The 143,505-nt window shown below is 46.2% G+C and overlaps 5 protein-coding genes and 1 pseudogene across 6 annotated transcripts; 1 reads left to right on the top strand and 5 right to left on the bottom strand.

Moving 5' to 3' along the window:
- Nucleotides 1-17,423: 17,423 nt before the first annotated feature.
- LINGO4 (leucine rich repeat and Ig domain containing 4) lies at nt 17,424-19,209 on the bottom strand (the record flags this gene model as incomplete). The annotated part of the gene is made up of 1 exon (XM_082833382.1): nt 17,424-19,209. Exon 1 carries the CDS (start codon nt 19,206-19,208, stop codon nt 17,424-17,426), a length of 1,785 nt encoding a protein of 594 aa, XP_082689508.1. The 5' UTR covers nt 19,209.
- A 3,963-nt stretch (nt 19,210-23,172) lies between these two features.
- On the bottom strand, nt 23,173-46,237 carry RORC (RAR related orphan receptor C). Its single transcript, XM_082833383.1, has 11 exons — nt 46,168-46,237; nt 43,866-43,895; nt 32,648-32,733; nt 32,189-32,330; nt 30,425-30,937; nt 30,077-30,198; nt 29,061-29,193; nt 28,789-28,896; nt 28,503-28,613; nt 27,005-27,114; nt 23,173-23,869 (listed from the first exon to the last, which is right to left on the bottom strand). The coding sequence occupies exons 1-11, from the start codon at nt 46,205-46,207 to the stop codon at nt 23,708-23,710; spliced, it is 1,557 nt and encodes a 518-aa protein (XP_082689509.1). The 5' UTR covers nt 46,208-46,237; the 3' UTR covers nt 23,173-23,707.
- Nucleotides 46,238-51,775: 5,538 nt separating this feature from the next.
- On the bottom strand, nt 51,776-54,010 carry C2CD4D (C2 calcium dependent domain containing 4D). The gene is made up of 2 exons (XM_082833432.1): nt 53,993-54,010; nt 51,776-53,023 (listed from the first exon to the last, which is right to left on the bottom strand). The coding sequence occupies exon 2, from the start codon at nt 52,946-52,948 to the stop codon at nt 51,887-51,889; it is 1,062 nt and encodes a 353-aa protein (XP_082689558.1). The 5' UTR covers nt 52,949-53,023; nt 53,993-54,010; the 3' UTR covers nt 51,776-51,886.
- A 9,168-nt stretch (nt 54,011-63,178) lies between these two features.
- On the bottom strand, nt 63,179-70,215 carry THEM5 (thioesterase superfamily member 5; the record flags this gene model as incomplete). The annotated part of the gene is made up of 6 exons (XM_082858746.1): nt 63,179-63,318; nt 63,632-63,756; nt 64,044-64,154; nt 67,295-67,433; nt 68,982-69,183; nt 70,093-70,215. 6 exons carry the CDS (start codon nt 70,213-70,215, stop codon nt 63,179-63,181), a joined length of 840 nt encoding a protein of 279 aa, XP_082714872.1.
- Nucleotides 70,216-79,164: 8,949 nt separating this feature from the next.
- Nucleotides 79,165-120,759, bottom strand: THEM4 (thioesterase superfamily member 4). The gene is given in 7 exon segments (XM_082834051.1): nt 79,165-79,689; nt 79,692-79,718; nt 83,117-83,241; nt 90,575-90,685; nt 91,275-91,431; nt 111,251-111,392; nt 120,568-120,759. Coding segments are annotated over 7 exon segments (786 nt in total). The 5' UTR covers nt 120,667-120,759; the 3' UTR covers nt 79,165-79,564.
- Nucleotides 117,386-119,558, top strand: LOC309958298 (kelch-like protein 7; annotated as a pseudogene). Its single transcript has 3 exons — nt 117,386-117,498; nt 117,600-118,245; nt 118,462-119,558. The product of its transcript is annotated as a kelch-like protein 7 (transcript).
- Nucleotides 120,760-143,505: the final 22,746 nt, after the last annotated feature.

Below are 143,505 nucleotides of genomic sequence, written 5' to 3'. Positions count from 1 at the left end.
GGAAGCAGAGACAATACTCTTGGAGGGCACACACAAGGTTTCACATGCACTGGGACCCAGGGCAAAGCAGTGACTCCACAGGAGCCTGGGCCAGACCTACCTGTGGGTCTTGCAGGGTCTCCTGGGGAGGCAGAGGTTGGCTGTGGCTGACTATGGGGGCAAGGACACTGTTGGCAGAGGCCCCAGTGAATATTCATCATTGTGAACTCTCCCAGAGGTCACCATTTTGGCACTGAAACCTGGCCCCATCCCATAGCCTGCAGGCTCCAGTGCTAGGACGCCTCAGGCCAAACAACTAACAGGATGGGAGCACAGCCCCACCCATCAGCAGATAGGCTGCCTGAAGTCGTCCTGATCCCACAGCCACCTCTAAACACACTCCTTGACATGGCCCTGCTCACCAAAGGGACAAGACCCAGCTCCACCCACCAATGGGCAGGCACCAGTCCCTCCCACCAGGAAGCCTGCACAAGCCCCTGGACCAACCTCACCCACCGGGGGACAGACACCAGAAGCAAGAGGAGCTATAATCCTGCAGCCTGAGGAACAGAGGCCAAACACAGAAAGTTAGACAAAAGAGAGTAATGATAGTAAAGATGATCCACAATCTTGGAAAAAGAAGGGAGGCAGAGACCAAGAAGATACATAAAACGTTTAACAAAGAGCTAGAAAATTTAAAGAACAAACAGAGATGAACAATAACTGAAATGAAAAATACACTAGAAGGAATCAATAGCAGAATAAATGAGGCAGAAGAATGAATAAGTGAGCTGGAAGACAGATTGGTGGAAATCACTGCCACAGAACAGAAAAAAGAAAAAAAGTGAAAAGAAATGAGGACAGTCTAAGAGACCTCTGGGACAACATTAAATGCACCAACATTGACATTACAGGGGTCCCAGAAGGAGAAAAAAGGGAGAGAGGGCCTGAGAAAATATCTGAAGAGATAATAACCAAAAACTCCCCTAACATGGGAAAGGAAACACACAAGTCCAGGAAGCCTAGACAGTCCCATATAGGATAAACCCAAGGAGGAACACACCAAGACACATAGTAACCAGACTGACAAAAATTAAAGACAAAGAGAAAATATTAAAACCAACAAGAAAAAAGCAACAAATAACATACAAGGGAATCCCCATAAGGTTACCAGCTGATTTTTCAGCAGAAACCCTGCAAGCCAGAAGGGAGTGGCATGATATATTTAATGTGATGAAAGGAAAAACCTACAACCAAGAATACTCCACCCAGCAAGGCTCTTTTCAGATTTGGAGAAATCAAAAGCTTTACGGACAAGCAAAAGCTAAAAGAATTCAGCACCACCAAACCAGCTTTACAACATATGCTAAAGGAACTTCTCTAGGCGGAAAAGAAAAGGCCATAACTAGAAACAAGAAAATTATGAATGGGAAAGCTCACTGGTAAAGGCAAACATACAGTAAATGTAGGAAATCATCCACACACAAATATGATACCAAAACCAGCAATCGTGAGAAGAGGAAAGTACAAAAGCAGGATATTGGAAATGCATTTGAAATTAAGAAACCAGCAACTTAAAACAATCTTGTATATATATATATAGACTGCTATATCAAAATCTTATGGTAACCACAAACCAATAATCTACAATAGACACACACACACACACACACACACACAAAAGAAAGCAATCAAAACACAACACTAACGATAGTCATTAAATTACAAGAGAGGAGAACAAAAGAGGAAAGAAAGAAAAAAGACCTACAAAAACAAATCCAAAACAATTAACAAAATGGCAATAAGAACAAACATATCAATAATTACTTTAAATGTAAATGGATGAAATGCTCCAACCAAAAGACATAGACTGGCTGAATGGATACAAAAACAAGACCCGTATATGTGCTGTCTACAACAGACCCACTTCAGATCTCGGGACATGTACAGACTGAAAGTGAGGGGATGAAAAAGGGTATTCCATGTAAATGGAAATCAAAAGAAAGCTGGAGTAGCCAAAATTGACTTTAAAATAAAGACTTACAAAAGACAAAGAAGGACAGTACATAATGATCAAGGAATCAATCCAAGGAGAAGATATAACAATTGTAAATATATATGCACCCAACATAAGAGCCCCTCAATATATGAAGCAAATGTTAAGAGACATAAAAGGAGAAATCGACAGTAATACTCTAATAGTAGGGGACTTTAACAACCCACTTATATCAATAGACAGATCATCCAGACAAAAAATCAATAAGGAAACACAGGTCTTAAATGATACATTAGATCAGATGGACTTAATTGATATTTATAGAACATTCCATCTGAAAGCAGCAGAATACACATTCTTCTCAAGTGTACATGGAACATTCTCCAGGATAGATCACATACTGGGCCACAAAGCAAGCCCCAGTAATTTTAAGAAAACTGAAATTGTATCAAGCATCTTTTCCAACCACAACAATCACAACGCTATGAGATTAGAAATCAGCTACAAGAAAAAAAACCTGTAAATAACAAACAAGTGGAGGCTAAACAATGTTACTAAACAACCAATGGATCACTGAAGAAATCAAAGAGGTAATCAAAAAATACCTAGAGACAAATGAAAATGAAAACACGATGCTCCAAAATCTATGGGACACAGCAAAAGCAGTTCTAAGACAGAAGTTTATAGCAATACAATCCTACCTCAGGAAACAAGAAAAATCTCAAACAACCTAACCTTACACCTAGCAACTAGAGAAAGAAGAACAAAACCCAAAGTTAGTAGAAGGAAAGAAATCATAAAAATCAGGGCAGAAATAAATGAAAGAGAGATGAACAGCAGAAAAGATCAATGAAACTAAAAGCTGGTTCTTTGAAAAGATAAACAAAATTGATAAACCTTTAGCCAGACTCATCAAGAAAAAAAGGTAGAGAGCTCAAATCAATAAAATTAGAAATGAAAAAAGTTACAACTGACACCACAGAAATACAAAGTATCATAAGAGACTACTACAAGCAACCATATGCCAACACACGGACAACCTAGAAGAAATGGATAAATTCTTAGAAAGGTATAGTCTTCCAAGTATGAACCAGGAAGAAATAGAAAATATGAACAGACCAATTACCAGTACTGAAATTGAATCAGTTATTAAAAAACTTCCAATGAACAAAGTCCAGGACCACATGGCTTCACAGGCAAATTCTATCAAACATTTAGAGTAGAGTTAAGACCTATCCTTCTGAAACTATTCCAAAAAATGCAGAGGAAGGAACACTCCAAACTCATTCTATGAGGCCACCATCACCCTGATACCAAAGCCAGACATAGCTACCACAAAAAAAGAAAATGACAGACCAGTATCACTGATGAACATAGATGCAAAAATTCTCAACAAAATACTAGCAAACTGAATCCAACAATACATTAAAAGGACCATACACCATGATCAAGTGGGATTTATTCCAGGGATGCAAGGATTTTTCAATATCTGCAAATTGTTCAGTGTGATACACCACATTAACAAATGGAAGACTAAAAACCATATGATCCACCTAGAGGGGTGGGATAGGGAGGGTGGGAGGGAGACGAAAGAGGGAGGGGATATGGGGATATATGTATATGTATAGCTGATTCACTTTGTTATAAAGCAGAAACTAACACCATTGTAAAGCAATTATACTCCAGTAAAGATGTTAAAAAAAAACCAACATATGATCATCTCAAAAAGAAGCACAAAATGCTTCTGATAAAATTAAACACCCATTTATGATAAAAACTCTCCAGAAACTGGGCATAGAGGGAAACTACCTCAACATAATAAAGGCCATATGTGACAAACCCATAGCTAACATCATACTAAATGGTGAAAAGCTGAAAGCATTTCCTCTAAGATCAGGAACAAGACAAGGGATGTCCGCTCTTGCCACTTTTATTCAACATAGTTCTGGAAGTCCTAGCCATGGCAATCAGAGAAGAAAAAGAAATAAAAGAAATCCAAATTTGGGACTTCCCTGGTGGCGCAGTGGTTAAGAACCCACTGCCAATGCAGGGGACACGGGTTTGATCCCTTGTCCAGGAGGATCCCACATGCCGTGGAGTAACTAAGCCCATGCATCACAACTACTGAGCCTGTGCTCTAGAGCCCGAAAGCCAAAACTACTCAGCCCGTGTGCCACAACTACTGAAGCCCGCGAGCCTAGAGCCCATGCTCTGCAACAAGATACGCCACCGCAATGAGAAGCCTGCGCGCTACAGTGCAGAGTAGCCCCCGCTCGCCTCAACTAGAGAAAGTCCGTATGCAGCAATGAAGACCCAATGCAGCCAAAAATAAGTAAAAAATAAATAAATAAAACATTAAAAAAAAAAGAAATCCAAATTGGAAAAGAAGTAAAACTGTCACTGTTTGCAGATGCCATGATACTATACATAGAAAATCCTAAAGATGCTACCCAAAAACTACTAGAGCTCATCAATGAATTCGGTAAAGTTGCAGGATACAAAATTAATACACAGAAATCTCTTGCATTTCTATATACTAGTAATGAAAGATCAGAAAGAGAAATTAAGGAAACAATCCCATTTACCATCACATCAAAAAGAATAAAATACTTAGGAATAAACCTAAGGAGGCAAAAGACCTGTAGTCTGAAAACTATAAGATGCTGATGAAAGAAATCAAGGATGACACAAACAGATGGAAAAATATACCATGTTCTTGGATTGGAAAAATCAATATTGTCAAAATGACTATACTGCCTAAAGCAATCTACAGATTCAATGTAATCCCTATCAAATTACCAATGGCATTTTTCACTAGAGCAAAAAAATTTTAAATTTGTATGGAAACACAAAAGACCCCGAATAGCCAAAGCAATCCTAAGAAAGAAAAAGGAGCTGGAGGAATCAGGATCCCTGACTTCAGACTATACTACAAACAGCTCATGCAGCTCAATATCAAAAAAACAAACATCCCAATCAAAAAATGGGCAGAAGATCTAAATAGGCATTTCTCCAAAGACATACAGATGGCCAAAAGGCACATGAAAAGAGGCTCAACATTGTTAATTACTAGAGAAATGCAAATCAAAACTACAATGAGGTATCACCTCACACTGGTCAGAATGGCTATCATCAAAAAGTCTACAAACAATAAATGCTGGAGAGGGTGTGGAGAAAAGGGAACCCTCCTACACTGCTGTTGGAAATGTAAATTGGTATAACCACTATGGAGAACAGTATGGGGGTTCCTAAAAATCTAAAAACAGAACTACTATATGACCCAGCAATCCCACTCCTGGACATATATCAGGAGAAAACCATACTTCAAAAAGATACAGGCAGCACTATTCACAATAGCCAAGACACAGAAACAACCTAAATGTCCATCGACAGATGAGTGAAGATGTGGTACATATACACAATGGAATACTACTCAGCCATAAAAAAGAATGAAATAATGCCATTTGCAGCAACATATATGGACCTAGAGATCATCATACTAAGTAAAGTAAGTCAGAAAGAGAAAGACAAATAACATATGATATCACTTAAATATGGAATCTAAAATATGACACGAGCTTATGTACAAAACAGAAACAGACTCAGACTTCGAAAACAAACTTATGGTTACCAAGGGGGAAAGCAGATAGTGGAGGGATAAATTGGGAGTTTGGGATTAGCAGATACAAGCTACTATATGTAAAATAGATAAACAAGGTCCTACTGTATAGCACAGGGAACTATATTCAATATCCTGTAATAAACTATAATGGAAAATATGAAAAAAGAATATGTGTGCATATGTATAGCTGAATCACTTTGCTGTACACCAGAAACTAACACAACATTGTAAATCAACTATACTTCAATTAAAAAAAAAAGATAAAATGCAAGTTTCAGGAAGGGTGTAGGTAATTTGCAACTTGTCAATGACAAAATCTTAACTGTGTCTCCATAAGTATTAGTAAAAAGGTTTAGCCATCTAAACAGGTGACTTTGATTTGTTCCATGTGCCAGAAACCCAATTTGAATCCAACAGCTTGTTACTGATGGGTTTAATATTTTTGTCGCTGATTCATGGTTGAAATTTTGGAATGAAAACTATGGGGTATCTGTTTCTATCTATCTATGTGTGTTGTAGATGTGATGTATTGCCAAAATTAATTTGTACAAGAACTCTATTTAACTGGCTTAAAGAAAATTAAGCACTTATATAAATACTTAGAAATATAAAAGAAACTGGCCGGAAGGAATTTCGGATTCACATGATCTTGTAAGCAGATAGGGTAAGAGGTCCCCAGGCATGGTTTTCTTGACAGTAGAGAAGCCATTTTTGGCCCAAGTCATTATGTGATCCAAGCCTGGCCACAATGCTTGTCATTGAACAGGTCTCAGTAATTAATGATTTTAAGGGAACAAAAGAATGCAGAAACAATGACTTATCAGGCAAGAGAAGTAATGATGGCAAAGATAATATATCAGTTGTAAAGACTCCTGGTTCTGTTTCAATGGTAAAGATTAGCCTGAAGCACTGAACCACCAGCTCAACTGGCACCTAAGGGATGATGATGTTGACTTTTTCTGACCCTCCCGACTTCAATCAACTAAAGCTTGGACTCTCAACCACCCAAACCCCTTCATGAATATGCATGTACCCTTACTTAAAACTTCCCCTATTTTGCTATTTGGGGAGACACTGCTTTAGAAAAGATCCTCAGTGTTCTCCTCACTTGCTGCAAGAAATAAATCCTTCCTTCTCCCGATCTTTGGCTTGGTTGTGTTTTTTGGCTTGACAGCCACCAAGAGGGGAACCCAGTTTTCCGGTAACAATCTGGGAAATATTCAGTATTGAATTAATATCAGGTATTAAAGTTAGCTTAAGCTTGTTGGTTTAATTAACAATATATACCTTTAGAATCATCAACATTAAGTATAATACCTTTATTGTACCTAGGTTTACTGGAAATCAAACAAGACCTTATTATATCTGTTGCAAAGTTTGCTGGCAAGAATATAACTTGATATGATGAAACTTTTAAGTAAATAAAATAGACGTAAATGAGATAAGAACTTTTAGGTAAACTATTTAGGAATAATTATCTTTGGGAATGTCTATTTAAAATACTCTCTAGATTTCGATAATTTGAAACTTTAGAGTTTTGCTAAATTAAGTTAAATGATGTAAGTCTACTGAATAGATAACTCCCAAATAAAATGAGATACTGAAGCATTAGTTACTGAACACAGACTTCCTTTTACAAAGAAACTAAAGATATTTGAAACTATTTAATATGTTTGGTGCCACACTAAGACACTTACTATAAAAAAAAGCACGTGTTTTCTGGAAACCATAAATACTATTTATAAGCTTGCTAATCTACAGAATGCTAATGTAAAAGACAGTTAATAATTGCTTACTTCTTAGTTTTCATTAAAAATTAGGGTTTTAAGAGCTGAGATTTCTAATTAATATACGTAATTTAAGCTACTAGAATAAGCGAAACATTTCAGTATACAAGGAAAGAGGAGTGTTTCCAGGAAAAAGAAGGTATGAGGAATGGAAATACATTCCTGTATTTGCCTTTGAGATCTTTGTCACTTTGATTCAGTGAATAAGTATTGTTCCACAGTGACCTATGATCCTACTTGACCAAGTGTTTTAAAACTTTTTGATATTTCTGACAAACTTCGCAGAAGATCAAATTCTAAAGAAAGTTCGTCTGACCTCTAGCTAACTTTGAGGTTTTCCAAAGGGTCCCTGGAACACCTCAAAATGTATTTCTCTCCATCTCAGAGAGAGGATAGAATGACCCTAGTATGACCCGCTATACTGAATTGGGTTTCATTGCTACTGGTTTCCATAGTACACCAACCATCCCTTCATAACACATGCATTGCTTGTAATTCTTGATTAATGGCTATGTCTGTAGTGAGAATGAACTGAAAGCAGCAACAGCAGGTGTAGGGAGACCAATTCAGAGGCTAGTCCAGGTGTCAGTGATAGAGATGGAAAGAAGTAGACAGACAGTTCAGAGAGTTTTCAAAGGTAGAACACACAAGACCCAGCAACTGATTTATGGAAAGGTTAGAGGGTGAGCCAAGGAGCTGGCTACCAGGTTTCTCATTTGAGTAGATGGTAGCATTTGAGATAGAATACTGATGTTTTGGTGGTGGAGGGAGTGTGGGTGGCAGGAAGATGAATGTCCATGACAAGGATGAATTTATCGGGTGACTTCTATTTGAACCAAAACCTAAATTTTACTAACATCTCTTCAAATATTACAAATGAACTCTGTGCTAATTTTGTTACCAGCTGATGTCTCACAGAAAATCTACTTGATTAATATTAATCAAGTATAGTTTTGTTTACAATTTACATATCCTTTCATATTGTTAAGTTTCTCTTAAGAAAAATAAAAGTGGGAAATATGATGGAAATGGGAATAACTGTATAATACCAAATGCTAGCTTATGTTTGATTTTATTACTGCAAATTGAATGTGAAGAAGAGACTAGAACTTAAGAGCATAGCTCCTAGGGGAAACCAGGTAAAGAGGAGACATGTGGGTCATTTCAAGGTTGAGAAATATGGCTAGACAACGCTTTTCAGAAAAAGCTTACTTTGAAGTTTCCTGACATTTGTATTAAACAGTTGCTAACAACTATCTGATATGCATTTCAAAACACAAAGTGAGCTCCATGGGGGCAAGGATCTATCACTCCAGTATCTCCTAACAACCAGAACTTACAAAGTACCTAAAACATGGTGATCGGCTTGTTGAACTGAAGCAGCTCATTCGATTTTCTCATCCTTGCTACATTTATTTTTAAAGCAGTGCGTGAAAAAAGCCTCCACCCACTTCTCGCAAGCTGAGGAAAGAGTAGCTCTGACATGGGAGTCTTGAGCCAAAACCCACGATTCTATCTGTATTAAGAACTAAAGAGGGAAGTTGGAAAAACAAACAAAACCCCCTTACTCTGATGGCTGTAAATAGTCATCCTATCAGAGATAATTAAAGAAAAAGCTGTGGAAAATAAAAGGCAAACTGATAAACTGATGGCGATTGGCTTGGGGCAAACCCTCCCGCACTGGTGCAAGGGTCCGTCGTGGCTTAATCCCGGGACGAGCGCATTTCCCCTGGATACGGTTACTAGCCTCGGGGTGGGGTAAAGATTTCCCCACACCCTCGCCTCGTCCGGGGTCGCCTCCCTTCCCCAAGCCCCACATTTCCGCCTCCTTGTTGCCACTGGCGCCCCTGGCCCAGCCTCCCTCACTCCCCAAACCTCCGCTCCCGGTCCCCGCCTTTACTGCTCCTCGAGTCAGCCGTCGCGCGCTTCGCCTCACACCTCAAGCCAGACGCCGTCGCCTCCTCTCACTCGCACCGCCACTCGGAACCCCGCGGTCCTAGCTTCAGCCGTCACTTCCCCGCCCCCGCAGCCCGCCCGCACCAATCAATGCCCGGTTCGCAGCCCGACCAATCAGTCTTCCCCCCCATAACCAATCCTCGCGGTGGCTGCCCCTGAGCGACGGCGCTGCTGCGTGCTGCTACCCAATTACCCGGATGGAATTCAAAGCCGGCCCACCAGGTCAGCCAATAGCCTCCAGGGAAAGCCGACATCGTTAACTGAGATTGCACCTGCTGAGTATTAAACAGCCAATTAGAGGCTCGCGGAGTACTCCCTGCCAATCTCTAGGCCAATTACCGAGGAGGCTTCCATCTCCTAAGCCTGTGGGGAAAAATCGCGCTCCCAAGGTGCGAGGGGGTGGCATCACTTAGCCGCATCACCGTTCGCACAAAATTAGTGCCTTTGTACAAAGCCAGTGCGACCCCACAACCCATTGACCATTGGGGCAGCCGCCTCCTGATGGGCGATGCTCCGCCACTTGTTTCTTCTGCGATCTTTTGCCTCGATCGGTCCCCATACTGTGACAGGGACTCAGGAGACACAGAAAACATTTTTTTTTTTGCGGGAAAACATTAAATAGTCTTCGTAGAGATGGAGAAAAAGCCAAGGGGAAGGAATTGCGCGGCAGAGAGTGAGGGGCTCACTCTACTTCTCTGTCGAGGAATGAACAGACGAGGAGCACCGACACTGCAGCAGGAGAGGGACCCGAGTTCGGAGCACCCCGTGGTAAGGGAGCTGTGGGTAGGGCGGTCATCAGGGCCCCCCCCTTTCCTGGGGATTAAAGGGAGACGGGTCGGGGCAACAGGCGCGAAGGCACAAGCCACCGGGCCGTTTCTGTGGGGGCGAGAAAAGGGGAGGGTTTCTGCAGACGGCGGTTTGCTTTAGAAGAGTGCATTCCAGCCGCTGTCTGGGTCCTTGGACCGTTAGAGACGGTTGGACCCTGCTACGGACTCTGAGCCGCCGGGAGCCTCGCGAGCTGGCCCTTGGCCCCTCCCGGCCTCCAGTCCCCGCTACGCACTAGGGGCTGACCCTTGACAGGGGTTGAGCGCTCCTTGTAATGCGGGGATCTTTCGCACCAGCTTCTGTCACAATGCCTGGCGCATGATACGCACGCAGTAAATGTTTGTTGAGTGAATGCAAGATTATATCTCTGGTCAGCTAAGAAGATGCCAGTGGGCCTCAGTTTCTCGTTTTGTGTTAATTTGAAATGTATATATGTGTTTTGAGTAAGTAGTACATGCACATTCTACAAAGGAATAAAAGGTCTGTCTTCCCTAAGAAACAACCGGTTTTACCAGATTCTTGTGGATTTTTCACAGGATATTCTATAGTAAACATGTATACATTAAATATATTTATATATATTACCCAGTCGGTAACATGTTATACATTACTATTTTGCAGTTTCTTTTTATATGGTCTAGATATCTGTGCATAGCAGCACGTAGGTAACTGCCTAATAGTTAAGTTTCATAGTAAGCCTGAGGGATGTATTAAGATATATTCAATCAGTCCCTTTAACATTATACTGATACCCAAGTATATTTCGTTTGGCTCTTGTATATCAGTACAATAAATACTTAGGGCTGCACACACTGAGAAGTGTTTGTATTGTTTCTTCAGTTGGATAGATACAATTTCACAAATTCTCTTTCTCCCACAAAGATTTTTCTCATTTTCATTCCACCAACAATGTTTGAAAAGGATTTTGGTTAGTATTGCCAAATTGCCTTCCATGCAAGTTTTACCAATCTTCTCTCCCATCAGCAAGCTTATACAGCCTGTTATCAAACTTTTTGATTTTTGACAGTCTGATAGTGTAAATGGCATCTCACTGCAATTTAAATGTTCATTTCTCTTATAAGGTTGAGCATCTTTTAATATGCTTAAGTGACAATTGCTTTCTATTTTTCTGTAAATTGTTCATACACTTTGTTCATATTTCTATTTGGTTGTCAGGACTTTTAATATTTGCCTTTTGTTCATGTGTAAGTTGAAAATATTTTTCCCCTTTCCCAGTTTGTCCTATGTCTTTTTACTTTCATGGTGACTTTTTTGTTATGCAAGTATTTTTTATTTTTATGTAGCTGAATTTGTCAGCATTTTCTTTGATAACTTCTGGGTTTCATATCATATTTAGAAAAGCGTCCTATGACCTAAGATTATTAAGAAATTATCCTATGTTTTCTTTAAATATTTTTATAGTGTCTTTTTGCATATGTAAATATTTGATTCACCTGGAATTTATTTTGGTGTAAAGGTGTGAAATAGTGATCCAGTTTTGTCTTGTCCAACCCTTATTGAATAACCCATATTTCCTCCATTGTTTTTGAATGCTACCTTTCATAAGATCCAAATTGTCATGTATTTGGGTCTATTTCTGGGTTTTTCATGTTCCATTGATCTCTCTATTCATGTTCTAGTACCATACTGTTTTTTAAAATTGATATACATTATGTGTTATTTTTACCACAATTAAAAAAATTGATGTACAATATATACACAGAAAAGTGCACAGATGAAAAGCATACATGTTGATGAATTTTAAAAAATGGAACACATTTGTGTAACCAACACCCAGATCAAAAAAGCAGAACATTATCCCTTCCCAGTCACTACTCTCCTCAAGGGTAAACTTGCTTCTGACTCCTAGTAGCAGAAACTAGTTTTGCTTGTTTTGTTTTTTATACAAAGAGAATCACACAGTAAGTACTCTTTGGTGTCTGGTTTCTTTTGTTCAACATTATTTTTGTGACATTCAGCTATATTATTGTGTATAGTTTTAGTCCATTCATTCTCATCACCGTGTAGTATTATATTTTGGGAATATACCACAATTTCCTTTCTGAGTATACTGTTAATGTTATTTTGTGGAATCACATATTTTTAGATTACATAAGGGAGAATTTTTATATTTATGATATAGAATCTTCCTATAAACATGTGTAAGTCATTCATGTCCCATCAGTAGCATTTTAAAGTTTTTGTCATGTAAAATTTACATATATAGTTTCTAAGATTATTTCTAGGTATTTGAGTGCCTTGATTGCTATAGCTATTTTTACTTTTAAAAAGGTAAAGAGTAGTTCAGACCTAAGGAAGAGTGTCCATTGTTGCTATAAAAAGCACAGGCCCGGGCTTCCCTGGTGGCGCAGTGGTTGAGAGTCCGCCTGCTGATGCAGGGAACAAGGGTTCGTGCCCCGGTCCGGGAAGATCCCGCATGCCGTGGAGCAGCTGGGCCCGTGAGCCATGGCCGCTGAGCCTGCGCGTCCGGAGCCTGTGCTCCGCAACGGGAGAGGCCACAACAGTGAGAGGCCCGCGTATCGCAAAAATAAATAAATAAATAAAAAGCACAGGCCTACTTTATGGGCTCATCATCTTCCAGCTCCAATGGGAGCTGGTGAGCAAAGAAGAGGAAATGAAGTGGAAGTCCAAAAAGAGGAATTAAAATTAAAAATTAAACCACAGGATTAATTTCTTAATCAGAGCAGTGAAAAGCCAGGTGTAATCACTTTTCCTGGAAATTTTCTGAAGGAGGGTGGACTTCTAATTGGTTGGGTAGGGAGACTGGGGAGTAGAAAGGATAACTTTAGGTGAGATGATCACTCTCAAGTCACTGTGTATTTGGGATTTGTCATCTCATTCCCCCTCTAAGAGCCCAAACCAGGATTCAAAGATTGAGTTGTGAGAGACTAGGATTGGATGAATTGTGATTTCTTTATTCTCATCTCCCGCTCTGAAGAGTCCAGTTCTGTTTCCCTGAAGGGTGTTCTGAACAAGGTGCAGGTGGCAGTAGGTGAAACTAATTGACATAGAGTGTGGCTTGTCCGGAGAGTGCAGTGGGCAGGTGTTTCCACTCGGTAAGCCAAAGCAGGAAAGTAGACTTTAGCTAAAGGGCTGGGCAGGGAGGGGTTCTTAAACGCAGTAGCCTTGTTTAGAGCCTTGGCTGCTTACAGAGTTCCCTTCCTGGATAACATGTAAACCATTCAAATGATATTCAGCTATCTGAGGTTTTGGAAAACAGCACACTCCCTTTGTCCATTGTAGGAATCACCCCTTCTTCCCCCATCACTCAAGGCTCTTCACCAGAAACCAGGAATGTGGGCCTTAGTATCAGAAATTATACTGGTGCTACCCTTTCGTCTTTTGATCAGATTGATGAATTGTGGCAGGGTGTCCTAGGAGAGAGACATTCTCCTCAGCTTCTCTGGCCACCACCATCCAGCTCTGAGTCTCCTTCCTTAACTCCCCTTTACAAAGCAGTTTGGAGGAAGAGGACGCAGGAGTCCTCTGATCTCACATGCTCGCCGGCCTGAATCATCACCACACTCACTGCTAAGAGCAAAAGTCCTACCCAGAGTCTCCTGCCTGTCTCTGAGAGACGGATGCTGGGGGAGACTGAGAAGAAAGATTAAAAACTAACAACCAATCCTCAGCTTCCTGAATCAGGTGCATTAGAGTTACTGAAGGAAGGTGAGGACCAACAACTGACCCCAGTTCCCCTTAAAAGAGTTGTTCAGAGTGGGTGGGGCTGGGGATGACCCCTGGATTCTACCTTTCTCACAAGTCAGTTCCTGCAGCTGAGAGACCCTGGGGAAGGGGGTTATAAGAGCAGACAGTGACTGAGCAGTATGGCAGTGTGGTGGAAAGCATTTGGATTTTGAGTTAGCCCTGAGTCCAGAAGCAGCTCCCTTACTAACCAGCTCTGTGTACCCGAGCAAGTTAATCTATTTGACCTTTAGTTCCATCAGCCAAGATTCCCTGTCTTAATAGGGTTGATGTGAGGATTAAATAAGAAAACATACATGTAACCAACTAACACAGAATAAATGTTATTTTTCTTCTATCTCCACGACTGTCCCTCCAGGGGAGAGCTGCCATTGGATTGCCTCTGATGTGGACCATAACATCCCTGCACATGTGCACACACCACCCGCCTGCGTCCCTGGTTGCCGTCACACACACACACACACACACACACACACACACACACACACACACACACACACACACACACACACACACACACACACACACCCTTGAGCTAAGGGCAGCCTTTCCGGGCACATGGGGTAAGGGGCTGGCTCTCTGATGATTGGACAAGCTGTGGAAGTGCTCATTGCAGTAACCTTGTTACGGTAACTAGCGTCCCTCTCTGAAGGTGTTCTGGAAAGGCCATGTCAGGAGAGCAAGGGGTGGTAGTAGGGGAACCCCACAGGCATTTCCTCTAGGTTGAATGTGCTTCTCGAGGGACACTTTGCCCACCTCTGCTGAGGAGGCCCTAGTCTACACCCAGAGTTACAGTGTCTGGAGCTCTGCTGTCCAATGTTGTAGCCACTGGCCACATGTGGCTACTGAGCACTTGAAAGATGGCTAGTGTGACTGAGGAGTGGAATTTAAAATTTATTTAATTTCAATTAATTTAAATGTTAAAACCAATACTTGATTTAGTTATTGGAAAACTTTTAATATGGAACAACTTGGATGTGTGAATTGACTTTCTCAACAGTGAATTTTATGAAACCTAACTACAGATCAGATATTTCTGGTGAGAATTTAGTTATCAAATTGGAATGTGTTGTAAGTGTAAAATATACACTAGATTTCAAAGACCTAATATGAAAAAATAATGTAAAATATTTCATTACTCATTTTTATATAGATAACATGTTGAAATGATCATAGTTTGGGTACACTGGGCTAAATAAAATAGAGTATTAAAATTAATTGTATCTGTTTCTTTTGCTTTTTTAATGTGATACTAGAAAACTTGAAATCACATAAGTGACTCACATTCTGTTTCTGTTGGGCTGCTCTGGCGGCTGTGGGACTCAGGCAGCAGCATCTCCCAATCCAGACACATGTCTTCCATTCCCCACTGCCTCAGGGGGCTTCCCAGAGTAGATTTCTCTGAACAGCAATGCTGCTTCTGCCCTTTTCTGAATTGCAGTGTGGGCAACTAGTATGAGAACCTCTAGCACCTGACCCCCACAAGTCCCAATCTCACAAGCTACTGGTGGAAGATTTTAGAAATGAGGGAGAGGGCTGTGCCCCAAGGTTATTAGACAACCTTTGGGCTGTCTAATAAACTGGAGAGGGGAGGTTGCCGCAATGCTAAGGGAATTGTGTGTGCACGGTGCCAGGAGCAAGGTTGGAGGCTCCGGATGCTCAAGATTGTGTGATTCTCCAGCCTCACTCTCCAAACTGCCGGGTTCTCTCTCACATTCACCTCTGCCCACAGCCCCCTGCCCCCAGATTCCCACCTCTGCCCCACTGAAGAGCTTGCCTGCTGGTGAAGTCTGGCTGCCCCCATATGGCGCCAGCTTCTCTCACCTGTCAGGGACAGTTTGGGCTGGGAATCTCCTAATGAGTCTCCTCAGGGCAAGGACAAGGGCAGCAGGAATGGCTAGGAAGCTGATGACGCTTTGCATATTGTTGGGTGAGGGGTGGGTGGGGGCTCTTGAGGGTGGAGGGGAACTAAGGACGCTGTGCAGATGCTGCTGCAGAGAGAGAGAGAGAGAGAGAGAGAGAGAGAGAGGCTCCTAGGGACCTCGTGACTCTCCACTTCTCGGCCCCTCCTCCCTGCTCCTTTCCTCTCCCTTCACTCCTCCCCTTCCGGTGATGCTGACGCTGCTGCCCTGTCCCTTGAGCTCTCAGCATCTCTACTTCTTCTAGCTCTGCTTTGGCCTTTCTTTGGAGTACACTCAGAGGCAGTCAGCATCTCCTCCTCCCACTCTGCCTCTGCATCTGGGGTCTCCATAAGCCAGCGACCTCTATCCAAAGACAGCTTCCCACCGGGGCTGCACTGAACACGGAACCAGGGGAAACTGCTGAAGGACGGTGGAAAGGCAGGTGCTTCCTGCTGCTTCTTCTTCCCTCCACTTTTCACTACAGCTTGCAGTGCCCCTCCCACCTTGTTCCTTCAAACCTAGTCCTGCTGTGTTCTGGGTCTCTCTCCTTTGACAGCTGCAGATTCTTGCTTTTGTTAGTCATTTTCTAGGAGTGCTCTTGCTTTCTCCATCAAGGGCACTAGGGATCTGCAATACAGGAATGTTAGGGAGATTCCAACCAGAGTGAGAAAGAAGGGAAGGAGCTGGGTGCCCTGGGTTGAAATTTTTGCAGAGGGATCCTTTGGAAGGCAGAGGATCTCTCCTCCACCTCCAGAGAGGGAGAGTACAGGGGAAAGGGTTGACACTGAAATGGGCTGGGTGTGCCGATCTCTCCAGGCATGGTGGGCAACCTTTTGCGTAAACCCCTGGCTGTCAGGCTCGTTAGATTCAGGCAAGGCCATTAGGATACAGGCTCAATGGGCAGGCAGAAAGCGTAGGAAGGGGGAGATCTGACAGAAATAAGGGGTGGAAAAGACTGAAGAAATCTCCAGAGATCACATTTAGTTGTGGCTGCTACGGTCATGGCCTTTTGGCAACAGGTTTAATGCTGTGACAGACAGAGGCAGGTGGCGGGGCTCATGCACACTCAGTGCCAGTGTGTAGTCTGTCCTCCTTCCCGTCCCACACCCCCTGTCACATCCTCTTCTCCTTAGCTTGAGGTCATTGGCCCTAGTTGTTTGCCCCTAGAGAGGGGACAGAGCAGAAAAGAGAGAGAGAGACCACCTGGTTGAGGAGCAGAGACTCCAAGAAGCAAGTGGCACTTCCCAGCCCCATCTCTGAAGTAATGTATGGCTGTGGTTGGCGATTGGTATTGGTTATTAAGGTATGTGTAGGTGGGTGTGAAGGAAGCCTGGAGCTTAGACTAGAAGACTGGAGGGTTATATTTCCTGCTTTGTATGTGGTGGGGGAAGGACTGGGCTGACTACAGGGTCTATATCTTCAGCTTCCTGGGACCCTCAGGGAAGAGATGACAATGCTATCCTCAAACTGCAAAAGCACAAGGAGGCGGCATTAGCTGCTGGCATGGTGCAGGCAGGAGGCGTGGGAGATCTATGCTGTTTGGGACTAGCTTCTGGTCCAAGCAGCCTTGGTTCTCTTCCCCTTTGGTATCTGAAGCTGGCTTGGATGGGTCCCCAGTGTGGAAGGAAAGGTCAGAAGAGCTTGGCAGTGACCCGGTTACCCCCAGAGTTCTTATCCCCAGAGGCTCGGGGTGCCACAAAGTCAAAGGTCATGTGATGTTTGACCCGGCCTTTGCCTTTGCTCCAGAGGGCAATGAGGCCAAAGCACAGGGTTACCGAGGTGAGGAAGGGGAGGAAGCCAACTGCCAGCACCATAGCTATGCCTCTGCTATCCAGGAAGAAAGGCCCCGGGATCCCTGGCATGGTGATGTTGGGGTCAGAGAGAGTGCTATTTGGTGGTTCAACTTGGATTACTTCCAGCCAGGTCCTCAGGGAGTCATTCCCAGCTACATTGCTGACCACACAGACATAGGCCCCTCTATCCCGTAGCTGCACAGAGCGGATCTCCAGCGTCCCATCCTCCAGGACCCTTACTCTCCCGGCCCTTCCCAGCCAAGCCCCCTGAGGCCTCATCCAGGAGACGATGGGGGCTGGGTCTCCATCTCCAGAGCAGGAGAAAACAGCATGCCCCCCCTCCTCTGCAATGACCCATCGTGGCCCGGACTTTCGGATCAGGGCCGGTTGGCAAGTGAAGTGCCCTGGAGGTAGGATGTCTGAAAACTCCCTCAGGCTCTTCCCCTGGACGTTCTGGGGGCCGGCACAGGCAGGGGGGGACGTGCCAAAGTCCAGGCGGCGGCGGAGCCGGAGCAGCCAGACGAGGCGGCAGTCACAGGTCAGGGGGTTACCAGACAGCCTCAGGGTGACCAGTTTGTCTGGAGAAGAGAAGGCTGTTTCCTCCAGTGTCTGGAGGGCGTTATCCGCCACGTCTAGGAGGTGGAAGGCAGTCAAACCATGGAAGGCGTGGGCAGCGATGGAGGTGAGGCATGCCCCTGACAGTCGGAGCTCCTGGAGCCGCACCAGGGGGCTGAGCCTCCGGGCTGGGATGGCAGAGATGGGGTTCTGAGACAGATCCAGGACCCTGAGGAAGCTCAGGTGGTACAGCGCTTGGAAGGGCACCGAGCTCAGATTGCAGCGGGTGATGGCCAGACTGCTGAGATTGAGCCCGGTCAGGCTCCCAGGCTCCAGAGCCTCCAGAGGCGGCCAGTGATGGATCTCCAGCTCCTTTAACTGCCCCAGCCCTTGCAGCGCCCCTCCCGGCAGCCTCCCAATATCTAATTCCCGGAGCCTCAGGACCCCTAGCGCTGGAAGGCGGGCCAGGGCCGGGCCAGGCACGGTGCTGAGGTTGCAGCGCTCCAGGGTGAGGGTGCTCAGCTTGGCCAGTCCAGCAAAGGCTCCCGGAGCCACGAACACCAGGTGGTTGTCCCCAACCTCCAGCTGCTGGAGGCTGCCTAGCTCCCCAAAAGCTCCATCGAGGAAGAGGACAATCTGGTTGAGGCGAATGTCCAGCAGCGTGAGGGAAGACAGGCCTGAGAAGACCCTGGGGCCCACGATTCGCAGACGGTTGCCCTGCAGCCTCAGGGTGAGCAGGCTCTGCAGACCATGGAAGGCCCCTGGCTCGAGGGTGGACAGCTGGTTGTAGCTGAGGTCCAGTTCCCGGAGCAGGCCCAGGCGGGAGAGCATTCCCCGCTGAAGCCCCCATAGGCGGTTCCCACTCAGGTCCAGGAGCTCGGTGTCCAGCGGGAGTCCCCCTGGTACAGCCTCCAGTCGCCGGTGGGCACAGAGCACTGCCCGGGGTTGGGAGGTGCAGTCACACACAGCAGGGCAGCCGCCGCTACTCCCCCCAGACAGGAGGAGCAGGAAAAAGATGGGGGGCCAGGCTTGCTTTGGAGTAGTGGCCGCAGCCATCCCCTCTTCCATCCTGGAATAGACGATTACATGGCCCTTATTGGAAAGTGGCTTCAGATGATGGGGACCCTGGACTTCCCTGGGCCTCCTTAGAGGAGAGAGAGATATTGAGCTACCCATCTCAGCATGGCCAGCAACTAGGGTGCAGATCTGGGAGGAATTCTGGTGCACACCTCCCTGGAGCCTTCTGGAGCTCCTCTAAGGGGACTCTGTACTTTCCTCCCCCTCCCAACCTGGGTAACAGGCCAAGTGCTTACTAGCTCATGGAACCCGAGTCAAGTGGGGAAAGTTTTAGGGGAGGGAGACAGGAAGCAGCAGGGAAGTAACTTTTGAGTTTCCCTCCATCTGTGAGATCCAGAAATACCTCAGGTCCCTTCTCCCTGATAGCTGCTCTCCCAATCTCTGCTATGTCCCTCTCTGCCCACCCTTCTCCCAGATTATCTACCCACAGCTTTGTCTACGGCTTAAGGGGGATCATATCCCTGGATCCTGATTGGAGACAGGCATCGCCTTGACTAAGTCATCCAAGGCTGGGAAGCATGTGGGCCTCAGCTCTGCCCCCCAGGCTCCACTTATTGCCCCTCTGCCCTCCTCCAGCCTGGCCCAGGGCCTGAGGCCCCAGACTAACAAGATCCAATCTCCCCAGAACACCTTGTGGATGACAGCCAAGCTGCACATTAGATACAGCACAGGATGCAGGGGGTACGTGAATCCCTCACAAGAACCCCAAGGGCAACCCCGCCTCCCCTATAGATGACATTAGGGTGTGAGGGACCCAAGAGATGCCCCGGTTTTGTTGCTTGGTCCTCAGACTTAGGCTTCTCTCATACCCCTCCTTCGTGGTGTTTTGATTCAAGCCTAGTGTGTGAGTCTGAGGGAGATCTCTTGTCCCCTTTGGCCTCTGCTGCCTGAGAAAAACACAAGAGACAGACTGAGAGCCAGGTAGGCATAGACAAGTGAGGAGAGACAGCGCCTGGCCAGACGCTATGGTGGGGACCAAGGGAGCCCTTGGCTGGCACAGCAGATCTCTGGGCACAGTCTGTGTGCACAGCCTGTCAACTTAAAGTGGTTTCTGGGTGCCAGGGGCCTGGGTAAAATCAGGCGGATGACCACTGGAGCCTGACTGAGGTGATGGAGGAGAAGAGGTCCCATAGACTCACCCTGTTTAGTGACAACCGGGACCCAAGGGAGGGGAGGTATTGGAATGGGCAAGGGATGCTACAGAGATAGGACCAACTGAGCCAACTGAGGCAGGAGGCCACGGTTTCTTTCTAGCTGCAGATCCCAATCACCTTTGACCTTTCAGGCCTCAGGCTTTCTGGGCCCTACAGGGTCAGCTTTCTACCCCACGGCCCATTTTCTCCCAGGTGGAACTTAGGAGAAGCAGTTTAAGAGATGGTGTGATTTCTTCCCCTTTATTTCCCATTCTATGCCCTCTCTTAGAAGGATCGTTCTGGTGGCTACCCTATAGCTAATTCAGAGGACTGTAGTAGTTCAGAAACTGAAGAAAGAGGCCCAAAGAGCAGAGGGACGTAGGACACCATCCTGAGGCTTGGGCATGAGAAGGAATGGCACGGCAGAGGCTGCTGAGCAGACTCCTGTGTTCCCAGTCCCAACCTAACAGGTATGGATGGCATGCTAAGAGTTCTCCAGGCAGAGAAATGTCCCAGCCACCCTCATCCCCCTGGTAAGTCCACCTGACAGCTAGCTCTTTATCACTACTGCTGCAGTTCCTGCTCATCCTTCTTTCCTGCATTCAGCAAAAGTGCAGTGAAGCGTGTAACCTAGCCTCCCTCCTTGCCACTCCTGTGAATGTCCTCTTAGTCTCCGAAGCCCGCTGGGCCAGGGGCTGGGGATCTGGCCCCTTCTCTTTAAAGGTCGCTAATGTAATCATAAACTTCCCTTGCCAATCTCCACGGCTACAGGACTGGCTTCCGGCCACTTTGCAGGAAGAGATAGGTGTCAGGACCACTCCTTTCTCTCCTTGTATGGGCTGGGGTCTAGGGCATCACCCTCAAGGAACAGGGAGCTTTCCTCTTGTCTCTATGTGGCAGTCCAGAGACACATCTGATCCTGGATATCCTCTTTAAAGCAGACCTGAGTGAGGCATGGGGACCTACACCGGGAGGGGGCTCTCTCTTGGAGGTAAGATTTCTGGAATATCCACACGGATTGCAGGAAAACCCTTCCCAGAGGTAGAGAGAGCACCCCGGAAATGGAGGGAGGTCTGCTTGGAGTCCTTCCCTCCGGAGAACCTGGGCCATCTTAGTTTTCCCATCAAAGTCCTATGGGGCCAGGGTCGATGGTTGGCTGAGCCTGGGGTGGGCACAGACCCTCTAGCCTTGACGGGTCTGGCCTTGTCTCTGAGAACGTTATGGAGAAGGGCAGCTGCAGCTCTGGGACAGGAGGTAGGTGCACTTACCAGAGAAGCTGGAGGGTGGCATCAAGTTGGGCACTGCATCTGTGCGGGGCTGGGGGCCCGTCCCACTCGAGCTGCACCTCTGCCCCGCACCTCCCCTTGCGCCTCTCTCCCCGCTGCCCCCCTGCCTGCCGCTGCTGCTGTTGCTGCTGCAGCGGCTGCTGCCAAGACCGAGGTAGAGAGAAGAGCCAGAAAGCATTTCTCCTTTTTTTTTTTTTCCTCCCTCTCTTTTTAAACCAGGCAAGAATGAGTCTGCAGCAACCCTGTTGGTGCAAAATAAATAAATAAAGCAACCAGGGAGGGCTGCAGCAGGCGCCACCTCAGGATGGCAGAGGAGGGGAGGGAGCGCAGAGAGAGGCTCCGGAGTCCCAAGGGGTGGAGGGCTCTGTGGTGGAAGCTGCTGGGCAGCTCCGCAGGGTCTCTCGGGCATCCTGATTCCCCCCTGCGGAGCTCTGGGGTCAGGCACTTTCCGTAGGGTTGGCTTTCAGTCTCCCAGATGCGGGGCAGTTCTGTGCAGCCTCTCATTCTAAATGTTCCCTGTGGGTATCATTTGTGGGGCAAGTTCTCAGCCCAGAACACCCACTACGGAGCTTAGTCTGAGATGGCTTCGCTGGGGGGCTCCTGAGGACCAGCCCACACGCCTCCGTGGGGGACCTCTCAGGGTGGGTGCAGAATCCTCACAGTGCAGACGGCTGGCAGGGCTGGGAACCTGGGTCCTCACACAGGAATGAGATTGCAGAGCAGCAACACCTCTTGCCTTTGAAGTCGTTTTATAAAGAATAGCACAGGTTAGGGTTTATGTTCACCCTCCCCTGAGAGGAAAAAAAAAAAAAAACCCTCCTGACCACCTGCTGTTTATCCCTCAGAGGAGGGCTCACAGCTATTTATAAAGGCAAGAGAAGTTCTCGGGCAAGATCACGGCTGGAGAAACAGGTCTCCTTCACCCTGCCAGACTTGGTGGTACTCAGGCACAGAGTGGTGGAATCGCATCTGCTGCGTTTCGCCATAACGAGAGCAGGGCTGGAGGATGGGGCCCAGACAGTCCTCCGAGGGTCTGTCCTTGGCCTTCTGACTGTGTCCAGCCATCTCTTCTTTTAGGGTTTCCTTTGACAGAAGACAGCTGGGGCTGGGATAGAGTTTGGGCCACCCCACGTCTAAGATTGGTGAGCTGGGGCACCAGGTGAAAATGTTCTGGGGTCCCTCAGGATTGGGATCTTCCCTGAGGCCACGAAGTTCCTCTGATCTGTGACCTCAAGGAAGACAGAGATTGTGTCAGATCAAATGCATCTATAGAGCTGCATGACTACAGGTTAAGTGTGTGAGTATGTGTTTCACATGTATGTGGACATGTGTCTCTGATCACATTTGTGTAACCACTAAAGTCTATTTTTAAAGTGCACATAAGAAGTTTGAGTTCTAACTCTGTCTGTCTGTCCATCTGTGACGCTCTTGGCCTTCATCATACCCTATCCTTATACCCAAATCCCATAAAAATATTATCCCCAGCCCCTCCCTTATCCCCATCCCATCCTTACCCTCCACATATCTAGTCTCTTTTAGACCCCAGGGTGCCCAAGGGTTTCCTCGCTGAGCTGGGAGGAAGGGGGAAGGCAGACAATCTAACGATCCAGGTTCATGTTATGTACAGGTCCTCCTGGGCTCCAGATGCCAGTCTCTGAGCTTGATGCGTCTCCCCAGCCAAAGCCCCCAGGGAAATGCAATGAGGTATTTCAAAGGCCTATTCTTAGCTTCTGAGCCCAGAGTTGAGTTCTGTTTGTCCAGGGTGTCCTGGATCCCCCTGTTGTCCTGAGGACACCTAGGTCCTCCTAGAGGTCCTTGTATCCCACCCCAGGTCTCCCAGAAGCTGAGAGAAGCCAGGACAAAGCTGAGGCTGGAGATGGTGTTCCTCCATTCCCCCCCCAGCTCTTGGCCTGCCGCCAGGCAGGCTGGTGGGCAGAAAGCCAGTCTCCGCATTTGCTCACCCCCCCCAAAACAGGCAGAGACCACCCTCCAGGGTGCACAAGAAAGGAAAAGGCCAAGGGGAAGGTGAGCCACGAGGCTCTAGGGAAGGGAACGGAGTCCCTCCTCCAGGTCACTTGGACAGCCCCTCAGGTGACTCGATTTCAGTGCTGAAGAGTTCCTTGTAGAGTGGAGGGAAAGCAGCTTGGACCACGATGGGGTGGAGATGCTGGAAGGTTTGCAGCTTTTCCACATGCTGGCTACACAGGCTCCGAAGCTTCCCCTTGGGTGGCAGCTGGACATGGGTTCATGGGGAAGGAAGGTCAGTACTACAGCTCTGTCCCCAGAGCAGAGAAGTACCCCCATCCTTCCTGGGCTTGGATAACCCTCCTTGCTCTCTCCCTGCACACTTGGCACTTGTGGAACAGCCAGATCCCATTGGTAGGGGTAGGTCTGTGTTCAGGCAACTGGAGGCTAGCGAGAGCTGCTGTGGGACAGGTACATGTTTTCTGGCTGAAAGCCCCAAATGGTGTTCCTGCTACTCCTAAGATGAGCCCTGTTAAAGACTCTCTAACTCCCACTTTATGCTTTTATAATAGTGAAATTCTGTCACTCTCTGTTATGTAATGTTATGTGCCTCTTTGCCTTTGTTGATACTGTTCCCCTCCCCTGGGATACCTTTCCAATTCTTCTGTGCTTGGCTAATTCTTACTCACCTTCACTGTTACCTCCTCTAGGACTATTTCCCTGGGTTAAGGGCCCTTCCTTTGGGCTTCCCTCTGTGCAGCACTGAAATCCCATTTTAGGAAAATGATCCAATTTGTCCGTCTCCCTACCCTAGATTTAAACTCCTTAGGTAGGGTCTCTCTCTCTCCCTTCCCTCCTTCCCTCTCTCTGTATCCTCTGTACCTATCAAACTGCTTGCACATGGCAAATGCTCAGTAACTGTTTGTTTGGACTAAGCAATTTCCAAGCAGGTACCCAACACTGCAAACAGTAAACCAACACTGCCAGCACTCAGCCGGTGGAGGGGAATGAAAAAGGCCCAGAGAGCCATGAGGAGATAGAGGCAGGGAGACCTCACTGGAGAAAGGCTGAGAAAACCATTTATCGTCTGCAGTTTCCTGTATAAGCAAGTGAGCCTTAAAAATACCTCTCACCAGCCACCCCCTTTTCCCCAGCTTAGCTGCCTAGGAAAGGGCCAGTCAGGGAAGAGCAGGCAGCATGGGATCCCTCGAAATCTCTTGAATTCATCCTCTTTTCATTCCTCCTGCTTTATTTTGCGTTTGTCTGGGCTATTGCAATAGCTTCATTCATTCTTTCTTTCATTCATTCTCAAATATTTGTTGAGACCCTTTTGGCTAGGAACTGTGATGGGCTGTGGTGATACATCAGTGAAGAAAATAAAATCTCTACCTTTATTAAGTGTATATTCTAGTGAGGGAGCCAGAAAATAAACATATGTTAGAAAACGTCTTTAAAAAACAATAAAGCAGGGCTTCCCTGGTGGCGCAGTGGTTGAGGGTCCGCCTGCCGATGCAGGGGACACGGGTTCGTGCCCCGGTCCGGGAGGATCCCACATGCCGCGGAGTGGCTGGGCCCGTGAGCCATGGCCGCGGAGCCTGCGCGTCCGGAGCCTGTGCTCCGCAACGGGAGAGGCCACAACAGTGAGAGGCCCACGTACCACAAAAAACAAAAAAACAAACAAACAAAAAAAACCCCAAAACAAAAGAAAAACAATAAAGCAGAGTGATGGGTAGAGGGCTTTTTGTATGGGGTGGTCTGGAAAAACCTCTCCAGAATGAAGGACTGGAGCAGGCCATTTGGAAAACTAGGGGAAGAACCTTCCAGGCAGCTGGAACAGCAAAGTCCTGAGACACAACCGGGCTTGATGTCTTCAAGGAATAGCAAGGAGGCCAGTGTTCCTGGAATGGGTGACTGAGAGGGCAGTGGAAGGAGATGAGGTGAGAAAAGGAGTCGGGGGGCCAGACACATCATGAGGCCAGTCGGCCACGACACAGACTCTAGATTTGATTTTCAGCATGATGGGCAGCTCTGGGAGCGCTGAGAACAGTGCTGTGTGGCTGCCGTAGGACAGACAGGGATGGAGCAGGGGTCCAGTTAAGGAGGCCTCTTTAATGGTCCAAGTGAGAACTGACAGCTAGGGGGTAACAGTGGGAGGTGATGTATTCTGAAGGTGGATCCAACAGAGATTTGCTTTCCAACTGCTCTCTCAGGTTCTCCTCCCCCTAATCTATTCTACCAGACTTGAAGTTTATTTAGGTCAGAGCCTGTCGTTTAAGTCACTTCTGTATTCTCGGCACCTAGCACTCTGCCTGGCACATAGCAAGTGCCCATTGCCTGAACCGTTACATAAATGGTTCCTTTACACTGGTTCCAAATTAAATTGCCTAAATAATAGCTCTGATGATATCATTCGTCTAGCCTTTGGTGCTCTCCATTGCCTGGAAATAAAGTCGTAACTCTTTAATATGGCCTTGAAAGTCCTCTCTGATTTGCTCCTTGACCTAATTTTCAAGCTTGTCTTCTGCTACTTCCTTGCCCCCATCAATCAATCCCAGCTCCTGACCTTACACTTTAGTCAAAATGTTCCATGAACTATTCTCTGTATATGCATTATCTTGCCTCCTTATTTTTCTCCATATTGTTCCCTAAGCCTGGAATGCCTGCCCCACCCCCTGAAGGCCTGTTAAAATCTTACATATTTCATGGCCTAGTTTAAATGCCATCTTCTCTGGGAAGCATTTATGACCCACTCCTTTTACCCTCAAGTTATTTTTAATCTCTCTTCCATGCTCTCACATTTCCCCAATATCTCTTATTGTAGTACTATATTAGGGGCACAGGGATACGGTAGGAAATGCCCTGGGATTAAACCTTACATTTATCACTTATAATTGCATAAACTTGGACAAGTCATTTAAGTTTCCTTATCACTACAGGGGGATTTTAACACCTATCTTACTGAGTTGTCATAAAGATGAGCATATCTGTGAAAGCACTTTGTTAATCCCATTATTATTATATCCCATAACACATTCTCCTCTTAGGGTCATTGGTACACGAGTCTCTTCTTCACAGCAGATTAAAAACTCTTGGTGGGGGTAAGGACGGCATCTCTGTATCTTTCCATTGCACAGTACAAGCAGATGCTGGGTAAGTGGTGGCTCTATTAAACTGAATTGCTCCCTGGAGGTCCCTCCCAATTCCAGGCTCCCTAACTTCCCATCTTTACCCACATGGAAGTGACTGATCAGTCCCCTTGCCCCCAGGCTGTTGCAAGCTCTCTCACACGACTTAGCACTCAAGCACTTCCTCCTCTGGACCCTCAGACCATGGCCCTCGCAAGCCCTGATGTCACAGATCTGGCACTGGGCCTGACCTCCTCTGTCCCAGGGACTGCTCCTACCTTTGCCAGGATGCCGTGGCGATGAGTCTTGCAGAGATGATGATGAAAGGCCAGCTCCAGACTGTACTGCAGCTGTTCTACTTTCCTTTTCTCTTGGAGCCCTGGCCGGTCTGAAGGAGGGGATGGGACCATAGCAAGAAAAAGAAAGAACAGGGACGTTAACTTCCCCAAAAGGGTGTGTCATTCTGGACATCTGTGCTGAATATAGATCTTCCTAGCTGAGTGAGAGAGAGTGTAAGTGTGTGTGTGTGTGTGTGTATGTGTGTGTGTGTGTGTGTGTGTGAATGTGTGTGTCTTGGTTTGATAATGGTAAGCTATGGGGCCTTGGGCTGGGCTAGCTTTCTACAAGGAAAACTGGAGAGAGAAGAAAGGGATGAGACATTCCAATCTCCCAGTTCCAAGCTGCTCTATCCCTGGTACCCTGATATTTCACATAGCTAATTCAAAGCTAGGCACTAAAACTCTGCTGTGGGGAAGAAAAAAAAAAAGTTCTCTCTTCCTCCCCGCCACCTGGCAGGGACGGCTCCAGATAGGAGATGGACTTTGTAAAGCCACCTAGGTCAGCAACAAGGCCTCTGCAGCAGTCTGTGGCCAACTTCAAGAGACAAACCGCCTTTTGCCCTGACTCCATAAAATACCCAGAAGTCATCTCTTAAGTCTTTATTTCTAGTTCAAGGGGAATGTTTAGGTCTCTACTCATTGGCAGAGCCAGAAGACTGATAATCTTGGTCTGCAAACTCAGGTTAGCAGCTCAAGCCACTTCCCCAGGTTCTCTGCATCCTCAGCATTCAGCTGGCTCACCAGCCCCACTCCATTCCAGCGGAGCGGACAAGCAGAGTCCTGCCATGATGGCATGTTGTCTTTTGGTTTGGTTTGGTTTTCGTTTCTGTTTCTGGCTGCGCTGAGGGGCTTGTGGGATCTTAGTGCCCCAACCAGGGATGGAACCCATGCCCTCGGCAGTCAAAGCGTGGAATCCTAACTACTGGACCGCCAGGGAGTTCCCGATGGCATGCAGTCTTGAAATGAGTTCACATAGAGCAGTGATTCTCAAGCTTGGTGGCACATTACAATCCCTTGTGAGAGGCTGTTAAAACTTCTGGTGTTCCGGCAGCACCCCAGATCAATGACCTCAGAGTCGCAGCAATTGTTTTTTAAAGCTCCCCAGGCGATTCCAACGTGCGGCCGCAATGGAGTCACTGACAGGGACTCACAAGCGGACTAATTTCTCCCAGGGAAATGGCTCACTTCCGCTCTTCCTCACGTCTCCCCACTTCTCCAACCCCGCCTGCGCTGCTCTTTTCCCTCTGTCAGGCTCCCCTGGATCTTTATTTTAACTCATATTTTTACAGCAATATTCGGGGCGGGCGGGGGGGGGGGCTCGTTCTGCTCTTTAAAGTGACTTCCCAGATTTAACCACAAGCGAAGGTCCAGACTCTTCAGTATCTGTTGCGCCCTCCCACTGCCTGAATGTCCTTTACCCAAGCCCAGTGACACTCACTGGCGTTGATGAGGACGAGGGCCGTGTAGAGGGCAATCTCGTCCTCGGAAAAATGCAAGGCACTCAGGGAGTGGGAGAAGTCAAAGATGGAGCTGATGAGCTCGCTGCAGCCTGGTGGGGTGGAAACGAAAGAGTGAGCAAGGTGGGTGAGGCCACAGTGCCCGAGGACACCCGCCCCTTGGTGTTTGGAGCAGAGCGGGCAATCTGTCCTGAAAAGAGGGCGCCCTGGGTCTCCAGGATGGGGTTGGCATCCGACTCCTCTCTCTCATTTCCCCCTGCCCCTCACCCAAGGCTCGGAAGAGCTCCATGCCACCGTATTTGCCTTCAAAAAAGACTGTATGGTTGTCAGCATTGTAGGCCCGGCACATCCTGACCAGCACTACTTCCATGGCTCCTGGGGAGTGGGGAGAAAGGCAGGTACACCATCAAACATGGCCAGGAATCTGTCTCTGTCTCCCTCAGTGTCCCAGTTCCCTTAAGGCACCTCCCTCCACTCAGCCCTGCCCGTTTCCTCGTCTGTCCCCACTGCCCCCAGGCCCGCCCCCTCTCCCTGGGCACCTGCTTTGAGTAGCACGATCTGGTCATTCTGGCAGAGCTCCATAAAGCCCGAGAGCCTCTTAGCGAACTCCACCACGTACTGAATGGCCTCGGTGAGGCGGTGGGCGCAGCGCTCCCACATCTCCCACATTGACTGCAGGGAAGGAGGGGGTCCCACTGTAGCCCTCTTTATGACCCCGGGACCCCCCCAAGGCCCTGGGAACCCAGACAGATAAACTGCAGGGGGTAGATTCTGAACCGCCACATTCTCAGCACCCGTGTTTTTAGCCTATTCTTAGCACAAATGTGCACTCCAGGTTAATTCCTGTCACTTGGACACGCTTAGCGCCCACCAGCCACTGGCGCAGAGTTAGCTGTTGTGGGGACTTAACAAACGTCTGAGATACAACTTTTGCCCTCAAAGAGTGTGCATCTTGTTGAGGTGACTAAGACATACCCAAGTTCAGTACCAAACAGGTGCTTTTAGCTCAGGAGCTGTTGTCAGAGTGACAGGAGGGAGAGAACAAGCTTTGCAGCCAGATGGATCTGAATTTGCCTTCAGATCCACTACTTTGCGACGAGGAGTAAGTCTACGAACTCCTCTGAGCTCAGTTTCTTGGTCCATTAAGAACAGAGATAGATGCCAGCCTCATAGGTTGGTTGTCCTTAGGGTCAAGGATAATTTATGTAAAGCGCTCAGCACAGTGCCTGGCAGAGAAGGAGCGCTGAACAAATGCTGCTCAGGATTCTGACTCTTGTCGTCGTCGATGGAGGAGGAAGGAGCTTAGGCCGAGGTCTGTTCACCAATGTTGGGGTGATGGGGGAGGTAGGATGAAGGACGCGTAAAATGACCATAGGCAGGAGCTGAGGAGAAGCTCTCATCCATCTACTAGGGTGCGTACCTAACAGCGGTACCCACTGTGTCTTTCTGGGATACCCTGCCTCGCCCCAGCCCACTTGTGTGTGCAGGTGCTGTCTCTGGACCCCCCAGTGGTGGTGGGAGGTCCTCCCTTCCTTGCGCAGTCCCCTGGCCTCACCTTCCTCTGGTAGCCGGCCACCTCCTCTCGGGAGAAGACGGTGGAGCGCTGTCCGAGCAGGTCCTCCAGCCGCAGCTGACACGTCTCTCGGTAGGACTTACAAACGTTCTGCACCAGATGCTCTGGGGCCGGAGAAGGAGGAGGAAAACAGGAGCTCGATCTCAGCCAGCTCCTACCCTTCCCATACAAGGGGCACTCCACTGCCTGGCCTAGCACTGCTCTGCCTCCCCCCGAGGCCCCTGTGCACGTCTGGTTTACACGGGGTGCTGACTAGGGCCCCCTTCTTGGAAGCCCCTCCCTTCTCTTCCTCCCCCACCCTTCTCTCCAGCTACCTCCCCAGGGGCTCACCAATCTCTGTCAGGGAGGCATAAGGCGCCTCTGGGGTGCTGCGGAAACTGGGGCTGAAGTAGCTGTCCGGGCCCCGTCCTGGTTCCCCAAGCCCAGGGTGCCTGGGGTCCTCGAAGTGGAGTCCACACCTGTCAGGGGTCGGCTGGCTGCCTGAGCCATAGCAATTCTCTCTGCCCTCGGTCTTGCCCCGCTCAGGGCTGTACTCCAGGTGGTACGAGGCCCCGTTGAGCCCAGCCTTGGCCAAGCTGTTGGAGTAGGAGGGCCCGCAGCCTGGAGCTCTCAGGAGACTGGGGGGACAGGCTGAGGCCTCCGGCAGGTCAGGCGAGGAGCCCAGGGGCAGCTGCCCATCTGGGAGGCCCAAGGTGCAGGCGAGGGGGTCTGCTCCTTGGGCTCCTGCAGGAGGGGTCTTGGCCGCTTGTTCCCTTTGCTGCTGTTGCCGCTGTTGCAGTTGTTTCTGCACCTCAGCATGCAAGCTGTCCCTTTGCTTCTTGGACATGCGGCCAAACTTGACAGCTGAAAGAGGTTCGGGGATCAGGAGTTTTTGAGGGGGGAGGACAGGGTACAGGGCAGAGTGAGTAGGCATCTGCATCATCACAGGGTGAACTTGCTGCTCCCTGAATAGCTGACTCCAAGCAGAGCTTCTCCAGTCCTGCCTGAGAGCCTCCCTTCAGGGCACTTTTGTTCAAGACCCCTCCCACCTCTCACTCCGGTTTGCTTTGGGGCTCGGTGCAACCCAGACATTTCAGTCTCCCGGGCAAACGCTCCTGGCTCGAATCCACCTTCTACTAGTGGCAGAATTCAAGCAATGAGTCCTGACTGAGGGCCCTGGCCTCCTGATATGGGGCTGGGGGTGGCTGAGTGGGGGGCCTCGAGCTATATTGGGGTCACCGCGCCTGTCTAGGAGGGTCGGAGGAAGAGGAGAGCCGAGAACACAGGTCTCCCTGTGGTCAGGCCTGCAGGCTCCCTGGTGACCTAGATACTCACCACAGCCCAACCCAGGCTCCGCGGCTTGTTTCTGAACATCCTCTTCTGCTCTCTCTTTCCTGCCTTTTCATTTGCCCTGCCACCCCTCCCAGGTGTGGGGACACAGCCCCTGGTCGCCCCGCCTGCCCCTCTGCAACCCTACGTATTTCCTTTCACTTTGTTATTTTGGGCGCTGAAAAGTGCTGACAGGCTTCTTCTGGCTCCTCATCACCTCAGGTCTCCCCCGGCCCCGGCCCGGGCTCCTTCTGCGGTGTTGCCGTGGGAGCGGTTTGGGGGCTGCGAGGAGGCAGTGGCTGAGGAAGGTGGAGAAAAGCCACCAGGAACAGCCGGCCTCCCCAGCCTCAGCCTTCTGGGCTGTTCTCAGGCCAACTGTGGTCCCATTTGCAGCCCTCGCCCCCTGGCCCAGGCTGGGGATGGGGCACTACGGAGGGAGACGGAGCTGGAACTGGAGCCCTGGGGCAGGAGGGAAAGATGTGGAATGCGGATGGGATCTGGGTCACAGGGGAGTCGGGTGAGGAAACTCCATCCGGAGGAAGGAGCCAATGAAGAGTCTGGGACCTTGGGGAAAGGAGGGTTGTTGTAGCAGAGCCTGAAGCTGGGAACTGTGAAGACCTTTGATGAGGGTAGCCTGCCCACTGCCTCGGTGAACAGTGGCAGAGACAAGGGCCTGCCAGAGGGAGGGACGGAGCCCCCGAAGGGCGTTCTAACCCCTGTCTGGCACAGCAGGTCAGCCTGCCCCTCTGGAGACTGAAGCCCCGGGGGCTGCGCGCTTGGCCTCACCGTCTCGGGACATGCCCAGGGCCAGGCATTTCTGCAGGCGGCAGTGCTGGCATCGGTTTCGGCTAGTGCGGTCAATGGGGCAGTTCTGCTGACGGGTGCAGGAGTAAGCCACGTTACACTGCTGGCTCCGGCGGAAGAAACCCTGGGGAAGGCAGGTGGAGACCAGGACTGCTGATCTGGGCCAGGCCCAGCTCAGTCCCAAGTGCCTGCAGCCCGCAAGCTCTAGCCCCACCTTTTCCAGATCTTACACGACGCCTCAGTTTTCTCTCCTCCATTGTAATCTGTCCTGCAATCACTTCCCTAGTTGAAGACAAGGCCCTCCTGTGCAGGGCTCTCCAGGCAAGGTGCCACCCGGGCAGCTCCCTAGCTGTCTCAGGAGACCAGCCCCGCAGGCAGAACAAAGGCCACCGAGCCCCCTCTCCCCATCTCTGAAGAGACTGTGTATGTGTGTGTACTCACCTTGCACCCCTCACAGGTGATAACCCCGTAATGGATCCCAGATGATTTGTCCCCACAGATTTTGCAAGGGATCACTTCAATTTGTGCTAGAAGAGGGAAAGAGCAGAGGTCAGCCCAGGAGCCTTTGGTGTATCCTACCGCCTGTACCTGGGGGGCAGATACAGGGACATGGGGCTTCCCTGGCTTCCCTCCCCCGCTCCAGCTTGCTGTTTCCCTCTTGCAAGACGGATGAAGGAGTGAATGCCAAATGCCATTCAGCAAAGTGCTGTGGAGGCTGTTTTAGTTTCCCGGGCTGGCCGGGGGTTGTATCAGTTCTACAGGGGCAGAGAAAACAGCTGCAGAGGCCACCTGTTCAGCCCCTCAAGATGAAAAGCTCTAGTTGCCTCCCTCTTGCCTGGGGACCTAGGAGTCCTCACGGCTTCACAACACCTGCTTCCCGCCCAGGGGGCTTCCTCTGTGCCGCCCTCCCCCACTGGGGCTCGGCCCACAGGGGCAGAGTGTGGGGCATGGTGGGAAGATGTGGTCCACCAGGCAGGAGGCACCTGGGGGACAGGTAGAGATGCCAGCCACCCTCGGCTGGGCAGTGAAGGCTCAGGGAGGGGCTGTGCAGAGACCAGGGGCCGAAGGGGGCAGGGTCCACTGGGTGGGCCCCAGAGAGGGTAAGGAGAAGCCGAGATGGAGCCCAGGAAAGTGGGGTCAAAAACCCAGCTCTGCTGGATGTCTGAGAGCCAGGGAGCGGATCAAACAGTCCTCCTAGGTTCCTGGCCCCAGAGCAGAGGGTGGCTGTGCGTGTCTCCACTTATGAGAGTGTGCATGCTAATGTGTGTACGAGGGCCTCTGCGTCCAACTGTGTGGGCATGAATCATGAAGGTTAACACTGGCTGGGACTACGGACCATCAAATTCAACCTCTTTTTTTCCTTCACAGATGAAGGAATAGGCCAAATGAGATCAGGTGGTTGGCCCAGGTTCATACCGCTAGGTTACCCAGGAGCTGGGTCTATATCCCAGTTCCCCATAGCTTTCCATTCGGCTGTTCTGTGTATATGACTTTTGGGGCACACACATCAGTGGGCATGTTGCATGTTTGAAGGGGTGCTCATGTGTGTGTGTGTGTGTGTGTGTGTGTACACATGAAAGGTACACGTGGTTCGTGAGCCAATAGGCATGTCTGCTTGAGCCAGCGTGCACACATGCATATTTGTTAGTGTTTGTTCACTGGCTGCCAGGAGCCCCCTCTCTCCCACTGAGCTCACTATAACCTACCTCCCCGCTCCCTTCACTGTGGTTGGTTACTGGCCCCAGGTTTGCCCCATCCTTGTCAATGCCCACAGCTCTCTGCTGAGTTTCAGGGACCAGGCATTGGCCTCCCCCCAGCCAATCTTTGAAGACACTGGGCAGAGCTGGTGTCCCTTTCATCACTCCTAAGGGCACGTGGGTCTCTCCTCTGCCATTGCTGACCTGCTGCCTCCCCTCCGAGGGGGCATGCCTGGGGTGGAGCACGTCATAAATTTGTCTAGGACCGTAGCCCCTTCTCATCTCTGATCCCAAGGGTCAGAGGAAGCAGCAGCCTGCCTATAGGGCAAATCCACAGTCCTGTGAACTCTCCTCTGGTCCAGGCCTGGACCCTGGTTGCGTGTAGGACCTGCTGATGTGAGGTGGGGAGGGTGACCATGGCTCCGTGGCACTCCCTGAAATCTTGTTTCCATCATCCTTAAACCATCATCCCCTCAGGCTGGCCTTGAGCTGGGTCAGAGTAAGCAGCTGTCTTCTCACGGGGGACGGGGTGCATAGGTGTCTAAAGTCCCTCCGTTAGAGCTCGAGGCTTCTCCTCACCCCCAGCCCCACTAGTCTGCCCAGCACCCACACAATAGGCTGTGATCATCCAGGACAGACAGCAAGGGAGCTTTGAGCTTCTTTCCAGTAAATTAAGAGCAGGTTGGAATGAATGGAGGGAAGAGAGAACAAGCGGGGGGGATTGGGTGCCTGGAAAAGGGGCAGAGAACGTGGGGGCACATGCACATCTGGCCACTGGATTCTCTGGGTCTCAGTTCCCTTGCCAGTAAAAGGTAAGCATAGCCTTCACCGCCTGTCCAGGGGGTGACGGGCGGTAGCACCGTGGGTATGTGGTATCACCTGTGGAAAGCGCTGCGTGGCCGCGAGCACCGTGTGTGCGGGCTACCACCAAGCACGGCAGTGGGCGCAGAACCCAGAAGGCATTTGAGGCCCAAGAGAAGTGCTTGTGCCCTGTGGAGTCTGCTCTTGCCTCTCCCCAACGCGTTTCCTCTCCAACACCGTGGGATCTCCCTCCTCGGTGGCCTTAAGCCCAGAGAGGGCAGAAACCAACATGGGTCACCCAAAAAAGTAAGCGGGAGGGAGACTAGGCCAAGCCACAGTGGGAACTCGGGCTCCAGCCCAGTCCTCAACCACAGGCCTCCCTGCCTCTTTCCTTCTCCAAGAGCCACATCCGTGTGCGTGTGTGAACTGACCACACGGGTAACTCAGACATATCTCTCTGCCCCACAGCCTGACTCACTGCTGGTCCTGGCCCTAGGAACCTCACAACAGTGTCACCAAGACCTCGCCCTTCTCATAGGATGATGTGGCCAGCCACAAACCACCTTCACAAATACCCATGTTTGGGGGACACCAGAGTTTAGACCCCAGCCACCAGGCCAGCCACTCCCCCATGCTCCCCAACCATAGTCCGAGACAGAGGTACACAGTGAGGCAGGCACACAGGGAATGAGACAGGCACATAGGGTCAGGGGTTTCAGGCTAGAGGGTCAGACCCTCTAGCCTCTGAGCTAGAAAGACCAAGAGTTTTGGGACCCGGAGACAACAGAGACAGACCCAGAGAGAGAGAGAGCCGCAGAAACACGGAAAAACCCACACTCGTGCCCTGGGCCCATGCCCAGCCCCTGGCCCTCTCAGCACTGTCAGGCCCTCTTATCCTACTCCTCCCTCCTGGCCCTGCCACCTGTCCCCCCGCAATGCCATCTACCCAAAACCTCAAAGAGAAAGTACCGGTGCACATGAGTGTTACTTGTGGAGGAGGGGAGGGGAGAGAACGGGAAGAGGACTGGCAGAGGTGGAGGTGGGGTGAGCCGGAGCTGAAAAACACCTCGGATACCTCACCTTCAAAACCTCCCCCTTGAGCCCTGTCCCTGAAGCAGCAGGTGGTGGGAACGCAAATTGGGGAGGGGAGCTGAGTAATCACAGGATTACTCAAGCTGTTTCCCGGGAGCCTGGCCTGCCAGGAACTTACCATCTAAGGGCCTGACGGTGCCAGGAACTAGAACCAAGCCGAGGTCAGGAACGTCTAGGCCAGCCCCTGCAGCACGGCTCCCGCAGCAGCCCTCACTCTGCCCAGCCTCACCTGCCGCTTCGGGAAGATCTTTGTAGCTCACACTGTAGCTCTCTCCCAGGGCCCACCAAAGGAAACCCTCCAGTTCCAAGGAGGGAGAAAGGCCCCTGTGCACACGACACCTCCTGAAACCACCTAGTGACTGCGTGAGTCTAGACCTCTGAGTCTTAAACAAGATCACCTAGCGAGCTTGTTAAAATGCAGGTCCCCACACGGCAGGTCTGAGGGGGGTCCAGGCTCTCCCATTTGAACAAGCTCTTGGTCGGTGCCCAAGCTTGCTGGTCCTCACCCTACCTTTCTGAGTAGCAAGAATTTAGTCCCTCTTCCTGTTTATGCCTCTCTCTGGGGCATAAGGGTGGGGTTGGTGGTCTCTTCCCCAGCTCATTCATGTATCTTCCCTGCCATCCAGTGTGACCTCTAAAACTTTATTCTGACATGGTACTAGGTAAAGAAAATGAATCTCTTCTGGACTGCTTCGGGGATTGAAGGATCCCCAGGGAGCTTCCTCTGAGCACCTCCTATGTGGGGAAATATGGTAGAGACAAAGTAGGCTGTCCCCCCTCCCTCCAGCCTCCTCTAATCTCACTTTTCTCGCAGCTGCGAGATTCATTGATAGCGCCCTTTGAATGCATCCAGAGCTTGGCCCTGTGCCACCTTAGGAAGCCAGCCCTGGGCCCTGTCCAGGTGCCCTACACCACAGAGAGGAAGTGGTGGGAGCAAAGGAGGGGCTGCAACCCAGGGGGATCTCTCCCCTCAAACCCCGGAACCACCCCCCAGCTCTGGTAGAGAAAGGATGCAGCCAGAGGACCCAGATTGGCTGGGGTCCTCATCTTCTCCTGGTGCCCCAGCAGTCTAAAGCTAGGCTTTTCCTCTTTTCTCTTTCTCTCTCCTTTTCTCCAATGGACATCGATTAAGGGGGACGAGTAATAAAGATAGACATCAGCACTGGCTGAATTCTTATTCTGTGCCAGGCGTTACATACATTTTTCGTTTAATGAGCACAGCAATCCTGTGAAGTAGGTACTATTTGTATTGTCCCCATTTTACAAATGAGAAAACTGAGTCCAGGGGAGAGTAAGCGGCTTGACTAAGGTTACACAGCCAGAAGTGGCGGATCTGGCATGTGAACCCAGGTCTCTGTAACCTGAGAGCCAGTGTCCCCAACCATTGAGCCATATACTCTATAAGGATGAGACGCCCAAATGCACGGGGCGGAATGGGATGGGGGACAAGGTTACCGGCTGCAGGGGAAAGTGTGAATTGAGGGGGTGGGCTAGGAACGGAATTCAGGGGGGACACCCATGGAAGATTCATGCCAAGATTCATGTCTAGTCTAAAGATCCAGAGAGACGTTATTCCCTCTGTCCCACACCTTCGGTGGTACCAGCCCCCTCCTGCTTTTACTCTTGGCTTCTAAGGCCAGGGAGGCATGGCTCGCCCATCCCACCAGAGCTCCTGACTTGGGACTCCTCGGGAGACCACAGCTCCCTTGGGGTGTGGACTGGCTTTCACACATCTTGGTAGGTCTCTCTGCGGGAACGAGTGAGTTAGCTTAGGGCCCCCTCACCCCACAGCCCAAACTAGTCCCTCTCCTCCCACGGAGACCACAGCTCCGGCCAGGGAACCCCTGTGTACCCCAGCCTGTCACCAGCTTCCCTCCTTTCTCAGCTCTCAGTTCCCACAGCTTCTGCAAAGCTGGAAACCACGGCGGTGGGCTCCGCCACAAAGAGCAGGAGGGGGAGGGTTGGGTTGAGGGTCAGGAGACAAGCAGTTGTACCTGGTGAGCGCTCCTCCCTGCCCATGGTGAGAATTTTCTGCTGATACACCCAGATCCCAGGCTGAGAAAGTAGTGAAGCTAAAACTCAGGTGGGCGAGGGAGAGTCTGGGGTTTTGAAAAGCCACGAAAGACAGCCAGCCACCTGAAACCCCCCCCTTGGTGCCCTGCCACCCCCGCAGTCTGGGACAGGAGAAAGGAGGGGAAACAAAAAAAACGAGTGAAAACAACCAGTGGCTGGGGGCAGGACATGAATCACCAGGAGGAAGCTGTGAGGGGTGGGAGCCCAGACGCCACAATCAGTGGCCTTCCCGGCCTCCGGGCTGCATCTCCTCTCCAGAGTGCCTCTGCTGGTGCAGACACCAGTGGACCCAGGAGGACCCTGGCTCTGGCCCGGAGGCCCTGCTCTGTTGCCGTCCCACCTCCCAGATAGACATCTCCATCCTTCCTGAGCCCAGAGTCCCAGGGAGGGGCAGCATTGCAGCAGCAGAAGGAGTGGAGATTAGATCTCAGAAAGGACTAGTCACTGGAGGAGGGGAGGAGACCCCAGGGCTGCCTTTCTTGGAGAGCTCTTAGCATGGGAAAGTCCCCGTTCCCTGTTTGAGGCAGTGGCCTGGGGGCAGGGGAGGGAGAGGGAGCCCCCGGGAGGGGCAGCCACGCCAACACCCACATTTCATTGTGGTGGGACGGGCTGGGATGCTCCCAACATCTAGGGCCTTGGGCTGGGGGTGTTTGGGAGTCCCGTTAGGCATGGGAAGAGGGGAAAAGGCGAAGGTGCAAGTGATGCGAGGAAGGAGGGGGCCCTTTGTAAAGGGCTCTCAGGCTGAGGTCTGTGGCACCCGGGAGCTTGGACTTCTTTCTGGCCCACGGCTCCTCATTATCATGACCAGACTGGAGATAGATCAGGGCACAGCAAAGACAGGCATGCAACCTCGTACCCCTCGTCCTCCCACCTCCCCATCCAGGCCGAATGCCGGGGCCTCATGTCTCTTGGCTCCACACCGACTGCGCCCCAGAGTGAGCTGACGGGGCCACCCTCCCTCTGGCTGGCTGGGGAGTCTTTCTGGCTAATGGACATTTCCTCTCTACTGACCAGCATGTTGCCATGGCAGAGAGCCTGTATCATTCCTTCAGAACTTCTAGAAATCCCATGCCTCCCACTTTCTGCCTTCCTAGACCCGATCAATACTCAGTGTCTCCCCTCTCCTGCCAGCTTTCTTTCCTCTCTGTCTCTCCCTGCGTCCGTGTGCCCTTCCATCTTTACACTCCAGTTCTGTCTCAGGCTAGACACCGCAATGTTTTGACTCTCCTGGCATTTCTCCAGTTATATCTCTATCTGGACATCACTCTCTCCCCATGTGTTTCATAGATCTTTCGTCATTTGAGTTTGGCCTCTGCATCTCTCTTTATTTCTTGATCTATTTCTGCTCCTTGTGTGTCTGGCCCTTGGGTCTTTGGGTGTGTCACAGTCCCAAGACCCCAGTGCTCTGCCCGCCCCAGCTAAGGTCAGAGAACATGGTGATGGCTGGTACTCACTAGGGGGTCAGGGCAGTCAGATAATCTGGGGCTATGAGATACCCAGGGATGTCCTAGTGAGAAGGACCAGAGGTACCAACCCCCAGATTGGAGGAGACCCCTCTCTTGCCTACTGCCCAGGGGGATATCATGTAGAGCTGACCAAGTGTCTCCCCCGTCTAGTCCCAGGAGCTCCTGCCCTCCTGCCAGGCTCTGAAGCACATCTGATCATTGCTTCCCAGGGTGGATTTGCTGATTTGAGACCATTTCTGGGAAGACCGGTTTGCTAACCTTTGCTGCTAATGGGAAGAAGCTAGAAGGGAAACTGAAGCCCCAAGAGGCCCTTCTTCTTGTGGAAGATTCTGGCTCTTCTCCTCATCCCTCCTGACCTGCCCCAGCTCATACACATGCACTGGAGTCTCCGTCCCAAACGTGGAAATGAAGTTCTTTCCTTTCCTTGATCGCCTTTGTGTACCCTCTGGGAGAGCTGAGTTTCCTCCACTACCCTTGGAGGTGCTTAATTCAGAGACCAGCGCTCTCTCTTTGGTCCTGGGCCCTCAGAACTGGGCGCTTCCCCAAAGTTGGTTCTGTTTTAAAATTCAACTTACTTGTTTTAAGGAGACAAGGGCCCAATGACTTGCCTAAGGCTACAAGGCTAGTCTGTGAGAGGCGGCACCAGAACATGGTCTTTAGACTCAGCCCACGGGTCTTTCCAGGATCTAATATGGCCTCTCTTTTGTGGGTTGTGGGAAGACCCCAGGTTGAGGCTGGGGGTACCTCAGGCCTCAGGCCACAGGGGCATGGGACTTCCCTTTTCCTCCTTCGCCCTGTGCTCTGAGAGGTCCTCTGGCTTCCCTTACAAGGGCGAGTTGCCCACCCCTGCTCTGCTAGATGGCACAGGGACCCCAGACATCTGCCCACCAGCTGTTGGCCCATGGCTCTGGGCCAGGAAACGGGTGAAGCTGAGGGCTTTTTTCTCCCATCTCCACTGTGTGATCCTACTCATCAAACAGGCATCTGAACCTGGGGTGGAGGTCTCTCTCTCTCTCTCTCTCTCTCTCTCTCTCTCTCTCACACACACACACACACACACACACACACACACACACACACAGCACCCTGGCTGGATTCCACTTGGTCATCATGTTCCTGCATTGGGCAGAGAGTGATGGAGAGGCCTGGATGCTGGGGTTCTGACCGCCTCTGCCTGCTGACCTGGCTTTACCCTCGCTGTCCCACCGCTTCAGGGTACAGCAACTCCTTCGGACTCTTTTCTCACCCTACTCTCAGGCCGTTTGGAGGCACGGAGGGAAACACTGCAATGGGAGCCAGGGGAGTGAGTTCAGGCTGGCTTATAATTACCAACCTCCACCTACTACAGCTGTGTGATCTGGGGTGAAGCACTGGGCCTCTCTGGGTCTCAGTCTCTTTTTGTAAAACGAGGGGCAGGGTACCTCAGATACTCTTGGAGATCCTTTTCAGAGCCTATGGCACAGGAGTTCCTCAATAGTCCCTTTACTGTGGCTGCTCTAAGAGAACTGCTCAGGAAGTCAGACTCCCTGACTATTCCACCCATCTCCCAACAGACCTTGGCCTTGACCGGGACACCCCCTGCCAGGGAAGAGCACTCAGCTCTGCTCACACTGTTCCCAAGGTGCCTGTCCTTTCCAGAGGGCCCCAGGCTTCCCCTCTCCCGGGTGGCCCATTCACTTACTTCTCATGACTGAGTCGTGGGCTTTGCCGCCTGGGCTCCCTGTCCTTCTCAGCAGGGGTGTTCCAGGGATGGGGCGCAGATGGCAGTGGGGCTGCGGGCCGTGGCTCTGCACCTAGCTCTCCCCCAATGCTGCTGGGCAGGGGGTTTAAGATCTGCACCCCACAGGTGGCCGAGTGACAACCCCCCCAGCTCCACCCCCCCACCCCTCTGGGGTGTAGTAGGTAGGATGACAGGCGCCCCATGTGGCCAATCTGGGCCTGGGGCAGAGTGTGAGGGGCGGGGCAGCCAATCGCAGGGGGCGTTGGAAAATTCCAAAACCACAGGCGAAAGACACACGCGGTAAAAGCTGTTTCCACCCGCCAGGGTAGTTCTGGCTGGGGAGCCGGAATGGAGCTCACACGAGCCTGGGGCCAGGTCCCTACTCCCCCTCCCCCCCCCCCACCCAAGGATCCCAGAGCCTGACCCTCTTTGCCAGGTGACTCCAGGGACAGGGATATTTCCAGAGGTAAGTCACAGAATGTCTGCCTGGGGCCACCTGCGACCCTGTGGACCGCCAAGAGCCGAGCTCAGTGAGATGCAGTCTGGGAGGCTGCCCCACCACCTACCATGCTCATGCCCTCCCTGCAGACACGGTGCATGCCCTGGGCTAGGGAATAAATGATAATAGTAGCAGTAATAATCATCAGACAAATGCCACTATCTGTAGGAGGGGTTAGTCCATCAGAAATTTCCTCAGGAGCAAAACTGCTGAAATTGGAATGTAGATGATGATGACGATGATGATGGTAATGCTTAGCCATATGCCAGCAGTGGTTCTTAACGTTTTATGTGGATTAGCTAATCCTCAAAAACTACTTTATGTGGTAGGTACCGTTATACCTATTTCAAAGATGAGGAAAATGAGACACAGAGGGGTTAGGTATCTTGCCCAAGGTCACACAGCTAGTAAAGGGGTGGCGTCAGGATTCAAAATCAGGCAGTTTGGCCCCAGACTCCACTTGAGGAATGGGAAGTTTTCTCTGGTTCAGGTCTGCTTACGAGGGTCTCCTGGTGTGCAAATCTCTCTGCAGAGTTTCTTGGCCTTGGGGAGGCCAGTCAACTTCAGAGGCTCTGTGAGCCTCATAGCTGCTCCGTGGGGTACCTCAGCCTCGGGGTTCCCTCTTCAGGATCCCTTAGTAATCAGGCCCCCTCTTGGTCTGGGGGGTCCCTCTCGAGTTCCTCCCTCCTTGGGGTTGTCTCGGACCCCCTTTGGGGGGCTGTCTCAATTCTGGAGTCCACTTTTCAGAGCCTCTGGGCCTGGGGGAGGTGTTCATCTCTCCTGGATTCTCTGGGCCAACACTCCTAAGAGGTCTCTGATCTTGCCGGGACTCCACGACTCCTCAGCCTGGCACAAGCCTTTCCCCGCTGGCCTTCCTCGGGCTCTCAGGAGCTGGGCAGTGGGTTGGGGGAGGACACTCATCGGTGGGGGTGGGGTGAGGGGGTGGCTGCACGGGGCCAGTGGGTTGCGAAGGGGTAAGGGGGTGTGGTCCTGGCCGAGGTTTCTGCGGTAAGGGGTTAAGGGTAGGAATGGAGCTGAGCCTCTTCCAGTTCCAGATGCTCTGAAAGTCCCCCATCTCCCCCCACCCACATATGGTCCCTGGTCCTCACCTCCCCCACCTCCCCCACGTCACTCCTTGACCCGCTTTCCTCCCAGGGCCCTGCTCAGCATTTCCGTGGGGCCCTGTGGCTAGGGGCAGGCGAGGCACCGATCAGGATTGTGCTGAGCAAAGCAACCCCCCCACCAGAAGGATGTAGCCTCCCGGTGGCCCCCCAGCCCCTGTGTGACCAGCTCAGGGAGGAGGGTGAGGCTTTTGCCCTCTGAGATCTCTCTGCTTGGAACAGGGAGCTCTAGCAGTTTTGACAGCAGGAGGAGTCGCAGTGAGCTCTCAGGGGGAACTGGTAGGCAATCCAAGAGAGGGCCATAGAGAAATGCAGGTGGCCTCTCCTACCCCAGAGTTGTCCTCATCAATTCAAGGATGCTTAGAAGGCCTTCCTCAGAGTGCCCTCAGGCTGGTAAGGGCATGTGGATGGGACATGAGCTTTGAGACCAAGGTGCAGTGGGTGCATTTTCTGGGGGACTAGCCTCTCCCATGAACTAGGAGGATAGATCTGATGTGCTGAGAGTTCCCTAGAGAGGATGTTACTTGCTAGAATCCATTGGGAAGTCTTTCCTGAGCTCTAACCCCTTTCTCACATGCTGTAGCCTCAGTCTTTCAGGGCCCCAGGACCCAGAGTGTTCCTATCTATGTGTTTCCTACAGAGATGAAGGCTTTCCTGCTCTCTAGCCCTGCACAGGCTGGCCCCAGGCTTGTTCACACCTCGGGATGTGTTAACCACCGAGATGAACACCAAACCTGGCTCTGCCTCCACAAAGCCTGGTGCAGGCTCTCGGAGTCCCTGAGGCCACCCTGCCTCCCCGTCTCCCCGCTGGCCCAGCGATCTGCCCCACCCCCTTGCGTCTCCTGTGCCTCTGTCCAGCAGCTTCCTCTCCTTCTACCATGGCCCGCTTTCACTGTTCTCTCCTTGTTTCTTCGCGATGTTCCCTCTCACTCTTCAGGCTTCTTTCTTACCTCTTCCGATTGCCCTAATCTTGAGGTTTCTTCACCTCTGCCCCTCCTTTCCCCATCTCCCCATCTCCCCCGTTTTTCTAGGCTCCACCTCCCTTCAGGCCCGGACATCTCTGCCCAGCTCCTCCATCTCTGCACAAGGCACGCGCCTTTCTTTTACACGGACCTCCCTGGAACCCTTGCTAAATTCTTTGCCATCTCTCCACGCCCCAGCACCAGTTCCTACCCCAATTCTCTACTCACAGGTGTGGGTCTTCTTTGCAGCCAGCAGCTCTGTGAAGAGAAGAGAGGGGGTCAGGGCCAAAGGTTGAGGACCACGGAGGACCGAGAGACACTCCCCAATGCCCAGGCCCTCATCCCCACCCCATTCCTTCCCAGCAGAACCTGCCATCTGAGGAGAAGGTAGGACCACCCTCCAGTGCACCCTTCTCTTCACTCTCTGCCCTACAGTCACACGAGGCCTCTTCCAGGTCCTCTGAAGTGCCGGGCTCCTGACTACTCTGGGACCGCTCCACACTATTCCTTCTGCCTGGAATGCCCTTCCCTTGCCCCTCCTCAATCTAGATAACTTTTCATCCCCCGGGTTCCTGATTATGTCTTTTCCTTGGAGAGCTCCTCCTGCCTTTGTGCTTACACACTCAGCACGAGCATTTGAGTTCCTGGTACTCACCACATCATCTCACTGCTGTAACTGTGAAATCTGTGAAACGGGGCTTTCCTGCTAGACAGTGAGCCCCATGGAGGCAGGGACCGTGTCTGCCTTGCTCATCTTGTGATTCTGTTGTGCCTGCCCCTTAGAGGTGCGCAATAAATACTCCGCAGCCCAGCCGGAGGTCAATCTCTTGGTTGCTCATTTGTGCCTGAGAGCAGCTGGGAATTCCAGAGGCGTGGTGGTTGAGGGTAGGGGAGTGAGGATGTTAGGGGGAAGAGGAAGGGAGAGCTGCAAGCACAGACCCCTGCTATGCCTCCTGCAGGCTCTGGCTCCATTGGCTCCCCAGCCTGCAGAGGACGGGATCCCCCCCACCCCGCTGCTGTGTGTGCCTGGTCCAGGGGGAGGGCAGGCAGTAGGGAGCACAGGCGGGTTGATGCGGGGTGGGCAGGGAGGCACAGACCTCCAGAGGGGCAGCTGCTGAGGGGAAAGCCTCAGCTGGAGCACTGTTGGAGTGGGGAGGAGCGTGTCGTTCATTCATTCATATGGTTAGCTTTTATTAAACACCTACCAAGGGAGCCCCTGAGAAGAAGCTTCCCCTGCCAGGCCTTGGTGCATTTCTTACATCCACACAGCAGCTTCTCACAGAGCACAGGGCCAGTCTTTCATTTCAGAAAACCCTGCAGGTCTGCCTTATGCCTCTTATAGTTTGCCTAACCTCTGACTCTGCTCTCTTGTCGTTTTTTTTCCTTCTACTTGTCCAGTCCTTGACAGCCCCCGGCTTCAGTTCAACCCACCCGCGCCCCCCCCCCCCCCCCCACACACACACACACTGTCCCTCTGCCCAGGAGATGCTTCTTACAAGCAGGCTTCCTCTACTGGGCTGGGTGGGGGCGGGCGAGTGGACTTGAAGGCCTGGGTTCTGCTGGGGGTGGGGTGGGGGGGAGGACTGCCCAGAGAGGGAGTGGCTCCATCCGGCCCCTCCCGCCTCCCCACCCATCCTGCCTGGCTCCACCCAGCTTCCTCCCTGACGTGGCACCGTCTCTTTGGCCTCCAGCCTTGCGCCTCAGAGCAGGCCTGGGGTAGGGGTGGTCCCCGTGCTTGCCCCGGCAGTGGAGTTCTTCCTACACCAGGTGGCCCTGCAGCCTCTCCCCGTCAGCGCTCACACCCCGACCTAGCACATGGCCCTGGGATCCTGCAGAGAGAGTCTCTGAGTTAGACCATCTGCGGGCCCAAGGACCGCCTGACTCTCCGTCCCCCGCTGCCCCTGGCTGAGTGCCCCACATTTTCTGCAGAAATGAGACCCCATCCCCCAGGGCAGTGGGGAGGAATGTGCTGGGCTGGTGGGCAAGGGCGGTGGACAGGGTTCTATTGCTTTCTCGCCGACCCTTTGTCATCCCTAAAGGCAGGACGGCTTCCTCCGTTGCTGAATGAACAGAAAAAGGTGGAGTGGTCAGCCTCCCACTGCTGCCTGGGGTCCCAGCCAGATGAGCAGTGTCTGCCTTTTCTCCCAGGGGGCGCTCACACTTGGGACGTGGACCCTTCCTCCCTCCAGCTTCCCTGACTCTGCTCCCCTCTCCTCCCCCGTCCCACCCGTCTCTTCCTTCTTCAGCTCTCCCCTTCTTTCCCCTCTCTGTGCTTCCTGTCTCTCCCCCTTCCTATTTCTCCTCCTCTGTCAGGTCCCCAGCCCCTCCTCCCATTTCTCCTTCAGTCTGTATGGAGACCTGTCCTTTCTCACCAGCCTGCCTTCCCCTGCCGACTCATCTTTCTCTCCTTCTCTCTTTGCTTGCCCCTCCTCCCTCCTCACTTCCCGACCAGTCTCTTGCCATCTCTCCCTCTCCTCTAAACCTCCTGGCAGCCCCTTCCACCTGCCTGCAGGGCCCTAGGGCCTCTTACCCTGCGAGGCTCGGTGGTGTCTCTGTGGGGCCCTGTCCATGGGGCAACTCCCTTGGTGCCGTCCTTGCTGCCCTGGCTGCCCAGGAGGGCAGGGAGCAGGGCCCAGGGGAGGGAAGAGGGAGGAGGGAGGGAGCACCTGGCCCAGCATCAGGCAGGGGAAAGGAGTGGCTGGCAGAGCATCCTGGCATCAGGAGGGGACAAGGGGAGAGACGGGAGGAACAGAGTTTGGAGGCTTGAGGAGAAACAGGATAGGTGATGGGAAGGGGGCTAGCATTTATCGATCACCTTCTGTGTGCTGGGCCCTTTGCCGGTCACTTTATGTAAATCCGTGATTTTCTCCAATCCTCCCAACATCCACCATGAGGCCGGCATAGTTGCTCCAGATAACTATGTGATGCTTATAAGGTAAGTGAGGCTCAAAGATAGTCATGAGTTGCCCAAGGGCTTGCACGAGGACAATAAGTGGCTGAGCTGTGATTTGAACCCAGGTCTTTGTGAGTTTAGAATCATGCGCTTTCTACTTGACCAAGACAGGTGACGGGAACAGGGGAAGTGGGGAGGGGAGAGATGAAGACGGGATGGCTTATTTGGGGGATGGTGCCCCTTCTACAGGATGAGGTCAGACTCATCTCCGTGGTTCTTGGGTTCCTTGAGGCCTCTGCTTGCTTAGCCTCTACCCTTTGCTGCCCTTTGCTGCCCTTCCCTAGAATTCCCTGGCTCCCTGGTCCCTCCACATCCTCCTGGTCTGCTGGGGCTGTGGGCAGGCCTGGAGGAGTGTGCTGAGGCAGAGGAGCCATGGGACAGGAGGGGAGCCACGTTGCACTGCACTAGTTGCGGGAAGGAGACCCCCCCAGACTGGGCAGACCCACGCTGAGGAAGGGCTCTGTGGAGGGCTACAGGATACTGCTTCCGCGGGACCCAGATGCCACTAATCTCCTGCACAGACTCGGCCCAGAGTTTGATTAGCTGGGCCTGGCTCTCCTGCTTACCCAACAGGCCGGCTGGCCAGAGGCCAGGCTGCAGTGGGGAGGCTCCCTGGCACCTCCTCCGGCTCTCACTCCCAGCTGGTAAACAGCAGCGCAGGAGCCAGCCACGCCTCAGCCTCGTGACTGCAGCCCACTCCTCCCCGGTGCACGTGGCATCTGGCGTGGAGAGGGCAGGCAGCTGTCCCTTCCCTCACCTGCCCTCCCACCTCACCATCCTGCGCTTGTGCCCCACCCTGGAAGCGCACGCTCCGCTACCATCAACACCTCCGTTCCTGGGTGGCTCCCAGAGACTCCGGAGGGCTGCAGCTTACGGGACAAAGGTTAGAAGTAGAAAAGGACTTTCCAGCTCCCAGGATGGTTGACAAGGGTGCAGGGAGTGAGGGAGAGTGGAGTGGAAACTTTTGGGGACCTTCCTGTACCGAGAGTCTGAGGGCGTGTGTCTGTTCCTCTGAGACTCTGATTATCCCCGTGTCCTTTTGGTAAATGCATGGCCCACGCGTCTGTGTATACTTCTCTGCACAGAACAGGATGTTGGTCTGTTTTGGGGCTCAGCCCCTTGGGCAAGCTTGGAGTAAGAAGTAAAGCTCTCTAAAACACCACCCAGGCCAGTGCCCAGCAGACAAGTAGAGCCAGCAAGAGGCAGAGGGGCAGGGTGCAGGGGCTGCTGGGGCAGAGTGTTGCTCTGCTGTCCCCTTCCCTGCCCACGATTGGCTTTGCTTCCTCTCAGTATCCTCTCTCTGTGTCTCTGCCTGCCAACCCCTCCATGCCTATGGCTCTTCTGTTTTCTGTGCCTCGGTAGCTCATCCCTCTTTCTATTTTCTCCTCTTTCAGCCTCTCTTCCTCTGTGACTGTGGGTCCCTCAGGATCCTTCTTGACCTACCAAGCATGGGCATGGAATAGAGGCCGTGCAGAGCGCCTGGGGATGGGCACTTGGCCATCGTGCCAGGCAGCCCTGCCCACCCCAGATATGGTAGGTCTGGCTGCCTCTCTCAGCCATGCCACTTCGTGCCACTGTGTAAGGTGGGGAGGAAGTGACTGGTGGCTGGGAAGACAGGGTCCTGGCTCTAGGCCTAAGCTAGTCTCATGCTTCCCAGCGTATCTCTATGCCTTCCTTACCCTAAGCATGGATGGCTGGTGTTCTTTCTCCGTGGGGCAAGTAGGTACCCTGATCATCCTTTTGGGAAGTCCCCCCCTCATGCCTACACTTCCTCCTGCTCTAATCACAGATTCTTTTCTGGAGGAATCAGTCCTTTCAGAGCAGGGCAGTGGTTATTTCCTCCCCAAATACATTCTCACATTCTTATGCAAGGAAGAGGCAGATAGGGATCAGAGAATCAATTCACCCACCACGTGCCCAAGTTCCCTTATCAGGGGAATCTGAACGCCAGGGGCAAGCAGCCTGGGGGTGTGGAGGGTGGTGGTGGTGGCTTGGAACTGGGGAGCAGTCACCAACTTCTTCTTCCCTTCCTTTCCACCCCCTAGACCACAGAAACCACTTAAAGCTCATGCAAGCCTGCCCCTCCTGGGAGGGCCTGGGGTGTAAAGGTGGAAAGTTTGTGGGGCCTGGGCAGACTGCATGCCACATACCACCTCAGCTCCATCCTTCGAGGGCCACCCGCTCTGGGAGGCCTGATCCAGTGGTTAAGAGTACCCTCCTATGTGTCTTTTTTAAGAGGTCCATGCCTGGGGGAGACCTCAACTCACGGGAGGGACTCAGGGAGGGGGCAGTCCCCTCAGCCATTAAAAAAAAGGACATCTCCGGCTCTATAAACATCTGTTGATCTCACAGTCACCACCCCTCCCCTTTCCTGTTACAAAGGCCACTGTGGGTGGAGGGACCGGTGGGAATTTGACCTCAGCTCCTGGCCCTGAACTCTCCATGTGACCCTGCCTGTAGCACTCATCTGTCAATTAACATCTGTGGTCATTTAGACTTGGACGTTGCAAGGAGGGTTGAAAAGCAGGAGCTCTGATTTTTGGAGCCGAAAGACGGGTAAGAACGTAGCCTACTATTAGTCCTCAATTACCACATTGTTAAAAAGGGGACAGTAACATCTGTCCAGACTTGTGTCTGTGAACATGCTTTGAGGCCAGAGCAGTCTGCACACAGGAGGGGTTCTTACGACCTTATTTGCCCCAGGGCATGCTTCTGTGGCTTTAGTTTAGCCTGGAAGTTCCTCCAGGGACATTGTGGTCCCCATGGGGGGGTGGGGAGGGGGAGGATCACAGCTGTGGATACTGAGCGAACTGCTCCTGACTGGAGTGGACTTGAATTCTCACCTTGCGAGCCTCCTCTGAATGGCAGGTGAGGTAGGAGGTCTGGATGGAGCCACAGTCCTAAAACTTCCCTGCAGTCAGGGCTGATCCACAGGCAAGTTTACTTAACCTCTCTGATCTATCTTCTCCATAAAATGGTAACAGTAGCCGCCTTACTGAGTGGTTGCAATGATTAACTGGCATAACAATAAAGTACAGAACCTACTGGTACAAAGTACTGTGGTTAAAAAGCAATGTTTCGGTCCCTCCCTCCCTCTTTCCATTCTTACAATCTTCCTTTCTTCTCTTTGTCTGACTCCCTTCCTAATCTCTCTCCTGCTTTATTTTTCTCTAGAACATATTACCAGGTGACGTTTCTACATTTTACTTATTCATTTTGTAAATTGTCTGATACCCGTGTCTGTTTTTTGTTTTGTTTTGTTTTGTTTTTTGCGGTACGCGGGCCTCTCACTGTTGTGGCCTCTCCCGTTGCGGAGCACAGGCTCCGGACACGCAGGCTCAGCGGCCATAGCTCACGGGCCCAGCCGCTCCGTGGCATGTGGGATCTTCCCGGACCGGGGCACGAACACGTGTCCCCTGCATCAGCAGGCGGACTCTCAACCACTGAGCCACCAGGGAAGCCCCCCGTGTCTGTTTTGATCACTGCTGTATCCAATGCCCAGAACCTCCTGGTCTTCCCTAAGTATTTGTTGAAGGACTGCATGAATGAAGGGTAAATGGCCTCTACTTCTCTTTCCAGCTACTTTCAAATGGGCGTCAAATCCAGTTACTCACCAAAGGTTGTTAGGGGAGGATTTGGGACTGAAGTAGGACAGTACTAGGGATAGAGCTGGATCTATGGGTGGACTTCACAGGCTGAAAAGATCGGAGAGCTGTCATCCTGGGGAAGGAAGTGACCTGACTGGGAAGTGGCAGCTGGCACTTAGGGATATTATAGTGAGGTGATTAAGAACCCAGAGTCTAAGGCCAGACTCTCTGGGTTTGAATCCTAGTTCTACCCCTCACTGGATGAGTAAAACCCAAGGTCACACTGGATAAAAATATTAGCGATAGTACTTAACCCTCAATGGGGTTGTTGGCAAGTTGTTGGAACGGTTCCTTGCATGGCGATTATCTTGGCGCAGCTGTTAGCACTTAATATTATTTGATCAATGCTACCACCTAGTGGACATCTGGAGCAAGATTTCCCTGGTCTGGGGGGGTTGAGGGTGGGGTGGGGAGGGACCTAATCAGGGGAGGGAGAAGGAACCGAGGGGTGCTCTGAATGCAAGTGTGTGTGTGTGTGTGTGTGTGTGTGTGTGTGTGTGTGTGTGTGTGTGTGTGTGATGTTAGCATTACACATGCTGAGGTTTATCTAGATCCAGCAGGCAGGCTTGGCCCTGGTTAGGGCCACCGGGCAAAATGAGAAAGCGGGGAGGGAGAAAGAAGTTGGGTTGGCACAGCGCCTCCCTTCCTCCCTCCCTCTCCCCCTCCCTTCTTTCCTCCTCCAAGCCTGGCCTGAGCCAAGAGGAACCAGCTCCAGGGAAGGTGGGGGAGAGAGAAGAAGGTCACTGCTGACGTCAGGGACATTCAGGTAGGAGGTAAACACAATGTGACCTACATTTATCCATTTTCCACATTCTGCCCCTACTCACTGGGGTAGCGTTTTCTGGGCACCCCTGAGAACAGTTCTCACAGTCCAGCGGGACCCCCTCTTCCCCCAGGACCTCAATCCCTGGGACATTCTATCTTGGTCTTTCATTACCCAAGCACTGTTCTAGCTCCTGGCTCCAGCTTTACCCCCAAGGGTGGCACAGGTGTGGAAGGGACAGGCAAGAGAGAGGACACCTAAAGGCATAGTGTGCTAGTCTTACATCCACTGACTCACTCCCAAGACACGGAAATTTCATCTCTCTTCAGAACAGATGGGGGGGTGGGTAGATGGGTGGGGTAGTGCTGCTTTCCCCTGTGCAGCCCCAAGGAACCCCCAGCGGAAGGTGGCTTTTGCTGGTTTCAGTCAGAGTTTTTTTCTGGAGTGACTCAGTGATTGGAGGGCCCCCTGAAGGGGTAGGGACCTGTTTGAACAGGGAACCTAGAACCTACTCAGGCCAGACCTACTGAACTAGTGTCAGGGTCTCTCAGGAATGGAGCCCAGGATTCTTTCTGCATGTTTACCAAGCTCATCCAGGATTTCTGATGTCTGGTTATTGTGATGCTCATTCAAGTTTGAGAACCACTGCTTAAGGTCTGCTCCAAATCAGACAACTGAATGAGCTTCCTCCATCCCGTGTACGGCCAGGGCAGAGGGAGGAGGGTGGGCTGTAGATCTGAGAGCGTAGGGTGCCAACAAGTGGGAGAGAGACCGCCAGAGACAAACAGATATTTTATTAGCAAAAATAAATACATGCCGGGCAGATGGAAAGAATGAGGACTGCAGACCCGGTGGAGACCTCCTGAGGAAGAGACAGTCTCTCAGGCTACAGGCTGAGATGGGCAGGCGCCAGGGAGGCTCCGGGACCTAGCCCACCACGCAGGGTGGGCAGCAGGGCAATCAGGGGCGTCTCACACTCCCCCAGCAGCACGTCCCTGCGGAAGCCTGCTCCCCTGTCCAGCACCTTGGCCCTCAGACTGTGGGCGGCCAGGTCAGGCGGCCCGAGCCCGTCGAAGAAAAAGTCCTCATTGAAGATGGGGTTGGCGCTGCATTTGACCACGCGGCTCCGCTGGCCCCGCGCCCGGGCGCGCGGCCGCAGCCTCAGCACCACGCAGCAGCCGCCGCCGCCGCTCCCGGGGCCGGCCCGCGACCCGGGCAGGCCCTCGGCGCTCACCAGGCGCAGCCGCAGCCGCCCGGGCCAGGCCTGGTACTCGGCGGATAGCCGCAGCTGCCCGCCCAGGGGCTCGAGGCGCAGCACGCTCTCCTTGGCCGGCCGCAGCTCGCGGCACAAGAAATCGAGGTGGAAGAGCGGCGGCGTGGGCGGCCCCGCTCGGCGCGGCGCGTACGGGCTGGTGTCGGCCGAGCTCGTCTCCTCTGGGCACAGCGAGCGCGGCCTGGGCGGCCGGGGCCGGCCGGGGCCTGGCCGCGGCGAGCCAAAGGGCGACGAGTCGGGCGACGAGGCCGTGTCGCTGTCGGGGGCCCGGCAGAGGCGCAGGTCCGGGGAGGAGACGTGCAGCCTGGACTGCGCGGGGGGCAGCCCCCCGGCCGGGGCGGACGGCGGCGAGTGGAACAGGGACTCGCGCCGGCGCGTGTGCGGGCTCTCGGGCAGGAAGGCCCAACCTTCGCGGCCTGCCAAGTGCGGCAGCGAACAGGCCTCGGGGAGGCCGCGCCCGTCCACGTCGCGCCCGCTGAGGGGCTCGGCGCCGCCTGGGTCGGGGAGCCGAGGCGGGATGAAGAACTGCGGAATGCGATCGGGGGTGAGGACGTTGGGGCAGGCGCGAGCCAGCGGGCACGGGGTGCGGCGCTTAGGAAACAGGCCGGAGGGCGCCCACCGGGCCCTGGGCTCCGCGGCCCCCACCCAGTAGCCAGCTTTCTCCAAGAGCCACATGCGGTGGGGTGGGGGGCTGAAAGTCCGAGTTCCACGAGGCCGAGAGGGTCCAAACCCAGCGTCTCAGGTGGAGGCCTGTACAAGGAAAGAAGGAAAGCCCAAGGTGGGTGATGCTGCAAACGAGCACCGGGTGGTCTGCCGCCGTGCCCTTCTTTACGGGCCCACGGGGTGCACAAGCCCCTGTTAGAGCGGGGTAGGGGGAGAATGGGGAGGGACAAAGGGCGGCAAAGTCGGGGGGTCCAGGGAGAAATAGAGGGAGCCCAGGGCTAGACAGTCACATTTTCGGATCAGGCCTCGGACATCCGAGTACACAGGCTCTCCCATTGCTCCCGCTGGTACTGAAGATGTACACCCACTTCAGAGTTAGAAGGCCTTACACACCCACTAGGAGCCTAGACTCCTATTAGGAGAATAGAGTGACACCCTCATTAACAAAAGGTCTGTAGCCGCAGACACCGACCCGGGTTCGGAACCCCCGCTCCTATACAGTCTCCCCCTGAAGAGACACCGCGGCCCTTGGAGGGTTCACCCCCTTCTCTCATGCCCAATCCAGAAGACTAAGGCTCTCCTCCAGTGTCTGATCTGGCGCCCCTTGGGACTACCCCCGTTTCCCCAGCACCCCATCCCCGCAGGCTGCACTCCCGGGCGGCACCGCAAGCTTCTCCAGGCTGAGCCATCCTTCGGCCCTAGCCACACCTGCCTCCTCTCGCGCCTCCCTCGCCTTCCCGAGTCGTTCCAGGCCAGAAGCAGACTCGCTGCACACTTGGCTGCTGCTGCCCTGCGAGCGAGCACTTAGGGCCGGTTCGAGGAGACGCACCTCTCGGGAGCACAGAATCCCACCCCTCCTAAAGCCCTGACTGTCCCGCTCCCTGCGTCCCAGCCCTACCGCATCCCGAGCTCTGCCGCGAGGGCCCAGCCGTTGGGCCGCCCCTCCCACTCCCCACTCCCTTTCTCCCTAGGAAACCAGTGAGCACAAAGACAGCATTGATCCTCTGCCACCCCCTGAGCTGACTCCGGGAGGCCCCGCCGCCAGCGCGCGCTTACCGCACCCCCTCGCCGCACCTCAGGGAGCGCGAGGTTCCGACTTTCTGCCTGGGAGTCTGAGCCCACGGCAGCAGGCTCGGTCAGGCGCCCAGAGTGCAGGCCTCACTGGTGGGCCGCCTCTGGGTCCTGGCCTCTGGCCAGGAGGCGTTCAGAGCCCCGGGGTGGGGGAGCAGCTTCCTCTCCAGCTTGCTACCCCAGCCCAGTCCTGGGAGGAGCTGGCAGGGGCCTTCGTTGCCTACGTACAACCTCTTTTCCTGGATAAACACAGCTCTGTCTTTGCGGCCGTCAGGCCGGCCTTCTTAACTCCTCCCTTCAGGTTGCTAGCAGCAAGCCAGCCCTGTGCCCTGGGGCCTTCTCTGCTGGGCCCTGGCTGCTTGGGAGTTGGGGAGGGCTGCAGTGAAAAGGGACACAGCCATTAGTGGGCAGTGGCCTCCATCCCTTAATGCTACGCTGGCCCCACCCAGCCCTCCTAGGTGAAAGCCACAGGCACTGCGACACAAATGGTAACTTCTGCAAAGCCCTCCTTGCTGGAATCCTGCCTTGGCCCCCGTTGTTCAGTTCTGGAGACATCCCAGTTGCTCCCAGACAGAGTGATTTGTAGTGACTGGTTCTCTCAATTACACTGGACCAGGGAAAAGGGACCAAGCTTGAAATTTCTGGACATAGAGACACTGAGGACAGAGCTGTTTCCATCAGTGAGTCAAGGTCAGGCTGTGTCCACCCACCCCCAATCCTTGTCAGAAGTGTGTTAAACTGTAAACATGGAGGATGTCTCCCCCTTCCTTCCCCTCCTTGAAGGCAGATCCTAGGAGACACAGGCCACCACTGACAAGATGAGACCATCAACTGTATTCCAGGCACACTCACTATCCTTCATTCACTCCTTAGGATGTTTGCATAAGCTATTTCCTCTTCTAGGACCACTTCCCCTTCACCCTTCAGATCTAGAGGCCCTCACTGACATGCTCCCGTTGAAATTAGGGGGTTCTCTTGTCTACTTTCACAGCATCCCATACTTTTCCTTTATGGTACTGTTCACAGTTTTGTTTTGTTTTTTTCTGTGATTTATTGCTGTGATTATTTAATGTCCTCCTCCCTTAGCAGACTGTAAGCATCACAAAGACAGTGCTTAGAACAAGGCGGGTGCTCAAGCAGGATTGTTGAATGGATGAATGATATTAAGCAGAATTGTGTCTGAATTAGTTCATTTATCCCTTCATGGTGCTAGGTGCTGGGGAGACACAGAATGGGGAAGCAGACAGGCAATAACGACAGCAACAAGACAAATTGTGAAACTCAGGAAACAAGATGATTATTCTGACATCTGATACTTGAGGGTTTGGGGGGAGCAAATGTTTCTTTTGTGGAGATCCCTGGTGGCACGCAGACCCTCCAGTCCTGTGGCTGCTGACTCAGCTCAGCCCTGGTGTCATTTCTGGGGAGGGTGGTCTGTGTGGAGTGCTGCAGCCGAGAACTCACAGCTGTGGCATCAGTCAGGTGGGCTGGGGATCTGAGCTCTGGGACTTATTAGCTGTGTGACCTCTGGCCTGTAACTTAATCTCTCTGGGGTTCACCTTTCCCATCTGAAAAATGGAGAGAAAATACCTAACTCTCAGAGTTGGCATGAAGATTAAACAAGATCACACATGCGCATCAGTTAGGCTGACTTCTGCTAAAAGTACATGAAAAGAGAAACCCCACTTCAATCTGACTTGACAATAAGGACATTTTTGTCTTCTGTGATAAGCAGTCCAGAAGAAGGGTAGGATTTAAGGAAGTTTGATTCTGTGGCTTCATTCATTCATTCATTCATCCATAGTTATTGACTACCTACTGTGTGCCAGGCACTGTATACTGCACTCTGGGGATATAGCAGTGAGAAAACAGAGAAATCTTCTGGCTAGATACTTTAGTGGGGGAAGAAAGACCACAGACAAAAATAACTGAGTAAAAAAATACAGTTTATTAGATGGAAATCACTGTTGGGGAAAAAATTAAATTAGGGGAGGATCATAGAGGGTGTCAGGAGAGCATGCAATTTTACATAGTGTGGTCAAAGATGGCCACCTTGAGAATGTAACATTTCAATAGCGATATGAAGGAAGGAGAAAGGATATCTGAGGGAAAAGCATTCTAGGCATAAGCAATGGAAATGCAAAGGCCCTGAGGCAGAAGTATGCCTGGAGTGTTCAAGGAGGCGAAGAGGCCAGTGTAGCTGGAACAGAAGGAGTGATGGGGAAGTGAGGTCAGAGAGAGCGGGGCCAGACTCTTCGGGGGCTTGTAGCACTTGTAACAATTTTAGCTTCTTCTTGTGGTGAGCTGAGGAGTGATATGACTTGACTTATGCATTAAAAGGGTTGCTCTGGTGGCTGCGTTGAGAATAGAATAAAAGGGGTAAGGCTGTAAGTAGGGAACTCATACAGGAGAATATTGAAATAATCTTGGCACAAGATGATTGGGGCATGGATCTGTGTTGCGGTAGTCAGTTTCTGGATATATTCTGTAGATAGAGTCAGTAGGATTCCCTGATGGATCCATCCCCATTTAAGAGAAAGAATTATCCAAGGTTCTTGGCCTAAACAACTGGAAGAATGGAGTTGCCATTTACTGAGAGGGGGAAATATCAGGGGCTCAGATTTAGATCTATTAAACGAGGAGATGTCTGTTAGACATCTAAATGGAGATGCTGAGCAAGCAGTTGGATATATGAATCCGGAGCTCAGAGGAGAGGCCCAGACTGGAAGTATAAATGTGGGCACCAAGAGAAATGTAGATGGAATTTAAAGTCACAAGATTTGATGAACTGAAGGTAGAAAAGAAAAAGGATCCAAAGACCGAGTGCTGAGTGCCCAACAGTTAGAGTGGGAGAGGAGGAGGAACCAGCTGTGCCAGATGCTGTGGGAAGGTCCGATAAAATAAGGACTGAGAGTTGACCATTAGATTTAGCCCTGCAGAGTCATTAGTGACTTTGCCAAGACCAGTTTCAATGGAGTGGTGAAGGCAAAAGCCTGATTGGAGTGGGCTTGAGAAAGAATAGAAGGAAGAGAGCAAAGACAACTCTCTGGCAGAGTTCGCTAAAAGAGTAGGGAGAAGTGGGGCAGTGGCCAGAGAGGGAATAGCATCAAGAGAAAAAAAATTAAATGACAGAAATATGGTATGTTTGCTGATGGAAAAAATCAAATAGAAAAGGAAAACTGATAATGCAGAAGAGAGAAAGGAGAATATTTGGAGCAATATTGCCAAGTAGACTAGAAGAAATAGGTGTCATGCATAAGAAACAGAGCTAAGGGTGGTCCCCTGCCTGCTGTGTGAACAGTTCACCCACAGTTACTGGAGGGGAAGTAGAATAAATTGGTAGAGGTAGTAGGTGGAGAGGTGTGGTAGTGGGAGCTTGCTCTTTCTGAATGCTTCTGATTTCTCAGTGAAACAGGAAGCGAGGTCTTTAGCTGAGAGTGATGATGGGGGAGGAGGTGGTGCTAGGCATTTGAGTAGAGAGGACCAGGAAAGAAACAGTCGCCTAGGAAAGCAGGAGAGTGAATGATCTAGGAAACTGCAGGATGACTGCAGGGCAGTATTACGGGCCCACTTTAGGATAACGATCGAGGCTCTAAAGTGAGACCGGACAGCAAGGTTGTGTGGGTTTTCTCCAGCTGTGTTCAGCTGTGCAGTGCGCTGGGGAAAATGGGCTGAGATTTGGATTTAGCCAGGGTTATGCTCAATCTTTGACAGTTCATTGTCCTCCTTTCTCTTGCCTTCCATTTCCTTCTCTTGGTGGATATTAAATTAAGGATGCACACAAGGGTGTACAGCAGTGGGACTGAAAACTGACCGCAGATAATCCACAACCTGGCTGTGTTAGTTGGGGTCTGGTGAGGAAAACAGCAGTTGTTAGATGGTTCAACAGAGGGAGTTTGACACAGGGAATTTGTTACCAAGGTGGTGGAAGAACACAAAAGGCAAATAGGAAGATGAGGGCTGTCTAGCAGGATCTGTAACCATGGAGACACAGCCACTACTTGAGTTGCCTCCCAAAACAGAGAAGGGGAGAAATACCCTGACATCTCCTTACTTCCCACCTTCCAGTCTTCCACCAGAGCCTTCCAAAGCCAGATGACAAAGGAGACTGGGAAATGTATATTGCAGGCACTAGCCCTCTGCAGTCTAAGGCAGAGTAGGGGAAGGGTGGGGATCTGAGAGCAATCAAGCAAATGACTGACACACTGGGTAGCCAAACAATAAGACCTCAGACCAGGAACTTGGAGATCACCTCATCTACTCTTTCATTTTTATAGAGCAGGAAACAGACCCAAAGAGAAATGATGGCCAAACAGTAGCAGAGTTGAGACTAGAACCCAGATCTTCTATCTTAAAGAGCAAGGTTCTTTCTTGTACCCCAGGGGTCTTCATAATTGAGCAGAGCTTCTCCCTTGAATGAGGGCCCAGGGTGTGGCCTCTGCACCTCTTCCAGCACCATTGCTGCCACTCAAGAACTATGTAGGTGGGCTTCCCTGGTGGCGCAGTGGTTTAAGAATCTGCCTGCCAATGCAGGGGACACGGGTTTGAGCCCTGGTCTGGAAAGATCCCACATGCCGCAGAGCAACTAAGCCCGAGCGTCACAACTACTGAGCCTGCGCTCTACAGCCGCAAGCCACAACTACTGAGCCCGCGTGCCACAACTACTGAAGCCCACGCGCCTAGAGCCCGTGCTCTCAAACAAGAGAAGCCACTGCAGTGAGAAGCCCGTGCACTGAAACGAAGAGTAGTGCCCACTCGCTGCAACTAGAGAAAGGCTGCGCGCAGCAACGAAGACCCAATACAGCCAAAAATAAATAAATAAAATAAATTTATTTTAAAAAAAAAGAAAAGGAAAAAGAACTATGTAGATGACCCAGGGCCTTGACCTCCTTTTTCTCGTCAGTGCCACTGTAGAGGGACACTTAGAGGACTGGGCAGTACAGAGTGCTTTCCTGGGTTCAAGCCAGATGAAGAGACACAGAGGGGACAGACCTTTCCTCCAGGTCAGCAGACAACTGCTACAAGACTCCCTGGGCTTTTCGGCTAAATTGTCCTGTGTCCTTGAGCGGTGGCCTCAGGCAGCATGACTTGGCCACCAATGCTCACTGTAGGTACTAGCAGGTGATAGGGTTGGTGATATACTGTGTCTTGCAGCTCTGGCTCCTCACCCAGGACCCGTGATAAATGACCTAACTCTGTGGTCTTAGTTTCAGGAAGACCTTAGGGGCCCCTTTTTTAAGAGCTGGTATGAACTATTGATGTCCCTTGCCATCTGGAACTGGTTGGTCTTACAATTGCCTTATTCACTCTTTGGTTTCTCTTGGCACTTGATTCAGACGTTTGGAGAACACATATCCTTCAAGCAGAATAAGCTGATTTGAGCAGAATAACCTGCCACATTTGCCTGGATGGCCTGTTGGATTCCACCCCATCTGTCTATGTAGTAGCTGTAATTCCAATGAATGCACTACACATAGAATTGGTTTTTAAAGTGTGGAGGCAGAAACTCCCCTTGTTTCTGCCTAGAAAGCTGCAATACTTGGCCTCCTGGGAGAAGAGAGGCATCTGTCAAAGCCCTCGACACTAGAGAAGTATTCCAGCAGCTGATGACCTCATTCCCCTTACCAAGATCCCTGCCTGCCCACTTGGCCTTCTCCAGTCAAGGCTGACACTCCCAGCCTGGCTGTGGGGCCTTGCCTGAGAGCCTCCTACCTCTGTAGATTTCCAGCTTTTGCCTGTTTCTGTTAGAAGCTGGCCCCAGTAGAGAAGTGACAGTGTGCATCCAACCTCTGCCATCCTCAACACATGACTTCCAAAGTCATCCTGGGTGTTGACATCCAGTTTCCAGACGAGAGGAGAGAGAAGCAAGCTGTACTTGAGTTTCCAAGTACCACTGTTTCGGTTTCCTTCGTTTACTTGACTGCATAGGAAGGATAGAATATATTTCCCTTCTTCTCTTGGGAGTGTTTAAATGAAGATTAGGTCCTTTTTGACCGTGAATAAAGGACAATATGTTTTTGGTATACACTGATTTAGACTCTGGGCTTAATAGGTTATCAAAGGCAACTGTGAAAGCACAGGAGAAAGAGTTTTTGTGTGAGTATATGGGGGAGGGCATAGTTGGCTGCCACAAGATTTCTTGTTATGGCCTCTAGTAAGTCTCCCGTTTTTGGAGGGCACTGGATCAAGTGCCTTCAAATCCACGTCAACCCATCTTTTGCTCGTTATTGAAGACAGATGGCTTAGGAAGTGTGTGGTCTAGTTACTAGAAAGAGAACCTTATCCACCCACCTCTCCACCACTGCTGAATTTGGCTCCAACTCTCTGACCCTGTTCCATGCCACAAAAACTTCCTTCTCTCTGATCCCCTGAATCCCAGGCCCTAGTCTCAGGTCCTGGAATCTTAGCTGAGGCCTGAACTTGAATTCTTCACTTGTCAGGATGAGGGTTTGGACACAGACCCATCCCTCCTCTGCCTATCCTCCTTTCAAACGGAGGTGGTGGCTGCTAGCTACTTACCAAACCTATTTCTCTTTCTTCTACAACATAGAGTTACATCATATTTTCCAGCCAACCTCCCTTGCAGTTTGGTGCGGTCTTGTGACAGAGGAAACACTTTGAAGTTTGGCCCCCTAAACCTCCCTTGTTATTCTCTCTTCTGGCAACTGGATGTCAACACCCAGGATGACTTTGGAAATCATGTGTTGAATCATGCTTGTCAGTCAGGTTCCTGAATGACTGCTAGACACCAAACATTGGACTTTGTGTGAGTGAAAAGTACAGTCTGTTTAAGATACAGGTTAGATTATGGAGATGTAAAGGTTTATCTGTCTCAGCACTTGGCATTACCATACCTAATAATAAAACCCTTTATGACATGTCACTTGGAGCTCTCATTCTTTGGTAAAACTCCTCTAATCTTTGACCTCTCCCTGGACATCCCCTCCACCTACTGGGCTTATGGAATCCTGCCTATCCCTGTGGAAGCTGCTCAGTTTCCCACCCCTGTCCTCTGCAGGCTCAGAGGAGGTACAGTCTTCTCCTGGGTGGCCATTGCCTCCTGCAGTCCATTGTTCTTCCCCTTCACATCAAACCCTTCCTCCTTAGAAATGTGCACCCCTTCCTCCGGACCTCTTTCCCCACTGATGGCCTTGCCTCCTATTTCACTGAGGAAGTCGAGGTGCTCCGGCATAGATCCCGGCAGCTTTCCATCCTGCTCTGCACGCCCCACTTCTTCCTTTTGGTCTCAGAGTCATGTTGATGCTGTCCCGTGACTCCTGTCTCCACTGTGCTCTTGATCCATCTCTAAGACCATATAGCTATTCTGTTGGAGGACACCTCTCTCTCTCCTAGGGTTTCAGCCTCTCTCCACTGGCTCCTTCCAAAACAATTTATAAATATACTCAAATCTCTTTCTTTAAATAACATAACAGCGACAACAACAACAAAATTCCTAGAAAGAGTCATCTAGCTTCACTCTGTCATTCCCATTCAGTTTTTCATCCACCATAATCTGGATTTTGTTCCCACCTCCTGGCAAAGAAGACCACCACCTTCCTCTCTGCCAAGTCCAAAGGCCTCTTTTTAGTTCCCATCTGCCTTGCCTTCTATTTAGCATTTGATACTGTTGACCTCGCCTTCTTAAGGATGGTCCATCCTGTCCTATTCTTAGCTTCCTTAGTGGGTTTTTTTTTTTTTTTTTTTTTTTTTTTTTTGCGGTACGCGGGCCTCTCACTGTCGTGGCCTCTCCCATTGCGGAGCACAGGCTCTGGACTCACAGGCTCAGCGGCCATGGCTCACAGGCCCAGCCGCTCCGCAGCATGTGGGATCTTCCCGTACCGGGGCACGAACCCGCGTCCCCTGCATTGGCAGGCGGACTCTCAACCACTGCGCCACCAGGGAAGCCCCCTTAGTGGGTGTTTGATTCTCTGCCCCAGCTTTAAGCCTTAGTGTGACCAAAGGTTCTGTCTTTGACCCCTTTCACTGTCCTTCCTTTCTCTCCCATCCTGTCACTTTCACACCCCTTGCCTCCTCTTCACTTTCATTCTGCATAATCCACTCCCAGGGATTCCATGTCAGTTTTGATACTGATGACTTACAAATCGAGTCAGTATGTCATCAGTTCTGAGTTCCAGATTACAATATCCAGGCTCCTGCTGGGGATCACCATGCGATGGGGGCTCCATGGGGTTCCATGCGTGTGAAACTGAGCTCATTATCTTCCCCCACCTCAAACCTGCTCCCCTGTATTCCCAATGATGCCACCTGGAACCACCAAGCTGGAAACTTGGAGTCATCCTTGAAGGCTGCCCTTCACAGATTCACTACATACAATTAGTGGCAAAGTTCTGTACTCTTTTGTTTGCAACATATTCCATATCTCTCATCTTCATGGCTTTGAACCATGTCAGGTCCTTCCTATCTCTAATTTAGAGCCCTGCAAGGGTCTCCCAACCAGTGCTCCCACCTTCAGTCTTGCTGACCTCTTATTGCCACCAGAGTCATCTTTTGAAAAAACAAAACTTTATGTCACTCCCAAACACTTTAAAGGCTCCCTGTTGCCTACAAGACACAGTTCAAGTTCCATTGCAGGGTTTAAGGAGCCTTCCATGGCCTGCACCTGCCCTGACCCCTTCTCTTTCCCTAAACTCCTGCCCCACTCAACACCTTGCTGTTCTCCAAAGTCGCTGTGCTCTTTCATCCCTTTGTGCCTTTGCTCACACTAGTCCCTCTGTTTGGAATAGTCCCCTGCCTGCCTGGTGGATACCACTTAACTTCTGAGACTCCGTTCAAGCACAGCTTCCTCCAGAAAGCCTTCTCTGATCGCTTTCCTAAAGTAAAATTGACCGCCCCCCCTCCCTTTGTGTCTGCACTGCACCCATAACCAGAGCCACGGTGGGGTGGGAGGAGCTGATGGGGCACTCTGCTCCCGGCCCACAGTTGTGCATCTCGAGGCCAGGGGCCCTGTCTTTCATCGCTGTGTGCTTGGTGCCTCACCCAGTGCCTGGTCCCTGGCAGGTCTCAGTACATCGCTTCTATTGGTGCTGGATGGGAAGGTGGGTATGTGGAAGGCCCTGGAAGGATTTTCATTTCCAGCTGCAGAAGGGTCTTGGACTGCGAACGGGGCTGTGAGACTTTATTTATTCAAAGGAAAGTGGCTTCTCCCTCACTTCACCAGTTACTTCCCGGACACCCCCCGCTGCTCTGGAGTGTGTCCCAGGTAGGCAAGGCGGTTGGCAGTAGGCTCTCCTGAAGGCATAGTGTGTAGTATCGAGATGAATCCTCTTCCAGCTGCAGCTGGAGGAAAGTACCTGCCAGAGAAGGGGGAGCCACGTGGCAGGAGCCAGAGCACGGATGGTAGGAGCTTGATGGGTTGCTCAGAGCACGTGCACCCAGTTACTCAGTACCTGGGTCCTCTCCTGTGGTACAGGTTGGGCCACTCATACATAGAAAAAAAAAAACCCTAGTTGGGTTTTCCCTCACTTTGTCTGTGTCTCCTGCGAGTACCCAACCCCACTCTAAAAAGCTGGACCCCGGCTTGGGACTGGATCCTTAACATTCCCCTTCTGTTTGTTCTGGGTGTCGGGGTGGCAGGACAGGGCCTGGGGCTGAGGCTGTCTCTACCTGAAGCTTTGGTGTAAATGGTCTGCTGGTCCGTGCTCTGGGCGACGCAGGATATGTAAAGCTTCTGGTCCTCAACCTTTTCCACGCCAACGTTCAGCACAGCCAGAGAGCCCATACGGATCAAGCTGGGAGAGGAGGCGGCTTAGCCCCTCCCTCACATGAACCCCTGGCCGCCATCCCTTTACCTCTCTGTCCCCCCATCCTTCTCTTCATCCCGCCCTGCCTCAAGGACTAAAGTGGTTCTGGGCTCAGGGCCCATCTGCCAGCAACCAGAATCTGACAGCAGAGGTTGCATTCCGGCCGGGAACCAGAGGACCGTGTGGCTGGGGAAGGAGAGTGACAGGCAGGACTTCTACACCTCAACTGCCACGCATGGCTGTCCCCTCAACGGCCAACACCCCAAGGTACTTACTTTTTGAACCTGATGTTGAGATTTAGGGTGAAGAGCCCCTCTCCAGCCAGGTAAGCAGTTTTAGAGAAGGTCTCGTCTATCATGGCTGCCAGTGACCCTCCGTGGGCAAACCTAGTGGTGGGGGCAGGGGGCAAGGCCAGGGCTGGAACAACCCCACCTCCATCTTTCCCCAGGGATGGAAAGGAAACAGATCTGGATCCCGTCTGATCAAACCAGTCAAAATCAGCTGGTTTGTCTTCCATGTCGCTACAGCATGTGTTAGCAGCCACTGGTACCATGATTTTATTTCACCGGGAAAAAACTTTTTTTTGTTGTTCGAGTTAATGGAAAAACCTTTTTCAGATTCATCAGCTAATTACTGGCGGCCACTACCATAATTTGGAAAGGTGCACTCCTACAGGGAATGATAAAGCCCCTGAACTTTTGGGCTTTAGTCTCTAAACCATGACCTTGGGCCAGCTCTCACCTCACTAGTCACTATGGCCAGTGTTGAGCCCACATTTTCAAGATGGGTAAACGTGGAACTTAACTTAGGACCTATAAAGTGCTGACGAGATAGACCCCCGCGCAGTGCTGCCGGTGGAAAGCCGAGAGCCGGCTTCAGCAGGATGATGCCAACACTTGCTTTAGGTACAGCACATAAAACTCTCATTCTCACTTGTGTAAGCTGACCTTCATGCCAAAGCTCCATTGCTGGTTAAGCTGGGGACAATAGAAAGGCACCCAGCTGGGGGCCATGCAACCACACCCACCTGGTTTGACTCCCTGCCTCCACGTTCACTACATGTTTGATCTTGTGCAAGTTACTAAACCTTTCTGAGCTTTAGTTTTCTCACTGTGAATTGTGAGTAAAAATAATTTCTATCTCATCAGATCAAATGAGGTAATGTTTACAAAACCTCATGTACGCTTCTAGTCACCTCCCTTCTCATATTGCTTGAAGGAGGGGAAGAGTTGTTGCCAAAGAACCCTAAGCCTGCTCTTCCCTCGTTGTCCTCACTGGCCAGGCAGGAGACCCATCCGCAAGTGTGTAGGTGCTTCAGGGTAGCTCTTGGTCAGCCAGAAGCCTACCCGGCCTCATTGCCTCGGGGCTGGGTGGGTACTTGTCAAGATAATAGAAAATACATATATTGGTCTCTGTCCTTGATTCCTGGCACAGAGCTCCTGAAACCCTGTATTTCCTGGGTGATAGGAGTGTCTTTTCTAATGAGGCAACTCCCGGCTGGCTCCTGGTTGAGAGCTGGTCACCAGAAAGACCAAGCCATGATTGGAAGCTTGGAATTTTCAGCCCTGCCCCCCGCCCCTCCCCCAATTCCCTTGAGAAGAGAGAAGGGCTGAAAATGGAGTTAATGATTGATCATACCTATGTGTTGAAGCCTCCATAATAATTCCAATTAGTATGGGTCTCAGAGAGCTTCCAGGTTGGCGAACACATCCACACTAGAAGAGTGACGCACCCCAACACCGCAGGGACGGGAGCTCCTGCGCTTGGGATTCTCCCAGACCTTACCTTATGGGTTTCTTCCACCTGGATGTTCATCCTTTAGCATATCTTTAATAAACTGGTAACTATAAGTGTTTCTCTGAGTTCTGTGAGTGGTTCTAGTAAATTAATCCAACCACAGGAGAGGGTTCTGGGAACCACCAACTGTAGCCAAATCAGACAGAAGTTGTGGGTAACCTGGGGACCTACACTTGCCATTGGCATCTGAAGAAGGGTGGGAGCTGTCTTGTGGGACTGAGACTTTAACCTGTGGGATCTGGCACTACCTCTAGGTAGTGTCAGAATGGAGTTAAATTGTAGGACACCCAGCTGGCGTCACAGAGCATTGCTTGTTGTGGGGAAAAATCTGCGAACATTTGGTGACCAGAAGTGTCGGAAGGGAAGTGTTCTATATGAGAGTAAAGGAGACTCACAGGAAAGACAGACGTAGCAGGGAAGAACTGGGTTTTTCCTTACCCAGGAGATAGACTGAACTGGGTTTTTCTAATTTGGCGCTCATTTCTTCTCTGGACCCCCTCAGTCCTCTGGCCTCGGTGTTGGGTGGTCCTCTTCTGACTCCACGGCCCCACCTCCATGAGGCCCTAAATAAAGTCAGCCACACTCCATCCTATCCCTGCCTTCTTGGGGGTGTTCCTCTTCAGAAGGGAGGGGACCCATGGCCTGGGTAGAGCTCTGACCTAGTCCCCCAGTGTCTGCCTGCACTAGTGTGGAAATCAGTGTCCCCATGGAAGATACCTTAAGGATGGCCAAGGTGACAAAGGGCTGCAGTCTGAATCCATGGCCTGTAGAGGTGCTGACATCTATTAAGCTCTTTGAGTTCTGTTTAACTGCAACTGAGTCTCTCTCAGGCCTTGGGACCCTAAAGCTTCTCCTTCCCCCTCCTCCCTCTTCTCCCTTGCAGGAATTCTGAAACCAACAATAGCATTCAGTGAGTGTCTAAAGCAGGAAGAAGGATGGAGAAGGCAGACACCCGTGGACACGGTGACCCAGTATTCTCGGGCAAGAAGCTCAGGGCCAGCCTGATTTCCCTCGTGAATGTATTTATGTCCAGTGTGAGTTCTTTCCTGGGTCTATTGCCAGTTTGGAGGCAATGGAGTACAGTGGGAGAAGCAATGGACTTGGAGTCCCAGCTCCTGGATTAGAGACCTGGTCCTGACCTTGATGGCCTGTGCTACCTTGGGCAAGATAACTTACCTCTGTGTGCCTCAGTTTGCCCATGGATAGAAGGTGAAGTTTGGATAGATGGCCTGATAGCTATATTGTGCTTTATGGTTTATAAGCACATACATATAGGCCCATAATATCATATCTATCAGCTATTCTGGAAGGTAGATATTATTGCACCAAGATTTAGGTAAGGAGACCGAAGGCTAGAGGTTAAATTGCTTGCTCGGTATCTCCAAGCAAGCCTGACAGAGCAGGACTGGGAGCCTGGCTCCTAATTCCAGATCCTGTCTTCTTCCAAGTCCAACACACCCTTCTCAAAGTGGCTTCTAAGACCCCTTCTTACTGGAAAATTCCCAGACCTGAATAAGGAGGCTCTTTTTTATCTGCACAGTGGGGACTGGACCAGATGACAGAATATCCTTCCAAGTCTGTGAGACTGGAGCCCAGAGCTTCCCACTCCCAACCCAGCTCCTTAGAGAGAGGTACAGACCCCAGAGCCTGGTTGCACCCAATCCATCTCCTGACCCAAGCCCAGGAAGCAGCCAAAGATGTCCCCCACTGGGCCTGCCTGTGGCCTTACCCTGGGGGCCCCTCCAGGTAGGGGCCTGGTTGGAAAAGACAGACGGACTTCTTCTTGGATGGGTGGAAAAAGATGACATACTCGTAGCCTTGTCCTTCCGTTTCGATACACCTGGTGAAGATGTGACAGTCACTTTTGTCTGGGGAGAGATGGGGAGTGACAGCTGAAGAAAGGAGTGTGTGAGGGCATGGGGCCCAGTCAGGATGAAGGGCCAGTCGTTCAGCAGCATGGATGGAGCCCGGCCTCAGGTATAGGGTTGAGGAGAGAACCAGAGGACATACAGGCTCTGCTCTCAGGGAACCTTCAATTGGAGAGCAAGGTACGGACCTGTCCTCAGGGCCCTCGGTCTGAGGGGGACACAGCCCTGTCCTCAGGGAGCGCTGTGTCTGTGGGGACACAGCCCTGTCCTCAGGGAGCCCTGGGTCTGTGGGGACACAGCTCTGTCCTCAGGGAGCCCTGGGTGTGTGGGGACACAGCCCTGTCCTCAGGGAGCCCTGGGTGTGTGGGGACACAGCCCTGTCCTCAGGGAGCCCTGGGTCTGTGGGGACACAGCTCTGTCCTCAGGGAGCCCTGGGTCTGTGGGGACACAGCCCTGTCCTCAGGGAGCCCTGAGTCTGTGGGGACACAGCCCTGTCCTCAGGGAGCCCTGGGTCTGTGGGGACACAGCTCTGTCCTCAGGGAGCCCTGGGTGTGTGGGGACACAGCCCTGTCCTCAGGGAGCCCTGGGTCTGTGGGGACACAGCCCTGTCCTCAGGGAGACCTGAGTCTGTGGGGACACAGCCCTGTCCTCAGGGAGCCCTGGGTCTTGAGGAAGAAACACCCATGAAGTTCCCTGGCTGAGAATAGATGTAGGGTCGGGGCAGGTCAGACTTTAAGAGACCTTAAACATTGAAAATTAAAGTGTACGGCATTTAATTCACATATAATTCAAAATAACAATACTGAACAGAAAAATAAGCGCAGAAGAGTCCCCCAAAGTTCTGATTATTTTTCTCAAGGCGACTATAAGAACTATAACCTTTTTGGATGGAATCCAAAGTCTTCCAAAAATTTTGGTGCACCTGCTTTGTTTTTTCCCTAAACCCAATGTACCACCCATTCATCACTGGGCTGGAAGAACACATATGTGAATGAGAGAGACAAGTTAACACACACGCGTGCTCACACACACGCACACGCAGAGAGATCAAAGTGGAAAACTCTATCACTCGGATCCGTGGGGGTTTCAGGAGAGCCTCTGGGCCTAGCAGAGCAGGGATGGTGTGCGGAGGTCTGCAGTGGTCAAGGGAGAGTCCTCAGACCTTTGTGGGGTGGGCAGGAGGACTTGGGATAAGGCTTGAGAGTAAGGGAAGCAGCCCTGGTGAGAAGGCAGCGGGGCAGGGAGCTGAGTCAGCAGTTCTCCAGTGGGTGCACTCTGGGCTGGGAGCAGAGGTAGCTGCTAGGGTGTGCTCTCTTCCCCTGGGAGGAGGGGAGCCAGGGGCCTGAGAGGATGCTTTTCTCATCCACCTGCCTGGGGCTGCAGCGGGAGGGGCGGAGTTAGCAGAAAAAACTTCTGGCCGAGAACTGGCACAGAGCTTGTGAATTTCCTTTTTGAGCGACTCTGACCACAGGGAAGGGGGCTGGCTGATCTGACCCTGGTGGGCTGGGGTGCATGTGTGCCAATGGGCCCTCTGCGCTCAGGCCTTACCTGAGGAAACTGTTAACACTAATGGGAGCTTGAGCCCCTGGATGTGGTTTCTGTTGGACTTGAAGGAGGGCAGTCTGATCCAGCCATCGGCCTTAACTTTCTCCAGAAATTCGTGGTACAGGTTCAGCATGTCTGGATACCAGCTGGCATTGGGGAGGGCATAATTCTTCAAATCTGTCTTCTCCTGACAGAATCTTGAGACCTGGGCAGGAAAAATCAGGGAGACTGGACAGCTTCCTGGGAGGTGGGCTGATGCTTGGGCTTCGGGACCTGTAGGTAGTGTGCTCCTGGGTTCCTGGGCTCTTCAATCCCTTCCGCCAGTGTTGACTTGAAGGAAATGGCCCTTGGGGACTCCTGTGGGTGACCAGGGAAGGGGACACTAATGTGCAAAGGAAGGGAAGGAAAGGCATGGGGGCTGACAGAGGCACGCTGCTCTGTGGTGGCGCATTAAAATTGTCCTGTTGTAAAGCCTGTGAGCTGTTCTTTGAGGCTGAGAACGGCTAGTATCAGCCCCACCTTGCAGATGGGGAAACTGAAGAAACACGGCTAAGGTTGCCAAGCTTGTGAGTGTGCGAGCTGATGGTCAGACTAGAGCTCATCCTGAGACACTGTCTACCCTGGGGGTGTGACCACAGGTGAGGACCACTGTTATCACCCCCTCACTTCAGGGGCTACTCCAGCTCTGTCCATAGCCGTGGGCCTGCCCGGGGAAGGGGGGCTCCTCTGAAACCTGTTTTGGGTGCGGTACCTTCGGTGGGATGAGGAGGGGTCCTCTGTGATGCCGGATGCTCACGCGCCAAACGCACCCATGGGCAGTCGGCCGCACGCAGGGTCCTTTGTCTGGGGGTGTCGCAACTCAGCTGCAACAGTCTGAGTGCCATAGGAGGAAAGTGAGTGGTGGCCACGCAAGATTCAGATCAGGTTGACAGTAACCTGGTAGTCTTAGTTGTGGATCTGGGCTACTTGGTTTCCTTTGCCAAATCAAATAGCTCCCAACAAACTGCTCACCTGCCCCGGCCACAATCTGGGAAGAGGAGATTTGGGGTGCTCCCTACACCCGTGGCCCCCAGGAGAAGGGCTGCCCATCTGGCTGAGCGGGGCACTCACTCACCAGGGAGTCCGTGGAGAATCCGAATGCTGAGGCAGGGCTGAACGTGGGCAGGATGTAGGGGCCGCCAGGAAGGGCTCCGTGGTGGCTAAGCCTTGCTGCCACCTGGAGGCCTCTTCTCATCATGGCTGAGCGCTGGGATCGGGTCCGCAGGGCTGCGGCAGCGAGGCGAGTGAGTGCACTTTTTCGGCTGCACCTTGGGGCTGTGGGGGCCGCCACCTCTGAGAGAAGCCTCACTCTTTGTCACAAGGCTTTCATTAGCAAGCTGCCACCGCAGATGATTAGGCAAGGCTGGGCTGGTTTGATACAACACCCATAGATGCTTGGGGACTTTACCTGGTCCAGCGTCACCCCCCAACCCCAGCACTTGGGGAGGGGCAGATGCTGCTTGGGCATGAATGCATAGCAGGATTGGCCTGAGTTCAGAAAGAAATATTTATTAAAGGAGCAAGAAAGTACATAATGAAAATAGTATAGCGTATATGAAGCTTTGGAGAGTTGCCCCGGAGTTTTTCTGGGGAGAACTCAGTAATATTCCCAGAAAGATAAGGGAGGTCTAATCCTTGATTGGAGGCTACTGGCGGAGTGTCTGCGTGTGTTGGTGGAGTGTTTGTGGCAGGTGCTCTGCAGCAAGACTCTGAAACCTCTGGTATGATCCTGGGACTCAGAAAACCAACTCGCAGCCCTCAGCCACTCCCTTCTTCTATCTCATGCAGAGGGCAGCCCAGGCAAGCCTCCACCTGCTGGCCCCTGGTGAGGACAGGGTGGGGAGGCGTGGGGTGGGGTGGGGGGAGGCCTTGGAAGGGGAGGCCAGAAAATCATTCAGGGAGGGAGCCGCTTAGCAAGGGCATTCTGTGCTTTGGGAACCCCAGGGAGCGTGTGATGGCAGCAGACAATGCTGGGAGTGAGGCAGGGAGCAGGGCAGAGGAGGCTTTGCTGATGACGAGCCTGGAAAAGAGCCAGCTTTGAGTGGGGGAGTGGGGAGGAGTGTTCAGTGAGCATCTGCAAAGGTGCGTGGTATTTCTTGTACTGAATTAAAACTGCCAGTTTTCAACGAAAAGTCCCAGATTTTAATGCACTAGAATAAAGTGTGTTCTAAAGGTCAGAACTATGCAAAGATGAAATTATAATGATGATGATGATGAGTTTGGTAGGTTCTGAAAGATCTTACTGATTTAATATGGAAATTTAAAGACTTTATCCCACCTCCTGTAGTTAGCTGTCCTAGAAGACTAGGATATAAATATTTTCCTCATCTCTTGTCAAGGTTTGAAGGAAACTTCTTCAAGGACTGAGGGAACCCAGTTTTTTAGTTGATTTAGTCTCTGGGTCTAATCATAAATATTTGAGTTAGTTGTCAACATTTAAAAACAGGGAGTTGGGACTTCCCTAGTGGTCCAGTGGTTAAGAATCCACCTTCCAATGAGGGAGACGCGGGTTCCGTCCCTGGTCGGGGAACTAAGATCCCACATGCCATGGGGCAACTAAGCCCGTGCGCTGCAACTAGAGAGAAGCCCTTGCACCACAACTAGGGAGGAGCCTGTGTGCCACAACAAAAGATCCCACATGCCGCAACTGAGACCCAAAGCAGCCAAAAATAAATAAAATAAAATAAAATAAAACAGGGAGTTTCATACAAAGCAGAAGGCCAAGGACCTCCAGATAAGTGGAAAAATCTGGCAACAGGATCTTCATTCCTTTGCAGTAGCCGGGGAGAGGATGAGGATGCCCCGTGTCCTCTGGCTTGCCCCACCCTTCCCTGATACTGAGCATTCCTTCATTCCCTCTGCCAGCCTCTATGTGTGATACTTGATTTGGGAGATGGGACTCAAGGAGGAGACAGGAGTGAAAGAGGAATCTTAGAAAGGGTAGACGGACTGAAGGGGAGGCTGAGGAAGAGGGAGTAGGGAGAAGGAGAGGGATCCACAGGGGGCCCCGGAGGCTGGAAGCTGATCCTAGGAAGGTTGTCCCAGGAGGAGGCAGGGGCTGTCATCCCAAGAAGAATCAGTAGCTGAACCTGGGAAAGGAAATCCTTGTTTCATTGCCTGAGTTCATTGTCTGCTTCCTGACACAGAGCTCCTAAATCCCTTGAAGTTTCCTGGGTGACAGGAGTATCTTTTGTTCCAATGAGGTGACTCTGAGTGGACTCCAGATAGCCTCAGGAGTGGGGGTGGTCACCAGAAAGACCAAGCCATGATTAGAAGCTTGGGATTTTCAATCTCACCTCCCATCCTTCAGGAAGGGGAGGGGGTTGGAGACTGACTTAATGATCCATCATCCCAACGTGATGAAGCCTCCATAAAAATCCCAAAATTTAAAAAAATTCCGGGTTGGCACATCCCACCTCCATGGGGACAGAAATTCCTGCGCTCAGGATCTTCCCAGACCTTGCCCTATGTATCTCTTCATCTGACTGTTCATGTGTATCTTTTATCATACCCTTCATTAAATCGTAAGCTGGTAAACGTAAGTAAGTGTTTCTCTGAGTTTGGTGAACTGTTCTAGCCAACAATCAAATCCAAGGAGAGGAGGGCTCATGGAACCTCTGATTTGTAGCCAAGTCAGACAGAAGTTGTGGGTACCTTGGTGACCTATTACTTGCGACTGGCATTTGAAGTGGGGCACAGTCTCGTGGGACTGAGCCTTTAACCAGTGGGGTCTGCACTAACTTTGGTTAGTGTAAGAGTTGAATTACAGGGCATCCAACTGGTGTTGCAGAGAATTGCTTGGTGTGGAGGAAAACCCCACACATCTGATATCAGAGGTGTGTGTGAAAGTAAAGGGGAAACCCAGGAAGCTTTTCCTGTAGGCACCCTCCTACTTTACTAGTTGTTTTGCAATTTTTGGTTAAGTCAACTTTCAAATCCTTACATCATCATGATTACAAAAATTTTGTTCTCAGCCTTGCCATATGCTATAGTTAGTTTTTATTTCTTGTATAACTTTTATTTTCCTTGAATTGATAATATCTAAGGTTCAACTGGATGCTGTGGTCCAGGAGAATACAGGGAAATTAAAGGACAGTGGTTGAGATGACCAGCCTCCATTTCCCAGCTGGGAGGGGGGAAGAGTGAAAATAAAAGAAATGAAGATCTGGCGATGTCTGTGATATTTAAGAGCAGGAATAATGGGATCAAGGGTATGACAGATGGAAGGTAATTAGAGAGAAAGATATCTGAGGAGAACATCTATGGTGATGGCAAAATCGTATGTGGGGTGCTGAATTCTGGTGGCTGGCATAAGATGGAGGAAGTTGGTTGTCCAAGGCCATCTAGGAAGAGAAAGATTAGGATTGTGAAGAAAGCGCTCTTTTCCCCCTTTTGGACTCCTTTCCCACCATTTCACACATCTTGTGGATTCTTTCTGCAACACAGAGCTCTTCCGACACGTGGGCTGGGAATTCACCTACCCAGGGAGGTGGAAAGGTGCTTGGCTAGTGTCTCGAACATGGTCTTTGGCCACAGCCCTTCTCCTTCTGTGTGAACTCAGCTCAGAGAGAACAAAGAACACTCGGCTCAGAGAAAAAGCTTCTCCCCAGACCTCAATAAGCAATTAGAAAACAGGGAAGTCAGTGAAGGTTCAGCGTAATTCAGAACTCCTGTTGGATTCTCATTTAGCTTGTTGTCTGCCTGGTGCATTTCCTGTTTGGGACCTTGTGGGGGAATGTTGAGTTTGGGGCTTCTCTGGCTGAGACATGACAAATCCCCAGAAGCACATCCTGGGCCTGACCTAGCAGGTGGTGCCCAGAAGAACCAGCAGTGGTGTGCTGATAAGTGGTAAGGGATTAACAGCTCCTGGTGGGGCGGAGAACTCTAATTGGTAGCATTTGCCAGCTTTTGTTGTGTAAATATTCCCATGATGGCTGATTTCAGGCTACCAATATGATGCCACTGACCCTGACCATGAGGCTGGGAAGAGGTGTGCTCAACCAGCTCTTGCAAGCTGGTAGGCACTGGCTCCAGCACACCACTGAACTGGAAAATTCTTTGGCTTGGAGCGAAGCAACACGGGTAACCAAGGCCGTGGTAGGTTTGGCAGGTCACTTCTTGGTCCCGGGTCCTCCCAAATGTAAACTCGTGCCCTCTTCTCTCTTTTCAAGTTCCCTTCCCTCACAAGACTGACTACGCAATAGCACTTAGTCTCCCCAGCCTTCCCTCCTCCCTTGCTGCCCGCCAAACAAGTTCATAGGACATTTTTTTGTTTAAAGATTTTTGTGTTGTTTCAAGACATTTAAAGAGGAAAATTATAACATTTCCAGAAATCTTACAAAGTCCTCCTCATCTTGGGGGGAGCTGGAAGCCTTCTCAGATCATTCTGCACATGCGGTGGATCTCCCCTGATGGCCAGCAGGGCTGGCTGGCTCCCTGCTGTGATGGGGGATTCCCAGCACTTTGGAGGGGTTCTGTCTGGGATGACACCCATCTGGCCTTTCTGGATGAGGAAGGAACTTCCCTGGTAGCCTTCCTAGACACCATTGCTATTTAGTGCACTGTGAACTGAAATCCCTCCTGAAGACTCGGCCCTATAGGCTCACACAGGGCAATTTCTGGAGGGCTCCCCGACTGCCCATCTCCCTATCAGTTCATGGCTGATCTCCAGACTCCCGCCCAGGCTGGTCCTGCCCTCAGGGACACTTGGTTTCTTGACCTTCTTATGAGCTAAGCGTCAGGGGGCAGGCTGGACATGAGCCGCTGTGCACTCAGAGAGCGATGGGCAAACTTGAGGGCCCCAAGAGGGGGCTGTGCTGGCCATGTTCCATTCAGGAGTCCAGGCCCAGTTGCCAGCTCTTCTCATTTTCCCAAAAAAGCCAGCACAAATCCAGATTTTTATGTGAAAACTTCTAACTTTTAAATGTTGCACCTAATGTATAAAAATTTTGCACGAGCCAGACTCTGATTGGATCTTGTCTTGCACGCAGCTGATCATGTCCCCTGGTTCTAAGCTCATTCTTGGGCCTTTCTCACATCGCTCTTCCAGAAGTTTCTTGCTTGTCTGCCCCAGATCTGTCCTCTCTGAGTCCTCCTAGGTCAGCTGTCTTTTCCTGGTTCCCTCTGGGAGAGACTTTCCTGAGATTCATTTTATACTCTGGTGCCCACAGTGGGCCCTTTGGAAAGGAAAATATGTTGGAACTGATTAATCATTTGGCTCTACGGGGCTTCAGGGTTTTTGCTTTATCCAGTTTCTAAGGTTCTTGGTCTTTGCTGTGGGTGGGAAGTGCTAATGGGAGGCTCGGCCTCAGGCTGGTCAAGACAGGAGAAAAAGCTGTCTTCACCGAACCTGGGACACCGGGTGGAGTTAAAAGCAGTTGTTGCTAAGTACTCTGCCCAGAGGGGCTCTGGGTGGGCTGCTGGGATGCTCACCTGGGAGAAGAATAACACAGGGAAGGCAGGGCTGTGGCAGAAGACCCCATGCCCAGGGGAGCTGGGAAGCTGATAGGCAGCTGCTGGCTCCAAGTGCTGCTGCCTGGTGTGGTCACTGGGCTGAAGGAGGGGGGCCCCCCCGGCAGAGTACAGGGTCAGGGAACTAGGCCAACCGAGGGAAGCCTGAGCTCCTCCCAAAAACGTGAGAGCTCTCCCAACTGCTCAGCTGGAACTGATTTCCTATTTGTGAAATGCTAAGAGGCAGAGAGAGGCAGGATCTGTAAGCTCAGAAAGTGACAAATCCTGAAGGTGTGTGTGTGTGTGTGTGTGTGTGTGTGTGTAAGCGTGCACATGTGTGCTCATAGGTCTGGCCAGGCCTGCACCTGAAATTCCCCCTTTCTCATACCCAATCACTTGAGAGGTGGTACCTTCAAAACCAATGGGACAGTCACATCTGTTTTCCAAGCGTGGGGTACAAAGTAAGGTCACATTCATTTTATTTATTTATTTATTTAACATTTATTTATTTATTTGGCTGCGCCAGGTCTTAGTTGCAGCCCGCGAGATCTTCGTTGCCACGTGCGGGACCTTTAGTTGTGGCATGTGAACTCTTAGTTGTGGCGTGCAGGATCTAGTTTTCTGACCAGGGATCGAACCTGGGTCCCCTGCATTGGGAGCACAGAGTCTTAACCTCCTTGTGGCACAGTGGTTAAGAATCCGCCTGCCAGTGCAGGGGACACGGGTTCGAGCCCTGGTCTGGGAAGATCCCACATGCCGCGGAGCAGCAACCAAGCTGCTTGACGCAGCTAGAAAAAGCCTGAGCACAGCAACGAAGACCCAACACAGCCAATAAATAAATAAAATCATATTTTTGCTTTTACTAGAAACACCTTATCGTAATAGTATTTTAAATGAGATCAATGAAACAGAATACGTCAGTCAGTTTTATGCTTGTAATGTGACTGGCAAAGGACTCCTGGAATGTAAGTGACAGCTCTGCTGTTTTCTTGTGTTTGCTCTTCAAAAGTTTGCTTTACTCAAATTTGATTTTACAAAAGACCTATATTAGTACCTGTTTTCACTAACTGAAAGGTACCTGAAGAGGATTTTCGCTTTTATGAAAAAAGTTGAAAAGCAAAAGTAGCATTCAGCATTTTACAGCCAGCCTTTTATTTTATTTATTTAAAAAAATTTTCTTGGCTGCCATGCTGCATGGCATATGGGATCTTAGCTCCCTGGCCAGGGATTGAATCCACGCCCCCTTCCACTGGAAGCACGGAGTCTTAACCACTGGACAACCAGGGAAGTCTCTACAGCAAGTCTTTTAGATGCAGTGGGTACCCTGAGTAGCAGCAAGAGTGGCACTGCCAGCTCCTTCCCAGGGAACTACACTCAACATCCCAGCAACAAGCAGCCACAGCTTTGAAGTGTGTCTGTGAGCATCTGTGCTTTATCTCAATTTATTTGCAAGATGAATCCTTAGGTAATTGCTTCTTTGCTTTACACTATTTCAGTTTATGAAAGGTTTCATAGGAACACTGTACTTTGGGATAATGGGGGAAACATGTACTTGCAGTTTTCTCAATTACTTAAAAAAATTATTTATTTGGTTGCACCGGGTCTTAGTTGTGGCAGGTGGGCTCCTTAGTTGCAGCATGCAAACTCTTAGTTGAGGTATGCATGTGGGATCTAGTTCCCTGACCAGGGATCGAACCCAGGCCCCCTGCATTGGGAGCGCAGAGTCTTAACCACTACGCCACCAGGGAAGTCCCTGTACTTGCATTTTAAGTATTACCTTTTTTAACAGCTTTGTTGAGATAAAATTTAACATACAATTCACACGTTAAAGTATATAATTCAATGCTTTCTGTATATTACATTAAATTTTGAAAGTTGTGGTAAAAAAAATATAACATAGAACTAGCCAGTTTAACCACTTTCAAGTGTACAACTCAGTGGCATTAATTACATCCACAATATTGTATAACTATCACCTCCATTTCCAAAACTTTTTCATCATCCCGAAAAATTCTGTACCTATTAAACAATAACTCCCTATTCCTCCCTCTCCCCAGCCCCCTTTCAACCTCTATTCTATTTTCTGTCTCTATGAATTTGCCTACTCAAGAGACTTCACGCAAGTAGAATCATACAATATTGGTCCTCTTTTGTCTGGCATATTTTGCTTAGCATGTTTCCAAGGTTCATCCATGTTGTAGCATGTGTCAGAATTTCCTTCCTTTTAATGGCTGAATAATATTCTATTTTATGGATTTTACTTACCCATTCATCTGCTGATGGACACTTGGATTGCTTCTACCTTTTAGCCATTGTGAATAATACTGCAATGAACACTGGCATATAAGTACCTGTTTGAGTCCCTCTTTTCAATTCCTTTGGAATGGCTGGGTCATATGGTAATTTTATGTTTAGCTTTTCGAGGAACTGCCAAACTGTCTTCCATAGTGGTCACACCATTTTATATTCCCACTAGCATTGTCTGAGGGTTATGCCAACACTTGTTATTTTCCACTTGGGTTGTTTCCACCTTTTGGTTATTATGAATAATGCTGCTATAAACTTTTGTGTACAAGTTTCTGTGTGGACATATGTTTTCATTTTTCTTGGACATATACCTAGGAGTAGAATTCCTGGGCCATATAGTAATTCTATGTTTAACCTTTTGAAGAACCACCAAACTGTCTTCCATAGCAGCTGCACCATTTTATATTCTGACCAACAATGTAGGAGTGTTCCCATTTCTTCATATTCTCGTTGACACTTGTTATTTTCCATTAAAAAATTATAGTCATCTCAGTGAATATGAAGTGTGGTTTTGATATGCATTTCCTTAATGACCAATGATTGAACATATTTTCATGTGCTTGTTGGCAATCTGTATACCTTCTTTGGAGAAATGTCTAATCAAGTCCTTTGCTCATTTTTAAATTGTGGGCTTTTTTGGGGTTGAGCTTTAAGAATTTTTAATATATTCTGGATATTAAACACTTATCAGATATATGATTTGCAAATATTTTCTCCCATTCTATAGGTTGCCTTTCTACTTTCTTGATAATGTCCTTTGATGCACAAAAGTTTAAAATTTTTATGAAGTCTTGTATGCTGCAACTTTGCTGAATTCGTTTATTAGCTTTAGTTTTTTTTGTAGATTCTTTGGGATTATCTACATGTAGACCCTGCCCCACCACCCCAATTCATATGTTGAAATCCTAATGCCCAGTGTGATGGTATTAGTAGGTGGGGCTTTGGGGAAGTGCTTAAGGTGGGGCCCTCATGAATAGGATTAGTGTCCTTATCAAAAAGGATCCAGAGAGATCTCTAGCTCCTTCCACCAAATAAGGACACGGTGAGAAGGTACCAGATATGAACCAGTAAGTGGGCCCTCACCAGAAGGTGACCATGTTGGCATCTTGATCCTGGACTTTCCATTTTAACTGTGAGCAATAAATTTCTGTTTTTTATAAGCTACCTGGTCTGTGGTATTTTGTTACAGAAGTCCAAATGGATTAAAACACTTAGGAAATGAATACAGGCTCCTTCCAGTGATGCTATTACAAATACTATATCCAGGCTCCTTCCAGTGATGCTATTACCAATACTATGCTATTGGTAAGATACAATAACACAGCCTAGGTTAAAATGGCACAGTAGTTTAATCCTTAGAATCCAAGACAACAGATGTGAGGTATCCGATCCTATAGGAACTAGTTGTGTTTCCTACTGTAGCCAGAAAGATTTGTTTAGATACAACAAAGCTGGTTTTTTAATTTATAATGCACACACACACAACACACACATATTCGTGCACCCACATATTTATTCCTTCCTTTGGTTTTCTGGCATTTCCAAGTTTGTGGTAAAAGTTTCAATATGATTTTTTTCTCCAGAATGCAATGGATCAGACATCACACCTATGCAAACTTAAGGAGCCCATTCAAATTTTAGGAGAACCAGACACTTATCCTAAGGAGACAGAAAGAACTGCTGATACTCTCACAGGGAGTGTCTCTGTGTAAAAAAGTTTGGAAGGTGGAAATGGAACTCCTGGAATTGTATTCAAAAGACTTGTTTAGGAAGGTCCGTGTTAGCAGGCTTCACCCGATGGGGGATTCAACAGTGGGTGAGTAGAATAGGACTGAAGACAACTGCTTCTTCTGGAGGAGGGACAGCCTTATGCAGATTGGTGTGGAATTCACCAGAAGCTCTTTTATATCAAACTTTTTTCAGGATCCAGCTTTATAAATAAGCCTAAACAACAAAATAACAGAAGATGATTATAAGTCAACTGACTTCAATCTATCTGATGGGACTTCTCTAAGTAGAAATACATATATACACACACAAAAGCACTTTGATTCATATTGGTACCTTCAGGATATCTGCCCACTCTCATTTTTCAACCAAATTAAGAATCAACTTTTGGGGACTTCCCTGGTGGTCCAGTGGTTAAGAGTTCGCCTTCCAATGCAGGGGATATGGGTTTGATCCCTGGTTGGGGAACTAAGATCCCACATGCTGCAGGGCAACTAAGCCCACGTGCCGCAACTATTGAGCACGCAGGCCACAACTAGAGAGCCCACGTACAGCAACTACACGGCCCACGTGCTCTGGAGCCTGTGTGACACAACTAGAGAGAAGCCCCGCTCCACAATGAGGAGCCTGCACAGCACAGGGGAGGATCCCACAAGCTGCAATGGAGATCCTGTGTGCCCCAACCAAGACCCAACACAGCCAAAAACAAATAAGATAAAAATAACAGAATTTAAAAAAAGGAAAGAACCTTAAGAAAATTTATTAAAAAAAAAAAGAATCAACTTTTGATTCTCACAATACTGTATTACCTCTCCTGGGTAACCAGGTCCTCTGCCACTTGGTCATTTCATGGTTCATTACCACTTCCATTAGAGATAGTCAAGGAAGTGAAAGGAAGTAAAATTACAACTGAGCCATCTGTTACCTTTATGATACTGAAAGATTTAGTGAGACAGAAAGTATAAACCACAGCCTGGAATAGGATTTTTACATTGACTGTGGATTCAAATTATTCATGATCTTCCTCCTGCTTCTTTTATCTATCATTCCAGCAAACAGCTGACACTTAAGGGAAAAATAAATTTCTTAAACAAGATACAAGAAGCATTAACCATAAAGGAAAAAATTTAATAAATGTGACTATATTTACATTAAAAACTTCTGTTCATAAAAAAGCTAACTTAAAGCAAATAAAAGACAACTTATATACTAGAAGGAGATATGTGCAACTTATATAGCCAACAAAAAGATTCAGTTTATAAAAAATAGATAAAGAATTCCTATAAATCAGTTAAAAAAAAAAAGAGGAAAAAACCAATAAAAGAGGCTGAGAAAACAGGAATTTCACAGAATAGGAAACAAATATGGTCAATAAATATATGAAGAGATGCTCAGCTCCATAGGTAATCAGGGAAATGCAACTTTAGATCAAACTGAAATACCATTTTATAACCATTTGACTGGCAAAAATCAAGAAATTTGACTTTACCAATTGCTAGAAAAGATAGGGATCAACAGAATGTCATATATTGCTGGTGGGAATGTAACTTGGTACAGCTTTAGAAAACAGTCTGGCATTTCCCTGTAAGGCTGAACACTCTTATACCCTCCAACCCAGAAATTCCACTCCTAAGTATATGCCAAGCTCTTGCCCATATACACCAGCAAGAGACATGAATAAGAATGTTAATAGTAGCGCCATTCATAATAGTCAGAGGCCCACCATTAGAGGAAGAGATAAATCCATTGTGGTATAGTCACACAATGGAATATTATACTGCAGTAAATGAGCAAACTTCATAGCCAACAACATGGGTGAACTTCAGTAACATGAAGCTGGGTACAAAAAAAAAAATCAAGTCCCAGAAAAGCACATATAGCACAATCTCTTTTCTACAAAGTTCAAAAACAAACAACTAAACAATATATTACTTAGGCACAAATATATTCTTTTTTTTTTTTACAAATATATTCTTAATCAAACTTAAAAAAAAACCCACTAAGGTATAAAGGAATGAAAATCACAAAATTCTAGATCAGAGTTACCTCTGAAGGAAAAATAGGAGGATGAGGTGGGGAAAAGTAATTAGGTAGGGATATAATATTATTAAGATTCTGGTTCTTGTTTGATTGTAGGTTTCAGGATGTTTATTATTAAATTAGAAAAATAAATACATTAGTGAATGAGTAAGTAAAAGATGACCATTCACGTACCAATAATGGCCCTGTATCCTAAGTCAAGGATTCTGAGTAACCCAAACATGTGCATCTGAGGTCCATTAAAATAAAAAATAAAAACAACAAAAAGGGACTTCCCTGGTGGTCCAGTGGTTAAGACTCCATGCTCCCAAAGCAGGGGGCCCGGTTCGATCCCTGGTCAGGGAACTAGATCCCACGTGCTACAACTAAGATCTGGAGCAGCCAGATTAAATAAATAAATAAATAAATAAAACAAAACAAAAAGCATTGGATATCTAAATTAACTTGTCTAAGTCTGAAGCTACTGAAGGTGAGGCTTCCAGGACCCCTCACTTGCAAAGGCCCTGTGACAGCTGACGATATACAAAGTTACTCATTACAACAGTATTTGCAAGAGCAAAAGACTGAGAAAATATCCATGTCTAGTATCTCCAACTCCAATCCAACACAACAGTGCTCATTCTTGTTAACTCTTTTTCCATATCTGGAACTCCTCTGATGTGAGAAACCTAGCTCCCGTCACGGCTGCCAGCCTGTGCAGACGCCACCCTCTCCCTGTGGGCTCTGACACCCACGCTGCTCCCCATGGGGACTCCTTCCTTCCCATAGTTGGGCTCTGACATCCTGTGCTGGGCCACTCCCCTGTGCAGACACCCTCCACTCCACTCAGGCTCCCAGACAGCGATGGGCTGCTGTAGCCACCCCTCCCTGTGGCTTCCCCCTTATCCCCCAGCCTACCATGCCAGACTCTATCTAATAGCTTTAGAAATATTTAGGAAGGAAGGAAGGAAGGGGTGAAATGGAAGGAAGAAGAAAAAGGCAAGAGAATGGGAAGAACCTCTCTACCTTTTCTACACTGATGATAACATAAACACACTCACTGTCCTGTAGCCTGTGTTTTTCACTCAATATATAGTAATGACATATAGCTGCATATCATACAAAAAGGAGTTTCCTTATTCTTATTCATGGCACCACAATATTCCACAATAGTTTTTATGGCACACACAATATAGTTTATGGATGAACTGTAGTCTCTTTACCTGGTCTCCTATTGATAGATATTTATGTTTTACCAATCTTTTGCTAGTCCAAATAACATTGCATGAGTAGCACAACTACTGGAACCCTAGAGCAACCTTACACATTGTAACGTTGCACACGTTAGTATACCTATGGGATAAAATCCTGAAAATGGGTCAAAAGGTACATGACTATAACTTTGAGAGATATACCAGCTCTCTACCAGCAATGAGTAAGAATACCTTTAACTTGTTCTTTGCATGCAGGGAATTAAGAATTTCTTGGCATGTATGGGTTATAAAACCAAACCAAAACAAAACGAAAACCCCCCAAAACAAAAAAACCCAAAATAAATTAAACCAAACCTAAAATAGAAAGTGGCAGCTCCTTACCTGTTGCCTCTGAGTACAGCATCTTCTCATCAACACTTCGAACAGTACAAGAAAGAAAGAATTTCCTCCCCTCAATTTTATCAAGTTGGCTATTTATCACAACAACAGAACAGAGGGGGATAGGTCTGCAGAAAAAAAAAATGAAAAAATCCAGCTTTTATCAGATTTATGTAGCATTGAGAGATGATCAGGTGCATGACAGGGGTGGAAATTTATGATACCTGGTATCAGTGGGTGCTGTTTCAGATAAAATGCTGACACCACCAGTTGCTCACACCCCCTTCCTCCCAAGCACCATTGCTCTCAGGTGGCTCCTGAGCACCCAGTCCAGAGACTGCTGTTGTGGGTTAGGTTCAAAGAAATCACCAGATGATTCCAGCTCTGCGATGGCAGAGGCTGTCCCATCTGAAGGGAGCTGAAATCCTTTAAAGAAATGAAAATAGGACCATGGGACGGTCCCAGTCAGCTTCTCTCATTTTCTCTGTCAATCTCTGTCAATTTCTCACCCAATCCCCTTTAGAGTAACTGTCACCAGAAAGACACTGAATAACAAACTCCTGGTAACAGCTTAATGTGCTAATTCAGTGCTGTCCAACAGAACTTTGTGATGACAGAAATACTCCACAGCTGAGCTGTCCAATATGGTAGCCACAGATGGCTACTGAGCACTCAGAATGTGGTTATTGTGAATGAGAAACCGAATCTTTACATTTATTTAATTTCTATTAATTCAAATTTAAATTTATATAGCTATATGTATCTAGTGGTTACAGTCACCTCTGGGAATCTTAGAGATATAGTACTATAATGAAAAAGGTATCTCTTTAAAGGTATAATTTTAGTTGGTAGAAACATAATGTAGAGTAGGGAGATGTGTTTTATGTTCCTATAGTACCATCATGTGGGTGAAGGAACTACTCCATGTGGAAAGGAAATTAACACTCTGATTACCCCTCTGTCCAGTTTTTGCTCCCAGTAGATATTCCTGAACTTCTCGATGGAACAACTGAGCTTTGCCAATCCAGGATTTACTAAGACCCGGGGGACATTAGGTGTTCTTGCCTGCTCAGCATCTCCCTTTCCTACTAACGTTGCGTCTTTCATTTATCCATCTGTCCTACCCCTCACCACACTCTCTCATTCACACACCTACCTTCCCCTTTCTTTGGGGAATCACCTCAATTTTCAGCCCATGTAGGTTAACTAGAGTTGACAGCTGATTCTTACCCCCCATGCCCCCTGCACCCCCGCCCCCCCAGTGACTGGTTGTGCAGGTGGGCATGGGTTGAAACTGTCAATCCTGGAGCTTGTGCTGCAGCCCTTGGGGCTGGGTTCTTTTTCTGCTGGAGTTGCTAGGCTTGCAAGATACAAGCCTGCCTGGTAGCTGTAGCACTACATTGGGAAAGGCTACCCAAGGATGAAGAAGACCTAAAGGAAAAGTGTGGCTGAGACACAGGCACAGATTCCTAATGGCATCATTGAATACCTGCACCCAGCCATAACTGTCTTCTCAACCATGTAAGCCAATATGTTCCTTTTTTCCTTAAGCTATTGTGAATTAAGAGATCTATCTCTGGGACCTCCTTGGTGGTCCAGTGGTTAAGAATCTGCCTTCCAACGCAGGGGACACAGGTTTGATCCCTGGTTGGGGAACTAAGATCCCATATGCTGCGGGGCAACTAAGTCTGTGTGCCACAACTACTGAGCCCGCGCGCCTCAACTAGAGAGCCCGCGTGCTGCAATGAAAGATCCCACATGCCGCAACAAAGATCCCACGTGCTGCAACTAAGACCTGATGCAGCCAAAAATAAATAAATAAATAAAATAAATATTAAAGGGCTCCCCTGGTGGCAGAGTGGTTGAGAGTCCGCCTGCCGATGCAGGGGACATGGGTTTGTGCCCAGGTCCGGGAAGATCCCACATGCCGTGGAGCGGCTGGGCCCGTGAGCCATGGCCGCTGAGCCTGTGCGTCCGGAGCCTGTGCTCCGCAATGGGAGAGGCCACAACAGTGAGAGGCCCGTGTACCGCAAAAAATAAATAAATAAATAAAAATAAATATTAAAAACATTACCACCACTACCGATACATTAAAAAAAAAAGATCTATCCCTTACAATGAAAAATTCCTTGAATAATAAGAGAAAGGAAAAATACAAAATAATATAATAACTGTTTATAGAGTATAATTTTCTAAAGTTCACATGAATCTCAAGGGACCCTGAATAGCCAAAGCAATCTTGAAAAAGAAGAAAAAAGTTGGAAGTCCCACACATCTTGATTTCAAAACATATTACAAAACTACAATAATCAAGACAGTGTGGTACTGGCATAAAGACAGACATATAGATTAATGGAATAGAACAGACAGCGTAGAAATAAACCCTCTCATATATGGTCAAATGAATTTCTACAAGTGACCAATACCACTCAATGGGGAAAGGACAGTCTCTTCAAAAGTGGTGCTGGGAAAACTGGATATCCACATGTAGAAGAATGATGTTGGACCCTTACCTTAAACCATATACAAAAAATAATGTGAAATGGACTGAAGACCTCCATTGGGGAAAAGCTTCATGACATTGGGTTTGGCAATGATTTCTTGGATATGACATCAAAGGTACAGACAACAAAATAAAAAAATAGACAAATGGGACTACATCAAACTTAAAAACTTCTGTGCATCAAAGGACACAATCAACAGAGTAAAACAGCAACCTAAAAAATCGGTTGCAAATCATATATCTGATAAGGGGTTAATATCCAGAATATATAAAGAACTCCTACAATTCAACAACAAAAAAACTCACAAAAACCTGATTTAAAAAATGCATCTTCAAGTGAAGGACTTGAATAGACATTTCTCCAAAGATGATATACAAATGGCCAACAAGCATATGAAAAGATGCTCAATGTCACTAATCATCAAAAAATCATCAAAAAATGCAAATCAAAGCACAGTGAGCTATCACCTCACATCTATTACGTTGGCTACTATTAAAAAACAAAACAAAACCCAAATAACAAGTCGTGGTGAAGATGTGGAGAAACTGGAACACTTATGCATTGCTGGTGGGACTGTAAAGTGGTGCAGCAGCTATGGAAAACAGTATAGTAGTTCCTCAAAAAATTAAAAGTAGAATTACCATGTAATCTAGCAATCCCACTCTAGGTATACATCCAAAAGAACTGAAAGCAAGACCTCACAGAGATATCTGCATACCCATGTTCATTATAGCATTATTCACAATAGCCAAGAGGTGGTGGCAACCCAAATATCCATCAACAGATGAAAGAATAAACAAAATGTGGTATATACATACAATGGAATATTATTCAGCCTTACAAAGGAAGGATATCCTGTTATATGCTACAACATGGATGAATCTTGAAGACATTATGCTAAGTGAAATAAGCCAGTCATAAAAAGACAAATACTGTATGATTCCACTTATATGATGTAACAACAGTAGTCAGATTCACAGAAACAGAAAGTAGAATTATGGTTGTCAGGGGCTGAGGGAAGGGGGATATGGGAAATTATTGTTTAATGGGTATAGAGTTGCAGTTTTGCAAGATGAAAAAGTTCTGGAGATCTGTTTCACAACAGTGTAAATATACTTAATACTACTGGACTGTACATTTAAAAAAGGTTAGGACACTAAATTTTATGTTATGCCTTTTTTTTAACTATAGCTAGAAATTTAAAAAATATTTTAAAAATATAAGGCATGAAAGATGTTAAATCTAAAGTATCAGAGTGAACTCATGACCTTATTAAACATTAATAACTTTCCAGCTCTGACACTGTAATAGCCTAGCAGCAAGGTCATCCTGCCCACCATGAGAATACATGTGGAACAATCTAATATTTTTCTGGTCTTTAGCACTATTCTCCATTAAAAGGAATCAGGGATCTTTGTAGACTAGCTATTCTATGTCTTGGCACAGATGAACCTTACTGTTGTTAGAAGTAAAAGTAATGATAATAACAACAATGTTAATGATAAAAATAACAAGCAGCTAACAATGAGTACTTGTTTGGGGCCAGATTCTGTCCTAGATACTTTGCATGGGTTAATTCATTTATTGCTCACAATGACCCTATGAGGAAGGTATTATTATCCTCTTTTGAAAGATGAGGACATTGAAGCACAGAGAGGTTAAGTAACTTGTTGAAGGTCACACAGCTAATAAGTGGCAAAATGGGCATTTGAACCTGTTCCAATGTCTGTCCTCTTAACTAGTGTAATATTATACTGTCTCTCAGGAGACAAGAGTATTTAAAAGCTAGCACAAGGAGTCAGATAGCACAAGGAGTCAGTCTAAAGAGACTTCTATTGGCCAAATGTAACATAAGCATAAAAAAGAGGGTGATAATTGTAGTTAACTACATTATGGAAAGTTCCTAATGATTCTCAAAAAAAGGAAAAGCTAGCTCAAGGAGTATAAAACTATAGCTATAATTCAAGGACAACTATGATAGGATAAGTTTAATTTTTTAAGCAGTTTACACATAGAGAAGAGTATTGACAAGTAAGTGTTTCTTCTATAAAGTATGTATCTGTCTTATATGTATTTTACTCTGTAGAAGTAGGAAATGGTAGACACAGAGTAAGGGGTGTGTACAGGTAAGGTTTGGGGAGGCTGTATTCAAAGAATTATGCTTACACACACCATGGCATAAGCAAACCAATAGTTTTCTTAGCTGTAAAGTGTGGGTAGAGGTATGTAGAGGATACCTATGTTCATCAAGGAGTCTTTCATGTGTTAGTCAAAAAGGCTTGAGAGTCTGCATGAACAAGGCAAAGACCTGTACAGCCCTTAGCATCTGCATCAGGACTGTTACCTCTTATGTTCCCCCAAAGTGTGTGAGGTGCAGGTGAGCTGACAGGTGAAAAGAATATTTATGCACATTCAGTGGATTTACATCCATGGATCTATGCCATTTGGGGGTTCAAAGTCCTGCATAATCTCCATAAGAACCGCCAATAATCCCCTCCTCCACACCAATAGGCAGAGAACTGTGAGGAAGCCAAACAATTCTGGAAAATGCAAGAATTATTCCCTTAACAAAATGCAAGAATTATTCCCCTAACAGAAAGGACTGATTACAGAAAAGAACCAGCTAGAAAGAAGGTGAATGTCTTGCCCAGTTGAATATCCCTGAAAGAAAACTACATAGACATTTGTCCTATCTCCTGAAAGATGTTACCTCTGCCAATTAAATGAGATGCATTTAATTGTAGGTAATCAGTAAACCAAGGCAGAATAAATATGACTAAGACAAGTAGATTTAGATACTAAATAAGGGGAAGTACTAGGTTGTAAGGACAGGTGTAGATTTGGAAAGTCCCCCGACACAGCAAGGAATCCTCAACTCCAAGAGGAGCTCAGCCTCATGAATTCAGGCTCATGTTCCAATCATCTTCAAAGGCAAAATCCTGTCATATCAAGAATCACCAGGTTGATGGATTAGAACCTACAAATTTCACTGATATGAGTTGGTTTCTTTACAGTCTGACCCAATTGCCATAAGCCTGGGGAGTTTATAAGAATGAGTTATTCTAACCTCAGGAAAATATAGGTATTGACAGCCTGAAGAAATTAATCAAACCCAGAATGAAAAACATTTAATAGGCTAAGTGTAGCTGAAATAATAAGTTTTGTAATCACTGAGATAATTTTGCTTAGAAAAAACTACCATACTAGGCTTGTTATTTTCTTTACTGAATTAGTTAAATCTGATTATGTTTTTAATTAATGCTTTAGTATTTAAAATAATTTATGTTGTATTATTTATAAGCATGGATTTATTAATACGTCTGTGGTTGTGTTAGTTGCTGACAATGAATTTATTTGAGGTGATAGTGATAGCAGTTAAGGGACCACTTTCCCAATCTCCCTTAATGCTAATGAGATTAAATGGGTGTGCTGTGTAGTACTTCCAGGAAGTCTCTTTGAAAGAGAGAAGACAGCTCTTCCCCACCTTCCTCAATCCTGCTGTGTAGGACATGTGATGATGGCTCTTGCTGCCACTCTGGACTGTAAAAAGATGAGCTACAAAGAGCCTGCATCTCTGGGAACCAGGGAGCTGCCATACTAGATTTCTTTCACATGATAAATTTCTATCTTAAGTCATTTTTATTTTGAAGTTACTAATATTGGCAGTTGGGGAGGAGGAAGTTAAAGCAGCTGGCCTCCAATTTATTCACTGTGTGTGTGTGTGTGTGTGTGTGTGTGTGTGTGTGTGTGTGTGTGTGTGTGTGTGGTGGGGAGCAAAGAGAAACACTCCTGGGGAAAAAAAGGAGGCAAATGACCCTGTCTAATTTTTTCTCACTGGGCCTGCAGGTAAATAGACCAGGAGTTGGCAAACTATGTTTCACTGGCCAGCTGCCTGTTTTGTAAGTAAAATTTTACTGGAACACAGCTATACCCATTTATTTATATATTGTCTGTGGCTGCTTTTGTGCTACAGTGGCGAGTTGACTAGTTGTGCCAGAAACTGTATGGCCTGCAAAGCATAAAACATTTATAGAAAAAGCTGTGATGACCCCTGAAATAAACTAATGATATTTGCTAGGGGGAAGAGTCCTTTTCTATAGAGTAGGATAGTAGCCCTGAGTAGGATATGCCTGACTAAGTATTACTTAAAGTATTCAATAAGTAAACCCATAATCTATGAAGCATGGCTCCCTGATGACTGCCACATAAGCCATACAACTCTCTGGGGTATAAAATGGAGATGTTCCTACATGCTTCCTACTGTGTGAAATAATAACCCACAGAACCTCATTTGGAGATCTCTATTGAACTCTGTTCTTAAACTCTGTTCTGCCCTATTGCTCTCTTTCTCTGTGCCTATGCCAGTATCCATACTATTTGACTTAGAGATATAGCGGCATAATTGAAGAATTAAATAAGCTCATGCTGAGCTTTGTTTTTGACGGATACCAAACTTTTCTTGCTGCCCTTTTACTTCTTTGTGCGAAGTTATGTAAAACTTACGTTTTGTTATGTAGTGGATGTTGGTGCTTCACTCAGATCCCCTTCAATCCTTTTTTCACCTTTGTTTTTTGGATATTTTTCTTACAGCCTGATTTGCTCAAACCCAGTGAGCAAGAAGTACCTGGGAATTTATAGTCCCCAGGATAGCCCTTATCCTATGATGAACGTGTGAGAGAATATGAGGACTCCAGCTCCCTTGCCTGAGGTAGGGAAAATACTGAGGCACACATTTCACTCCAGAGTTCCTTACATGATCAGGCTGAAGCTACCCTTTGCAGGACTGAGCGCCTAACCTTGGGTGGCTTCTTCCCCTTCCTTGTCCTTCTTCTCCTACACCCTAGATAGTTTCCTCTGGGAGTACTTCCTTTCTTGCATAGAAATCCTTTTCTCAGGGTCTGCTGCTGGGGAACCTGACTTACGACATCTAAGAAGCAAAGAATACCCATGACTTTACCTTTTAAAATTGATGTTGAGATTGGCAGTCATGACAATTCCCCCAGGTATAGCTGCACACATACCAACAGTAGCATCAATCATTGTTGCAATGGCACCTCCATGAAGGAATCTAGTTACAAGAGGAAAAGAGAAATGTGTTCACAGGTTCTGAAAACAGCCCCTTAAGAGAGAAAAATTATCCAAGCCTCCCATATAATCTACTTCTGAAAGTTCCACTTAATTCATGTTCAATGTACTGAATGTCAAATTATATCCATGTTCTCACCTTCATTTTGTTCATAGCATAACACTGTAGTATTTGTAACAAAGCCAGAACCTAATGATAACCAGGTCACAAGCAAGCAAAAAGCTAAAATCCAATTTAGAAAATTTATATTATGTTTTTATTAAACTAACTATACACATCATTGTTTAAAAATTTAGGAAATGAAGATAAACAGAAGAAAAAGAAATTAAAAATTATAAGGCTATCTAGTGACAAACCAATATTAACATGTTAATGATACTCTCTAAAATTATACTCTTTTGCCCTATGTCCTATACTTCTGTCATTTAATAATTTACAGTAAACATCTATCCATATCAATAAACATAAATCTACATTACCATTTTAATGTCTTCATTGTAGTACATGGATACAGGGCGATACAATAAGATAACAACCTCTTAGATCCACATTTCTAGGCCATCATTCTTACCCAGGTACCCCTTGCAGATAAGGACCTCCTTGAAACAAGCAAACTGTCCTTTTCTCTTCATCATTATAGAATATCACATATTCAAAGCCCAGGCCATCCTCATAGCCTCTGGTGAAGAGCTGGGCCTGTGACAGTTGTTCTTCCACAAGCTTTGAGTCTGTAAGCAAATGAAGTGGATGGGCACATGAGAAACAGGTATGAGAAAAATACCATGACAGAGACAAATATCTGTACCCTGCAAGAATCACAGGTCAATGGATGATTGATTAAAATGCCAACCAGGTGCAAAACTGAAGGGGCTGGGAGGGTCCCAAAGAAACAGAATACAGGATCTTTGCTCCAGTGGAATTAGTCTAACTGGGAACATAGTAAAAATAAATGAAATCAAAACAAAGTACTAACACATGGCAATCATGAAATATAGTACATAAATACAAAGGGTATATAGAATAAAATAGTAAGGTATAGACAGAAATCCTTCTTAGAATAAGTGTGATTTAAATGAGATTTAAAGAAAATGAGTAATGTAACAGTAGAGAGGTTTTCCTTGCAGACGTGAGTTTAGCCTGAGCAGAAGATAGTTATCATACTGAATCAGAAACAGAGGCAGGTCAGCCCAGTATTCAATGTGATTATGACTCCTGAGTCTCCAACTCAGGGTTAGAACCATTAGGGCTCATGAAATCAAATTAGTGGGTTGTAGGCAGACTTTAAAAAGAAAATGAATGCTTCACATATATCCTGGATAAGTACTAGTGTGCTCATTTAGATATGTTTTTTTCAATTATACAACTGTGCACAAGTTGTGTGTTCTGGGTTGTGAGTCAAAATGTAGGTAACTTCAAAATAAAGACTGAAAGCTACTGCTGAGGGAAGGGCATGTTTGTCCTTTAATACCCATTTTAAGATTTAATTCCCCAAACTCTTAGCTTTCTTTCACAGCTCATCATGATTTGCCATGTATAACGGTGATTCTTTTATTGATACCAAATTTACATTTACAAACTTGGAAAAGGATATGAGATGAGAAGATCTGGGAGAAGTGGGGAGGACAAGGGAGGATATTATTTAGGCCTTGAGCATCTGGGGGCAGGCACCCTGTCTCTTGGACTTTGTGTGCTCCACAACTGGCAGATAGGCACACACTATATGCGCTCTAGCAGTGGTTGAGAAACTGAATGATTTGGAGGGCCAGACAAAGAAACTTAAAATTGAGAATCAGTCTTGTGGTACAGTAGAATCAGTCTTGTGGTACTGTACAGGTACAGTCTTGTGGTACAGTCTTGTGGTACAGTCTTGTGGTACAGTCTTGTGGTACAGTAGAAAATCAGTCTTGTGGTACAGTCTTGTGGTACAGTAGAAAAGAACCTTGTTTTGGAAGTTGGGAAATTTTTCATGACTTAGCTTTGGCCTAGAATTTGCTCCCTTCTCCATACTTTATCCATACAGTGAGGAGATAAACCTAAATGACCTATAAGATCTGTTCCAACTCTAACACTCTGGGACTTCAGGATAAGATAGGCATCAAACCCTTCTAATTTTTTAGCTAGGAGTTCAAAATTTCTGGTTTAGATTACTAAACCTTGAGGTTACCTCATAAAAATGGGAAAAATAAAGATGATGGGGAAGTCTGTTAGAAATGCAGAATATTGGGCTCTATCCCTGACCTACTGAAGCTGAACCTACATTTTAACAAGATTACCAGGTGCTTCATATCCATGTTAAAATCTGAGAGGAACTGATCTTTTAAGACATGGGATAACACTGAAGGTAGCAGAGGAGTAACATGATCAGATCTGAATTTTGAATCACTCTGCTAGCTGGACGAAAGGAGAGGGATAAGAAAGATGAGTGAGAAGATCACTGAAACACTATAAAATCACAATCACCCAACTTTTCTGCTTGTGGGGTGATTTTCTCCAGTTATGTTCAGCTACGTGAGGGCCTGTGCAAATAAGAGATGGCAGATGTTTAGATTCATCCAGGGCTGGGGTTTTCCTAGATAAGTACGCTACAGAAGTTCAGATAAAAGAAGGCTATGGGGACAATGAGAAAGTAGAGGACTCAATGAACTGAAGGTATTAATGAGGCCAAAGAATTTTTTCTGTGGGGCCTTTGAACAAGTAAGCTGGAAGGAAAAAGGTTGTGGTCAGAAAAAGGATGTCTAAATGTGTGGATTTCGAGGTTGTGCACTTTCTGAAGATGATAAGGCTCAAGATGTCCTCAGGAGTGCATTGCTGGGGCTGTGTAAAAGAAAGGTCATAGGTGATGAGAAGGTAAATAAACTGAGGAGCCATGGTGTGGATGGTGGGTTGCCGAGAATGGTGAATAGAGTTGGGTAGAGAGGAAAACAGTTAACCAGGTGCCGAAATACTCAACATATAGGGAAAGGCTGGTAGATGATAGCTACAAGAAGGGGAAGTTGAGGGTGATAAAGTCGGAAAAAGTGAGATGGTATAAACCTCAAAAGGAATGGGGGTTTTCTAAGAAGGAGGGGAAATAATAATTTGAAAGCAAGTATGGGTAGCAAGGAGGACCTCAAACTCCTCCCTCTTCTGAGAGGGTCAAGTTTCCGACAAGAGACGATAGTTAGGTTGGATGAAGGGATGAGCAGAAACATGTGGGAACTGAACCCTGGAAACTACTGACATTTAAGGAATGGGTAGAAGGAGAAAGGGAAAATTGGTCAGAGATTTGTGAAAGCCAAGAGACAAAACATTTCAAGGAGAATGAGATTAACAGTTAGGTCCAGCACAGTAAGGGCTGAAAAATGCTCACAAAATATGGCAATTAGGTCGCTAGTGGCTTAAGTGAAGAAATTTCAGTAGAGCTATTAGAGTAGAAGCCAGATTGCACTGGGTTAAGGACATTCAATTAATTTTGTGATATGATAAATAGTTAGAATGGAATTAGTAACACAAATTACTAATTTCCCCCTTCATTTGTAAAACAGAGTTAATTCTTATTTCTCTCTATATTGGTGGTTCTATAAAGAAACTTATGAACTCTACCATTTTTCTTGGTTAAGGTAGTTTTATTTTTGTTTCATTCATTTCTTTGGCTGTGTTGGGTCTTCATTGCTGCACGGGCTTTCTCTAGTTGCGGTGAGCAGGGGCTACTCTTTGTTGAGGTGTGTGGATTTCTCATTTCGGTGGCTGCTCTTGCTGCAGGGCATGGGCTCTAGGTGCATGGGCTTCAGTAGCTGCAGCACATGGGCTCAGTAGTTGTGGTGCTTAGGCTCAGTAGTTGTGGTTTGAGGGTCCTAGAGCATGTGAGCTTCAGTAGTTGTGGCGCAAGGGCCTAGTTGCTCTGTGGCATGTGGGATCTTCCTGGACCAGGGACTGAACCCATCCCCTGCACCAGCAGGCGGATTCCCAACCACTGCGTCACCAAGGAAGCCCCTGTTTCATTCATTTCGTCAGCAAATATTGAAGTATTCAGCAAATACCATGAGGAAACTGAGGCAAAAAAAGGTAAAGTAACTTGCTCAAGGTCACACAGCTTTAAGTTGTAGAACCAGAATTTGAACCCACTCACTATATTTCAACCATGAAATTAGTTAAGTTGTCAGCTTTTGGATGGCCTCTAAAGGCGTGTGACTGCATGAGATTACCAACAGAGTTTAGTGAAGCAAGGAGTACTAAGGATTGAGACATGGGGCACCCTAACATTGTTTGAGGACAAGGAGGAACTGGCAAAAGAAACTAAAAAGGAAGGACCAGTGAAGTAGAAGACTGTGGTGTCCTGGAAGCCAAGTTCAAGGAGAAAGGAGTTATCAGCTGTGCCAAAAGCTGAGCAAGGTCATTGGTTAGGAACATGAAGGTCACTGGTGACAGTAGTTTTGATGGAGTGGTGGGAGTGAGAGTCTGCTTGGAGAGGTTTAAGAGAGACCAGGGAGAGAGAAACCCAGTTGTGGCATGTCTGTACACTGATGAGAAAGATCTAGCAGAGAGGGATATCCTTAAGTAGGCCAAAGGGACAGAATACAGTGCACCAATAGAAGGCTTGGCCTCTCATAAGAGTATGGTCAGTTCATTCATAACAAGAAAAAGCAGAACATCAGGCAGAGACGCAGGGAAGAGGGTAAACGAGGTAGGAGTTGCTTGGAAATTCTCTTCTGATTGCTTTTGTTTTCCGTGAAACAGGAGGCAAGGTCAGCTGAGAGTGAGGCTTGAGAAAAAGAAGGTAGGCAATAGTCATCTAGGAGAGCAGGAGAGTGAGTAGACGAGGGAAAAATGAACTATGATTGTCAGGCAATGTTAGGGCCTACTTGAGGTCATTAAAAAAAAAAAAACATTGGGCTTCCCCGGTGGCACAGTGGTTGAGAATCCGCCTGCCAATGCAGGGAACACAGCTTCGATCCCTGGTCTGGGAAGATCCCACATGTTGCGGAGCAACTAAACTCGTGTGCCACAACTACTGAGCCTGTGCTCTAGAATCCGTGAGCCACAACTACTGAGCCCACGTGCCGCAACTACTGAAACCTGTGCTCCTAGAGCCCATGCTCCACAATGAGAGAAGCCACTGCAATGAGAAGCCCGTGCACTGAAAAGAAGAGTAGCCCCTGCTCGCCGCAACTAGAGAAAGCCCGCATGCAGCAACAAAGACCCAACACAGCCAAAAATAAATAAATAAGTAAATAAAATTAACAAAACAAAACAAAACAAAACAAACAAAAAAACATCATGGGAGTTCCCTGGCGGTCCAGTGGTTAGGGCTCTGTGCTCCCAATGCAGGGGCACGCATTCCATCCCTGGTCACAGAACTAAGATCGTGCAAGCTGCGTGGCGTGGCCAAAAGAAAAAAAACAAAGAAAAAACCCTCCAAACATCACAATCCCCAAACACCTACTAAAGGTATGTTCAGATGATTAAAAGACAATTAGTAAAATAAGAAATATCTGTATAAGCTTCATGCAGTCAGGAACCCTACCTATGTACTCAGGCTTGTTTCAGGAATACACCACTTTGCACAGCACAGATACTCAACAGATAGTTGTTGAATGAATATATAAGGGACGTTGTGAATAAGAAAGCAAAAAGGTCTTTACAGGCTGACTCTAAAAATGAAGAATGTATATATATTAGGTATATATATAAAGTTCTTCAGTTAGGCTCAGTAAGTCAGCCACATAGGTGCAGAAGAGGGGAGACAATTCAAATGAAAGACACAGGGTGTTAGTTGACTGTCAGTCAACAGTGTGACGTGGCTACCTACTTAGTGCTAATGTCTTACTCTGCATGGAAAGACCATAATTTGAGTTTCAATCTTAGTTCTGGGAAGCATATACTAAGGATCTGAGAAACTGGAACATGTCCTGGGAAAAGCAACTAGGAATGTGAAGGAGACTGAAATACCCTCTGGGAAAAAAGCCAGAAAACAACAGAGAAGATTGGCCTGGCAATGAGAATTGGCAGGTACACAGGAGTGAGATACATAGATGTGATTCCTAAATTCCAATATATATTGATATATTCTAATCTATATAAAATGATGCCAAATGAAAGGATTATACTTATTCTGTGTGTTCCTAGATGGTAGAACTAACTGAATGGATGAAAGTACAAGAGAGATTATAGCTCAATATAGTTAGAGCTGTCCAAAATGAAAAAAGCACCCCAGTCCCAAGTACTCCATGATTGGAGGGGTTCAAATTAAGTCCAGATGACTGGCTGTAAGGTTTAAAATAGAAAGCAAGAGAAGACAGAGAAAGGTTAAGACTATAGTTGTAGCTCCCAAACAGTTTTCTATTCCAAAACAACTGAGGTTAACCTTTTGTAAGGAAAATTTACATTTATAAAGGAAATCTCCATTTGTATGGGTGTCTCCCTCTCAGTACCGGGAAGAGAAGAACAACTCTAAATCACAAGAGAATCTTTTCAATGGAGAAAGCAGCAACTTACGTCTTTTCTTGGTAATCTCCTCACAACACCCCCTATCCCCAACACCCTCCTTTTGTCTTTAGCTGAAGATGGTATTTAAACTGGTGGTTTAGGACTTCCTGGTGGCACAGTGGTTAAGAATCCACCTGCCAATGCAGGGGACACAGGTTTGAGCCCTGGTCTGGGAAGATCCCACATGCCACGGAGCAACTAAGACTGCAAGCCACAACTACAGAGCCTGAATGCCACAACTACTGAAGCCCGTGTGACTAGAGCCTGTGCTCCACAACAAGAGAAGCCACCGCAATGAGAAGCCCATGCACTGCAACGAAGTGTAGCCCCTGCTCACTGCAACTAGAGAAAGGCTGCGTGAGCAACAAAGATACAACGCAGCCAAAAGTAAATTAATTAACTAATTAATTAATAACAAAAAATAAACTGGTGGCTTAGGCTACCTCGGGGAGTTACTCACTTTTCCCTGGGCATCTCCCAGGTATACATGAGGTATATGTGCTAATAAACTTCTGGTTTTTCTTTTTTTTTTTTTTGTGGTACGCGGGCACTGTTGTGGCCTTTCCTGTTGGGGAGCACAGGCTCCGGACATGCAGGCTCAGTGGCCATGACTCACGGGCCCAGCCGTTCCGCGGCATGTGAGATCTTCCCAGACCGGGGCACGAACCCATGTCCCCTGCATCGGCAGGCGGACTCTCAACCACTGCGCCATCAGGGAAGCCCTCTTTTTTCTTTTTTAAAGAAAGCAACGGGCAGAAAAGAAGGCAGTCCACTGTTCCTCCCAATTCCTATATGAGGGATCTCCTTTTTTTTGTTGTTATTAAAGTGCATTTAGTTTTTTCACAACATGTATCACCATCTGACATACTTTGTTTTTGTTTTTTAGTGGTTTGTCTCTCATCACTAGAGTGTTCACTACAGGAGGGAAGAGATTTTAGGTAAAGAAAAAACCAAGTAGAGCATCTTAAGCAGGTTCCCTGGTGTGTGTTTCTTCCCTTCCTTCTTATCTTTCTTCATCCTACAAATATGTATAAGGCACTTACTATGTATCAGGTACTGTTCTAAGCACTGGAGATATAGTGGGGAATAAAACATACAAAAATCTCTGCCCTATGAAATGTCAGCTATGAATTGGTATTTTCCATTGGCACTTGCCATCTACCTCTGCAAGGATTAAATCATGTGCTGCTGCAGCTGCTGATTTTCGACACCCCCTGAAAGGAGTTAAGCGTGGAGAGCAGAAATAAGGCATCCTGTGCTCTGGGAAAAACTGGCAGAAAAGGTCTTCAGATAGTTAGATATTTTCAGGAGCCAATTTTATGAGCCCAATTCTTGTATCTCCTCATATCTAGAAAAGCACTAAAATCCTTCACGGTGATGTCTGCTCCTTGTGACTAGCAGTAACCTTCACTAGAGACTTGCTCGATTGCATGCATTCCCCCTCCACCAAAATCACATATATACTGATCTTCCTCCCCTATCTCTTTGGAGCAGTTTTTCAGAGCTATCTGAAATGCTGTCTCCTGGGTTGCAGTCCTCATTTTGCCCAAAATAAAACTTAACTCGCAACTCTCACGTTGTGCATTTTTTTTTCAAGTTGACAGTTTTATGGCAACCACGAAGGGACCCAGAGTGGACTTCTCTCCTTTGCCTAAACTGTACGAGGAACCGGAGCCTTGGTACCAGCAGAGGCCCCTTGCACCCATCTGCCTCCTTGGAGAGTCCAGATGAATTTGGGTAAGTCTCTCCTGGTTCTCAGATCTCCCGTGTTGGTTGATGAGCCTGAGTTTTATTTGGTAGAGTAGCAAGTACCTGCCTCCTCCCAGTTGAAAGATATGGGGTGGGGGCCCTGGTTAAAAGATACCAGGGAAATATCCACCCAGTTGAAAGATACTGGGGGAGGCTCGGTTGAAAGATACCAGGGAATACTCACCCAGGTGAAAGATACTGTGGAGGGGGAGCTGGTTGAAAGATACCAGGGTTTGCTCAGTTGTAGGAGACTGAGTGGTCTGCACTGAGTAGTTAGGTAAGAGGCCGGATCTGATGCTTTTCCTCAGTTCAGCTGCCTTAATAGAATTTGTCAAGATAAAAGTGAAGATATTACATGAGAGCTTTGCTCCGAAGAAAGGGCACAAGAATCCTCCCTGCCTGTTCTGGCTTTCTCAGTCGCCTGAGAAATTTACGGGAGTGGTGGAGGCAGGGTCCTCATGCCATGCAGTGATCCCATAGGGAAACCTACTCATTAATTGAGTGCCCCCTCATGCCCCCTCATCCAGGGGCATGCATAAGAATTGGCCATTCAGTGATCTGAGCACCCGCGGTGGCATTAGACCACTGAAGGGAGAAACTGAGACATGTTAAGAGGGCTGAAACAACTCCGGGGTGATGCCTAGAGGAGCTAAGCTCACAAGCAGCACACTGGCCCACCACACAATTTCACTAGTAAATTTTATCCCTGACAAATTCAACTTAAAATGGGAGATAGAGCCTCTCAAACACAGAAACAAGGGGCATCAGAAAGCCAGCCTCTGACTAACACTCCAGGCAGGTTTACGTATGTACAAAACTCATATTTGCAAGTACCTACTTAATTGGGGAAATATACCAAAGGAGATCTCAACCTAAAATAACCAAATTGGGGTTCTTTTGATATTTTAAAGTTAATATTTTTGTACACACAGTTAGAAAAAAGCCAGCCATGAGATCAAACAGACTGAATGGAATGGTTACTTTGATTGGTATCTAGAAGCTTCTAAAAGAGGAAATGATAGAGTAACTTCTTTTCAGGAAACCAACAATTAATTACTTGAAACTATATCAGACCAACTTTTTAAAACATTAAAAAGAAAGAAAAGGGGGTATCTATGAAAATTAGGAACCTTCAATTGTGCCACTTAAGTACACAATGTCAGTCGAAGGTTAACCAACCCCCATTTCATTCCCAACTAGTAGAGAAAGCTAGCTTGAAGGAAAAAAAGAACCTCAAAAAACAGAAACATATCTCTTCAGAATTCTGACCATGAGGAACAAGTCCTACTAGGAGAACTTGATTTTCTCTCCCTGTGCCTTGAAACTAGGGCTCTCAGGAACAATTATCTTATATAGACCAGCTCTAAGTCCTGAGTCTGAGGAAAATACAGGGAACAAAGCCTTTAAAATTCTTTCTTATTCCAACTGTTAGTTATAAACTAGTGAGTTTTACATTTTGATATCTGATTCATGACTAAGTTTAGAAAATGAAGCTATATAGATCTCTCGTTGTGTCTCTCTAGATATACGTATGTCTCAGTATGTGTGTCCCTTTGGATAATGCTGCTGAGGTTAATTTGTAAATGACCTCTACTTAACTGGCTTAAGAAAAAGTAAGCACTGACATTCACAGAAAGATAGACAAGATGGAAAGGCAGAGGGCTATGAACCACATGAAGGAACAAGATAAAACCCCAGAAAAACAACTAAATGAAGCAGAGATAGGCGACCTTCCAGAAAAAGAATTCAGAATAATGATAGTGAAGATGATCCAGGACCTCAGAAAAAGAATGGAGGCAAAGGTCAAGAAGATGCAAGAAATGTTTGACAAAGACCTAGAAGAATTAAAGAAAAAACAAACAGAGATAAACAATACAATAACTGAAATGAAAACTACACTAGAAGGAATCAATAGCAGAATAACTGAGGCAGAAGAACGGATAAGTGACCTGGAAGACAGAATGGTGGAATTCACTGCTGCAGAACAGAATAAAGAAAAAAGAATGAAAAGAAATGAAGACAGCCTAAGAGACCTCTGGGACAACATTAAATGCAACAACATTCGCATTATAGGGGTCACAGAAGGAGAACAGAGAGAGAAAGGACCCAAGAAAATATTTGAACAGATTATAGTCAAAAACTTCCCTAACATGGGAAAGGAAATAGCCACCCAAGTCCAGGAAGTGCAGAGAGTCCCATACAGAATAAAAGGAGAAACATGCCGAGACACATAGTAATCAAATTGGCAAAAATTAAAAACAAAGAAAAATTATTGAAAGCAGCAAGGGAAAAACGACAAATAACATACAAGGGAACTCCCATAATATTAACAGCTGATTTCTCAGCAGAAACTCTACAAGCCAGAAGGGAGTGGCATGACATATTTAAAGTGATGAAAGGGAAGAAATGACAACCAAGATTACTCTACCCGGCAAGGATCTCATTCAGATTCGATGGAGAAATCAAAAGCTTTACAGACAAAACAAAAGCTAAAAGAATTCAGCACCACCAAACCAGCTCTACAACAAATGCTAAAGGAACTTCTCTTAAGTGGGAAACATAAGACAAGAAAAGGACCCACAAAAACAAACCCAAAACAATTAAGAAAATGGTAACAGGAACATACATATCGATAATTACCTTAAATGTGAATGGATTAAATGCTCCAACCAAAAGACACAGGCTCGCTGAATGGATACAAAAACAAGACCCATATACATGCTGTCTATAAGAGACCCACTTCAGACCTTGGGACACATACAGACTGAAAGTGAGGGGATGGAAAAAGATATTCCATGTAAATGGAAATCAAAAGAAAGCTGGAGTAGCAATACTCATATCAGATAAAATAGACTTTAAAATAAAGAATGTTACAAGAGACAAGGAAGGGCACTACATCATGATCAAGGGATCAAACCAAGAAGAAGATATAACAATTATATATGCACCCAACATAGGGGCACCTCAATACATAAGGCAACTGCTAACAGCTATAAAAGAGGAAATCGACAGTAACACAATAATAGTGGGGGACTTTAACACCTCACTTACATCAATGGACAGATCTTCCAGACAGAAAATTAATAAGGAAACACAAGCTCTAAAAGACACAATAGACCACATAGATTTAATTGATATTTATAGGACTTCCATCCAAAAACAGATTACACTTTCTTCTCAAGTGCGCACGGAACATTCTCCAGGATAGATCACATCTTGGGTCACAAATCAAGCCTCAGTAAATTTAAGAAAACTGAAATCATATCAAGCATCTTTTCTGACCACAACGCTATGAGATTAGAAATCAATTACAGGGAAGAAAACATAAAAAACATGGAGGCTAAACAATACGTTACTAAATAACCAAGAGATCACTGAAGAAATCAAAGAGGAAATCAAAGATACCTAGAGACAAGTGACAATGAAAACACGATGATCCAAAACCTATGGGATGCAGCAAAAGCAGTTCTAAGAGGGAAGTTTATAACAATACAATCCTACCACAAGAAACAACAAACATCTCAAATAAACAATCTAATCTTACACCAAAAAGAACTATAGAAAGAAGAACAAACAATACCCAAAGTTAGTAGAAGGAAAGAAATCATAAAGATCAGAGCAGAAATAAATGAAATAGAAACAAAGAAAACAGTAGCAAAGATCAATAAAACTAAAAGCTGGTTCTTTGAGAAGACAAACAAAATTGATAAACCATTAGCCAGACTCATCAAGAAAAAGAGGGAGGGGACTCAAATCAATAAAATTAGAAATGAAAAAGGAGAAGTTACAACAGACACTGCAGAAATACAAAGCATCCTAAGAGACTACTACAAGCAACTCTATGCCAATAAAGTGGACAACGTGGAAGAAATGGACAAATTCTTAGAAAGGTATAACCTTCCAAGACTGAACCAGGAAGAAATAGAAAATATGAACAGACCAATCACAAGTAATGAAACTGTGATTAAAAATCTTCCAACAAACAAAAGTCCAGGACCAGATGGCTTCACAGGTGAATTCTATCAAACATTTAGAGAAGAGCTAACAATCCTTCTCAAACTCTTCCAAAAAACTGCAGAGGAAGGAACACTCCTAAACTCATTCTATGAGGCCACCATCACCCTGATACCAGAACCAGACAAAGATACTACAAAGAAAGAAAATTACAGACCAATATCACTGATGAATATAGATGGAAAAATCCTCAACAAAATAGTAGCAAACAGAATCCAACAACACATTAAAAGGATCATACACCATGATCAAGTGGGATTTATCCCAGGGATGCAAGGATTCTTCAATATATGCAAATCAATAAATGTGATACACCATATTAACAAACTGAAGAATAAAAACCATATGATCATCTCAATAGAGGCAGAAAAAGCTTTTGACAAAATTCAACACCCATTTATGAAAAAACTCTCCAGAAAGTGGGCATAGAGGGAACCTACCTCAACATAATAAAGGCCATATATGACAAACCCACAGCAAACATCATTCTCAATGGTGAAAAACTGAAAGCATTTCCTCTAAGATCAGAAACAAGACAAGGATGTCCACTCTCACCACTATTATTCAACATAGTTTTGGAAGTCCTAGTCACGGCAATCAGAGAAGAAAAAGAAATAAAAGGAATACAAACTGGAAAAGAAGAATAAAACTGTCACTGTTTGCAGATGACATGATACTATACATAGAGAATCCTAAAGATGCCACCAGAAAACTACTAGAGCTAATCAATGAATTTGGTAAAGTTGCAGAATAAAAAATTAATGCACAGAAATGTCTTGCATTCCTATACACTAATGATGAAAAATCTGAAAGAGAAATTAAGGAAACACTCCCATTTACCACTGCAACAAAAAGAATAAAATACCTAGGAATAAACCTACCAAGGGAGACAAAAGACCTGTATGCAGAAAAGACACTGATGAAAGAAATTAAAGATGATGCAAACAGATGGAGAGATATACCATGTTCTTTGATTGGAAGAATCAATATTGTGAAAATGACTATACTACCCAAAGCAATCTGCAGATTCAATGCAATCCCTATCAAACTACCAATGGCATTTTTTACAGAACTAGAACAAAAAATCTTAAATTTTGTATGGAGACACAAAAGACCCCAAATGGCCAAAGCAGTCTTGAGGGAAAAAAATGGAGCTGGAGGAATCAGACTCCCTGACTTCAGACTATACTACAAAGCTATAGTAATCAAGACAATATGGTACTAGCACAAAAACAGAAATATAGATCAATGGAACAGGATAGAAAGCCCAGAGATAAACCCATGCACCTATGGTCAACTAATCTATGACAAATGAGGCAAGGATATACAATGGAGAAAAGACAGTGTGTTTAATAAGTGGTGCTGGGAAAACTGGACAGATACATGTAAAAGAATGAAATTAGAACACTCCCTAACACCATACACAGAAGTAAACTCAGAATGGATTAGAGACCTAAATGTAAGACCGGACACTATAAAACTCTTAGAGGAAAGCGTAGGAAGAACACTTTGACATAAATCACGGCAAGATCTTTTTTGATCCACCTCCTAGAATAATGGAAGTAAAAACAAAGATAAACAAATGGGATCTAATGAAACTTAAAAGTTTTTGCACAGCAAAGGAAACCACAAACAAGACGAAAAGACAACCCTCGGAATGGGAGAAATATTTGCAAATGAATCAACAGACAAAGGATTAATATCTAAAATATATAAACAGCTCATGCAGCTCAAAATTAAAAAAACAACCCAATCAAGAAATGGGCAGAAGACCTAAAGACATTTCTCCAAAGAAGACATACAGATGGCCAAGAAGCACATGAAAAGCTCCTCAACATCACTAATTATTAGAGAAATGCAAATCCAAACTACAATGAGGTATCACCTCACACCAGTTAGAATGGGCATCATCAGAAAATCTAGAAACAGCAAATGCTGGAGAGGGTGTGGAGACAAGGGAATCCTCTTGCACGGTTGGTGGGAATGTAAATTGATACAACCACTATGGAGAACAGTATGGAGGTTCCTTAAAAAACTAAAAATAGAATTACCAAATGACACAGCAATCCCACTACTGGGCATATACCCAGAGAAAACCATAATTCAAAAAGACACATGCACCCCAATGTTCATTGCAGCACTCTTTACAATAGCCAGGACATGGAAGCAACCTAAATGCCCACTGACAGACAAGTGGATAAAGATGTGGTACATATATACAATGGAATATTACTCTGCCATAAAAAGTAATGAAATTGGGTTATTTGTAGAGATGTGGATGGATCTAGGGACTGTCATACAGAGTGAAGTAAGTCATAAAGAGAAAAATAAATATCATATATTAACACATATATGTGGAACCTAGAAAAATGGTACAGATGAACTGGTTTGCAGGGCAGAAATTGAGACACAGATGTAGAGAACAAACGTATGGACACCAAGGTGGAAGAGTGGCAGGGGTGGGGAGGTGGTGGTGGGATGAACTGGGAGATTGGGATTGACATATATACCCTAATAGGTATAAAATGGATAACTAATAAGAACCTGATGTATAAAAAAATAAATAAAATTAAATTAAAAAAAAAGTAAGCACAAATCAAACAATTCTAAATACAAGAGAAATTAAGCTAAATGAATTTCAGGTTCATGTGAACTGGGAAATATTCAGTATTAAACTAATATCTGGTATTAATGTTTTAAGTCTGTTGATCTAATTAATACAGACATGTTTTTAGAGTCATCAACATTAAGTGTAATACTTTTATTGTACCTAGGTGTAATATAAGCTAAATAAAACCTTGTTATATCTGTTACAAATATGTCAGCAGGGAAAGTAGCTTGATGTGAAGAAACTTTTAAGGAAAGAAAATGTAAATGAGATAGGTGCTTTTAGATAAACTCTATTAAGAATAATTATGCTTTACGAATGTCTATCTAAAATAGTCTCTCCAGGTTCTGGTAACTTGAAATTGTAGAGTTGTGCTAAATTAAGTTAAGTGATGGAAGCTTATTGAATAGCTAGGTCATTCCCAAATAAAATAAGATACTGAAACATTAATTACTGAACATTGGCTTCCTTTTACAGAGAAACAAAAGGTATTTAGGATTATAAATGAATATGTTTCGTGCCACATTCTCTAAAGAAAGCAAATGTTTTTAGAAAATATCACTGGTATTTAGGTTCACCAATCTACAGAATGCTAATGTAAAGGACAGTTCATAATTGCTTACTTAGTTTTCAAAAGAAATTAAGGTTTTAAGAGCTGAGGATTCTAATTTAAACATGTAACTAAAGTTAATAGAAATAATAAAGGAAACATTTCAGTATACAGTAGGAAAGTAGGATGTATGTTTCTAGTAAAGAAGTCATGAGGAATGGAATCGCATTTTTTTAAGGGAAAAGGAAGTAGGTCTGACTTATAGCTGGCTGTTTCTGAATGGGAAATAAAGTGATGGATACAGAAAGTCATAAAAAGGTTTGTGGAAAGGGCACCCTGAGAAAAGAGTTTTGTGCATGGTCTGGATTGACTAAGGTTAAAATAAATTTAATTGAGTAAATGAATGTTATTTATTTATTTTTTATTATTTGTTCATTTATTTTTGGCCGTGTTGGGTCTTTGCTGCTGCACATGGGCTTTCTCTAGTTGCAGCGGGTGGGGCTACTCTTTGTTGTGGTGTGCAGGCTTCTCATTGTGGTGGCTTCTCTTGTTGTGGAGCACGGGGGCTCTAGGCATGTGGGCTCAGTAGTTGTGGCTCGTGGGCTCTAGAGCGCAGGCTAAGTAGTTGTGGTGCATGGGCTTAGTTGCTCCGAGGCACGTGGGATCTTCCCAGACCAGGGCTCAAACCCATGTCCCCTGCATTGGCAGGCGGATTCTTAACCACTGCACACCAGGGAAGTCCTGTAAATGAATTTCAAAAGTAAGCGGGTGCAAAACTTGAATTTGTTTTTTCTCTCTCAAGAGGGCAAGATTTCTGATAATGTTGAAATGCCTTTGATAACAGATTTCAAGTTTCTTTACCTTATAAGTGATCTGTTCTGTATTTGCCTTTGGAATCTTTTATTGTTACTTGGGCTAAGTGAATAACTATTGTTTCACAGTGACTTGTGATCCTATCTGACTGAGTGTTCTAAATCCTTTTTGATATTTTTTGACAGAACTTCCTAAATCAAATTTTAATGACATCCTTTTGACCTCTAGCTAACTCTGGGATGCTTCAAAGGGGCCCTGATACATCCCAAAGAGAGATGTTAAACTAATTAGATTCATTTGGTATGTTAAATTACATGGGAAGTAATGTCAAATGAGTAATAAATCTTCTTAGGTTATATTGTATGGTAAATGTTACTAATAAAGATATCCTAGAAATTATATGGAGTTCCTAAAATTCTGATATGTCCTGGTAAAATGTTATCAGTCATAATTCTAGTTATTATCTTAAAGTGTTGTATGTCACAGTAGTAACCAAGTTTCTTTGTTAATTGCATTGTAATCAGATTTTAAACGTGCCTTAAGTTTTCTGTCATTATAGACACTTACAGTTTCACTCTAATGTCTTTGCAAAAATGCTTCTTCTTCAAGAAAACTTATAGAAAGGATTTTTGGATAAATACAAGTTTCTGACTTTCAGACCATAATGCTGAACTGGGTAAGAAATTGAAGAATTCTAATGGGAAACCTGATGGCTTCATAAAGCTGTTAACAAAAAGGATTAGTTACATAGGACTGAGTGAACTGGTGAATATGGTTGTAAATTTTATGGTTTCTATCTGAAAAATTACTGGTTTAAATCTGTGTTTTCCAGGTGTAAGGAAAACCTTCCCCTCAAACTAATTATGACTTATAGTAATTTGGTAAATTATACCTTTGTAAGCAGGATTGAAACATTTATCTTTGCTATCTGTCCGCTCCAGACACTGGAAACTCTCAGGTTGCCAGTAGCTTTATCAGATAAATTAGGAAGGCTACCTCACTAACAGGTACAGAAAACTCAAGGTATTTTGGGACCTTGAAAAGGGAGGAATTCACCTAGATCTGTTAGGTGAAATCTGTGATAAGCCGTTGGTGACTTTCTTAGCCCTGAGAGGTATTTTAAAAGTCCAGCCTGAGACTCCTTATAAAAGTTTCAGCAAGCAAAAAGCCTATATGATCAATTATAGTTATATATCATCAGGCCAAGTGTATTGAGACCAGATTTATTTTGCAAACAAATTAGTCTTAATTTGGTTATATTTGGTAGAAATGAGGGTAACTTTAGAGAGAAAAAGATGTTTCAATGAATGTTAAATCCCAGTTTTGTTAATGGAGGTCTGTATTTACTAAGACTCACTTCCAGGATAGTTCCTTGTTGCTATGTTATATTGATATAAAGTTAAATTGTATTATTAAAAGCACACTCTAAGTTTGTTTTTGAAGCTTATCTCAGTAATCTATCTTTGGATGAAGATCATTTGCCCTATGACCTGCAACCAGGGGACTATGTATATTGGAAAAGACATCATTTAAAGGACTCACTCCAACCCAGATGGAAAGGCCCTCACCAGGTACCCTTAACTAGCTCATGTGCAGCAAAACTAAAGGGATCCACTCTTGGATTCATATTTCCCACTTAAAAAGGGCTGCTGCATCGGACTGGTCTATAGAGAGGACTGCTGACCTCAAACTCACCTTAAAACACCGCTCAAACAGTGGAAACTACACTCACACCAGGATGAGAAGAAGACAACATCAGAAGCAGACAGCTTACCCAAGATGCTGGACCTGATTCGTATTATCATTTATAAAGTTTTCTTGACTTCTCAGACCTTTGCATATAAATCAAATATTTTCTATCATGGACACGATCCTATGCTAGTTTAAAAAATCAATCCAATTGTTGGGTTTGTGGCCAATCACCTTTGCCTAGTACTTCTGGATTACCTTGGTGGATTGCTCTACTCCAAGCCTCTAATTGGATGGTCCTTAGGAAATTTATTTCAGAAGAAAGAAAGTTCAGTCCTGTTCAGGCTACTCTTGATATTACTAGATGGGATCCCCTCACCTAGACAATTAATAATACCTGCTCTGACCCTGGCCATAAAAAAATGAATTTTCCTCTAAAGTTACTCAAGCTCAATCAGAGCAACAGCAAAATTTCAGCCAAGGAATAAAAGCTCCCGCAATTATGGGATGGATTTATGTGGTTAACACCAGGCTATGGTCATTTAAGTTTTAAGGCACCCTTTTACCTTGGGAACAATCAAATTATACTAAGGATAACCAGCGTAGTAACTAGGAAATTGGGCTGGGAGCCTTATGGACAGTGACAATACACCATTTCCCTGAAAGATAACGATTGGTACAGAACAGACTAAGTCAGGTGAGCTGAAGATATACTGGGCTGTACCTAATGGAATTTCTTGGCTGAATTCTCACTTATGACTTTAATAATATTGCTAGCTATGTTATTTGCATTTTTCCTGTTTTACAAGATTGTTGTTTCTTGCATTACCAAATGTGTGACTGAGCCTCCAACAAAAATATATAGTTTTATATGAGATCAATGATTGTAATACTGTAACTCTAGATATGGGAAGATACGACAAGAGGGAATTTTCCTGGACCATAACAGATTAGTAAGACAGGTGGTCCAGAGTCTTTAGTTACTGTTAAAAGACCTAGTCCAGTAATAGCACACTGAGTGGCCTATCAGCAAAATCTTCACCAGACCTAGGAATGAGCCTTCCTAGCACCATGGGACAAAATGGTCATGAAATGCCTCCCAAATCATGGTCAAATTTATGACCATGAGGAGGCGCTGTCAACTACAAATTGGCACTTGCCATTGGCACTTACCAACTCCCTTTACAAGGATTAAATCATGTGCTGCTGCAGCTACTGATTTTCAACACCCCCGGAAAGGAGTTCAGGGTGGAGAGCAGAAATGAGGCGCTCTGTGCTCTGGGAAAAACTGGCAGAATAGGTCTTCAGACAGATATTTTCAGGATCGATTTTATGAGCCCAATTCTTGTATCTCCTCATATCTAGAAAAGCACTAAAATCCTTCACGGTGATGTCTGCTCCTCGTGACTAGCAGAAACCTTCTGCAAAAAAATATATGCTTGATTGCATGCGTTCCCCCTTCACCAAAATCACATATATACTGACCTTCCCCCCTACCTCTCTGGAGCAGTTTCTCAGAGCTATCGGAAATGCTGTCTCCCGAGCTGCAGTCCTCATTTTGCCCCAAATAAAACTTAACTCGCAACTCTCACATTGTGCATTTTTTCTTAAGTCGACAGAAGCAAACACTCTAGTGGTGAGAGACACACTGTTAAATAAACACAAGGCATGCCAGATGGTGTTAACTGCTGTGGAAAAAATAAATGTACCTTAATAAATGTATATTATTAAGTGAAAGAAAACAATCTGAAAAGGCTACATACTGTATGTATTCTGGAAAAGGCAAAACCATGGAGAGAGTAAAAAGATCAGTGGTTGCCAAGGGTTCGGGAGAAGGAGGGACAGATGAACGGGGGACACAGTGAATTTTTAAGGCGGTGGAACTATTCCGTATGTTATATGTCATTATACATTTGTCAAAACTCATCAAGTATTACACAGTGAACCCTAATGTAAACTATGGACTTTAGTTAATGTATTAATACAGTCTCACCATTACAACAAATGTACTTTACTATCGCAAGATGTTAATAAATGGAAAGCTGGCAGAAGGAATTAAGGGGTATATGGGAACTCTGTTCTTTCCACTCTTTTTTCTATAGACCTGAAACTACTGAAAAAAAAGAAGTCTATTAATTAAAACACATACACACACACACACAAAGGACAGGAAGTGCAATGTGTATGTGTTGGAGGTGGGGTAGTTTGCCTTGGGAGTTTAGAGTCTGGGAGATGAGGGGATGACTTGAGTACTCTGAGCTGCTTAGGGTGACAGAGCCATATATTGGTATAAACAGTAAATTGAGGTTAGTGATGACAGCCTCAAGACAGAGAGGTGATGAGAATGTGGTAGGGTGGAGTCTTTCTGGGGGCTCCTTCCTGATAATGGTGATGATGATGCCACGGTGGGGGCATTCTTATTAATGGCAACAGACTTCATGCTCTCCCACAATCTGTGAATTTTATTGAGATTTCTGGCCTATAAAACTGGAGAATATAGCAAACCCCCTGCACTATCCTCCTTCCTTTTTCAAGTGGTAACAAGTACTTCAATCTGATCTTAGTTTTATATTTGATATTTAAATATTCTTTATGGGAGTGTACCTATTCCTACCAAGAAAATAGGTTTTGAAATCTTCACTCTTTTGAGTATATTTACTTTTATATGAAGGTAAACGTTCCCAGGAGCCGTCTTCACATTTCTTCATGAACTGGTCAAAGAGGAGTCTTAAGTCCTTGCTCCAGCTGGGGTTGGGGAGAGCATAGTCCTTAGGAATGACTTTCTCTGTAGAAAACCACCTCTAAAAGAAAGGAAAAAAAGGAGAGTAATGGTAGGTACATCCTATTTCATAACATATTCTCTTATTTTCTAAGACTATCTTGCTGCTTTTCCTCTTCCCAAAAGCTTTTTTTTTGTTTGTTTGTTTTGTTTTGTTTTGTTTGCGGTAGGTGGGCCTCTCACTGTTGTGGCCTCTCCCGTTGCGGAGCACAGGCTCCGGACACGCAGGCTCAGTGGCCATGGCTCACGGGCCCAGCCGCTCCGCGGCATGTGGGATCTTCCCGGACCGGGGCACGAACCCATGTCCCCTGCATCAGCAGGCGGACCCTCAACCACTGCGCCACCAGGGAAGCCCCAAGCTTGTTGTTTTGAAGTGGAAACAAATTTCTAGGATCACCTGGTCCTCTCTCCTTGGGAGAATTGGGAGATTGAGAGAGGATAAATGATTTGCTCAATGTCACCCAACTAGCCATTAGCAGAGTTGGTATTAAGCCCAGGTCTGCAGACCCCCTTCTTTTTTTTAAACCTTAATCAAACACAGGTCAGCCACGTCAACTACAAACCGGCACTTGACATCCACCTCTACAAGGATTAAATCATGTGCTGCTGCACCTGCTGATTTTCAACACTCCCTGAAAGGAGTTCAGGGTGGAGGACAGAAAAGAGGCATCCTGTGCTCTGAGAAAAACTGGCAGAACAGGTCTTCAGATAGTTAGGTATTTTCAGGAGCTGATTTTTTTTTTTTTTTTTGGCGGTACGTGGGTCTCTCACTGTTGTGGCCTCTCCCATTGCGGAGCACAGGCTCCGGACGCACAGGCTCAGCGGCCACGGCTCATGGGCCCAGCCGCTCCGCGGCATGTGGGATCTTCCCGGACCGGGGCACGAATCCGCGTCCCCTGCATCGGCAGGCGGACTCTCAACCACTGCGCCACCAGGGAAGCCCCTCAGGAGCTGATTTTATGAGCCCAATTCTTGTATCTCCTCATATTTAGAAAAGCACTAAAATCCTTCATGGTGACATCTGTTCCTTGTGACTAGCAGTAACCTTCACTAGAGACTAGCTTGATTGCATGTACTCCCCCTTCACCAAAATCACATATATAGTGACCTTCCCCCCTGCCTCTTTGGAACAGTTTCTCAGAGCTATCTGAGATGCTGTCTCCCGGGCTATAGTCCTGATTTTGCCTCAAATAAAACTTAATTCGCAACTCTCATGTGGTGCATTTTTTTAAAGTCAGCAGCCAGGAACTGGTGATAAAGAGAGATGAAGGACAGACAGTTTTCCTCCAGGTAAAAAGTGTTACCAGTGGGAAACACACAGGAAGCCAGAGCACAGGGGAGAGGTATTCATCTGAGATTGGGTATTCAGGTAGGGGTTCTTTGACTTGAACCTTCATTAGACAAGCAGAAATTAGCCAGATAGAAAGGATATTGTAGGCAAAGGAACACTGTGTGCAAAGGCAAGGAGGCATGAAACAGTTTTGAGGGGCCTTACAACAACCATATGAAGTAGGTACAAATTATTATCCCCATTTTACAGATGATGAAACTAAGGCCTCAAGGAAGCTTGGCATTGTTTCAGTACAAGGGGAAGAGCAGGTGGCTGCAGAGACGTAGGCAAGTGCCTGACTGTGAGAAGCTTCTACACTAAGTTAACTGGTTTGAATTGCATCTGCAGTGCTCTCGGAGGGATTTTAAATAGGGGAGTGACAAGATCAGATTTGGCCATAATACAAAAGATAGTGGGAGTGATTTCAAGATTGGAATCAGAGGGCCCTGTCTAGAGGCTACTGGAATAACTCAGGTGAAAAATTATGAATGCATGAAGCAGAACTTGGTGACTATTTGGATAAGGACAGTGAGGGAAGAGGAAAAATACAAGAGCCAATCTCAGGTTTCTGAACTGTTCAACGGAGTAGGTGACAGACCCAGATGCCAAGAAAGAGAATACAAAGAAGGAGGAGGAGGGGGTTGGAGGGGGAAAGTTCTTGGTGTCATAATAACCACAGCTTCCACCAGTGCTATTTCTCTGTAGCACTCAGCACTGCTACCACTCCAGTGCCCACACAGCAGGTGGAAAGGTACATGGACCCTGGAGGACTTGGGGGACAAAGTGTCACCTACAAAAGAGTTGGACAAAGCAAATGCCCATCGGCACCAGAAAGGAAAATCAGTTATTTTGACTTCTGCAGAAATCCTGGAACATTAAGATCACAGAAGCTATCAACTCTGTGGCATTCTACTTCCAGGCACCCTTATCAATTCATTCAGATTCAATGTACCTACAACACTGGGACTACACCCCAGGGTACAGGGAGGTGCTGTTATTGTGATGGAGGAACCAGCCAACCAGCCTTCTGCTGACCTCTGGGCTGGCTCTGATCCTGGCCTGATGGTAAGAATTTTGGGAGCCCGTCCCAAGAACTCTATGGAACTAAAAACTTCCCGGCTAACAAAAGGAAGTCTTGAATTCGTGAGGGGAAACATGAGTACGGTTGAGAACACTCCACTCCCTAGCTCAGTATTTGTACCTTTGTTTTTTCCTATGGTTTTGGATTGGCTTATCCCTTCAGCCTTTCAGCTCAGAAAATCTGGGAAGGAAAGAAAAGAAAAACAAAAATTTTTAACCCACTCATTATCTCTCCATCTTAATATAACTAATGGTAAAATTTTGATATATTTCCTCCAAGTTATTTTTTTTAATATTTATTTATTTATTTATTTGGCCGTGCTGGGTCTTAGTTGCGGCATGTGAGATCTTTGTTGCCACGTGCAGGATCTTCAGTTGAGGCATGTGGGGTTGCAGCATGAGGGATCCTTTAGTCACGGCATGTGGGATCTTAGTTGCAGCAGGTGGGATCTAGTTCCCCGACCAGGAATTGAACTCGGGCCCCCAGCATTGAGAGCTTGGAGTCTTAACCACTGGACCACCACAGAAATCCCTCCTCCAAGTTTTTTTAACTACAGCTTTTCTTAATATACTTGTAATCTCAGTAAGAAATATAATTTTTCTTTTGCTTCATCACTTAAAATTCTTTAGTGTTCACTTTCTCACGCCCTTAATCTCAGTTATCACCATTTTCAACAGCAGAAAAATAGTCCTTTAAAATGATATACTATAATTTACTTAACCATTTAAATTGTACATGTAAATTGTTTCCAATCTTTTGCTGCTTTAAATGAAAAGGATCATTGGAACACTGTGAATATAGTCTTTTCTCTACTTTTGTTTATTTCCTTAGAATCCAGTCCCAATCATATAGTTTTTTTTTTTCTCTTTTTATTTAATTTATTTTTCAAAGCTATTACTCATGTGCCTATTCTTGCCATCAAATTCCAGTATGCACTGATGGCTTTTTTTTTTTTTTAACATCTTTATTGGAGTATAATTGCTTTACAATGTTGTGTTAGTTTCTGCTGTATAACAAAGGGAATTAGTTATATGTATACATATATCCCCATAACCCCTCCCTCTTGCGCCTCCCTCCCACCCTCCCTACTCACCCCAATCATGTAGTTTTTAAAGTACATAAATTCTGGAAGTAACCTAACACACACAATTAGTCATAAATTAATATGTATTGACTAATACCTGTCAATTAAGAGGTAGAATAGGATGTGTAAGCTTTGGAGTTGTGAATTTGGGCTTACCGCATCCATAGGTCTCATCTTAAATAGGGAACTCTAGGTTTGATCAGTTCTAGCATCCTTTCATGGACCAGTGCAACAGAGATAATAAAGGCTTTTAGGAATTAGAGTGACTCCCTTGACCCTGGGCTCTCCTACCTGATTGTAACTTTGAAAGTCTGGGGGATTCAGCTAAATGCAACAATCTTTTTTTTTTTCTCCCCTTTTTTGGCACTGCATGGCATGTGGGATCTTAGTTCCCTGACCAGGGATCAAACCCACTCCCCCTGCAGTGGAAGTCCGGAGCCTTAACCACTGGGCTACCAGGCAAGTCCCGCAATGAACTTTTTTTTTTTTTTTTTTGGCGGTACGCGGGCCTCTCTGTTGTGGCCTCTCCCTTTGCGGAGCACAGGCTCCGGACACGCAGGCTCAGCGGCCATGGCTCACGGGCCCAGCCACTCCGCGGCATGTGGGATCTTCCTGGACTGGGGCACGAACCCGTGTCCCCTGCATCGGCAGGCAGACTCTCAACCACTGTGCCACCAGGGAAACCCAAGAAAGGAGTCTTTAAAGAATCATGAAGGTGGTACTTGAGTGGCAAAGTACTTTTTCCATTATGGGGAGGCTTAAGGAGTTTTACGCAAAGCAGTAACATGAAATTAGGTTTTAGAAAGCTCCCTCTGATGTAAAGGATGAATTGTAAGGTGAGAAGCAATGGTAAGGAAACCAGTTAAAAGACTGTTGTAAAGGTCCAGGAGAAATGTGGTCAGAAGGTGAACTAGGTAGAGAGGAATGAAAAAGATTTAAGAGATATTTAGGATATTGGGACCAAGGATTGTGGCATGGGTTTGATCCCTGGTCAGGGAACTAAGATCCCACATGCCATGCAGAGCCAAAAAAGGGAAAAAAAAAAGATTGTTGCATTTAGCTGAATCCCCCAGACTTTCAAAGTTACAATCAGGTAGGAGAGCCCAGGGTCAAGGGAGTCATTCTAATTCCTAAAAGCCTTTATTATCTGTTGCACTGGTCCATGAAAGGATGCTAGAACTGATCAAACCTAGAGTTCCCTATTTAAGATGAGACCTATGGATGCGGTAAGCCCAAATTCACAACTCCAAAGCTTACACATCCTATTCTACCTCTTAATTGACAGGTATTAGTCAATACATATTAATTTATGACTAATTGTGTGTGTTAGGTTACTTCCAGAATTTATGTACTTTAAAAACTACATGATTGGGGTGAGTAGGGAGGGTGGGAGGGAGGCGCAAGATCATGGGGGAAGAGTAAGTAGAAGAGTTTTGGATGATTCTTGACTTGTGGTTTGAAGGTTGGAGTGGATAGGAGGAAAAGAAAGGGGAGGTTTTCGTTAGTGTTCATGTACACGTCAGGAGGCGGAAAGTAGGAGTGAAACCATTAATTTTAGTTTGGGGCATGTTGAATTTGGGACCACAGATGAATACTATGATGTTGTGAGAAATAAAAATAATGAAAGTTTCAGTCCAAGGAGATGAGAATTAAGAGATACTTGAAGTAAAGGCACCTGTAAATACACAGCATAGACTCTGGGCATGAGGGATGTGAGGGATAATCACTACTTTTTGTTGCCCTGAATAGAGGAAAGGTCTTGCTAGATCTCTGATTATGTATTTTTCAAGTGGGGCTTAAGTTACAACTTTTTTTTTTTTTTGGTACACGGGCCTCTCACTGTTGTGGCCTCCCCTGTTGCGGAGCACAGGCTCTGGACGCGCAGGCTCAGCGGCCATGACTCACGGGTCCAGCCGCTCTGCGGCATGTGGGATCTTCCCGGACCGGGGCACGAACCTGTGTCCCCTGCATCGGCAGGCGGACTCTCAACCACTGCGCCACCAGGGAAGCCCAGTTACAACTTTTTAATGTGTCTCTTTTTAAGATTAAGTTACTGAACCAAAAGAAGCATGATTCGTAAGCCCTGTAAATACTACTGTTATAAAGCCTGAAATATTCTCAACATAGATTACAAGACCCCAACATATTAAAGAAACGAATCTATCTTTGTTGTGAGATTAGCACAGGGCATTTTATTTTCCAAAGTGCACTATGGTACAGGATTAATAACCGATCTGCACCCATTATTCTTTAAAAGTAAGCTGGCACAGGCTCCTTCTCTGGGCTTCGGTTCTGTGGGAGACGCAGCAGAGCCCGCGTCGTCGCTTCCCGGCGAGCTTGAGGGGGCCACAGGGCCTTGTCCTACCGCAATGGTCCGCCGCTGGCTCGCTGGTTCAGGAGCAGGGCACTGCAGCCACCCATCCCGGTCAAGGTGTTTGATAAACAGAAGCCCCAGAGTATCGGGAACCTGCAACCCTTCGCCTGGAACGGCGGTTCAGGCGTGAACCGTGCTGACGGAGGATGGCAGCCTCCGGGGTGGAGAAGAGTGGCAAGAAGACCGAAAAGAAATTTGCTGCTCGAGAGGAAGCTAAATTGGCAAACTTCATGGGCGTCATGAATAACATGCAGAAACAGTGATTTAAATCCACCACCCAACTATAGTTGAATCTATGGTCTACCCAGGGATTTATACCCAGGGTCAACTTGAAATCACGCTGGGAGGCACTGACTGCAGAACCTTGTTGACAAGCTACATAAATCCAAAGAAAACACTGTGTGATGTGATCCTTATGGTCCAGGAACAATAGACAGCTGTTCACTGTGTTGTCCTTGCTGCAGCCAGTTATTTTTTAAACTTAATGTTCACAAATAACATACTTGAATCAAAGTTCTTTGAAGTAGAACTCAAAGATGCTGAACCTGACATTATTAAATAACTTGTGGAATTCACTTATAGCATTAGAATTTCTGTGAATAGCAACAGTGTTCAGCCTTTGTTAGATGCAGCAAACCAGTACTAGATTGAACCTGTGAAGAAATGTGTGTTGATTCTTTTCAAAGAACAAGTTGATGCTTCCAATTGTCTTGGTATAAGTGGGCTAGCAGAGTGTCTACACTGTCCTAAATTGAACGCAACTGCAGATGACTTTATTCATCAGCATTTTACTGAATTTTATAAAACTAATGAATTTCTACAACTTGATGCCAGGTGAGTTACACATCTCCTCAATCAGGACACTCTAACTGTGAGAGCAGAGGATCAGGTTTACGACGTTGCAGTCAGGTGGTTGAAATATGATGAACCTAATTGCCAGCCATTTATGGTTGACATCCTTGCTAAAGTCAGGTTTCCTCTTATATCGAAGAATTTCTTAATTAAGACAGTAGAGGGGCTTCCCTGGTGGCGCAGTGGTTGAGAGTCCGCCTGCCGATGCAGGGGACGCGGGTTCGTGCCCCGGTCCGGGAAGATCCCACATGCCGCAGAGCGGCTAGGCCCGTGAGCCATGGCCGCTGAGCCTGCGCGTCCGGAGCCTGTGCTCTGCAACGGGAGAGGCCCCAACAGTGAGAGGCCCGCGTAACGCAAAAAAAAAAAAAAGACAGTAGAAGCTGAACCACTTATTCAAGACAATCCTGAATGCCTTAAAATGGTGATAAGTGGAATGAGGTATCATCTCCTGTCTCCAAAGGATTGAGAAGAACTGGTAGAAGATACAAGGCCCAGAAGAAAGAAACATGACTACCGCATAGCCCTATCTGGAGGCTCCCAACCACAGTCTTGTAGATACTTTAACCCAAAGTTGAAAAGAGAAGTATATTCCGCACGAGCCTGGAAGTGAGACTGTAACTTTAGAATTCTCTTTTGATGTCTTTGTTCTTATAAATGGCCCATACTTAATGCTCTTTTTTATATTCAACCACAAGTCTTTAGACTTCAAGTGGAAAAATTTAAATAACTGCCAATAAAAACATCCACATTTCGGGGCTTCCCTGGTGGCGCAGTGGTTGAGAGTCTGCCTGCCGATGCAGGGGACGCGGGTTCGTGCCCCGGTCCGGGAAGATCCCACATGCCGCGGAGCGACTGGGCCCGTGAGCCATGGCCGCTGAGCCATGGCCGCTGAGCCTGCGCGTCCGGAGCCTGTGCTCCACAACGAGAGAGGCCACAACAGTGAGAGGCCCGCGTACCGCAATAAAAAAAAAAAAATCCTCATTCCATCAATTATTAGTTATTCCCTAAAGCTAACACCATTAGAATCCCATTACAATATTTATTAAATGTTTCTATTAGAAGTGCCAGCCTCTCCTTTCTTTTTGCTAAAAACTTCACCTTAAAATTTTTTAACATTTACTATTACTTATTTTAATATAAGTTGGTTATCTTTATTATTTCTAATATTAAAACAATCAAGGAAGCTGATTTCATTATAAATTATTATTAGTTACCTTGACTCTCCCAAAGTGAACATTATTTCATTATTCATTCAAGCAGACTGCTTAATAATAAGGACTGTATAGAAATTGTTTTAACATTCTTGAACTTGGGACTTCCCTGGTGGTCCAGTGGTTAAGAATCTGCTCTCCAATGCAGGGAACACGGGTTGGATCCCTGGTCTTGGGGAACTAAGCTCCCACATGCGGCGGGGCAACTAAGCCCGTGCACCACAACGAAAGATCCCGCATGCCACAACTAAGCCGTAACAAAGATCCCGCGTGCCGCAACTAAGACCTGATGCAGCCAAAAATAAAATAAATCAATATTAAAAAAAGAAAGTTCTTGAACTTAACATTTTCAGAGATGTTAAAATGGTTTTAACTATCATTAAATGGGATCCACTTGTGTGTGTCCTTTACGAGTCCAAAATGATTATTTTCATTGAACTGATCTCCTTCAGAGAGGACAATTTAAGCAGTACCACTTAATTTAATTATCTAGAATTAAGCCAATATCCCTATAAACTACTACCTTTAGATATTCCTTGGATATAGCTGGTGAGAGGCAGCAAATATCTGTATTAATTGCTGACTGAAAAATGGTAAGACAGAATATCTTAACAGTTTTTCTAGTAGATAAGTAAAGTAGTAGATAAACTAGTAGTAGAGAACTAAGATTAAACCCTTGTTAGAGACGTACTCTTCTCCTGAGGGTATAATGTAATGGTTAGGAGGCAGACTGCTTCGGTTCAGATTCCAACTGTACCACGTGTTTTCTATGTGACCTTGCTTAAGGCACAACCTTTCTTTATTAATATTAGTAGCAGCTGCATTCCTTGACCTGCTAACATGACTCAAGCATCCTGCACACTTATTCAAAACGGGTCACCCCACCTAGAAGGGGGGGTGGGAGAGGAGGCTCAAGAAGGAGGAGATATGGGGATATATGTATACGTATAGTTGATTCACTTTGTTATACAGCAGAAACTAACACACCATTGTAAAGCAATTATACTCCAATAAAGATGTTAAAAAAAAAACAACAACAAACGGCGTCACCCTCCTGTGCAGTTTCTTACGGCTTGAATCTCAGGACTGAAAGATCCGCTGACCCCGTTAACATTGATGCCTCTTGGAGCTGATGTTAGCTTTTACTCTGAGGTCAGCTGGCTGAGGAAATGGATAAACAGCTGCACATATCCATATCACAGGGTTGTTCCTGACGGAAAGTCCCACCCTCTGCCCATTTCCGCCGCCCAGCGCCCGGGACTTACCCGCGCGAGTACCGGGTCCCTCGCAGCGGGAGACGCGCCTTCCCGCCTGCCACGCAGGGCCCGGAGCGTGCGCAGTGCCGCGGTGAAGCTCCTCAACATGGCTTCGAGCGTGCGCGGGGCTCCGGCCGCCGGAAGTGCGGCGGCTGGCTCCCGGGCGCGGCAGAGGCCGACTCACCCAACCAGCCACCCAACGGCCCGCTCTTCCTCTTTAATTTAGGGGAGCGGAGGGCGGGGCGTGAAGGCAGCGGGGGCGTCGGTCTTTTCGTCCGGTAAAATCCTAGGCCCGCCTCAGGCGCCGGAGCCACTTCCGGCGCAAATGTCAAGCCTCGAGAGGGCGGCTGGGGAGGCGCGCGCGGCGCCGGCGGCTCGGCGGCCTGGGGGGGACCAGGAGGCCTGGGAGGGCGGGTCCGCGGCTACAGCTCATGGCCCTCAGTCCCTCAGCCCGGGCGGCCACGCGCTACTAATGAGGATTCGCTGGCTTTTTTCCCGACTCGCGCCGGCCGACCGAATTCTGTGCTCTCTGTTCCCTAGTAATTCTACCTCCCGCAGAAGACTTAAGCTGTCAGGTGGGTAGGAGGGCACACAGCGGATTGTAGGAATAGAATATTTTCTTGGAGGCCATGGACAAATCCGTGGTTGGGATTGATCAGTAGAGCGACTTCCGGGTGCAGAGGACATACGCTTAGAAAGCTACGTTCTCCACCTCTTGCGCCGCCCCTCCACACACACCCTTAAGGCTCCGGGCAGAGCTAAAAGTCCTCGAGTCTGGCTTTTTCAACTAGAAATTGTAGCAACACCTGACGGATGTATTCATCTCTTAGCTTTGGAGACGTATCTGAGCTCCAAGTCCCACTCCACCACTTAACACCTTGTACGCTCTTTAATTGTACCTGGGCCCTTGTTTCTTCATTGTTGTATTAAAAAGAATATATCAAGTTTTGTTGCCAGGATCTTCTCTTTCAGTAGGAGTCACCGAAGTTCGAAGTTACTTGAAGTTACCTTGTATTCACCTCAGAAAGAAAGTACCCCCAGGCCAGTGGTGTGTTGAAGGTGACTTGAACAGTCTCGTTAAAATTGTAAGTATTCGGCTAGCCAATCCTTAAACACTGCCATTATTAAAATTTAAATTATATAAACTTACAATTAAGTAATATTTAAAAAATGAAGGTATTGTAATGACACTCCCCAGTCAGTCCCCAGCAAGTGTCCTTCTGACCGGTATCTTGGAGCCAGTGGGAGACCAAGTTTGGTTCGAACGCAAAGGAAGTCAAAGAATGAAGAGGTGGGAGTTCAAGCTCTCGAGTACGTGCTGTTCCCCAAAGGCGTTTGGCTGGGGCTGCTTTATAGGGTTCTTTTGGATTGCAGGGGCCTGTGCAGCACTTCTGGACAGGGGCCCAGAGCTGAGGTGCCAGGCCCAGCCTTTTCACACTAGGAACTCTGGTCTGAAGGGCCTGGTGTAAGATCTCTGCATGCAACACCCTGTGAGCAAGTGAAACTGGACTAAGCACAAAGAAAAATAAAAAGGTTAAACTTTGTCGTATTACCCAGATTCTATTTTTATTTCCCGGGAATTGTTAATGGGCTTGGCCGGTGACAGTATTAGATACTAAAAACTAACTACCTAATTATTTTTACTACATTTTACTATTGTATGTGCTCTTGAGGTTATTTATTTTTATCTCATTTGTATGGGGGGAATACTAGGCACACATCTTCCCAACATCGCATTTAGTCACATCACAGTGGTAGCTTAAAATTGACTGACTGGGAGTATTCACTTAGATACTGCAAATGAGGGCCTTCCTTTCTTACCTTATTAAATATTTACCAATATACCACAGTCTTAGTCCATGCCGAGGTGAAGTTTTAAGACTCTTAATGGTTACTAGAATAACGGGTTACGAGAATTGCTTACCCCCAGCACATCATTACACAGTATTTTCCCACCAACACAGCTGTGTAACTACTCACATAGTAAAGGTGGGACTGGAGGGATTAGTATCAGGAGAGATTTATCAGAGATAAATAAACTTGGCCTTGGGCTTGGGTCTAAGTTCAGAGAGTCCCCTTCTACTTTTTTTTGTGTGTGTGAGCAATTAGTATCAGATATTTTCCTTGATTACATGAACTTCTCCATCAGTTTGTCAGTAGGAAAGAATGCCCGGTGTATTTTAAACCCACCATATTAACTGGGAGTAAGGGTATAGCATTCTGAGATAGAGGGAATTTGAGAGTTAAGGCGTGTAAGAACGACTCAAACTGAAGATGATTTGGCATAAGGGGTGGCTGTTGATATTCTGTAATTTTAGGAGACTATCTCATGGCCCCCCTTCCCCCAACACACGTACCATACCCTCTATCTCTAAGAGAAGTTGTCTCCTTTTCAGTATAGTATTCCAGTTTCCTGAGGGCGTGGACAGTGCCAAATTGTCTTGTTAATTGTAGTACTTCTTTTAATAACTCACACACATTGCTTCAATACTTGTTTAGCAGCAAGAGCCCGAAGTATTTTTTGTGTTTATTGTCTTTCCATGTGGTGCATGGAGATAGAGGCACATTATAAAACAAACCCATAAATCAGGATGACTTCTGTTAGTGAATAAGAAGATAGGTTATACAGATAACTTAAAATTGTATATATGTACAAATTACAATGTAGTTAGAGTCCATCAAAACCCATAAATAGACTCCAGCCCTGCTAAGATTGTAAATGTACCAACAGCTCTTCTAGGTCAATTTCACTCAGTATAACTTTCAAATTTGTCAGGTAGTGGCAGTGCATTTGGATCCGTCACCCACACTCTGACCTGGCTTCCTCACCAGGTATTAGAGGTATTCATGTTGACAACACATGAAATGTCTGGCCGAGTTTGGAAGGAGATGGGGGCGGATGACAGTCTAGGAATAGGATTGGTAGTCTTGGAAATGGAAGTTTTTCTTGGATGTTTGTGTGGCTTACGCAAAGAATAAATTTTCATCCTTGTTTTTGATAAAACTGTGCTTTAATGAAATAAGCCCACTGTGTGAAACTTGTGTTTTCACCATTCTCCTTTCATACTGTAAACAGCTCTATAGAGGTTTAATGGGGGCATATAATAAACTGCATGTATTTAAAGTGTACAAGTTGGTGAATTTTGCTACATGTAGACACCTATGAAAACATCACTACAATCAAGATAATGAGCCTGTCACCCACAAGTCTCCTCATGCCTCCTACCCTCAAGGCAAACACTGATCTGCTTGCCTTCTTTTTTAAAAAATAAATTTATTTATTTTATTTTATTTGTTTTTGGCTGCGTTGGGTCTTTGTTGCTGTGCGCGGGCTTTCTCTAGTTGCTGTGAGCGGGGGCTACTCTTCGTTGTGGTGTGCAGGCTTCTCATTGCGGTGGCCTCTCTTGTTGCAGACCATGGGCTCTAGGCAGGCGGGCTTTAGCAGTTGTGGCATGCAGGCTCTGTAGTTGTGGCTTGCGGGCTCTAGAGCGCAGGCTCAGTAGTTGTGGCGCACGGGCTTAGTTGCTTTGAGGCATGTGGGATCTTCCCAGACCAGGGCTCAAACCCGTGTCCCCTGCATTGGCAGGCAGATTCTTAACCACTGTGCCACCAGAGAAGTCCCTGGTCAGCTTTCCATCACTTATAGTTTACAATTTCTCACGTTTTAAATAGAATCATATAGTATATACTCTTTTTTAACATCTTGATTGGAGTATGATTGCTTTACAATGTTGTGTTAGTTTCTGCTTTATAACAAAGTGAATCAGCTATAAATATACATATATCCCCATATCCCCTCCCTCTTGCATTTCCCTCCCACCCTCCCTATCCCACCACTCTAGGTGGTCAGAAAGCACAGAGCTGATCTCCCTGTGCTATGTGGCTGCTTCCCACTAGCTAGCTATTTTACATTTGGTAGTGTATGTATGTCCATGCCACTCTCTTACTTCATCCCAGCTTACCCTTCCCCCTCCTTGTGTCCTCAAGTCCACTCTCTATGTCTGAGTCTTTATTCCTGTCCTGCTCCTAGGTTCTTCAGAACCATATATATATATTTTAGATTCCATATATATGTGTTAGCATACGGTATTTGTTTTTCTCTTTCTGACTTACTGCACTCTGTACGACAGACTCTAGGTCCATCCACCTCACTACAAATAACTCAATTTCATTTCTTTTTATGGCTGAGTAATATTCCATTGTATATATGTGCTACATCTTCTTTATCCATTCATCTGTCAATGAACACTTAGGTTGCTTCCATGTACTGGCTATTGTAAATAGTACTGCAGTGAACATTGTGGTACACGACTCTTTTTTTTTTTTTTTGCGGTACGTGGGCCTCTCACTATTGTGGCCTCTCCCCTTGTGGAGCATAGGCTCCAGACACGCAGGCCCAGTGGCCATGGCTCACGGGCCCAGCCACTCCACAGCATGTGGGATCTTCCCGGACCGGGGCACGAACCCGTGTCCCCTGCATTGGCAGGCGGACTCTCAACCACTGCGCCACCAGGGAAGCCCCCTGACTCTTTTTGAGTTATGGTTTTCTCAGGCTATGTGCCCAGTAGCAGGATTGCTGGGTCGTATGGTAGTTCTATTTTTAGTTTTTTAAGGAACCTCTGTACTGTTCTCCATAGTCGCTGTATCAATTTACATTCCTACCAACAGTGCAAGAGGGTTCCCTTTTCTCCACACCCTCTCCAGCATTTCTTGTTTGTAGATTTTAAAAAAATTTTATTTATTTATTTTTGACTGTATTAGGTCTTCATTCCTGCACGTGGGCTTTCTTTAGTTGCGTCAAGCAGGGGCTACTCTTCGTTGTGGTGCATGGGCTTCTCATTGTGGTGGCTTCTCTTGTTGAAGAGCACAGGCTCTAGGCACATGGGCTTCAGTAGTTGCAGCATGTGGGCTCAGTAGTTGTGGCTCGTGGGCTCTAGAGTACAGGCTCCGTAGTTGTGGCGCGCGGGCTTAGTTGCTCTGTGGGATCTTCCCGGACCAGGGCTCAAACCCGCGTCCCCTGCATTGGCAGGCGGATTCTTAACCACTGCGCCACCAGGGAAGTCCCACCAATACCATACTGTCTTGATTCTTGTAGCTTTGTGACGAGTCTTGAAATTATTTTCAACTTTGTTCTTCTTTTTCAAAGTTGTTTTGGCTATTCTAGATATTTTGCAGTTCCATATGAATTTTTTTAAATTATTTATTTATTTTTGTCTGCATTCGGTCTTCGTTGCTGCGCGTGGGCTTCTCACTGTGGTGGCTTCTCTTGTTGTGGAGCACGGGCTCCAGGTGCGTGGGCTTCAGTAGGTGTGGCTCGCTGGCTTCAGTTGTTGTGGATTACAGGCTCTAGAGCACAGGCTCAGCAATTGTGGCACATGGGCTTAGTTGCTTTGCGGAATGTGGTATCCTCCCGGACCAGGGATCAAACCCGTGTTCCCTGCATTGACAGGCAGATTCCTAACCACTGCGCCACCAGGGAAGCCCTCCATATGAATTTTAAAATAAGTTTGTCAGTACCTACAAAAAACCTGTTGGGGATTTGAATTGACATCTTAGCATATTGAGTCTTCTCATGAGCAAGTTATACTCATCAACAAAACTTCTCATGAACAGGTTGTATATCTCCATTTATTTAAATCTTTTGTGATTTCCCTCAGCTATAATTTGTAATACAGGTCTTGTACATCTTTTGTAATATTTATCTTTAGGTATTTCGTATGTATTGGTGCTATTGTAAATAACATTTAAAATTTCAATCCCTGATTGTTTATTGCTCATATATGGAAATACAGTCACTTTTTAATATATTGATCTTATATCTGTAAACTTGCTAAACTCATTTACTAGTTCTAGTAAGTTTTGTTTTTAAAAATTTTTTTTATATAAATTTATTTTATTTTTGGCTGCGCTGGGTCTTTGTTGCTGTGTGGGGGCTTTTCTCTGGTTGCGGTGAGCGGGGGCTACTCTTCTTTTTGGTGCACGGGCTTCTTGTTGCAGAGCATGGGCTCTAGCCGTGCAGATAGTTCTAGTAACTTTTGATTAGATTTCTTAGCTTTTCTACATGGACAAACATTTTATCTGTAACTTTTAATAGATTTCTTAGATTTTCTACATAGATGATCATGTTATCTGAGTTTTACTTCTTCCTTTACTCTCTGGACAGCTTTTTTCTTTTGCCTGTTGCACTGGCTAGAACCTCATGTACAGTGTTGAATAGTAGTGATGAAAGCAGATATGCTTGCCTTGTTGCTGATCTCAGGGGGAAAGTATTCAGTCTTTCATCATTAAGTATGATGTTAGCTGTACGTTTGTTGTATTGATAGATGCTCATTAACACATGGAGAAATCCTTCCTATTCCTCATTTGCTGAGAGTTTTTATTAGGAGTGGATGTTGGATTTAATCAAATGCTTTTTCTGCATCTATTAAGATGATCATGTTGTTTTTCTTTTTAAATTTGTTTAATATTGTGAATTACTCTGATTGACTTTGAATGTAAAACTAACCTTGCTTTCCCCAGATAAGCCACATGAGGGTTATTGGTCTGTACTTTTCTTTCCTTGTAATATCTTTTTCTGGTTGTGATATTAAAGTAATGCTGGACTTATAGAGTGAATTGGGAAGTATTATCCTCTTCAATTTTTTGGAAGAGTTTGTGTAGAATCGGCACTTTTTTCATAAATGTTTGATATAATTCACTAGTAAAGCCACCTGGGCATGGAGTTTACTTTGTGGGAAGGCTTTTAACCATGCATTCATTTTCTTTGATAGATGCAGGGCTATTCCTACTGTAAGAACCTTGCAATAGTGTAATTTCTTCTCTTCTGGCCTTTATGCTCTTTTTGTCATGCATTTTACGTTTGTAAATGTTAAAACCCTCACAGTACATTGCTATTATTTTTGTTTATGCAGCCATTTGTCTTTTAAAGAATTTTAAATAATAAGAAAAAAAATCTTATTCATTTAACCATGTAGTTTTAATTTCCGGTGCTCTTCATTCATTTGTGGAGATCCAGATTTCCATCTGGTATCATTTTCTTCTGCTTGAGAACTTCCTTTATTTTTTGTACTGTGTGTCTGTGTGTGTGGTATGGGGTTCTTCTAGTGGGTAGCGTGGTAATGAGTTCTTTCAGCTTTCATGTGTTTGAATATATCTTTATTTTACTGTCACTTTTGAAAGATTTTTGTTGAGTATAGAATTCTATGTTGACAGTTTTTTTTCTGTCAGTATTTTAAAGATACTGCTCTACTATATTCTCACTTGCATTCTTTCTTTCTTTTTTAAAAAATTAATTAATTTATTATTTTTATTTTTGGCTGTGTTGGGTCTTTGTTGTGGTGCGCAGGCTTCTCATTGGGTGGCTTCTCTTGTTGCAGAGCACGGGCTCTAGGCGTGTGGGCTTCAGTAGTTGTGGTGCTTGGGCTCAGTAGTTGTGGCTCACAGGCTCTAGAGCGCAGGCTCAGTAGTTGTGGCTTATGGGCTTAGTTGCTCTGCGGCATGTGGGATCTTCCCAGACCAGGGCTCGAACCTGTGTCCCCTGCATTGGTAGGCGGATTCTTAACCACTGCGCCACCAGGGAATCCCTCGCTTGCATTGTTTCTGATGAGAGATCTGATGTCATCTTTATTTTTGTCTGTATGTGAGATGTCTTTTTTCTTTGGATGCTTCTAAGATTTTCTCTTTATCACTGTTTTTTTTTAAACAATTTGGTTATGATGTGCCTTGATGGGTTTTTTTTTTTTTCATATTTCTTGTGTTTGGGGCTCATTGGAATTCTTGGATCTGTGGATTAATAGTTTTCATCAAATTTGGGAAATTTTTGGCTATTATTTCTTCAACTTTATTTTCAGTTCTCTTCTCTCTCCCCTTTCTTTTAGGGACTCCAAATACTTGTATGTTAGGCCACATAACATTGTCTCACAGCTCACTGTTGCTCTTTTCTTTCTTTTTAAGTTTCATTAAAAAGATTCTATTTTCTGTGTTTCATTTTGGATAGTTTATATTGCTATACCTTCAGGTTAACAAATCTTTTCTTCTGAAATATGTAATCTGCTGTTAAATCCCATCCAGTGTATTTTTCATCTAAGACATTGTACTTTTATCTCTAAAAGTTTGATTTGGGTCTTTTTTTATATCTGCCATATCCCTACTTAACCTGTTGAATTTATAGAATACAGGTATAATAACTGTTTTAATGTCATTTTATGCCACTTCTAATGTCTGTGTCAGTTCTGGGTTGGTTTCGACTGGCTGATTTTTCTCCTCAATATGGGTTGTATTTTCCTGCACCTCTGCAAGCCCGGTGATCTTTATTTAGATGAGGAAGAACTGAATGCCAGACATTGTGAATTTTACCCTGTCAGGTGCCAGATAGTTTTGTATTCCTGTAAATCTTGAGCTTTGCTCTGGGATGCAGTTAATTTACTGGGAGACAGTGTGATCCTTTTGAGTCTTGCTTTTAAGATTTGTTAGGAAAGACCAGAGCAGCGCTGAGTCTGCGGCAAGGTTTCTCAACCTCAGTACTGTTGACATTTTGGACCAGATAATACTTTGTTGTCCTGTCCACTGCAAGATGTTTAGTAGCATCCTTGGCCTCCCCACTGGATGCTAGTAGCACCTTGCCTCTAGTCCTGACAAATCAAAAATGTCTCCAGATGTTACAGACGTTGTCCCCTGGTTGGGGGCTAAGGAAGCAAAATTACCCCTGGCTGAGAACCATTAGTCAAGGGTTAATGATTTCCCACTACTGAAGAAAGACCTTTTTGATACTCTATCCAATGCCCTATGAAACATGATGTTTTCCAGTCTAAGCTGTTGGGAACAGGCTCTCTTCCTGGCCCTCTGTGAGTGCTGGGCACTGTTTACTCTCATTCTTTCAATAGTTCTATCCTCAGCATCTGTGGGATAGTTTCCTCACACAAAGGCACCAATCAATACTCTGAATACACTCTGCAGATCTCCGGAGTTCTTTCTCTGTACAGGTCTGTCCTCTCTAGCACTCTGTCCCACAAACACTAGCCACCTTGGGTTCCCCATACTCTCAGCTGCACTTCCTCAACTCAGGAGTCCAACAGGTTCACCTGAGTTCCCCTCCCCTGTGTGGCAGCCTGGAAACCCTCTTAAGTTAAATCGTAGGGTTTGTTTCCAGTCTCTCAGGGATCACTGTCCTTCATTGGCTGCTGTCCAGTATCTTGAAAATTGTTGTTTCATATATTTTGTGTGGTGGTGGTGTTTTTTGTGGGAAGTGGGGTAGGGTCAGTGTTCTTTAAGGTGAGAGGGTAAATCCAGTCCTTGTTACTGCATCTTGGACTACAAGTTGGTCCTTTAATTTTTAACCTTAAACTGGGTGCCTTATCTCCTGGTAAACTTCCCCCCCACCCCCGGTAAACTTTTACATTACTTTCTTAAAAACTGCAAACTTAGACCTCTTTATAAAACAGAAGTCAGAATGAACGTGAACATATAAGCTATAGTGGACCTTAGATATTCTTGAGAGTTAAGTTTCAAGACCTTCACAAATCTCCAAAATTTCCAATATTACCATCGAGGGGGAGCAGAATATGTGACCCCAAAATATACCACTTTGGCATGTGGATTTTAAGTTGATGACAAACAAGGCCCAACAGACTTTGGAAGAGCTGTTTACCTTCCCCTTAACTGCCTAAAAGAATTTAGATTGACAGCAGGAAAAGAGCTAATACCAAAGATAACTTTTTATCAGAGAGACTTAGCTATGTGGTATGGCAAACATTTGTTTATCAAATATTTGCTCACCAAACATTTGCTCTTCTCATCCTCCTGTGAATTGCCTTCCTCCCGTTTGAAGCCCCAGACCCTTACCCCTTCTTCTTAGCTGAGGGTGGCATGTAAACCTCAATTACCTGAGTATCTTTGGGGCTCCGATATGCATGAAATTTGTTTTTCTTCTGTTAATCTGCTTTATGTCAATTTAATTATTAGACCAGCCAGAAAGGAAGAAGGGAAAAGTTTTCCACCCCTACACCGTAATATACCATCTCCTCTAAAATTTAATAAAGTAGGGAACCAGTGGTGATCCATTGGTTAGGACTCAGCGCTCTCACTGCCGGGGGCCCCAGGTTCAATCCCTGGTTGGGGAACTAAGATCCCGCAAGCCACAGGGCTCAGCCAAAAAAAAAAAAAAAAAATTAATGAAGTATAATGGAAAAAATTTAAGAGGTACCTTAATGAACCATGAACATACATGAATTTTTAAAATTATTATACTTATTATGTAATGAGGGGACCAATGAGATGTACAACTATTTTAAAGTAGAATTCAAAGAGCAAATACATAAATGCAATCACATATGCTAAACTGGATTTGTTAATACAAATATAAATTCACAAGGTAATAATTGCAAATTATTGCAAATACACAAGACAGAGTCAGCTACCCTCATCAGGAGTTATTTGCACTGTTGTCAACTCTCAATGTGAACATACATGAATTGTGAGTTAATCTCAAATTTATATTTCCTGGTTATAAATCTAGGGATCACCCTTGACCTCTCCTTGTTTCACATTCCTATACCCCATTCAGTTAGCGGACACTTGAGTTAACCCTGTAAGCCAGTGGTCTTCACGTTTTTGTTTTTTTGCTAGAATAACCTGAAAATAATTTTGAAAAATTATGTATTCTCATACATCTTAAAATTGATATTTAAATTTTTTCTCATAAACTTAGTTATAAGGTTTATAATTTTTGTGTATTGTATAATGAATATGTACTTTAAATATATTTTTGTCAAAATCTTATGGCTGCATATTTAGCTCATTTAAGTTTTGGAAAATGTTTGCCATATGAATTAATTGGCAAAATCAATCCTCACTGGAAAATCAGTCAGTGAAATCAATCTTTCTATTAGAAAGAGGTCTGTAATTTTTCAATTCAAATAATGGTGTTAATATGTATCCCTCTGATAACCATTTCACTTTTAAATTTTAAATTAAATTCGGAACCTTGCATTTATACGTAGCCTGGATGACAGTAAGATGCTGCCTTGTTTAATATTTCTTGCTGAATTTCTCTCTGATTTGTTATCACAGGACTCTTCCTCAGGAAGGACTTATTCTTGACTTCTTATCCCCGGGACAATGCACCAAAGTGAGATGCTGGGTAGGTGAGGGAACATAGTGGGAGAAGGGTGGCTGTGAAAGGGGAAGTTGGAAAGCAGACTGCAGGCTAATTTTCAGGCAGATACAATTCATTTGCATCATTACTATTTTGGTGTAGTATCTAGAGTTGTTGTGTGGTTTCTTAAAATGATTTTCATCACTTGGGGGAAAGGGAGATTTCTACCTTGGGTGGCCAGGTAGAAGGTGTTATCATTTCCCAACTATCATGTGCTGTAGCCATACAAGTCCCCTTTCAGCTCTGGGAACATCCCAAGCTCTTTCCTGCCTCAGGGCCTTCTTGTGTGTTCTTCAGCTGGCAGTGCTCTTTCACTCCATTTTCTACGTAGCCAACTCCAACTAATCCTTTGCTGTCAGCATAATTGTCACTTTCTTAGTGAGGCCTTCCTTGGCTAGAGGGTTTACTGTGTGTCAGACACTATACTAAGTGCTTTACATATAATATTTAATCTGATTAGGTCCTCATTAAATTCTTCCATAATGGCTGGAACTTTTCCTTTAAAGCACTTATTATAGTTTGTAGTTAAATATATATTTCTCTGCCTCTCTCAGGAGACTATAAGCTTTCTCTGTGTCTCTTTGGCTCACCCCTGCATCCGTAGTGTCTAGTGCAGTAACTGACTGATCATGGGTACTCAGAAAATAGTTGTTGAATGAAAAAATGAATCGGAAACATTTGGAAAGAGGGCTGGGGCTTTTTATTTTTCTATCTGAACCCTCTCTCTTTAGGTTATCTCATCAATTCTCAATTTAAGCACCATCCATATGCTGATGCTCCCAACTTTTTTACCTCCAGTTCAAAGTTCTCTTTAGTTAATCATCTGGATAATTGTGTGAAAGGACCATTATTATCCCTATTTTACAGATAAAACCCCTGGAGAAAATTACATGGTTCAGTGCTATCATCAAATGTAGGGTTTCATGGATGTTATAATGCATTCCTAAGAAGGTTCTACTATATCGTTCTCATTACAGAGTGCTGGATCAGTCTTTTTCAACATTACTTTCATTGAATTCAGAGTTAAAGACTTCCGTAAGATTTGTTATGTAAAGACACCTGGATTGGTTGATCCAAGCTGTTAGATAAAGATTCTGGTAATGAGTGGCGTCTGTTGTACTGGATAAGAAGCATTCTTTACAGAATTCTGTTTAACAAAGCTTATTTTCGCCTTGGTATACCATGAGTAATAAAAAGCACCATTTATAAATACTTACAAATGCCCAATACAAATTTTAAGGCACCAACATGTACATAAAGAAACAAATCCACTTCTGTAGTTGTGGCATTAGTATAGGCCATACTTTCTTTACTTTTGTATAAAGCCATTTAGGATTAGACACTAACCCAAATGCCTTAAGAGTCTTGGAAAGGAAAGCTACAATAGATTAACAGTAACACTGTCTCTGTATGAGTTACTAAATCCCTGAGCAGGTGAAGTCTGAGTTAAGTCTTGAGGGGCAGATGGGAGTTGGCCCAGAACTGAGGTAGGAGAGGACAGGACATTGCACGTGCTGGGTGTCCAGGCATCATCCTCCATGCCAGAGGACAGCATGGGGGTCACTCAAATTCAGGGAACTACCAACAGTTTCTGTGAGGTTTGGGCATTGTTAGGACAGGGGTGTAGGGAGAGATGAGGCTGGAGAAGCAGGTGGGGCCTTCAAGATCCTGAAGGATCATTACCACCCATACTAATATGCTGGGGGTTTACTCTGGGCAGCGGGAGCCAAGGAGGACTGTTATGTCCTCTGAGGGTCATTATCTGATCGATACTTCAGAAAGATCATGATGGAGACTATTAAAATTGTATTGGAATCAGGAATATACTTTAGACTCGTGGGGGTGGGTGGGAATGAAGGGATTTGGTAATGGATGAGACCTGGGGCATGGAGAGAGGAGGAGTCAGGGTGTCACTCGGTTTCTGAGCTTAGATGGGGGATGGTGGAAGGTACTCTTTGAAGTGGGAAAAGAAGTGTTTGGGGGCAGAGGGAAGAAAGGTGAGCTCTGTTTTAGAGATACCTATGGAGATGTCCAGTGTGCAAATAGAAAAGTCAGGAATTAGAGAGAGAGACCTGAAAATGTCTTTTGATTTAATGACACAGAACATATTAGCGACCTGAACAAATGCTGCTTGTGTGAAGTGAGGCTGGAGGCCAGACTGGAGGTTGCAGAGGGATGAGTGGCATGTGGACAAATTCATACAAACAGGAATAGAATGACTGAGGAGGGGAGAGGGCAGCAGCCAGGGGTGAAGAAAGGATTGTTTGTTTTTTGAAATAAGGATCTTTCTTTGTTTTTTTTTAAATTAAATACAGAGAAAATATCAATTGTACATGCTGAGAAAATTTAACAACACAGAAGTTATAAAAATAAAAGTAAAAACTTGTCAGCCTGCTTTTTGACCAGACTCTTCAGCTGTGGGCCTGGCATCTACCATTAAGCACTCTCCACTTCTGGCCCATTTCTGTTTAAACCTGTTCAAGCCTCTTTCACCCAAAACAACAATCAATAATTATAGTAGAAACCCTCACTCCTATACTACTAACCCATTGCCATCCCTTCTCTTTCTACCATGGCCAAAGCTTTCAAGAAGAAAAAACAAATACATTTTTCAGCTCTTTATGTTCAAGCCCCAGGTACTGTTTGAATTGTCATCCACAACTACTAAATTTAGTAGATATTTGTCAAGCCTTGTCTTATTTAATCTCTTCACAGCATTTAATAGTATTGATTACTTTCCTTTAAACTTCCTTTTCTCTTGGTTTCCTCAGCATCAACTCATCCAAGTTTAATTCCTATGTCTCTGGAAATTTCCTTCTTTGTGGAATCATTTACTTTCTTATTGAATTTTGTGACATCTGTCCTCTGCCCTCTTTTCTTTTCATGTGGCATGATCTGGCAGCCTTAGTTATTCTTTAACTACATTGTGGAAATGGGTTCAAATCAGACTCTGTCCCTTCCTGACTGAATGTTTGGTTTTTTGAAACAATGACCAATTCTCCAATTTTCCGATACCAACTGGGTGTTCTATAATTTATTTTTTTTAATTTATTTTTATTTTTTTGTGGTACGCAGGCCTCTCACTGTTGTGGCCTTTCCCGTTGCGGAGCACAGGCTCCGGATGCGCAGGCTCAGCAGCCATGGCTCACAGGCCCAGCCGCTCCGCGGCATGTGGGATCTTCCCGGACCGGGGCACGAACCCGCGTCCCCTGCATCGGCAGGCGGACTCTCAACCACTGCGCCACCAGGGAAGTCCTCTGTAATTTAATTCAATTATGACTCCAACTCTCTGGAGTCAGTACAGACCCTGGATTCAGGGCTCAGTCTCACAAGACTGCTCCCACTTCAGATGCCCGCTGCAAATGGGGTGCCCAGGTTACTGCCACTTCTGCCTGGCTGACTATAAATTCAGGGATTCTCATGTCCCTCTCCCTGTACCCCCCACCCCAATTCAATAATTCACAGAACTCAAGAAAGCATATAGTTTCCATAACAATTTTATTATAAAGCATATATAACTCAGGGACAGCCAAATGCAAGTTCTAGGGTAGAGGTGAGAGGGTGGAAGGGCATTGGTGCAGAGCTTCCATGCCCTCTCAGCATACTACCCTCCTAGCACATCAAGTTCACCAACTTGGACTCTCCCCCAAACCTTGTCAGAGTTTTTAATTGAGGTTTCATTACGTAGGCACAATTGATTTACTCATTGGTCACTGGTGATTGAATTCAATCTCTAATACCTCTCCCCTCCCCAGAGGTCAGGGGGTGGACTGAAAGTTCCAAGCCTCTGATCACATGGTTGGTTCCCCAGTCCTGAAGATAATCTAGGGCTCTGCCGTGAGTAACTTCATTAGTATACATTCAGGTATGGTTGAAAAGGGCTTGTTATGAATAAGAAAAGACACTCTCACTCAGGAAATTCCCTTTATGTCTGGGGTATTAGACTCTCTTAGTTCTTTTTCCATCTCTGGCTGTTCCTTCTGTCTCCTTTGAAAGTTCATCCTCTTTCATTAAAACCTTAAATGTTGGCAGTCTTTAAGATGTGCTTGATTCATTCATTCATTCATTGAGTTTATTCAATAAAGTGTTTATTGAACATTTACTGTATATCAGGTTCTCTTCTCAGTGCTAGGGATAGAGCAGTCAACAAAATATACAAATATTTTTAAAAAGTCATTTATGGGGGCTTCCTTGGTGGCGCAGTAGTTAAGAATCTGCCTGCCAATGCAGGGGACACAGGTTCAAGCCCTGGTCCGGGAGGATCCCACATGCCACGGAGCACCTAAGCCCCTGCACCACAACTACTGAGCCTGCTCTTTAGAGCCTGTGAGCCACAACTACTGAAGCCCACACGCCTAGAGCCCGTGCTCCGCAACAAGAGAAGCCACCACAATGAGAAGCCCACACACCACAACGAAGAGTAGCCCCCACTCGCCACAACTAGAGAAAGCCCGTGCACAGCAACAAAGACCCAACTCAGCCAAAAATAAATAAATATATTGGAAAAAAAAGTCATTTATGGATGTTATGATGCATTCCGTAGAAGGTTCTGCTGTATGTTCTCATTGTAGAATCTGGCCTGGTCTTTCTCAACATTGCTTTTGTTGAGTTCAGAGTTAGAAGATGATCAGAACTAAGGAAAAAGATTAAAGCAGGAAAAGCTGATAAGGAATACTAGAATTGGGGATTGGGTTACAATTAAATAGGGCAGTCAGGGTAAGGCCTCCCTGAAAAGATGACATTTTTTTTTTTTTTTTTAAAGTACTAGTATAATGCTGAAACACTGTTCATGTAAAACTGGTATATAAATGTCAGCATGTTGTGTGAGGTTTCTGCTTGTGCATTTTTTCCTTTGTAGATCTGTTCTTTTTTTTTTTTTTAATTTATTTATTTATTTATTTTTGGCTGTGTTGGGTCTTCATTTCTGTGCGAGGGCTCTCTCCAGTTGTGGCAAGTGGGGGCCACTCTTCATCGCGGTGCACGGGCCTCTCCCGTTGCGGAGCACAGGTTCCGGACGCGCAGGCTCAGTAATTGTGGCTCACAGGCCCAGCCACTCCGTGGCATGTGGGATCTTCCCAGACCAGGGCTCGAACCCGTGTCCCCTGCATGGGCAGGCAGACTCTCAACCACTGCGCCACCAGGGAAGCCCCAAAGATGACATTTTTAACAAAGACTTGATGGAAATGGGGGAGCTAGCCATTTTTGTATTTGGGAAGATGACAAATGCAAAGGCCCAAGGTGGGCGTATGCCTGATTTTTCAAGGCATATCAAAAAGGCTACTGTGTCTACATCAAAGTGAGTAGAGTGTATGGAAAGAGCTAGTGAAGGCCAAATTATGTAGAGCTTTGTTGGTCATTGTAAGGATTTTGGCTCTTATTCTGAATGAGATCGGGCACCACTGGAGGGTTTTGAGTAGAGCAGGGACATGATCTGACTTACACGAGCTAACAACAGTGTTACCTTGGCTGTAAGGTAGAGAAGAGACTGAAGGGGTGACTTTCTTCCCTCAACCCCCAAGCCAATTTCTTTCCTGTCCCACTTTGGAAAGCAGTTTCTACCATCCAAGCCCAGGAACCAGGACGGCATCTGACTCCTCCTTCTCTCCCATACCTTACATCCAATCAGTTACCACTAATCAGGGAGGCCAGTCAGGAAGTTATTGCAGTAGTCTAGATGAGGGAGGATGTTGGCTTGGACCAGGGTGGGAGTGATAGAAGTAGTTATTCCAGATGTAATTGAAGGTAAAGGCAACAGGATCTGCTGATGAATTACAAGTGGAATGTGAGAGAAGGAAACAAGTCAGGATGATACCAAGGATTTTGGCCTAAGCAACTGGAAGTGTGGAATTGTCCGCAGTTGAGATGGGGCAGACAGTAAGGAACAGGTTTAGGGAAGAAGATCAGGAATTCAGTTTTGGATGTATTAGGTTTGAGATAGACAAAAAGACCCATGCAATAGAATAGAGTGCATAGACACAGACCTACACATATGTGGACACCTGATTTACAATGAAGGTGTCATTGCAATTTGGCAGAGAAAATATGGTCTTTTTAACAAATGGTGCTGGATCCATTGGATGGCTAATGGAAAAAAAATGAGCCTTGACCCTACTATATTGCATGCACAAAAATCAGTTCCAGATGGATTGTATATGTAAACATGCAAGGTACAATAGTAAAGCTTCTGGAAGATAACATGGAAGATCTTCATGACTGTAGAGGCAATATTTCTTAACAAAATACAAAAATTGCTAACCATAAAGGAAATATATTGATAAATTGAACTTCATTATAGTTAAGAATTCTTATTAATTGAAAGATACCAGTAATCATGAAAAGGCAAGCCTCAGAATGGGAGAAGATATTTGCAAAAACACACATCTGATGAAGGACTTTAAGTATAAAGAACTACTACACACCAATAAGGAAAAGTCTAACAACACACATACATAAGACTTGACCAGGCACATCAAAAAAGAGGATATCCAAATGATTAGTAAGCAAATAAAAGGGTACTCATCTTTCTTAGCTATCAAGGAAATGCAAATTAACAGGTACACACCTATCAGAATAGGTGTGTATAGAATAGAATGGCTGCTAAAAAATAGAATAGCTGCTAAAAAAACCCTGACAATACCAAATTTTGATAAGGAAGTGGAGAAACTGGAATCCTCATGCTCAGCTAGTAAGAGTTTAAATTGACAAAACCACTTTGGAAAACTTTGGCTGTATTTACTAAGGCTGAACATATACACTCCCTATGACCCAGCAGTTCTATTCCTATGGTATATACCTAACAGAAGTGACTGAAAGAGACAAGGAAAAAAATGTCCATAGTAGCTTCTTTTATAATAGCACTGTAGTGGGAGCAACCCAAATATTGACCAGCAGTAGACCGGAAAAGTTGTGGTAAACGCATACAGTGTTTTTACTGCAATGAGGAAGAATAGACCCGACAGCCTGGTCAATCTCATAATATTGAGAGAAAAAAGCTAGGCACGCAAGGGTATTTTTAAGTTTCATTTATACAACCTTTGAAAACAGGCAAAAACTAAAATGATAGAACTCAAGATGGTTTTACCTTTGGGGAGGTAACACCATTGTTGATAAGGAGGGGGCACAAGGGGATCCACAAGGATGCTGGTAATGTTCCACTTCTTGAAATGAGCCATGGTTACATGGGTATATCCATTTGTATAAACCCACTGAGCTGCACGTAAGATTTATATCATATTCTTAATGTCTTGCAGCTCATTTTGAAATAATAGGTTACCACTTTGGTCTGTTTTGTGGGTATGTCTTTCTGGATGCTCTGTTGTTTGTAGGGATGTTATTCTGTTCCTTACTCTTTTTTTTTTTTTTAACATAACAACTTTGTGAGAATTCAACCTAAATCCTTTTTTGTTGCTGATTTTTATGTATTCTTCCTGAACTTTTAGAATGAGGCAGGAAAGCTTTTTATAACTTCACAAAGACCCGTCTGTGTTTTGGTATAATGTTAAAAATATGAAGCCTGCTTTCTGAGATTTGTGGGATCTGTTCTTCCTGGACTTTGATCAGGACCTTGCCTCTCTCTTGTCCTTGTCCTGCTCAATTTTGATTCTACTCCCTGCATTTTCTCGCCAGGAGGGGGCCCTGTTCTAGAAGGAAACCCTGGGAGTTGAGTTCTGAGAGTTCATAGGGGCCAAACTGCCCCAGCCTCCTCAGTCCTTACTGGGTACCCTTTGTACTCTCCCAGTTTCACCTGTGCCTTCTGTACCTGTTGCTCTTTTGGAGTTCTGTTCTCAGGTCCATCATACACTGCCTCATTTCTTCCTTCTTCTCACACATGCTGATACAGTGCAGGTTTTGTGACTGTTGATTTGTCCCTGCTTGCTTTCATTTGGGGGTTCATGGGGATACTTTATCATTAAAGCTTTACTGTGAATGTCCGTGGGGTTTAGTTTTGCTTTCTAGTTGCTTATCTGTTTTTATGTGAGGATTCAGAGATTGAAAAGCTGTGCTGCTGCCACTGCTGCCGCTATTTTCCCAGAATCTCCTGTATGTATATTTTAAAAAGACTTTATTTTTTAGAGAAGTTTTAGGTTTATAGAAAAATTGAACAGAAAGTACAGAGAGTTCCTATATATACTCCCTCTCCTCCAGTTTCTCCTACTATTAACATCTTGCATTAGTGGTACATTTGTTATAATTGAAGAACCAATAGTGTTACTTAACTGAAGTCCATAATTTACATTTGTGTTCATTCTTTACGTTGTATAGTTCTGTGGTTTTTGACAACTGTGTGATGTGATGTATATTATATTTCTATAAGAGTTAAAAAGCAGAATCACCCTCTGCTTAGAAGCAGCTTACCTGTTTCTGGTACTGAGACCTTAAGACATGGATTTATACAGAGGTTCTCATAGAGGGGATTCTATTCAATATATAATGAAGCAAATAACTTTCTCAAAGACAGCAAAAAGTCTCTCAAGGGCTCTACCATGTAATGTCTCTCAATATAAGCAATGGCACTGAAGTCCAGTGAAAGAAATTCAAGGCGAATGGAAGAGACCCAGCAGGGGAGGCAAAACAAAATAGTATATGTATACAGCTTTCTGATAATCTGGCCTAACCCAGAGGGTAATGTACAAGCATACCTCATTTTATTGCCCTTCACAGATATTGTATTATTTTTTTTTTACAAATTGAAGGTTTGTGGCAACCATCTGTTGAGCAAGTCTGTTGGCGCCATTTTTCTAACAGCATTTGTTTGCTTTGTTTCTCTGTGTCACATTTTGGTAATTCTTGAAATATTTCTGACTTTTTCAATATTATATTTGTTATGGTGCTCTATGATCATTGATCTTTGATGTTACTATTGCAAAACAATTATGACTTGCTAAAGGCTCAGATGATGGTTAGCATTTTTTAGCAATAAAGTATTTTAAAATAAAGGTATGTACTTTTTAAGACATAATGTTATTGCACATTTAATAGACTACAGTATGGTGTAAAAATAACTTTTATATGAACCAAAAAACTCATGTGACTTGCTTTATTGTGATATTTGCTTTATTGCAGTGGTCTGGAGCCAAACCCACAGTATCTCTGAGGTATGCCTGTTCTGAGACTTATATATACTTTAGGTAATCCTACATAAAAATGTTGATAGATATTGAGAAGCAACAGCAACGTTACAGAGCTGTTTGCTTATTAAATATTCTTTCTCCAGTGGATGCCATTTTTTAGGAGGCTTGAGAAACTATAAATCTGGATTTTTAGGCTGATATTCTGTATGGGGAGAGGTGGGCTTTAAGCATGGTTAATAGTCCACTGACAGCTGTGATATCTTACTAGTTGTGGAGACATGCATTGGGCATAACACCAGATTCCTTATAGCGTTTTTATTACCCTCTTTTTGTGTCTCTGTGGAACTGCTTACAGCTATATATTCCATAAAGTTTGTGGTTTTAATCCTTCCACTTAGATTATAGTAACTCTGCCTTCCATTTCTTTCTTAAAATTTTTTTCCCCTTTCATTTCTTTTAAAATTACCTTATAGTATCACTGAGCACACACAAAAAGAACATCACAGAATTTGCTGACAATTTTGATCAATATGTTCTCACCAAAATGCACATTAACCTTAATAGCCAAAAAAGTTTCCTATTGATGCTGGAACAAACAAAAAAACTTAGTGGCTTAAAGTGACAAAAATTTATTATCTTATAGTTCTGGGGTCTTTGAAATGGGTCTCATGGGGCTAAAATCGAGATGTAAGCAAGGCTGGAGGATTTGAGGGAGAGTCTGTTTCCTTGCCTTTTCCAGCCTCTAGAGGGTTCCCGCATTCCTTGGGCCCCCAGGCAGCAATTGTATATAAATCCAACCTCTCTTTCTGTTATCACGACTCCTTTAACTCTTCTGCCTGCCTCTTTCACACCTTAAGGACTGTTGTGATTACACTGAGCCCAACCAGACAATCCAGGATCTCAAGATCCCTAACTCAGTCACATCTGGCAAAGTCCATTTTGCCATGTGGGGTAACATATTCCAAGGTTCTGGGGACTAGATGTAGACATCTGTCAGGACCCACTATTCTGCCTGCCACAGATACATTTAGATAATTATCTATTTCTTCCATTTACTTTTTAAAAATTGAAGCATAGTTGATTTACAATACTATATTAGTGTCAGGTATAAACATAGTGATCCATATCTTTATCGATTATACCACATTTAATTCTTCCATCCTGAATCTTCTGAATTTCTGGTCAGTAAAATTTTTGGTAATTAGAAACATCCTTTGAGTAATTAGGAAAATTTTATACATCATTATTTCCTAATATACTTTAAGGCTATTTTTCCTTAATAAGCTAATAGGTATGTTTATCTCAATACCTAATAATAGTTTGTACCTTTAACTGATGACCACTGTCTTATTAGGGGCTTAGAAGAACTTCAAAATTTAGTCTGCTGGGCCTCACACAGAGATAGATTTCTCCAGTATTTAACCTTTTTGGTTTCCAAATTGGGTATAAAAGAGCCAACAGATATATAAAATGAGATCTTGGCAACTCTTTCCTCTTCCATAAAAAGAGTGGTAAGATGCTCCCCTCGTATTTCTACAATTCTTATATCCGTGGCAGGACTAAATATGCTAGAGGATGATGAAGTATGTTTAGCGATTCAAACTAGCTCAGAAATTACCACCAAGAATACCTATCTAACTAGTTCTCCTTGAAACCTGGACTGCAGTGCTTGTCACCATCAAATCTTCTGGAATAGCAGAGGGGATAGACTTTTGAATTGTTACTTTTGGGTGCTCTGCCAGTGTGGCTGTGCAGCAGACACATGAAGAGTGGCTAAAGAGCAGTACCTGTGTCCTCCCCCAATGGGATTAAGGTCAGAGAAAGCAGGTTCCAAGGCACAGAAATCTATTGTGTGAAAAGTCTGTAGGTGGAGGCTCTGCCAACTTTCTAGGGCTGCAAGACGATAGCACTGTGAGCTCTAAGGGCCCTCCTGGAAAATGCGTCACACGGAGGACAGTGCTTTCTCACAGGGGAGCTGACAGCTGCAGGTAGCAAGGGCTCTACCTCTAGAACTTCTCACTTCAGAGCACAAACCACAGAAACTACAACCATCTTTAGCATGGAGGAATAGGCGAAAAAACAAAAGGAGAGAGGGAGGAAGAATAAAGAACATAAGACTATTATTTACATTTACTTGGTTTCTGGTATGACAAGGGATATAGAACTCTTAATGTAATATTTCAGTATTTTTCTCTTTGGAATGAGGTAATAAAAGCTACCACTTACTGAGGAGCTACCAGGTACTAGGTATTGAATGAGGCACTTTATACCCATAATATCTCACTTTATCTCATAGCAACTGATAAGTCTGTCTTGAGATCTCCATTTTAAAGGTGAAGAAATAGCTTCAGGAGATTAATGAACTTTCCCAGGATCACACAGTTAGTAAGTTATAGAGCAGGAATTCAAACTCAGGTCTTTCTGACAATATAAATCATGGTGAAATATCTCATTTCATAAATATGAGGAATTCCAAGGCATAATCTCAATATCATTTCCAGAAACATACACTTGTTGAAGCCTGTAGTTGCTCTCTCTCATTGCTGGACCCAGGTTTCTATGTAAAGATTAAGCACCATCTGGTAAATCACATTAAAAAAGAGAGCAGTTAGACTTGAGGACCTGCAGGGGGCATCAGAGGACCACTGAGCCTTGGGACTCAGCACACTTCAGAAAGAAGCCAAAGGGCACTGTGACTAGGGGTGTGGCTCTGCGTGTGGGGAT

Source organism: Leucopleurus acutus, assembly GCF_964270905.1.
Source record: "Leucopleurus acutus genome assembly, chromosome: 2".
Classification (NCBI taxonomy): domain Eukaryota; kingdom Metazoa; phylum Chordata; class Mammalia; order Artiodactyla; family Delphinidae; genus Leucopleurus; species Leucopleurus acutus.
The sequence above is the reverse complement of the archived record's forward strand: the minus strand, read 5'-3'. Positions and strand labels throughout refer to the sequence as shown.

Coding starts and splice junctions, on each gene's coding strand:
- C2CD4D (XM_082833432.1), bottom strand. CDS start 52,948: ATGTGGCTCTTGGAGAAAGCTGGCTACTGGGTGGGGGCCGCGGAGCCC.
- RORC (XM_082833383.1), bottom strand. CDS start 46,207: ATGGACAGGGCCCCACAGAGACACCACCGAGCCTCGCAGG. Junction 32,734..43,865: donor TGCAAAGAAGACCCACACCT/GTGAGTAGAGAA, acceptor TCCCTCTTCTAG/CACAAATTGAAGTGATCCCT. Junction 30,199..30,424: donor TGCCTCCCTGACAGAGATTG/GTGAGCCCCTGG, acceptor CTCCGGCCCCAG/AGCATCTGGTGCAGAACGTT.